General features: G+C 38.9%; 3 protein-coding genes and 1 long non-coding RNA gene across 12 annotated transcripts; 1 reads left to right on the plus strand and 3 right to left on the minus strand.

Moving 5' to 3' along the window:
- Positions 1-34,901: 34,901 nt before the first annotated feature.
- On the minus strand, positions 34,902-84,915 carry LOC137487872 (uncharacterized). The gene is made up of 3 exons (XR_012391951.1): positions 84,832-84,915; positions 38,000-38,176; positions 34,902-35,525 (listed from the first exon to the last, which is right to left on the minus strand). It is a non-coding gene; the product is annotated as an uncharacterized lncRNA (long non-coding RNA).
- On the plus strand, positions 77,443-89,897 carry cmtm8b (CKLF-like MARVEL transmembrane domain containing 8b). 4 transcript variants are annotated; one of them, XM_073925335.1, is made up of 5 exons: positions 77,443-77,582; positions 79,827-79,983; positions 84,787-84,960; positions 87,739-87,858; positions 88,059-89,897. In XM_073925335.1, exons 2-5 carry the CDS (start codon positions 79,828-79,830, stop codon positions 88,143-88,145), a joined length of 537 nt encoding a protein of 178 aa, XP_073781436.1. In that variant the 5' UTR covers positions 77,443-77,582; position 79,827; the 3' UTR covers positions 88,146-89,897.
- Positions 89,898-95,035: 5,138 nt separating this feature from the next.
- scgn (secretagogin, EF-hand calcium binding protein) lies at positions 95,036-115,969 on the minus strand. Of its 2 annotated transcripts, NM_001005776.1 has the most exon segments (11): positions 95,036-95,889; positions 97,482-97,550; positions 97,713-97,772; positions 100,853-100,898; positions 101,759-101,814; positions 104,765-104,842; positions 107,342-107,398; positions 107,476-107,565; positions 114,715-114,807; positions 115,611-115,681; positions 115,808-115,951. In NM_001005776.1, coding segments are annotated over 11 exon segments (819 nt in total). In that variant the 5' UTR covers positions 115,878-115,951; the 3' UTR covers positions 95,036-95,760.
- Positions 115,970-121,535: 5,566 nt separating this feature from the next.
- si:dkey-19f23.1 lies at positions 121,536-124,291 on the minus strand. Of its 5 annotated transcripts, XM_073925774.1 has the most exons (6): positions 123,532-124,094; positions 122,975-123,445; positions 122,410-122,579; positions 122,065-122,319; positions 121,742-121,984; positions 121,536-121,662 (listed from the first exon to the last, which is right to left on the minus strand). In XM_073925774.1, exons 1-6 carry the CDS (start codon positions 123,956-123,958, stop codon positions 121,564-121,566), a joined length of 1,665 nt encoding a protein of 554 aa, XP_073781875.1. In that variant the 5' UTR covers positions 123,959-124,094; the 3' UTR covers positions 121,536-121,563. The 5 variants fall into 5 exon arrangements, with proteins under 5 accessions (XP_073781875.1, XP_073781873.1, XP_073781874.1 ...); XM_073925772.1 differs by having other exon boundaries at positions 122,975-124,291; XM_073925773.1 differs by having other exon boundaries at positions 121,742-122,319.
- Positions 124,292-144,179: the final 19,888 nt, after the last annotated feature.

Consider the following 144,179-nt stretch of genomic DNA (forward strand, 5'->3'; position numbering starts at 1 on the left):
GGGGCTTTCAGTGCTGCTGTCAGCACTTATAGGACCCCCTGTACTGACACTTCTGTCTCTGCATTAACAGCATCCAAGTTCGGGCAAAAAAACACATCTCAGAAACAAGTATGAGGACAGAGCGGGTTTGATCTGTTATGCAGTATATCAACACATATGAATTGTATGTACAGCTGAAGTCAGAATTACTAGCCCTCCTGACTTAATTCAATAAATACATAAAAGGAAGATTTTTTTCAGCACATTTCTAAACATAATAATTTTAAGAACTCATTTCTAATAGCTGATTTACTTTATCTTTGCCATGATGCCATCATATTTTACTAGATATTTTTTAAGATACTAGTATTCAACTTAAAGTGACATTTAAAGCCTTAAATTAATTAAAGTTAATTAGGCAAATCATTGTGTAACAATGGTTTGTACACTAGACAATCAAAAAACATTGCTTAAGGGGGCTAATAATTTTGACCTTAAAATTGTTTTAAAAAATTCCAAACACCTTTTATAACAGCTGAAATAAAACAAATAAAGACTCTCTCCGGAAGAAAAAAATATTATAGGAAACACTGCAAAAAATTCCTTGCTCTGTTAAACATCATTTGGGAAAATTATATACAAAAAAAAACTGTACATGTCAAAAAGTCTCCATTTATTTTCCTTAAACTGGAAAAATGTGGATGTATAGTACAAGTGAATCCATTACTAATGTAAAATAATGTAAAATAGAGAACATTTGATTCAGTTACTAATTGTTGTTTTGTTTGTTGCTAAGCTAACAGAGGTCACATATTTCCACTATTTAGTGTTTTAACTGGAGATGCTAACCTCAAACCAGATACTAGCTCCATAGCATGTTCAAAACAGATGTTCATGCATTTTCATAATGTTGATGTTTTTAAAAAGTAAGAATGTACTGAAATATCATGATAATAGATTTGGCATTAATGATCCTCTATTGGTGTATTCTAAATACTGTATTTTGTAAATATGAGAGAAAAATAATGACATGCTTCAATGCCTTTCAGAGTTTCCAGCCAGAAGAAGTGACATGACTTGAATGGTGCACATGCTTTTTCTGTCAGTGCTTTATATTGTAGATTGCCGTGCCTTTTTTTATCTGATGTAACCAGCCTGATCTCATGAGGAAATGTAACAATTTACATTTTGTCAGTTTAGTGGCTAATTCGTAGGAATTTGTACGAGTTCAATCGTAATTTTCATACAATTTTAAAAAGGAGGCATTGCACCCAACATCACCCCTAAACCCAACCGTCATTGAGCAAATCGTACTAAATTTTACAAATAAGATCGTATGAATTCATATGAATTAACCACTAAATCAAAATGTTACAAATTGACGTGAGAGAGTTGGATGTAACACAGCTGACCAAAACCTAGAAACAGGCAAAAATGTGTTTTTTAAATTTTGTACAAATAATATAAAAAATATATTAGTTAAATGTTTATTTAACTTAGTACAGTAAACATTTTACTTAATTATTTCATGATAATTGAAGCTTGATGTGTGATTGAAAAGTAGATTTTAAGTTAGAATTTCAAAATGTCCTTAAATGCACGTTCAAGTATTAATTTTACAGATAACTTGATCAAATAGATTTTTTATTCAAAAGGTGTTAAGATCTCTTTTTAACAACAACAATAATAATAATAATAATAATACAAATAATAATAATAATAATAATAATGGAGATACAAAATGTAGCTGCAATAATAAATAAATAAATACAAATAAATTAACAAATAAAAAAAATAACAAATAAATAAAATATCATAATAAACAAATAAACAACTAAAAATAACAAATAAATAAACAACTATAAATAAATATAATTAACAAATAAATAAATAAACTACTATAAATGAATAAATACAATTAACAAATAAATCAATAAATACATAAACAAATAAATACATATAAATAAATAAATGAATTGATTTATAAATAAATCAATAAAAAAATACAATTAACAAATAAATAAACAAATAAACAACTATAAATAAATAAAATCATTCATTCATTCACTAATAAATAAATTAATTAATTGTGGAGACATATATAATATGAGGCTTTCTGAACAATGCAGAACTGTCTAATTCGAATTCATTCATTCATTATTTTTTTTCCACTTAGTCCCTTTATTCATGAGGGGTCACCACAGCGGAATGAACCGCCAACTTATCCAGCAAATATTTTTACAAAGTGGATGCCCTTCCAGCTGCAACCCATCACTGGGAAAACCCAGACACTCTCATTCACACACGTACACTACAGACAATTTAGCCTGCCCAATTCACCTACAGTGCATGTCTTTGGATTTGTGGGGGAAACCGGAGCACCCGGAGGAAACCCACGCCAACACAGGGAGAACACGCAAACTCCACACAGAAATGCCAACTGACCCTGCTGACGCTCAAACCCGTGACCTTCCTGCTGTGAGGCGACAGCACTACCCACTGCGCCACCAATTCTAATTCAGTTCAACCCAAATTAGGGTCAAATATGGATTAACAAATGAATATTTGATTAAATGTGGTTTTAAATTTGGTTAAACTTTAATTTCAATCTCCAACCCAGCAAATGGTTTAGCATTTTGAAACAACCCAGCATTTTCAGAGAGCAGAATATGAAGATTCTTAATTTTATTTAGCAAGAAACCATCGATTTTAATGCTCAGGTCCAAGTCCGACTGATGCTATTTGCATAAAATGCGTCTGCATCATGCAAACTGTTCTACCACACTCATAAACATTTCTCCATAAGACACTAAAATGCACTCAATTTGCCTTTTAACAGATCATTCCTTTACCAAAACAATCTCATTGCGGATCCCAGGCTTGTAAACATTTCCAAATGGATTTTTATATGCTAGTTTATCTGTCCTTGTAACAGTTTTTATCTGCAGCCTCACATATTGATTGTTTAATATCTGAAAACAAGGTGATTTGCAATTAGACTGCAGCTACAGGCCATTAAGCCTTACAACCAGGACAATCAAATGTCCGAGCCGATCCTGAATGAATTTAATAACACTTTTCTGAAGACGATTTACAGCCATGATTGAGGATGCTTAAATGCAGTAAACTGTAAATCTGGAATCAAATGATTTACGGGTAGCGTTCGCATTGTTTGACAGATTTATTCCATGCAGAAATGAGCCAGCAATTATAATCCACCACAGTAATTCTAAAGCTAAAAATGCACCTATTCATTATTTAAGACATTGATTTATTTTCCCCTCTTTTTCATGGTAAAGCAAGCGGCGTGGAGTTCTGATCGCATTGATTGGCGTTTGCGTTTTAATGCTGTGGATGTTGCGATGTCCTCGGGTCGCTGACATACTCTTGACCTCGCAGAGGAACGGGAAAGGCTCAAGGCTTTGCTTAAAGGCCCTTTAAAGCTGCAGGACGCCATGTTGACATGTCTGGATCTGGTGTTTGTGGCTGGGCTGGGACTGGGATAATGATATAGACTGTTGTGGTCGGTGCAGCTGGACTGCAGTTTACCAAAAGTGCCGGTCCTAATTTTCAATTACTGCTGTCTGAAGTACAAGCAAGAGTCAATAATTGCTTTATTTTCTAAACCTTTGTGGTCTGAGAGACTCTATTTCTTTTTTTTTTTTTAGGTCAGCTGTTGAGGAACAGTCCAGCTAACAGAACATTCCCACAGATTTTATTGTTGTTTTACGAAGGTTGTGCAAACGTTAAAGGGCACCTATGATAAAAATCATCTTTGGTAAGCTGTTGAGACAGAACTGTGTGTGGGTATAGTTTTTTCCACAGTCATATTGGAGTGATATAAAAACAATAAGTCACTTTTTTTATTTCCTGACATTAAAATAGGATCCAAATCCCTCCCATTTTTACAGCAGCAACTCGATGACGTGAATGTACCAGGGTTCAGAAGGAAAACAGACAGTGTGAACACAAACCAACCGAGTAGGTGGCAAAGGGGGGACAATTGAACTTGGGTATGGTCCAGGCAATTAAACCAAGTGTGAAAGCACCCTTAGATTTTCTTTTGTTTATTATGTTAGTTTTGGCATTTTTGTAATTGGTATTGTATTGTGTCCTGACTGCTTCATATCTGCTTTAATCCTGCATCTTGGTCAGGTTGTCATTGTAAATGAGAACTAATTCTCAACTGATCTATGTGGATAAATGAAGGTTATTGCTATGCAACCCGTAAACACAGCCTTCATAGGATACATAGGATATTTAACTATTTAACTATATTAACTATACTACATAGGATATTTAACTATTTAGAATTACAAGGAGACAACGCAGTGGCGCAGTAGGTAGTGCTGTCACCTCACAGCAAGAAGGTCGCTGATTTGAGTCTCGCCTGGGCCAGTTGGCGTTTCTGTGTGGAGTTTGCATGTTCTCCCTGCGTTCAAGTGGGTTTCCTCCGGGTGCTCCGGTTTCCCCCACAGTCCAAAGAAATGCGGTACAGGTGAATTGGGTAGGGTAAATTGTCCGTAGTGTATGAGTGTGAATGACTGTGTATGGATGGGTTTCCCGGAGATGGGTTGCAGCTGGAAGGCATCCGTTGTGTAAAACATATGCTGTATAAGTTGGCTGTTCATTTCGCTGTGGCGACCCCGGATTAATAAAGGGACTTTACTGTCGAACCTTAATCAAACACACCTAAACAATCTAATCAAAAGTCTTTATGATTCATGTAGGTTTTTTTTCTTTCAGGGTTAGAGCTAAACGGTTGAGGACAGTGGCTCTCCAGGATCACCATTGCCCACCCAAACCTATGTTCAGCAGGAGTGTAAGTCGTCAAGCACAACATTCCTGCTGTGAGGATCTCATGGACTCATTCTGAGAATCGTATCAGTCAACTGAGCTGATAGAAACCTGCCAACATTCCACAGGCAAGAGGCTTGTTGACTGCAGGAACTGTACAGACGCTGAATTTTTGACATCTTTTAATCAGTTGACCTCACCATGACAATAAACAGGTACACTTTGATCCAAAAAAGAGAAAACATCCAGTGAGCGGCAGTTCTGTGGACGCAAATCCCTTGTTGATGCCAGAGTTCAGAGGAGAATGGTCAGACTGGTTCCAGCTGATAGAAAGGCATCAGTAACTCAAATAAACACTCGTTACAAAAGAGGTCTGCAGAAGAACATCTCTGAACGCACAACACATCCAACCTTGAGGAGGATGGGCTACAGAAGCAGAAGACAACACCAGGTGCCACTCCTGTCAACTAAGAACAGGAAACTGAGACTACAACGCACACAGGCTCACCCAGAAGATTAGAAAAATGTTGCCTTGTCTGATGAGTCTCGATTTCTAGTGCGACATTCAGAGGGTAAGGAATTCGGTGTCAACAAGAAGAAATCATGGATCTATCCTGCCTTGTACCAATGGTTCAGGCTGGTGGTGGTGGTGTAATGGTGTGGGGGATATTTTCTTGGCACACTTTGTGCCCATTAGTACCAACTGAGCATCTTGTCAACGCCACAGCCTACCTGAGTATTGTTGCTGACCATGTCCATCCCTTTATGAACAAAGTGTGCCCATCTTCTGACGGCTACTTCCAGCAAGATAACGCACCATGTCATGAAGCACGAATCAACTCAGACTGGTTTCTTGAACATGACAATGAGTTCACTGTACTCAAATGGCCTCCACAGTCACTAGAACTCAATCCAATAGAGCACCTTTGGGATGTGGTGGAACGGGAGATTTGCATCATGGATGTGCAGCCGATAAATCTTCAATGTGGAGCAAAATTTCTGAGAAACATTATCAGTACCTTGTTGAATCTATGACATAAAGGATTAAGGCAGTTCTGAAGGCAAAAGGGGGTCTAACCCTGTACTAGTAAGGTGTTCCTAATAAAGTGGCATGACGTCACATCATTGAAAGTAAATATGAAGCATCACTGCTGACATGCAGCAATTGCCAGTTTGAGGCTTGATCAGAGCGGTTGAAAAAAAAAAAAACTGTGTGCACTCCAGTGCAGGCCTGCACAGAGACGAGGAGAACTTGACAGTTTTCTGACCCGACCTGATTCTTTTGGTTTTTTATTTGACAGCTGTCCACAAACAGAACACTCACAATATACATTCATGTATTATAAAAAAAAGGGGGAGTTTCTCTCAAGGAAGAAACAGGGCAGGGTCTTGAGCCTTCGAAGCCCCTTCTCTGCTGAACTTCTTTCATTCATTTTCCTTTTGCTTAGTCCAATTATTAATCAGGGGTCGCCACAGCAGAATGAACCGCCAACTTATCCAGCATATGTTTCACGCAGCGGATGCCCTTCTAGCTGCAACCCATCACTGGGAAACACCTATAAGCTCTCATTCACACAAACACTATGGACAATTTAGCTTACCCAATTCACCTATGGCGCATGTCTTTGGACTGTGGGGGATACCGGAGCACCTGGAGGAAACCACATGGGAGAACGTGCAAACTCCACACAGAAATGACAGCACTACCCCCTGCGCCACCATCCATATAATTTGTCATACTGTAATCGTCTAAATGAACTCAAAATGTGAATATTACGTGACTCTATTGTCCTGACAAACTTAGATTAAACCAGCAGAATCATCTTTCTAGAAGCCACAACAGCACATTTTCACTTTGACGCTGCTCACATTAGTATTGGTCAAGCGTAGGTCTTTGTGAAAATGGGTCAATGTCAATGACATGTGAGAAGAAAAGTCCTGTTTGAAAAATGTTTAAAAATAGCAAAATGCTACCAATGGGGCTGATGTGAAGTGAAGTGTCCACATCATTATTTACAGCATTTTACTTAATGTATATGTACAGTGGGGGAAATAAGTGTTGAACACGTCACCATTTTTCTCAGAAAACATATTTCTAAAGGTGCCATCAGAATTTTTCCCAGATGTCGATATAGCAAAGAAATCCATATATGCAAAGAGAACAAAACAAATTAGTTTACAAATTAAGCTATGCCTAAAATGAAATGACGCAGGAAATAAGTATTGAACACATGAAGAAAGGAAGGTGTAGAAAGACAGTGAAAGCCCAGACAGCAGCTGAAATCAAGCAGTAGTTCTTCAGCAGTCCTCTGCTCTTCCTTACTCTAAATACATTTTCGCTGCTTCAGTCCAACATCTACATTAGCAGGACGATGAAGATGAAACCAGGGTGGACATTTCAGCAAGACAATGATCCAAAACACAGCCAAGGAAACTCTCAAATGCTTTCAGAGAAAGAAAATCACGCTGTAGAATGGCCCAGCCAATCACCTGACCTGAATCTAATAGGAAATACAAAAAAAAGCTCAGATTTGATGGACGAGACCCACAGAACCATCAATATTTTGACACCCTATCTATCTATCTATCTATCTATCTATCTATCTATCTATCTATCTATCTATCTATCTATCTATCTATCTATCTATCTATCTATCTATCTATCTATCTATCTATCTATCTATCTATCTATCTATCTATCTATCTATCTATCCATTTATCCATCCATCCATCCATCTATCTATCCATCTATCCATCCATCTATCCATCTATCCATCTATCCATCTATCCATCTATCTATCTATCTATCTATCTATCTATCTATCTATCTATCTATCTATCCATTTATCCATCCATCCATCCATTTATCCATCCATCCATCTATCCATCCATCCATCCATCCATCCATCCATCCATCCATCCATCCATCCATCCATCCATCCATCCATCCATCCATCCATCCATCTATCTATCTATCTATCTATCTATCTATCTATCTATCTATCTATCTATCTATCTATCTATCTATCTATCTATCTATCTATCTATCTATCTATCTATCTATCTATCTATCTATGTATTTTTGCACACATTAATAAACAGGAGCAAAAACATAAGCGTTACACACACCACAGAGCCAATAACACATACGCCTCCAACATCTATAGCTAAAACCTACACAAACCATTAGCAGGTGGATCGAACTCATAATTTGTCATTAAAAGAAGACCATTTTTTTCTCTCTCTCCATTTTTCATTGGCGGTTTGATGTACAGTGACTGAAGGCAGTCAAATCTTGCTGAAGCACGCAGTAGACAACACGAAGAAGATATTGAAGAGCACAGAGCTTCCCACCACAGGGACCAATTTGAAGCCTGCGCAACATCCGCTACCACACACACACACATACATACATACACACAGAGAGATATGCCAGAGCTCATCCCTGACAGGTGGGACTGTGACTGCTGGCTCTTTCGGGGGTTTCTCATGGGACCCGAGCGAGTGTCTGCCTCCATACCCCACACACACACACAAACGTACACACACACTGACAGTCTCTGACACTGAGCTGCGGCGCTCTGAAAAAAGTGGCCTTCATTAGCTTGGCTCTGCACTGAAAGATCTGACGGCATCATTTAAAACCAGCCTATATGCTGTTCATATTATTGTTTATGTATTTGGGGAGACTCTGAGTCTTCTATATTTGAGATGCTGCAAAAAAAAAAGCCGTAGAAATGAGAGCGGTGTCGTTTGTAGGTCAGCGCCGAGTCTCAGCTCTTCATCGCAGAGTCCTCCAGCAAATGAGTTATGTTGGAAAAGTTTAATTCTAGTGAGCAAAGTTTGAAAAGGTTTAAGGAACGCAAAACTTTCAGCCATTCCAAGCCGACATCAACATTTATTTCTAACCGTATTTCTGAATGCAGTAATTGGCTTATTTCTAAACGTTATTGCTCTTCGTTGGTTTATTTATTTGCTTTCATTTATACTCAAGAATTGTGAAACAGTTCTTGAGATTCTTTTACAGTTTTTACTGTACTTACAGTTTTTCTCAGTGGCTTTGGTGCATTTCTCACAACACTATTTACATTTGCACAACAGTTAATGCATTTCTCAAAACAATTAGTCATTTGTGCACATCACAGTAGCAGTTTCTCATTCCTTCCAACAAATTACAAATGCTTTTGGACGTGCATCAATTGCTTTCATACAACTTTCTGCTATTCTGCTGGTTTCTCTCAAAGTTTTTTTTTTTCACTCTTATCAGGTGAAGTTTTTTTCCCTCTCGGCTGTCGCCACTGGCTCGCATGGTTCAGGATCTGTAGAGCTACGCATCGATGAATTTGCTCTTCAGTGTTTGAGCTCTCAGTAATGAATTTAAATCACACTGAACTGAGCTAAACTGAACTGAACTGAACTTAAACACTAAAAACTGAACAACACTGTTCCGGTTACTACGACCATTTATGTGAAGCTGCTTTGACACATTCTACATTGTAAAAGCGTTATACAAATAATATATATATATATATATATATATATATATATATATATATATATATATATATATATATATATATATATAAATATATTTATAACATTATCATTTGCTTATGTCATGTCAGTCAAAATTAACCAAACTTGTGAATGCTGAATAGTAAATTCCATATAAAACTAATAGCCTTCATTTCATTACTTGAGTCATAACATACACAAATGTTGAACTAGTTGTCCAAATCTGTCAAGCATATTCTATAAAAGATTTCAAATCTTTTTTTTTTTTTAAATTATCTTATAAATTAAACAATTTCATGAATGATTTACAGAATTGTGTTTGTTGTAGGTTCAGTTCCAATATGTCCTGCTATATTGTTTACAATTTTGCACAGCTCTACCCACAGGAAGTTTAGGTTTGCTTTGAATAAGGGTAAATTTATTCTTTAGCACAAGGCTGTGAATATATTAGAATTGCAAAGAGCATGTGCAGTAAACATGTGAAACATACATATTCAGTGTCTTGTACTCGGATACCTCACTAAATTCAGTGATGTCTAACTTTCCTGTAGTTTTCAAATGGCTGTACAAATATCGTTCTGTCTTGAGCATTTTCAGGAAGTGTCACCAAAATCTGACTTTTTTGAGGAATGACCTCTCCATTTTGAGCAAGTGACACGCTTTTGCAGGTTATCAGCTAGGTTTTGCAGTTTGTACTAATTGTTTTGAGAAATGCATTAACTGTTGTGCAAATGTAAATAGTGTTGTGAGAAATGCACCAAAGCCACTGAGAAAAACTGTAATGTTTTCCACTTCAAAAAAAGTCTGATTATGGTGACACTTCCTGAAAAACCATACAAATTTAAAATGAGGGCTTATAATTTTAAGTTTGACTATACATTAAATTAGCTAAAATTAATAAATAAAAATAAATAAACAAAAAAACATAAATAAAATAAATAAAAGGAAGCAGCAGCTGGAGAAATGTCTATTATGCACCTTATTGATATGCATCTTATATGATTAATGGTTTGATAAACAACACTCAGGAAATATTTAAAAACCTGACAAATTTAAAATGAGGGCTTCTAATTTTGAGTTGGACTGTATATTAAATAAGCCATCATAAATAAATAAATAAATAAATAAATAAATAAATAAATAAATAAATAAATAAATAAATAAATAAAAATAAATATTAAATAAATAAATAAATAAAAGAAAGCAGCAGCTGAAGAAATGTCTATTATGCACCTTATTGCTATGCATATGATTAATGGTTTGATAAACAACACTCGGGAAATATTTGAAAAACTAGACAAATTTAAAATGAGGGCTTCCAATTTTGAGTTGGACTGTATATTAAATTAGCCATCATAAATAAATAAATAAATAAATAAATAAATAAATAAATAAATAAAAATAAATATTAAATAAATAAATAAAAGAAAGCAGCAGGTGAAGAAATGTCTATTATGCACCTTATTGCTATGCATATGATTAATGGTTTGATAAACAACACTCGGGAAATATTTGAAAAACTAGACAAATTTAAAATGAGGGCTTCTAATTTTGAGTTAGACTGTATATTAAATTAGCCATCATAAATAAATAAATAAATAAATAAAAATAAATAAATAAAAGGAAGCAGCAGCTGAAGAAATGTCTATTATGCACCTTATTGATATGCATCTTATATGATTAATGGTTTGATAAACAACACTCAGGAAATATTTGAAAAACTAGACAAATTTAAAATGAGGGCTTCTAATTTTGAGTTGGACTATATATTAAATTAGCCATCATAAATAAATAAATAAATAAATAAGGATGCTAACAAATAAATAAAAATAAATTAATAATAAAAATAAATAAATTAATTAATAAATTAAAGGAAGCAGCTGCTGGAGGAATGTCTATTATGCACTTTATTTGTTTACATTTCTATAATGCAATGTGCGCATATTATAAGCTCAAGTTGATTTTAGTCATCGCAATCGCTTTACATCTTTAACATAATTATAAATAAATGATTTCTATCATTAATGCTTGCGTCCTGGAAATACAGAGAGCGTGCCGTGTGGGCTGTTTGTCATGCACACAGTATAGCAGCATCAAGACAACTCAATTTCGCTCATCGCACAGTTCCTAAATCACCCGCTGACCCTGAAACAGTGAAGGCCTCTATAAGAGTCAGTCAGTGAAGTGTGACAAGCTCTAAAGCTTGATCCTCCTGAGCCACCATCTGATTAACTCAAGGACTTTCAGCCTCATCCAGCAGATTCAGGATTTGCGAGTTACTGTGGTGTTTTGCATTAACACCTGTCCATAGATACATCCATGCAATCCTTTGGTAACGCAGTTCTTTTTACTGCGTCCTCATTATATATGTTTCATTTACTACAGTAATAACAATAAATTAGGCGTAATTACTACACCTTAATCTAATCTAACTTAAGCATGGAGTAAGCAGATGTAATTTATTATTATTCAGTATAGTTACACTATAAGGACACCTTAAAATGAAAGTTTTCTGTCACGTTGTATTAAACGTATTTCAATAAATAATTAAATAAAGAAATATATTATTATTATTATTCTAGGGTTACCACAGCGGAATGAACCGCCAACTTATCCAGCATATTTTTTACGCAGCAGATGCCCTTCCAGCTGCAACCCATCTGTGGGAAACATCCATACACACTCATTCACATACAGACTATGGACAATTTAGCCTACCCAATTCATGTCTTTGGACTGTGGGGGAAACCGGAGCACCTGGAGGAAACCCAAGCAAACGCGGGGAGAACATGCAAACTACACACAGAAATGCCAACTGAGCCGACGTTCAGAAATACAGAAATAAAACCCATTACTGAGCACAAATGTGTTAAAGTAATAGTTTTAAGCAGGAGCGGACTGGGACTAAAAATCAGCCCTGGCATTGTAGCCACACCAGCCCACATTACCACACCGACACAGCCCCACCCAAGGACACGCACATTCACTACCTATATTGGTGTACAGATGGTAAAATTATGTAAGCAGTACCTATTTAAGAGATATTTAAACATTTAATGTATGTGACTGCAACAAAAACAACACATTTATATATGCAATTATGTCATTCATTTTCTTTTCGGCTTAGTCCCTTTATTAATCTGGGAATCGCCAACTTATCCAGCATATGTTTTACACAGTGGATGTGGCCTACCCAATTCACCTATAGCATGTGTGCATGTGTTTGGCCTTGTGAAGGAAACCAGAAGGAAACCCACGCGAACATGCAATCTCTACACAGAAACACCAACTGACCCAGATGAGGCTCAAACCAGCGACTTTCTTGCTGTGAGGCGATAGCACTACCTACTGCGCCACTGCACTGCCCCCTTTGGAGACTAGTTCAGTAAATATTATGTATTTGGCAATGTCTGACTTGACAGCCTATCCCTTTTTATGGTCCATCTCTGACAATTAGCTTGTGTCGGACTTACTGTTTGTTTGACATTCTTGCCAGATTTTGATTACGTCTGCGTAACCTCAGATTGGGTCGGCCCATCTCGAAACCAGCCGGTTGTTGCCGATAGAGCCAATGCTTAACATTTACTATTATTCTTACTATTATCATCATCATCATAATATTCACAGCTCGCAAGAGATAAAAGCTGCCTACATTTAAAAAACAATACATATGAAGAAAAAAAAAAAAAAAGCTGACTGGCCCACATTTAAATAATGGTCCGGCCCTTCTGGCATTTGCCAGAATTGCTAGATGGCCAGTCCGCCCCTGGTTTTAAGTGTCACTGTGCTGCTCTCATGTCCTCTCGTTGTTTTTGTCGCTGGAGCAACAGCGATGATGACTGGAAGAGAACCGGCTTCTGAGGTGCCGTGCGGGTCAAATACCTGCAGCGTGAATTAGATTTACGTCTAAAGGGCTCACAGTAAGATTATGAATTAAATACATTTACAAAGACGAAAACAAAAGGAGGTTTTTGCTATAATTTTAGTTAGTTTCAGTTAGTCTTGTATGTACACAATATAGTTTAAGTTAGTTCTAATTTAAAAAAAAACTTGTTTTTATTTTTATTTCTGTTAACGACAATTATTTTGCATTGTAGTTTTCCTTTTATTTTTTTTTTTTCATTAACTATAATAATCTTACTTTGCATAGGTCATTTTAAGTGTTCGTTATCAGCATTTTTAATTCAAACAAGCGTCTTCTACAGTTTAGTTTCTTCATCTATTCCCGATAATAAATGATCACACATTTTGGAATCAAGAAACTAATAAGTGACTTTTTTGTTTAGTAAAAGCGGATGCTGGAGTTGCTTGGAATCTTCACAGAGGAGGACACTTTAATTAGTCTGCAATCTAATTTATGAGGCCATTGTTTTCTTGTCTATTTGTGGAAACAGACAATAAATCAGGGGTGTATGGAGCAGTGGTTTCTAATTGAATAGCGGCTCAGAGAACTGGAACAAAGGAAATACTATAGCAGAGTAAAATCTTCTGTTTAACAAAATGTAAAAAATCATGCTGTAAAAGGAAGAGGATGGAAAGTAAATCTACCACATAAAGGCTAAAGACTTGATCAATACTTCTTGTGGATGCAAATCATGGAGAAAATACATCTTGAAAAGTGATGTCAACTGTCAATAGTGTCATGTGACCATATATTTTGTATGAGAGCATTGGATCAATCTGCAATTGATGCACACAAGAAAAGCGCTCCTGATGCTTGGAGGCCCATTGCTGTAATCTTGATGTAACATTTTATGTTACTAACAATTTCATTTTAAAGGGTGAGGTGGCTTGGGGAAATAGAATTTTTATTATTATTATTATTATTATGTGAAGATTTACTAGCCTTTTCCATTTTATTTAATTTTCTACATTTTTATTGTTGTTTTTTATAGATATATACTTTATTTAAAAATCATTTTTATTATTATTATTATTATTATTATCATATTGTGAAAATTCATTAGCCTTTTCATTTATAATATTTATATATATTTTATTATTTTACTTTTTTGTCATTTTTTGTTATATACTTTAATGATGATGATGATTATTATTATTATGTTGTGAGCCCTATATTTAGTATAATTTAGTTTTTTTTGTTATTTTATATATTTTATTATTATTATTATTTTATTATTATTATTATTATTATTATTATTATTACTATTATTATATTGTGAACATTCATTATCCTTTTCATTTAAATTAAATTTTCTATATTTATTATTATTATTATCATCATCATCATCATCATCATCATTAGCCTTTTTATTTATTTTTAATTTTTTAAATATATTTTATTATTTTGTTTTGTAATTTTTTATATTGTATTTTATTTAGCACTATTATTATCATTATTATTATTTTTTTTTACATTTTGTTGTTATTTTATATATTGTATTTTACTATTATTATTATTATATTGTGAACATCTATTAGTATTTTAATTTATTCTAATTTTTAAATGTTTTGTTATTTTGATTTTTGTCATTTTTATACATTGTCTTTTTGATTTGCTTATTATTATTATGAATAATATAATTATCATGTTGTGAAAATTTGCTATAGCTTTATCATTTATATTTAATATGATATATTTTCATATTTATTTTTATATACGTTGTATTTTTAAGTTATTTATTGTAATATTATTACTACTAGTAGTAGTTTAATTGTATTTTTTTATTAATAATTTGTTTTATCAATTAATATTGATTATTAATAAATATATTTATTTTATTTCATTTATTGCTATTTTCTGACTTATCCATGAACACCAGTTAACCAATGGAAGCAAAAAATGTGGAGCAAATGAAAAACTTCTTTTGTCTCTTAAAAAGTGCAAGGTGCAGCTCAGCTGTCATGTTCATAAAGATCATTTAAAAGCAGCCTAGTGAAGCACATTCTCCACGTAACCCTGCTCTAAGACCTCACACTATAGGGTGATAATTATGCTGCTTTGTTAATAATAACAACCAACTTATTTATTTTTCACAAGTCGCATTTGTGTGCCCTTTTTAAACTCGCTGTCTTCAAATCACAGAAGCTCAAAAAATCAGCTTAATTAGTATCTTTTCTCAATGCCTACACAAGAATTAATAAAATCTGGCACTCTTTACTCCAAATATAATCTGTTTAGCTTTAATGAAGTTAAAAGAGATGTGCTACTTTAATGACAGCAAATGGAAATAAAGAACATGCGTGTTCTATTTACAGTTAAAGTCAGAATTAGCCCTCCTGAGTTATCAGCCTGTACGTTCACCTGCCACTTTATTAGGTACACTGTTATTAGGTTCAACTAAGCGTTAACTCAAATTTCTAATCAGCCAATCACATGGCAGCAACTCAATGCATTTAGGCACGATCTTCTGCAGCTCAAACTGAACGTCAGAAAGGGGATTTAAGTGACTTTGAATGTGGCATGGTTGTTAGTGTCAGACGGGCTGGTCTGAGTATTTCAGAAACTGCTGTTCTACTGGGATTTTCACACACAACCATCTCTAGGGTTTACAGAGAATGGTCTGACAAAGAGAAAATATCTATTGAGCGGCAGTTCTGTGGGCACAAATGCCATGTTGATGCCAGAGGTCAGAGGAGATTGGCCAGACTGGTTGCAGCTGATAGAAAGGCAACAGTAACTCAAATAAATACTCGTTACAACCGAGGTCTGCAGAAGGGAATCTCTGTCTCACATGTCCAACCTTGGCTCAAAATTGAAGAATAGAAGATTGGAAAAACGTTGCCTGGTCTGATGAGTCTCGATTTCTGCTGCAACATTCGGATGGTAGAGTCAGAATTTGGCATGCAATCATGGATCCATCCTGCCTTGTATCAACAGTTCAGGCCGGTGGTGGTGGTGTAATGGTGTGGGGGATACTTTCTTGACACACTTTGGGTTCATTAGTACCAATTGAGCATCATGTCAACGCCACAGCCTGCCTGAGTATTGTTGCTGGCCATGTCCATCCCTTTATGACTACAGTGTATCCATCTTCCGATGGCTACTTCCAAAGGGATAACGTGCCATGTCATAAAGCGTGAATCATCTCAGACTGGTTTCTTAAACATGACAATGAGTTCACTGCACTCAAATGGCCTCCACAGTCACCAGCTTTCAATCCAGTAGAGCACCTTAGGGATGTGGTGGAACGGGAGATTCACATCATGGATGTGCAGCAGAGAAATCTGCATCAACTGCATGATGCTATCATGTCAATATGGACCAAAACCTCTGAGGAATATTTCCAGCACCTTGTTGAATCTGTGCCACGAAGGATTAAGGCAGTTCTGAAGACAAAAGGGGGTCCAACCCGGTACTACAGTAGTAAGCTGTACCTAATAAAGTGGCCGGAGAGTGTGTAATTTTCAACACATTTCTAAACATAACAGTTTTAATAAGTGATTTATTTTATCTTTGCCATGATGACAGCACATTATATTTTACTAGATATTTTTCAAGATACAATTCAGCTTAAAGTGACATTTAAAGGCTTTAACAGGGTTAATATGGTGAATTAATATGGTTAATACGACCTGATGCGAAGAGGCTTATCCATGCCTTATCACATCACGTCTTGATGTCTGTAATTCACTTTTTAGGGGCTTACCTACAAGTTCTCTCAGAAGATTACAGTATATTCAAGATTCTGGTTCTGACAAACACATCATCACGCCGCCAAATTACTCCTGTACTTCAACAACTACACTGGCTTCCTATTAGGTCACGGAATTATTTTAAGACCTTGATTTTAACCTTCAAAGCAGTGCATGGGCTAGCACCTGCTTACATTTGTGACCTAGTGACTCTTGCCACTCCAGCCCGCAGTTTTCATTTGGCATCGGGACTTACCCTGTATTAGCCATGCTGCAAACTCAAGACCATGGGTGCTAGAGCTTTCTCATACAGTACGCCTAAGCTGTGGAATGCCCTACCCACCAGCATTAGGAATGCCGCTTATCTGGACTGTTTCTGGAAGACTCATCTTTTTAACATTGCTTTTAACTTAGGATGATCGTTTTGTTAACTTTTTTATTCCATCTTATGGTTCATATTCTTATTGTTTAACGGCAACTTTTTTATTATTGAGCTGTTTCTGCTATTGTTAGTATTTTGCCTTGTAGTACTTTGAGTCTAAGAAAAGCGCAATACAAATAAAATGTGTTATTAATATTCAATCATTCATTCATTTTCTTTTCAGCTTAGTCCCTTTATTAATCTGGGGTTGCCACAGCAGAATGAACTGCCAACTTATCCAGCACGTTTTTACGCACCATTCCAGCCACAACCCATCTCTGGGAAACATCTACACAAACACTCATTCACACTCATACACTACGGAAAATTTAGCCTACCCAATTCACCTGTACTGCATGTCTTTGGACTTTGGGAGAAACCGGAGCGCCTAGAGGAAACCCATGCGAACGCAGGGAGAACATGCAAACTCCACACAGAAATGCCAACTGACCCAGCTGAGGTTCAAACCAGCGACCTTCTTGCTGTGAGGCGACAGCACTACCTACTGCACCACTGCATCGACCTTATTATTATTATTATTATTATTATTATTATTATTATTATTAATTAGGCAAGTCATTGTAATATTGCTTAAGGGGGTTGATAATAATGAAAATATTAATATATAAATATATTAATATATTATATATAATAAAAATATTTAATATATTTATTAATATAATAAATATATTAAATATACTTAAAATGTTTTTAAAAAAATTAAAAGCTGCTTTTATTCCAGCCAAAATAAAACAATTAAGACTTTCTCCAGAAGAAAAAAACATTATAGGAAATACTGTGAAAAATTCCTGAATCTGTTAAACATCATTCGGGAAATATTTGAAAATGAAAAAAAAAAAAAAAAGATTCACAGGAGGGCTAATCATTGTATATATTTAAATTTAAGGACACAGCAGCCTCCTTTAAGGAGTCTCCAATTATTCTTTAAAACTAAGAGGATGAATTGCAAAAAAAAAAAAAAAAAAAAGAAGTATCTATACGCCAGCAGTCTGGCACGCCGCAGACAGCAAGTTCAGTCTCTATCTCTAATCCCCTTTTAAGCACATGACGCACTGGAGCCAGTGGAGCGCAGTGTCAAGTCGCAGGGCTGCCACATTCCTCCCTTTGTTCCACTCTTTAGAGCTCAGACACTTAGGTGACTTTTTAAGGGGATCTCATGTTTGAAACATTGAATTATTATCAGCGCATAATAGGAACGGAATTCTCGGGCAACTTTCCCTTCACTGTAATGATGCAGGCTCCTCTGGAAAGCCTCAGAAAAGCAGGTCTTCATTTGTATTCGCGAGATGTTGGAAAAGTGGAATACAAATTGAACATCAGCCGGGATGAAGGATGTTTGTGGGTTTTGGAGGAGCGCGCGCTGCTAATTTGAGTCAAGTGGCGAGAGCTGCGTGCTCATTAGCCATGACCATCACAAAAGAAATCAATATGAACGAAAGCTGTCAGACATTCTGAGGAATCGGAGAAAAAAAACATCCTTTGCTTGTTTAGAGAATTTTTTTTTTTTTTTTTTTTGGAAAAAGTTTCATCGGTGTCCTTGAATTAGTGTGTCCAGATTTCTCAGAGTGGAATAAAGATTGGGTGACATGGAAATATAAATATATATATATATATATATATATATATATATATATATATATATATATATATATATATATATATATATATATATATATACAGAGTGCTCAGCATAAATAAGTTCAGCTGCTTTTGAAAATGAATATTTTCATCCATTTCTTAGGCCCCGTTTACACTGCCAGTTAAATGTGACGATTTTTGCTCATATGTGACATAGATCGGATCTGTTCTATGTCCGTGTACACACACACAAAAAAAAAAAACATGCATTCGGAAATTCTGAGATCAGGCCTCCTTCATACTTGGAAATAAATCAGATATAAATTGGATGTGTGACAATGAGTATGTTTACATGGACACCAGTAATTCGATTTTAATGCAATTTAGACAATACTCTGATTTAGAGTTAACCATGTAAACAGCGATTTTTGATTAATCAGATTAAGCTGATTATCGAACTAAATAGAAATCGAATTAAGATGTGTGGAGTATGCCGATTTTAGTCGCATTATTGAAGTGCAGCACAGGCATGAAGATAATCGAATTATTACCGTCATGTAGGACTTTTCGCCGAGTTTTGCGACAGGATAGTCCACACACACACATCGACACACACATGACTGCTTGACACTCTTTGCACCAACATGTGCAGACCACAGACACCTGCATGATGAAATTCTGAGTTTTTTTTTCTTTCATTCAGCATGCGGTATGAACTTCTATTAAAACAACACTCTTCCAGCAGTTCATAGTAGCATCCAATATATCATTTGTTACGGAGGCATGCATGATATGTTTCCAAACGAAAGTGAAAGTTCCAAACTGCAGTTAAAATGAAACACCTGAAATAACATGAAACTCCGAAGGAAATTCAAATAGCGCTGTGACGCAATGACGTCAAACGAATTATGTGCTACATGTAAAACAAGATCATGAAAAGAACATTTAAAAAGCAATGTTAACATTTAAAAAGCAGTCATGTAAACACCTTAATCATATTATTGTCCTAATTAGATTAATGTAAATAATTTGATTATCAATTTGACTATCAAACAGGCAGATCAGATTTATTGAGGCATTCCGTGTCGTACGTCATTAAACTTGCGACACTGACTACGTTTACATGGACACCAATAATTCGATTTTAATATGAGTAAGACAATACTCTGATTGAGAGTTAGCCATGTAAACAGCAATTTTTGATTAATTTAATCAGATTAAGGTCATAATCAAACTAAAGAGAACTCGAATTATGGAGTATGGAGTATGCCGATTTTAGTATCGCATTATTGAAGTGCAGTAAAGGCATGTAAACACCTTAATTGAACTATTATCGTCATGTAGGACTTTTTGCAGCATTTTGCGACAGGATAGTCCACACACACACGCATGCACGCACGCACAGTTGTTTGACACTCTTTGCACCTACAGTGTTGTCAGTGCAGGCCACAGGCCTTGTGATATGCGGAGGTTTTTTTTTCCATTCAGCATCCAGTATGAACTTCCATTAAAACAACACTCTTCCAGCAGTTCATAGTTGCATCCGATATCTTGTTTGTCACGGAGGGCATGCGAGATATGTTCCTAAACGAAAGTGCCGAACTGCAGTTAAAAGTCGACAGCTTAAAAATGAAATACCTGAAATTACATGAAACTCTGAAGGAAATGCGGATAACAATTATAATATATGCGGATAATAATTATGTGCTACAACATGTAAAACGGGATCATGAAAGGAACATTTAAAAAGCAGTCATGTAAACACCCTAATCATATTATTGTCCTAATTAGATTAATGTAAATAATTTGATTATCAATTTGACCATCATGTAAACAGGCAGATCAGATTTATTGAGGCATTCCGTTTCGTACGTCATTAAACTTGCGACACTGAGTACGTTTACATGGACACCAATAATTCGATTTTAATATGATTAAGACAATACTCTGATTGAGAGTTAGCCATGTAAACAGCAATTTTTGATTAAATTAATCAGATTAATTTAATCAGATTAAGGTCATAATCAAACTAAAGAGAAATCGAATTAAGATGTGTGGAGTATGCCGATTTTAGTATCGCATTATTGAAGTGCAGTAAAGGCATGTAAACACCTTAATCGAATTATTACCATCATGTAGGACTTTTTGGCGCGTTTTGCGACAGGATAGTCCACACACACACACACACACGCACACAAACGACTGTTTGACACTCTTTGCACCTACTGAGTCAGCGCAGACCACAGACACCTGCATTTTTTTTCCATTCAGCATCTGGTATGAACTTCCATTAAAACAACACTCTTCCAGCAGTTCATAGTAGGATCCAATATCTCGTTTGTCACAGGGGACATGCAAGATATGTTCCTGAATGAAAGTGCCAAACTCCAGTTAAAGTCAACAAATTAAAAATGAAAGAACAGAAATGACATGAAACTCCGAAGGAAATGCAGATAACAATGTGACGCAATGATGTCAATCGAATTATGTGCTACAACATGTAAAACGGGATCATAAAAGCAACATTTAAAAAGAAACTCACATAAACACCTCAATCATATTATTGTCTTAATTAGATTAAGGCATAAATCGATTACTGATGTCCATGTAAACGTAATCAATGTGACTATCATGTAAACAGGCAGACACAGAATATGTATTTTATGCAGCGGATGCCCTTCCAGCTGCAACCCATAACTGGGAAACATCCATACACACTCATTCATATACATACACCACGATCAACCTAGCGTACCCAATTCACCTATAGTACACACCTTTGGACTGTGGGGGAAACCGGAGCACCCGGTGGAAACCCACACGAACACGGGGTAAACGTGCAAACTTCACACAGAAATGCCAACTGACCCAGCCCGAACCAGCGACCTTCTTGCTGTGAAGCGATTGTGCTACCCATTGTGCCACCGTGACGCCCACTACAGCCAATTTAGTTTCTCCAATTCATCTATAGCACATGTCTGTGGACTGTGGGGGAAACCGGAGCACCTGGAGGTAACCCACACGAACACAAGGAATACACACAGAAATGCCAACTGACCTAGCCGGGACTCGAACCAGCGACCTTCTTGCTGTGAGGGGACAGTGCTTACCACTGAGCCACCATGCTGCCTTTAACAATCATTTAATAAAAGTCTAAACATTTTCATAAGTCAAGAAACTAAGAAAAACAGAAACGCAATGTTTGGTCATCTATACCTTGACTGAAAGTTTTAATTTGCACAGCAAGGTTGCCCTGAGCTGGAGCTGGCAACAACCCATCAATTGAGTGAGTCCAAAGTGGGAAGGACTTCTCAAATCCCATAAACGCTAACTCATAATCTTAAAATGGCAGCGCTGTGTGAATGGTGCACGCACACTCTAAATGGCAGTCGATTGGGGCTACACATGCCATTTTGTCCTGGTGTTTCTTCTACGGCTACATCTGCGCTTCCATTTCCCAGAAAGCCGGGGCGGGGCCCTGGAGCCCCGGTTTGGTCCTGTAATTATGTGAGCCTGGTTAGCCACATACCATCCGTCACTGCCACTGCTCTTCACAAACCCATCATTTACTGCACGTCCACATGTAGACGCAGGAACCACAACGCTGGGACACAGATGTCAGGGTTGGTGAGGGCCAGGGCCCTGGTGATGCTGCGAGTCAGGCTGGAACATACAGCAGTCCTGCAGGAGCTCCTGTTGGCAGTTAGCCTGTTGGACTACAGGCTTCTCTTGACCTTTGAGTGGAAAAATAAACTGCGAACCCCGAGAGTACATCGGAAACCCTGCATGGTTCAGCACTGGAGGCTGACAAAGACAGCAGAGCAATGCTATTCTCTGTCACAGCTGAGCATAGCTAACGGTTTTAGTGTAGGAAAAATGATAACTTCATTATACATCAGTTTTTATCTGTCGGTATGTTGGAAATAAAAATGACACTTAAAGTTAAGAGAAGTAAAAGAGCAGTTTTTTTTTGCATATTTCATATGTTCTGAACTATATATATACAGTTGAAGTCAGAATTATTACCCCCCCCCCCTGTACTATTAGCGCTATAAACTATAAACCCTGTTTATTTTTTCCCCCAATTTCTGTTTAATGGAGGGAAGATTGTTTAAGCAGATTTCTAAGGATAATAGTTAACTTATTTCTAATAACAGATTTATTTTATTATTGTCATGATGACAGTAAATAATATTTTACTTGATATTTTTCAAGACACTTCTATACAGCTTAACTAGGTTAATAAGGTGAACTAGGCAGGTTAGGGTAATTAGGCAAGTTATTGTATAACGATGGTTTGTTCTGTAGACTATCGAAAAAAAATTAGCTTAAAGGGGCTAATAATTTTGTCCCAAAAATGGTTTTTAAAAAATTAATAACTGCTTTTATTCCAGCTGCAATAAAACAAATAAGACTTTCTCCAGAAGAAAAAATATTATCAGACATACTGTAAAAATGTCATTGCTCTGTTAAACATTATTTAGGAAATATTTAAAAAAGAAAATCAAAATCAGAAGGGGGCTTATAATTCTGACTTCAACTATATATATATTATTTTTATTTTTATTATTTGTTCTTAAAGAAATAATGTGATCTTCATCAACCAAATCAATCAATTTGAAGGAATTTTTGCACCAATTTTTTATTTTTTAATTTAAATTTTCCTTATACTGTGTTTTCATGTAGATAAACAGCACAACTGTATAGACGAAGTGTGTAGATGTGTAAATGTAGTGTGAAATGTTCATGTGGACAGGGCCTGTGTTCACTGGTTTGGGTCAGAGTTCCTAATTAAATATATAATAATTAATTATATATATATTTAATTAATTAGGAACTCTGATCCTGTCCACATGAACATTTCACACTACATTTACACATCTACACACTTCGTCTATACAGTTTTGCTGTTTATCAACATGAAAACACAGTATAAGGTAACTTTCTGAAAACTCTGGCTAGGTTGAAAATTTTAATTAAAAAATAAAAAAATTGGTGCAAAAATTCCTTCAAATTGATTGATTCGGTTGATGAAGATCACATTATTTCTTTAAGAACAAATAACCAAGCATTTATAAATCATTCTGTATTTTTAATTTCTACACAGGCTGACAGATTTAATCCTGAAAGTGTCAGTTTGGAAGCAACTGAATGTACTACGACCAGCAGTTTATTCGCTGACGATCATTACAGAGTCGGTGTCTGCAGTTTAGAAAACAGTGACAGAGTGTACTGGCATTATAATTCGATATAGTTCTTTTACTGAAATGAGATACTGCTCATAAACTAGATTCAGTGCCAAGGGGCTTCATTCATTTTCTTGGATCCTACATGTTATAGCTGCACTTGTGCCAAAAGGAAATCCTTTGGGAGGAAAATTAAGATCGTGTTTACAGTGGTGGGATTTACACTAACACTCAAATGAGCAGCGGCCCCGTAGAAAAAGATAATTATAAGATTATTATACTGTGCGAATTTTAATTAACATTCAGCCAGAGGACACTGAAAACCTTTTCCCCTTTTTCTGGATCCAAAATTAGGAGACCAGCTGTCAGTGGCAAACATTATTAGACAAAAAATAAATAAATAAATAAATAAAAATAAATCAATTAATATATATATATATATATATATATATATATATATATATATATATATATATATATATATATATATATATATATATATACTTGAAGTCAGAATTATTAGCCCCCTTAATTATTAGCCCCCCTGTTTAATTTTTCCCTAATTTCTGTTTAACAGAGAGAGGATTTCTTCAACACATTTCTAAACATAATAGTTTTAATAACTCATTTCTAATAACTGATTTATTTTATCTTTGCCATGATGACAGTAAATAATATTTGACTAAATATTTTTAAGACACTTCTATACAGCTTAAAGTGACATTTAAACGCTTAACTAGGTTAATTAGGTTAACTAGACAGGTTAGGGCAATTAGGCAAGTTATTGTATAACAGTGGTTTGTTCTGTAGACTATCGAAAAAACAATATAGCTTAAAGGGGCTAATAATTTTGTCCTTAAAATGGCTTTTAAAAATTTAAAACTGCTTTTATTCTAGCTGAAATAAAACAAATAAGACTTTTTCCAGAAAAAACAAACAAATTATCAGACATACTGTGAAAAAGTTCTTGCTCTGTTAAACATAATTTGGTAAATATTTAAAAAAGGGGAAAAAAAAATAAAGGGGGGCTAATACATATTATTACATACATACATATACATATATATATATATATATATATATATATATATATATATATATATATATATATATATATATATATATATATTATAATATTCTTATTTTTTCAATTAGCAAACAGGCAGCAATGCCTTGTTTAAAGGAATAAATAAAGAAATATAAATAAATGAAGAATAAAAATGGTAATTAAAAAAGTTATAATTAAAGAAATTATTACAAAAATAAATTAATGCTACATTTCCAAATATTTTGTATACTACCAAAATTCATCGATCCCAGTTGTAAGAGCAACAAATAATAACTTCTAGTTCATTATCTGCTGAACTGCATCAAAAATCACTACAAATACTGCAGAGGAGCTATTGAAACCTGCAAGGAAGCAAGATTCCTAAATTGGTTTAGGGTTACATTCAGTATGTGGGTGTGCGAGAGATCTGCAGAGTGGATGGCAACATCAACAGCCTGAGGTATCAAGACATTCCTACATCAGCCTTACTACTTCAAGGTGTTGGCCAGACCGGTCACCAAAATGAACATTATTGAGCATGTCTGGGGTAAGATGAAGGAGGAGGCATTGAAGATGAATCCAAAGAATCTTGATAAACTCTGGGAGTCCTGCAAGAATGCTTTCTTTATTAATTCTATATATATTTTTATACAACAGTTCTGTCTGGTTCTCGAATCTGATTGGCTGATAGCCGTGATATATTTTAGTAATATCAGCACCCGTACAGCCTCTTTACCCTTTGTGTATTACTCCGCCCACATACAGCCAGCAAAAAGCAGACACTACAGATCTAAAGTTTAAAAGATGCTTGCTCAGCTGTTTAACTGTCAGCTTATGATTTGATTCCAACGCGGAAAAAAGTAGTTCCTCATACAAAAGGCTTTTTGAGACTCTCCATGTTGGATTTTGTTTTTATATACACAATTATGCCGTCAAACTGTTGTATAAACGCAATATCATTGCTCATACTATATATATATATATATACATATATATATATATATATATATATATATATATATATATATATGTATATATATATATATATATATATATATATATATATATATATATATATATATATATATATATATAAACCTTATATATTATAATTTATTTGTTAATGTATTAGTTTACTTTCTAATTTTACAATAAAGCTACAATCTCTTTTTACTTGTCAGGAGCATTGCAGTGCACAAACATACGTATTTGATGTATTCTAAGCTAGATTTGCCAGATATCATAAATGTTTGTGATTGTATGGATTAAGAATGAGGGCCAGGTGGCTGAAGCATGTTGGCCCCAAAACACCATGCCCTCGCGTTGAGGGACGTACCCAGACTTTTCAGCAGATGGGTTAAAAGCCGGACTCATTTAACAAACACATGGGTTCTGACAACACCTCAGGCCCAGTCTGTCCCTCATCTGCAACTAGTTGAGCCAGATCAACTAACGGAGCCTGGTCACTCCATCCAGGCCCTTCCTCGCTTGCCCCAAGGTGAGTTCAGGCTTTTGGGGCAAAAATATTGAATTCAGTGCCAAATCTGCTGGGTCTCAGCTGGGTCAGATTCCTGCTTGGGGAAAAAAGCTATAGGAACAATGCAAGCTACAGGGCGAGGGAAACAAGAAGGAAGCTCATGCATGGGAAATAGTCAGGTGTGTTTAGGTAAAAATGTGGCATTGAGTTGGGCTCAGGTGATCAGAGTGGATTAGAGGAGCCTCTTAGGAGAGCCTAACTAGGACAGTGGCTGTTTTTGAGGGTTGCGAACTTTAATTTGGGGTGTTGCTGGGAAGTATTAAATACTTTTGAATAGGGATGCACTGTTCTGAGTCATTTAATAGCTTTTAGTAAAACAAAATAAATTTACAGTTGAAGGCAGAATTATTAGTCCTCCTGAATTATTAACCCCCCTGTATATTTTCCCCGTTTGCTGTTCTTAACATAATAGTTTAATAAGTAATTTCTAATAACTGATTTTGTTTATCTTTGATATGATAACAGTACATAATATTTCTCGAATAGAAATCATTTCACCTGTGATCTGCATTGCTGTATTTATTTAAAGAGCCCCTATTGTAAGCTATTGTGGAAATGAGCTTCCATGCAGTGTGTAACAAAGCACTAAATGAATGAAAACATCCAGCTGAGGTTTAAATCTGAAAGTGCATCGTGTTTAAAACTTTTGGTTCTTTAATGAAAGAGTCGAATGAATGAATTGAGTTGGGTTTGGATCTTTTGCTTCAACGTGTCCACGTCGATACAATACATCACCAAATATGAAGTTTCAGCTCTGGTAAAAAGTGAACGTGAATTTGACTTCAGACACTAGCGAAGTGCTGAGGATCACGGGACTGATCATGACGCGAAGATGACGATAAATGATTCGACTGCAAGAAATAATTCATATTAATAAATCATTTTCAAAACAACACTACAGTATCGCCAATGAATCACTGTAAGAATCATATGGGAGTCATTGAGATAATAATTAGGTAAAACTAAATGCATATTATAAAACAATGAATGTGCTTTTTGACCTTGCATGCATATCAGCCTGTTGTTGGAGACCCCCAAAACCAAAATATGACCATTTATAATGTAAAATAGAGGCTCTTTAAGTTACCTTAAAAACACACCATTTAATGTTTATCTTTTAGCTGAGACTGAAATTGGTTGTATTAGGGTGCTTTCACATCTGTAGTTCGGTCCATTCGGTCTGGACCAAGGACAATAAATAATACATTGTAGCATTTTCTGCCGTCTTTGGGTCGTTTTCACACCACATTGATTGCTTTGGTCTGAACCAGTTGAAAAGAACCAAAATGCAGTCATTTGACGGAACTCACATCACTCTCATTGTTGAACTTAATTCCTAAACTGCTTATCGATTGGTCAGAATTCACTTGCAGGAAAATCCCAATGGAACTTCCGCAAATAAACAAACCTGCAGACACAAAACGTCTGGGGGTATGACTGCGCTGGCTGATTGCATCCCTGCTCATAGTATACTAATATAATTTGTTTACATCACTTCAGACAAACTATATATTTCGAGAATGAAGCGCGGCTGCAGCTGAAAAACAATAGCTGTGTCTCATTTCAGAGGCTGGATCCTGCCAAGGATGCATTTGAAGTGCGCTGCGTCATTGCGGCACTACAAAAGCTGTCTCATTTTTTCCAAAAATTTGAAGGTTCCTTCAAACGCTGCCTCAAAATGCGTGATTTGTTTTCCAGGTAGTGAAGGACACAACCGGTGGATCCTTCACGGCCTCGATCGTCTCTAGATTTATTGCGCGCTGATAACAGCAGGACCTTTTAAAAGAAAACTCTGGAAAACTGATGTTTTGAGTTTCTACTGCAAATGTCACATCCAAATCGCTTGAATTGCTCACAAGTAACTCTCTTAAGAGTGTTACTTTAACTCTGAAAATACTGGGACAATATGCTCACTCATTCGAAGTTGATTTTAACTCTGTTAAGAGTTGAAATAACACTCCTTATCTCTCCATAAACATCGCTTGGAAAGTTCTTGAAAAAGAATTTACATTTTACAGAAGGGCTACTAATTTTGTCTTCAAGAGTATGCCCAAAATACCAAGTAATTACCTACATTTTATAAAAAGAATCAAATTCAGTAATGCAGGTTTTCGTGCATTTGCCTTGACTGCGCCTCATGAAGATGCTGATTATCTCTTATCTGCCATCAGCCAGAGAAAACTGATTCTTTATGGAAAGGAACTCGACTGCCTGATGCTGTAAGGATGTTATCAGTGTCTCAGTATGCCTGACGTGGATATATATATATACTCAGCGGCCACTTTATTAGGTACACGTTAATAGTACCAGTTTGGACCATTTTTGCCTTCAGAACTGCCTTAGTCCTTCTTGGCATAGATTCAACAAGGTACTGGAAATATTATATACTTAGATTATATATAACTATTTGTTATTATTATAATATATCTATATTTTGGTCAATATTGACATGATAGCATCACGCAGTTGCTGCAGATTTGTCAGCTGCACATCTATGATAGTAATCTCCCGTTCCACCACCACATTCCAAAGGTGCTCTATTGGATTGAGATCTGATGACCGTGGAGGCCCTTTGAGTACAGTGAACTCATTTTCATGTTCAAGAAACCAGTCTGAGATGATTCACGCTTTATGACTTGCTGCATTTTCTTGCTGGAAGTAGCCATTACACACCATTACACCACCACCACCAGTCTGAACCATTGACACAAGGCAGGATGGATCCATGCTTTAATGATGTTGAGCCAAATTCTGACCCTACCGTTTGAACGTTGCAGCAGAAATCGAGACTCGTCAGACCAGGCCACGTTTTTCCAATCTTCTATAGTCCACTTTTGGTGAGCCTGTGTGAATTGTAGCCTCAGTTTCCTGTTCTTAGCTGACAAAAGTGGCACCCGGTGTGGCCTTCTGCTGTAGCCCATCCACCTCCAGTTTCGACATGTTGTGCGTTCAGAGATGCACTTTTCCTGACTGTCCACTCTAAAAGTAGCTACTTTAAGATTACTTAATAAAGTCCAGTGAGTAAAAATAGGAAAATTATGTATGTGCATAATTATAAAGTGAGGTAAGACAACGTAACTGTTCCATGTTACAAAGGGTTTCAAATCGTCTCTTTCGATAGGTTTACTCACTTTTTTAAAACAAAGTAACTAATCACTTTTTATAGGGTGACATGGTGGCACAGTGGTTGGCACTGTCGCCTCACAGCAAGAAAGTCGCTGGTTTGAGCCCCGGCTGGGTCAGTTGGCATTTCTGTGTGGAGTTTTACATGTTCTCATTGTGTTTGCGTGGGTTTCCATGTGCTCCGGTTTCCCCTACAGTCCAAAGGCATGCGATATAAGTGAATTGGGTGAGCTAAATTGTCCGCAGTGGTCTTAGTTGATTAGGATATATTATCCTTATTTAATACTACTACTCCTTAGTGGGATTTGTACAATGCAGTTCAATTTATGTGGGTGTATTTTTTAAGAAGTCATAATACCAAGTAATTTTAATAGTGAAAGTTAAACTTTTTTTCTTCTTTCCCCGTTTCTGGCGCCCCCCTGGATGTACGGTGCCCCTAGCATTTGCCTATACTGCCTATGCCTTGACCCGGCCCTGTTGCATTGTCTGCAATGAAAAACAAGTCAAAGTAAATTTAGAAATCACTACTTTCTTTTTTTATTTGTGTTTTCCATACTGTTTTTCTGATTTGGGGTTGTATAATCACATCTATGATAATATAATCTACTAGCACTCCTGTTATTCAAAACACATTATAAGATTGCCATTTTTGTGTGTTTGATGGGAAAGCTGTTAAGGGTCTCAGTGGGAAGTTGTTATTTGTGATAATAGCCTCTTAATATTTGCCCATCTAAATATTCCAGTGCATCAAATGTTCCGATGGTATCTAAAAAAACGTGTTCTGTTTGCCTCAGAGCATGTTATCAGAGTGAATTGTGGCTCGCAGGTATTTTCAGAGCGTGTAAATTCATCAAGACGTCGTTCAATAAGGTCACCATTAATCCCCTGTGCTGTCTGTATCCTGCGTCATGACGTCCTGTGAATGATAATGCACCATCAGAAATGATCAGGAAGAGACGAATGTTCACACACACTGGAACCGCTTTTAGTCCCTCTGGGTCAATGTGACTGAGGATTATCACAAAGTCATTTCATTCCTCTTGTCTATGAAACGATCGTGATTGTAGTGGAAAAAACTGACTTGACAATCAAAATCTCACAGCGCTCGCTTGTCACAAGAACTGTGCGCTTCTGTCGACTTTTCAATTGGATCTTGTAGCTCGACCTGACAATTGATTTGACTATTCATCTAAACATCAAGAAAACGATCAGTTTTTCTACAGCAGCCCTAGATAATAAAGGCTTTTTGTGATCTGACCTTTAGATATAGTATATACATGTGGTTGTGTGATGTCTTTTTTATTTTATTTTGGCCTTTACAAATACCACATTAACGTGAGTGAAAGCTAAAGAAACTTTTTTTTAAGCCAAGAACTGAACATTAAAGAATGTCCAGACTCTGTTCAGACATTCATTCATTTTCCTTCGGCTTAGTCTTTTATTTATTAGAGGTCGCCACAGTGGAATGAACCGCCAACTATTCTGGCATATATTTTATGTAGCAGATGTCCTTCCAGCTCCAGTACTAGGAAACACTTATACACACTCACATTCACACATGCTCTAATACACTACAGCCAATTCAGTTTGTTCAATTCACACATATGCTGGATAAGTTGGCGGTTCATTCCACTGCGGCGACCCCTGATGAATTAAGGGAGTAAGCCAGAGCAAAATGAATGAATGAATAATTGTAAACACCATTAGGTCAAAAAAGCTCCATGCTAATTGCCATAAAATTGGTTGATCAAACTTGTACGCAACTTTTAAAGTTTTCTATAGTCTTACTGTACATCGCGAGAAACAAATTCACTGCAATTTGCAAAGTTTGAAGAAGGATTATGAGGGGAAAACAATGGATGAAATAAGGGCAAATAATAATGAACAAGGATGGCATGAAAGTCATAAACATCCTGTATGATTCGGTCAACAATCTGACCATCGAAGACAATTTTTTAAGTCCTAAAAGTATCTTCTGCAGCAAAAATCTGTAATTTTTTATCACAAAAAAACAAACTTGAACTCCAAATTCATCAATTCTACTTATGCCAAGATTTTTTGAAGAATAAAAAAACAAAAACAACAGAAACCTTCACAGAAGTTATAAAGTCTGGTTTATCCACAATGCGTCCGCTAGTTCGCTTGAGTGTGCCCGGCGAATGTGACGTCAGCGCGGTGCTTGCGGAGATTCGCCTTGTGTGCATCCGAAATGATTACGGTTGGCAGAGTGCATTTATTTAGTTATTTTTTTGAGACTCGAGCGAACAGTTCGCATGGCGCCGTGTTTCATTTGAGTTGAAAATGAATCCCTTTCAAAAGATTTTGTCTGAAACAGGTACGACTACACACATCTTTATGATAACTAAAAGTGTAAATAATAAATAATTATTTACAGTATTAAAGTGATCACGTTATCAATATTGTGCATGTTCAATCATAATATATTGAATTATTGAATATCACCAATGTCTAAGCCATTCAAATATACAACTTAAAATTGGATGGTTATTCTGATTTTAGTAGTACTTGTACACTCAGAAAGGACACTTGCTGTTTGTTCAAATGTCTTGTTGAAAATGAGCTGAAATAGCACAATTCTTAAGTATTTATTGTGACAACTAGTGTTGGGAGTAACACATTACAAGATACACAAGTTACTTAATATTACTTTTAAAAAATTTAATACAGAAAAAAAAAAAAACCCAAGTTTTTAAAGAGATCAGGCCTCAACCAGGTAATAAAAATGCTAAATTAACTCAAAAACACATTACTTATTATAAAAAGTTACTAAGTATTGTAATGCAGTACTTTTAAAAGTAACTTTCCTCAACACTGGTGACAACGTCATTGCTTTATGTTCAATCCACTTACATTTGTAGAAACTAATAAGTTCCCTAATGCAAATCAAATATGTGGAACCCAGCATTTTAACAGTGTAGTGAAAACCATTCATATCTTCTGTGATGTTTCTACTGTTTTGGTTTCTACTGTTTTTTTTTCAGCACGGCTGTTGATGTTAACTGTCAAATTGAGAATCATGGAAGCACAGAACCTGATGACGAAATTAGTACAATGACAACCACCTCCATGTTTCGTTCCAAGACAAGCCATGATCAAAATCAGTGCTACATATTGTTTATGTTTGCTTTCAGTTCTGCACATTCAGTTCACCATCACCGAACGTGTCACAGAACGATGATCTGAAACTTCTTCCATACGTCTCTTTTTTTTTTAACGAGTCTTGACTGTCGTACAGTCTGGCATAATGACAAATGAGATCCCACAATGTGACATGACTTATAGATGGGAACATGTTCGTATAGTCTGACAAGCAACAATCATGAAGCACTATTATAAATTGTGGAGCGTGCACACAGTTTTACATGGAAACTAACATACAAGAGATGAGAAGGTGACTGTTGGTTTGAGCCAAGCTTTTCTGTAGTCATTAATTGATGACAGGTACAGACGATAACAGGGTTAAGAATGCTGCATTCCAGTCCATTTTAGCAACATCATCAACATTCAATAATGAGCAGTTTTGATGATATTTAAAGGGGACCTATTATGCCCCTTTTTACTAGATGTAAAATAAGTTTCTGTTCCTAGAGTGTGTATGTAAAGTTTCAGCTCAAAATAGCTTTTTTTATAACTCTTTAAAACTGCCCCTTTTAGACTTTGATTCTAATTGTGCCATTTTGGTGACTATTAATTTAAATTCAAAGGAGATTGTGCTCTTTTTAAAAGAGGGTCGGCGCTGCATATGCCTGTGTGTAGCATAGTGGCAGATTCAAAAACAAGACTAACGTCTTATGCTAATAAGGGAGAGATGGTCACTAGTGGGCGGGGCTTTCCCCATATGAAGACACGTACAACGGGAGAATGTCAATCAAAGTGTTTCTGCAGACAAAATTAGAAGCTGGTTATATTCACAGACGGTTGTCACATAACTGTTTAAACCCCTTATGAAGTGATTTTTGCATAATAGGTCTCCTTTAATATGCATTTTCACAAGTAAACATAGCTGCAATTTAGCCCAGTCACTAGCCAGGTCTCAATTCCTATTGAAAAATTCCCAAATGCGAATTACAGTAGGTGCATTTCTATCCAGTTGTTAGAGTGGCTGACTGTATTGGTAACTGGTAAACAACAGTAAACCAGGCAAGCTGTTGGGAATCTGAGTTTATTCTGCAAACGCATCTCCATCTTCCTTTATTCACATGAACCCTTTTTTGCATGAATCCAAAACCACCTCAAGCAATAGTAAGTAAATTTTGCCCAGAATTTGGGATTTCAATCACTCGTTTCTTTAGGGATAATTCAAAATGCACAGGATAAAAATTAAAAAAAGCCTTCAAGAAACATTTCATTGAAACATCAGGTACTTTAATATTAAGTGAAGTTTATTCATAAACTAATTTCGAGAGGATCACGTGCTTATGATTTATCACGTCCAGTCTCGCATTTGCTAATCACTAATCTTCCAATCATATGAGCCCTAAGGCACCATAAATAGTCTAAGTTTTCAGTTCACTTTATCTTCGTTTGGAAGAAACCCCCCTCCTCCCCTATTCTCCTGCTTTACCTGTAATTGGGCGGCACGGCGGTCCAGTGGTTAGCACTGTGAACCACACAGCAAGAATACTGCCGGTCCTAGTTCGATAGGACCGGTGAGTGTTTCTGTGGGGAGTTTGTATGTCCTTCCCGTGTCCGCGTGGGTTTTCCCCGGGTTCTCCGGTTTCCTCCCACCATCCAAAGACATTCAACATACTTAATAATCAAGCTTGTCTAATTCCTTACGTTCCCTTAGCTACAGTGGCAGGGGAGTTCTGAGATCTACCGAGCTCAGGCTCCCTTCTTGCTCTGCCAACGGGAGGAAGCCCCGGGCTCGAGGAGCCCTTGAGCTCGGGGCTCTCTCCCGGGACAGCATGCCAAATAAGCTTTGTAAATCATCAGCTAAGTGTGAACTCTTGAACTGGATTAAAGCGAGATGGCAGTCTACTTTTCTGCTTTAAACTTAAAAATAAATATTTAACTCTTCTTAAATGATTCATTATGATGTATATTGGTGTACTGTTTTTAAAAACTATAATGGTTCTTATCACTGCACAAGAACTATTATTTTTAATAATGATACAGTATCTATAAAAAGGCAGTGTGGGCATTCTGCAAAACATCTCCTTTTGTCTTCCGTGGAAGTAAGAATTTCAAACATGTTTGGAACGACGTGTGGGTGAGTTGGAAAACATTCTAATGAAAAGAAAATCACTGCTGTCCTACTTTGCCACTGTTCTGAATTTCCTATCAGTTGACAGGAGTGGGTTGATGTGCTTAATTTGAGGAGATTGTGTAGCGTTTCCATGGGGGTTCTCTGCAAAACTTGTGCAGAGGAAGAGTTGGATGAGTGACAGCTCGGAGGTGGAGGAGAGGTTTATGCTGGAGCCTCATTCCCAGTCACAGGTGTGTGTCGGAGCCAGAGAGCCTGGAGCCTGGCGCTGAGGGAGGGAACACAGGTGGCGGAGAGCAGGGAGAGGAGCTCGGGCAGCAGGCTAGCATGTGGCACTGATCCAGCCTCTGCTGCAACATATGCCGGGGTGTGAAGAGAGCAGGCCGCAGACAACGTGACCTGAAGCGTGGGGAGCGAGGACGAGAATGCATGACTATGTGTCTGTGGGGATTTTGGAGAAACTGTTCTTAGATGGTTGGGTTTCAGAAATGAAGGTGCTAACAGAAGGAAAGAGACCAATTAGCACAAACGTTTTAGCATAATGAATATTTAACAACAGGAAATGGGACAACATGCAAAGTCCACACAGAAATGGCAACTGACCCAGCCAGGACTCGAACCAGCAACCTTATTGCTGTAAGATGACAGTGCTATCCACTGTGCCACCGCGTCACCAAGAAAAACATTCACCACAGTTTTATCTTAGTGTAACTTTTATCCATACTGTATGTCAAAAGAGATAGTTCTCCCAAAATGTAAATACTATCTTCATCCACTCCCCAAAGCAGTTTCAAACCTGTCTGTGTTTCTTTCCTCTGTTAAACACAAAATCTTTTAACGAAAGCTAAAAAAACCCTAGAAATCACAAATACTAAGGAAGTCAATGGTTTTAGGTTTTCAGCTTTCTTTATAATGTCTTCTCTAATGTTCGTCACAATAAAGAAACTCATAAAGGCTTGGAACCACTTAAGGAACATTAAATAGCAGGTAAATTTACACTTTGCTGTGTGTATTTTCCTTTTAAATAATAACAATAAATTATGCACAATTAAAATAAATGCTAAAACATGCTAACTGTATGCTATAACTCATTTCTAAACCATAAAAATCTCAAGAGTTTAGCATGTTTTTCCATTTTTAGCTATTTTTGTTTTGATTTTTTGATATGACCTCAATCTTAAATCCAGCAACTTTTAACCTTGAAATGTTCATTAGTGAATTTTATTAACATTTTGAATAGTTTAAAGTGATATATTGTCTGCCTTGGTGTTGTATACTAGGCTACAAATCCCTTGCAAAAAACTCCCAGTGCATTTTCTGTTACTTTACAGACTTGTTTCTCTATTTATTGTTTTTTATACAGTAGAGACAAATGACCATGTTTGTAAACATCCAGGATGCGCACGCAGTGACGTTGCAGGAAAAAAACGGGAGCGCTAGCATTTAAAGCGAGGGAATGACATCCGATGCGGTACAGAGTTTGTTGTTGTATTAGAGATAAGTTATATTGATTATATATTATATTATTACATAATGCTTTCAGCGTATTATAATAGCTCGTCACCCAGTGATAAAACTAACGTTACAGCGAGCAGTGTTCGTCTGACAGGTTCATTTGCGATAGCACCCTACCAATGGATTTTGGATAAGATGAAATGGCCGAGCATCCAGCCCGGAAATCTCATTGAAACTCCAAGTGATTTTACAAGAGAGAAGTTAAAGGCTTGCAAGTCTTCGGATGCCAACAATGTTGTTCTGTGTGGTCATGTGCAAGAAATAATGCTCCATGATTACCAGATTCAAAACTTTGTAGTGCTAAAAACCGAGGTTCTGCCTAGCCAAAGACAAGAAAAGAAGACGGAGCTGTACAAGGCCTGGCTAATCATCAACAAGCAAAACAACTGCATTCTACAGCGAACTACACCTGCACGGCAGGATATGTGAACTTACATATTTACATTTCATTCTAAGCTTTCAGTGTACACAGTTTAATTCACCTTATTTAACTGTTTTTGCTGAAATCATTGCTGCAATCAACAATGAGTAATGTGTATGATTCAGCTTAGCGTCAACTTACCTGATATAAAATGAGAACTGCAGTGGAGCAATTTTAATTAGGTCCTCACTCTATTCAGCTCTTATGATGGCTGTTAGCCAAACTCATCTGCAGTTGGCATTAAAAGCAGTGTGGTGTACGGTAAAAGATGTTTTCAATCTGAATTTGGCATCCTACCGCACAACTCGACATGTTTGCTATTGCTACCGGATTATTTTTTGCAACTGTTGTGTGCTGTTGAACCCATGTGATGTCATGTGTGACGTTGATTGGTAATTCCCCTATAGGGGTCTAAAACTTTAATAAAAGTTAAACTGTAGAGTTAAAAGTTCTACATTAAAACTCCCATAATGCAATTCACAACCATGAATAAATTAAAAACACACAGAAAAAATGTATTCAGAGATGATTCCTTGGATTTACTCAATTTTTTTATGTTAAGTGGCTGTAACCAATTTATTTGGGCTGAATTTAAACAAAGTTGTATTTTATTAAATTTAATTTGTTTGTTTAAATTCAACACAAATAAATTGTTTGCAGCAGTTTTGCACACATCATTTTTTGTCAGTGCACCTGTGAATCACAAAATACAGAAACCTTATATTTTTCACATCACCATAAATTTACGGCACCTTAAACTGAAGTGTCCCCACATGTACTGTTTGTTCTTCATTAATATTCAAACTAGTAACAATCAAATGTGTAAATAAAGTGTGATAAATGTATGTTAACTTGAAGTGGTTGTATAGAAGCTACACAAAACACACACTGGTGACTCTTTACATTCATAAGCGTATGCACACCATAAACATCAGTTTGTATATTTGTATGGGTTTACCACACAAATAAGTCTTGAGATTAGCTTGAAGGCTCAGGGTGCCTTACAGCGGTGTGTTAAATATTCATGATACTAACCACACAAAGGCAACCAGGCCACCACTGGCGATGCCACTGTGGTCTTTAGAGGAATGTCAGTCCACAAACAAGAAAAAAAACTCTGCTCCAGGCTTCAATCTCTCTCTCTCTCTCCGTTTCTCTCTGCCACACATCCTAAGGCTCTCCCAGGCCCGGCTCCTTGGGATCTGCTCCAGCCTGCCAAACCAACGCCAGCTTGCATTATTATCATATTTCATCAATTATGTAAACGATGTCCTGCTGAGTGTGCCTGCAACAGAGCACCATCAGGTCCCGCCCCTAAACGCATGCAAATGAGGCTGCCTGCAGGCGTGAACTGACCTCCGCCTCTCCCCGTCTCCGCAGTTTTACCGCGGTACGCTCTCCTGCGTGTCAAGCAGCCTGGAACCCTGGACCCAGGAAACCTCGAGCAGCAAGCCCCATGGGCCAGCACTGCCGAGGCCTGTATACCCGCAAATGTTTTCAGAGCGAGTTGCTCGTCTTTTGCCGTGTTTTGGAAATTTAAATTTCTTGACATGAACTTGATCCAGCAGTCAGCGAGCCAAGGCCACTGCATAGCCTCTGTGCAAATTTCATGAGCTTGAGGAGGAGTGTGTTTAACAAATATTTATTTTATATGAGGGGGAGGACTAGAGTCGATAGTATAGAGCTGTGATTCTCCGCTCACTGCTTTTCCTTTAGGAGTTTACATTGGACATCAAGTGCTGATACAACATACTGTAGTAGTAATATGATTTATTTTTTATTTATTGATTTATTTTAATACTTTTTAACCATAAAAGCTCACACTGTAAATCATTTAATGACAAAAAGGGAAAACAACAAATATCTTTAGGGCTGATTTAACTTATTTTAATGAGTTAATCTGTTTTCAGCTAAATCCTTTAAGTTATACAAAGTTTAACGTAACACTTTTTAGTCCGTTTGATTGATGAAGTTAAAATGACTAGTAGTTTATTTTATTAAACTAAAAAATTTAAGTCAGCAAAAAACTTTTACCGTGCATCTGGAGGTAGCTGAGACGCAAGCTTTCGTGGTTTATTTCCTTTCCTTTCCTTTCAATTTAAATAAAATTTATTTTAATTTAATTGTATTTGAATAAAGTAGAAGATTTGCCCATGCTCTTGTTTTCATTTTTAGAATATGTTATGTTAATTTTTATGTTAGCCTTTTAAATCTTACATCAAATTATTTATTTTATATAGCAATTTTTATATCAATTTATTAATTTAATTATTTATTTTATTTTAATTTACCTTTATTTAACCAGAAAATACTTTTTGAGATCTCTTTCACGGGGTGTCCTGGCCAAAATGAGCAGCAAGACAGAGTTTACAGACTTTACAGGTCAAACTACACATTGAGAACACTTAAAATTATTATATTTACTGATGACTAGAGCCTGACAGAATCTGCCGAAATTTTTTGCTATTCCTCCGGAGAATTTTGTAAAAAAAAAAAAATCTGCGGATTCATGCGGTATTATTTTGGGAGTATCTAACTTAATATATGAAATAAAAAAATACAACATTTTTAACTTTTATTTAATGTTTACAACGCAAATCCATTTAGATCCACTTATTTGGTAAACAAAGCAAGTCTCTCATATTATATATCTACTAAAAGACATATTACTTTACAAACTGTATTGCAAACAAATCAAATTTACACTTTCATATTAGTCAATAATATTACTGCAATTAATTAAAAAACTGAATAAACACAAATGTACAAAAAAAATAGACTCAATGATGGGTGAAAAATCTGCGAAAATCTGCAGATTTTTGCGTGCACAGATTTCGTCATATCTATATTTGGTATATGGTATGTGTACAGTAGGTATATGGTATTTTTCTTCTAACAAACTGAACTAATTAATTGTATAATTTGTGAATATCATTTTTGTATCATAATTTAAATGTAAATGCACTGGTTTGTTGTACAGTATGAAGAAAAACAACCACGTTGATATCAAACCAACATTTTCTGATGTGTTTTCTTTATGTTGTTTTGATATCAATTGACTATGTAAATGTCATGATGACATCAAATTGACCTTTAACATTGGCGTCAAAAAACACACATCAAAAAATTGATTATGATGATATTTTTAATATAACTTTTAAAATACTTTTTAACAATAAAAGTTAATCTGGAACTAAATCTTTCTAATGCAAATGCAAGCTTTTGAGGTTAAATAGTATACACATTTTATTTACTATTATTATTACTTTTTTAATTACATTTTTTTTTTTTAGAAAATGGCCGATTATCTTGTACTTTTTACAGGGAATGTAAAGCCTTTAAAGCTGCACAGAAAATTTTTACTCAACCCTCTGAGAACCATTAAAGTTTACTATGAAGACAACAATTCTGGAATGTTTTCCTCAAAAATGTTGATTTCTTAAATTAAACTAAAATTAAGAGAATTGTCATCTTAAATAAATGACCAGGGTTTTAATCTGAAGGTAAACTAATTCTTCTTACATTTTTGATCAAATACATAATATAAACATGGCCCTCAAGTTGAGGGGATACACACTAAAAATTGCCATCTTATTTGACCCAGTTCTGGGTGTAATAGGCACTACCTGACTAGAGTTTTTTTAATTAAATTAATAGGACCAAATTTAACCAATGTTTGAGTTTGTCCATATTTTACCCAATTTAGATTTAAATAACCCAGCATTTGTTATAGTGTAGTATCCCGCAAAACGAAAATTGTGTCATGAATTAAAACCTATTTGAGTTTCTTTCTTCTGCTTCACAAAGGATGATAATTTACAAAACACTGGCACCTATTGACTACCATAGTATTTTTGTATAGTATATTCATAGTGTATTGTATAGTAAATTCCATAGTATGCTATGGAAGTCAATTGGTGCCAGCTACCATCATTTTTCTAAATATCCTCTGTGTTCAACAGAAAAAAGGAACTCAAAAAGGTTTAAAACCACACAAGGGATAATAGATGATAAGGTAATTTTCATTTGTGTGTGTGTGTGTGTGTGTGTGTGTGAACTATCCCTTTAAAAGGGATCACTTTTGAAAGTCTGTATACCTTGTGTTTTCTCCATTCTGCTGACCTGCACCTTCATGTGTTCTGTGTGAATTGCTTTTTAATCTAACTTCTCCAGTTGCCTTATTTTTTCCAGTGTGTTGCACAAGAGCAAGGTGCCCTTAAATTATCTAAATTCAGTTTTTTAATCACCTTGAGCACAATGGTAAGCGAATTTCACTCGTTTTAGTCTCTCTTTCACAAGTTGTCACTAAAAAAAATGTGACTCGATGATAACTCTTATCTTTTTGTGAAATGGTCCTTTGTCTATAATCGGCAGGCTTACCCGGTTTTCAATGTCAGAAGCAAGGACACGCGCTGGCCTCCAGGACTGAATGGAAACTCAATGAGTTTGTGCTACACATATCTGAGCTTCATTAAGTAGAAACTATAGAGCACTGAAAGGAAGGGAAGAGTCAGGACTTTCGCTCAATGGAATCTCCTATCTGCCTAATCCGCTCCGTCTCTGCTGTTTTACTGATATATATCTACTCCAGATAAGATGACTGATGCTGCAGAAGAGCACTTCTCCCCAATAACTGAATAATTGTGAGGGAGAAATTTTTAATTAATTAATTTTAATATCTGCAAATTTATTTATTTTTTTGGTTGGGTAACTGTGCGTCTATGGGTAATTGTAGTATTTAAGTATATATTATTGTCTCTGCAATAATTTTTATTTAATAATTAAGCATGTTTTGTTACATGTATATTAAAATAAAAAATAATAAAAATAACATATAGATTATCTGAAAGCTCATGAATAGGTACTGCTTTAAAATACAGCTATAAAGTTATTACACATTATTAGGCCTGTATTTATTACACCTGTTCAACTGCTCAATAACGCAAATTCCTAATCAGCCAATCAAATGGTACTCAATGCAATTTAGGCATGTAGACATGGGCTGCGTCCGATACCGCATACTTCCATACTTAAATGGTACGCTAAAATCAGTATGCGAGCCGAGTAGTATTTCCAAATTCATAGAATTTAAAAATCAGTATGTGAGAAGTACTCGGATGGCTTACTACTTCCGGCAAGATTCTGGAATGCGCATCCTATGCATGCTGCGCTATCCCATGATGCCCCACAAGCGAATTCATAAAAAGGAATAATGCGGAAAACTGACGCAAGTAGGTCGCGTGACCATGACAAAATGGCGAATGTGGTACGTCCCTGAACACACAACATATCCAACCTTGAGGCAGATGGGCTACAGCAGCAGAAGACCACACCGGGTGCCACTCCTGCCAGCTAAGAACTGAGGCTATTCACACAGGCTCACCAAAAATGGACAACAGAAGACTTCTGCTGCGACAGTCGGATGGTACACTAGGGTCAGAATTTGGCATCAACAAGATAAAAGCATGGATCCATTCTGCTATGTATTAATGGTTTAGGCTGGTGGTGGTGGAGGAATGGTGTGGGTGATTTTTTGGCACACTTTGGGCCCATTAATACCAGTAGAGCATTGTATCAGCGCCACAGCCTACTTATGTATTGTTGCTGACCTTGTCCATCCCTTTATGACCACAGTGTACTCATCTTCTGATGGCTACTTCCAGCAAGATAACGTGCCATGTCAAAAACGTCAATCATCTCAGACTGGTTTCTTGAACAGGACAATGAGTTCACTCTACTCAAATGGCCTGCGCAGCCAAAAGATCTCAATCCAATAGAGCACCTTTGGGATGTGGTGGCAAGGGAGATTCACATCATAGATGTGCAGCCGACAAATCTGCAACAACTGCGTGATGCTATCATGTCAATATGGACCAAAATCTCAGAGGAATATTTCCAGTATCTTGTTGAATCTATGCCACGAAGAATTAAGGCAGATAAAAAGCAAAGTCCAACCCGCTACAAGTAAAGTGTACCTAATAAAGTGGCCGGTTAGTGTATATCATCTTCTGGAGAAAGTTTGATTTCTTTTAGTTAAATGCATTTCTACACCAAAAATTTTAGGGTCAATATTATTAGCTCCCTTAGGAAATTACAATTATTATGTTTTGATTGGCTACAGAACAAATCGTTGTCCAATGACTTGCTAATTAACCTAACTTACCTAAGTTTGAGTTTAAGCGTAAAACTTAATCCACTTGGGGCAAATTCATTCTGACATGTGTGGGCTTTCACAGATATTTAGCGCAATAGCCTAATTAACCTAGCTAAGCCTTTAAATTGCACTTTAAGCTGTCTATCTTTTTAAATAACAAGTAAAATATTATGCACAACCTTTAAAAATAAAATGAGTCATTAGAAATTAGTTATTAAAGCTAAAAATGTCTTCTATATATATATATATATATACACCAAAGTTTTTATTTTTTAAATACCAACTTTTGAAATAAGTTTAATTTACTGGTGACATCCCATCATATCATTCATTCATTCATTTTCTTGCCGGCTTAGTCCCTTTATTAATCCGGGGTCGCCACAGCGGAATGAACCGACAACTTATCCAGCAAGTTTTTACACAGCGGATGCCCTTCCAGCCGCAACCCTTCTCTGGGAAACATCCACACATACATTCACACACACACACACACTCACCCACTATGGACAATTTAGCCTCCCCAATTAACCTGTACTGCATGTCTTTGGACTGTGGGGGAAACCGGAGCACCCAGAGAAAACCCACGCGAAGGCAGGGAGAACATGCAAACTCCACACAGAAATGCCAACAAAACCGAGGTTTGAACCAGCGATCTTCTTGCTGTGAGGCGACAGCACTACCTACTGCGCCACTGCCTTGCCCCATCCCATCATATTGGTGACTATATTCAGTATACATGATATGGATAAGTATGGTATAGGTTATTACTGCATATGGGCAGATTATTCTTGTTCTCTCTGTCTAGTACCTGCAAACTAAACTCTTGACTGTTAATTGCAAAATTTGTGGATGTATCTTTTTTTTATCATAATTTAAATGCAATGATCCACTCATTTGTTTATACTGTTGCACAGAATGAAGAACAACAAGTTTATAGTGAGGGTGCTGCTGGAACCAGACTTGAGGCTAATTGCTTTCACGGTGAGAAATGACCCTGGTGACGTTTGATATTTGCACTGCATTCAGGCTGAGCTGTCATGATGAAGACGGCTCTATCGGAGTGACAGTTATCTATGCAAAACAAAACAGGTGATTTTCCTTCCTCTGTCACTCCACTGTTATGCCTGACAGACAGTTATTCAGATATCAGTGCAACAGAGGAGCAGAGCTGCTAGGCTGTCCTCTCTCACTCTCTCAGAAGGGAAGCTTCTCTGGCTGTCTGAGAACCTGAAATAGACCATCTCCAAATTACAGTTAACTTTTGCATTGCTCACACTGCTGCTAGTAAATGTTTTGAGTGTAATCTGTGTACTTGAAAACTCTATCAATTTTGTAGAATGTAGAAAGGTGTTAATGGGTGTTCACCGACTCACTTACCAACTCACTCACCGTTTTGCTCATTGACTCGCTTACTCACGTCTCACCTTCTCGCTTACCGACTTGTTCATGGACTCGCTCACCGGCCTGCTCATTGACTCGCTCACCGTCTCACCGATTCACTCACCGACTCGCTTACCAACTCACTTACGGACTCGCTCACTGACTCGCTCATCTACTCGCTCACCTACTCGCTTACTGACTCACTCACCGACTCGTTCACTCACAGACTCGTTTACTCGCTCACCGACTCGATCACTGACTCACTCACCGCCTCGCTCACCATCTCGCTCCCTCACGTCTCACTGACTCAATCACCGACTCGCTTACCATCTCACCGATTTACTCACTGACTTGCTCACCAACTCGCTCACTGACTCATTTACGGACCCAAGCACTGACTCGCTCATCTACTCGCTTACTGACTCACTCACCGACTCGTTCACTCACAGACTCGTTTACTCGCTCACCGACTCGATCACCGACTCACTCACGTCTCACTTTCTCGCTCACTGACTCACTCACCGACTCGCTTACCATCTCACCGATTTACTCACTGACTTGCTCACCAACTCGCTCACTGAATCATTTAAGGACCCGCTCATCTACTCGCTCACTGACTCACTCACCGACTCGTTTACTTGCTCACCGACTCACTCACAAACTCACTCACCGACTAACTCACCAGCTCGCTCACCGTCTCACCGATTCATTCACCGACTCATTTACCGACTCACTCACCGACACTTTCACTCACCATCTCCTTCACTCACCGACACATTTACTCACTCACCGACTCGATCATCGACTCACTCACTGACTCACTCACAGTCTCACCGATTCATTCACCGACTCGCTTACCAACTCATTTACCGACTTGCTCACCTACTCGCTCACTGACTCATTCACCTACTCATTTACTCACTCACCGACTCAATTCCCAACTCACTCACCGACTCGCTCACTGTCTCGCTCACTCACAGACTCGCTTTACCGCTCACTGACTCATTCACCGACCCGTTCGCCAACTAGCTCACCGACTAGCTCACTCACTCACTCACATCTGTTGGGTGGGCGGGTCTGATGCAAATGCTTTTTATTCTTCACCAGCCCAGCGCCTATTCTTTCCATTTAAAACTTAGCTAAATATTTTGCAGCGTTTGCATGTCATTTAGTCAAGTCGAGCTTTATTGTCATTCTGCTACATGTGCACATACAGAGGAACAAAACGCTCTGTCTTGCAGGAAAACAGTGCTACATAAATTAATCATAAATACAAACACAACACTGGACGTAAGAGCTATTTGAAAAAAACTATGCATAATGTTGGAATATTTAATCAATTAATAAAAAAGGTCAGGAAAGGTTTTTCTAAAATGTCAAACATCTTAGTAATGTATTGGAGACACATGAATCATTCGATTCACAGAATTCTGGTATCCTCAATGCAATCCAAAAGTTACATTCAGGAGGTGCGAAACAACTTTCATTTCCCGATTCGTGCTTTCATACACACTTGATATTGATAGGAGGAGTTTAGTGGAACTTGACACTTGTCAATCATTCTCCATTGGCCGCACCCATACATACGTCCTCTTTTTCTACTATTTCTCTCCACAATGTCAAAAGCACAAGGCTTCTCAACTGCAAATTCTGTGCTCACAAGAAGTTTCGCGTCAGAGCTCAAGTTAATTTTAGACAATCAGGCCTTTACATTTCTATCAGCTTTATCTACTTCTGCAAAAATGCTTCATCAGTATGTAAAACATATCACACTCGAGACAAAAATTATAAAAAATAAATCCCTTTTTCCACAATAACTAACGTATACTATAAGATACTTAACTATACACATGAGACAGGCTTATACAAGTACTTTTACCTGCAGACTGAACAATGTTGTGCAACATATTGTACAAGAAAGGTATTAAAGGTGAATATTGTGTAAATGATGAAATATATGACTGCATAGAATCGATACAAATAAAAGTAAAACAATAGTAATTACAAGCTGATTTAAAGCACCTAAATAGTTTTGCAATTTGTGTTTTTTATTACTATTTTTGACAATTTTCTATTTATATATTTCATCATTGAATATTTGTTAAAAAAAATTTAAATCTCGTCTTCTCTTGTCTCGTGGAGTGTCTCGTCCCACCCCTACATATTACTAATAAAAAATTAAGTTGTGATCTATTTAAAGTAGGAAATTTACAAAATATCCTCATGGAACATGATCTTTGCCTAATATTTTGAAAAAAAAAATTGGCATTAAAAAAAATTTCCATCCTTACAATGCATTTTTGCTATTACATACAACGTAAGTGTGCTTTGTGGTCCAGGTTACATTTTTGAACCCAGATTCAATGTGGTTTCCAAAGAGTTTGGCAAGGTTTTTGTTGTCAGTGTGTTGATTGTCTTCTCCAGGCCTTGGCATGTTGATAGATTCACCTTAAAAGTACACATATTGATTGCGGCTATCAAAAGCAGCCTGTCCCAAAACTCAAAGATAGTACAATTAAATTTGTCAGTGCATCCCTATTGGAAATCAATGCTGGCTGGGCTTTGATGGAGCCTGAGCTGTTAGCTATGTTAAGACGATCTGTAGGAAATGGGCACAGAAGGTGAATGTGGCTGCCATTTTGGCCCCAGCAATCCAAATCCCTCTCTTTCTCTCCCTCTCTCTCCTTCTTTATTGAAGGTAACTATGACTGTCAGTTTGGCTCTGTCTCTAGCCTGTCAGCGGCTGGAGAACTCTCTGCCTTCACTGACAGCCCAACCCGACTCGCTCTGATCAATATAGAGAAGCAGTGCTACTCTTCCATTATGTACCCTTTGTGGAAAAAAGACAAAAGAGAGCGAGAGAGAAAAGGAAATGTTGGGGAGACCCAAGCATGAGATGTTTAGAATAAGATTTATATAGATGTGGTATCAGAATTGGCAGCTGTGGAGATAATGCTGGAGTTTGATTTGATTTAGCCTGCGCTTTACAGCCTGTCGAGACCAGCGCTTCTAGTCAAGGAAAATGTATTCTGAAGGTCTGTCTGTCAAACTGACCAATGATATCTCAGCCACACATGCTTGACATGGTAGCTGGTTTATTTTATTTTTATTTATTTATTGTTGGTTAGAGAAGGGAATGCCATGGGGTGCGCTGAAAGATCTCTTCAAAGTATAGGTAGCTCATAAATTAGACACAGTGAAGAGATGGCCATCATACATGACCACCATCCAATAGAAGAGTCTAGGTTTGATTCGCAACCTATTTTAGTACTTGATACAGCAACATAGTTTTTACTTACACACACACACACACACACACAAAAAGAGACTTTTGGTGCAATACTGCAGTGGTTCCCACTCTTTTAGTGTCTGAGACCCACTTTTCCCCTGGAAAATATTGTAAGGCCCCCTTCACATTTAATGATATCACTCATATAAATTTGCAGTAATAATGACAAAAAAAATATTGTTTTTAAACAAACAGTGAGTTTATTACTATATCTAGATGTGTTTATGCACAAACAATAGCCTAATGTAAAATATGAAAGCAAAACATCAGGTGGCCATTTGTAACCGTAAAACGTAAGTGTAACGAGGAGACTGACACGGAGGGATCCATTATGCAGTATTTAATAATCAAGCTCTCACTCAAACACACAATATGCACTAAAGTGCAAACACACATCAGCAACAGTCTGTGAGGTATCAAGACTGGCGATGAACAGACACAAAGTGTTTTACCAGGCATAGATAGAAGGCAGGCTGCGAGTATCAGAGTCCGTGTATCAGGCGTGGGTCTTGGGCAGGCAGCGAATATCAGAGTCCGTGTATCAGGCGTGGGTCGTGGGCAGGGAGCGAATATCAGAGTCCGTGTATCAGGCTTGGGTCGTGGGCAGGCAGAAGGCGAAGCAGAGTCAGGAACAGGCTGGAGTTATGCACGAGGAATCAGGCAGGAATAACGCTCAGTAATGCTGGCCAGGGCTAAACAAGACTTCGCACTGACTGAGTGTTTGTGTGCGGCTTATATAGGGTACGTGGGTCATTAACTAGATTCAAGACAGGTGTGTGCACAATCAGCGTAGATGGATGATGTAATGCTAGAAGTCCGGAGATGGCGGCCTCTGCTGGCCAGCGAGGGGAGTAACTGGGACCGAGTCGGTGACAGTAAGCCTTTGGCCTTTAAATTGACCCTATTTTAACAAAAATATTCATATTCACACTAGTGTATGAGGAAAAAAATAATATAGGCTATTACAGTTTAATACTTGCATGTTATTCATATATCGATATGTGCTATCAATTAGTGTGAGGATTGTTGCTCATGTGAGGATTGCTGGACCGTTTTCTTAGAGGATGACAAGCTGACAAAACATTGCTGTCATTCTGATACAAGCTTTATTTATAGAGAAAATTACAAAGCACTGCATCGTTTGTGTGTTCTGTGTTTGTCTGAGAAATTAGTTTTACCTAAATGTAAATATTCCATACAATCTGAAGCTGATCTGTCAATTCTTGTCACATGACTCGTGGTGCGTTTGCGGGAATCATTGGCACGAGCTAGTCACACCACAACTTGTGCGAGCAAGCCGCGCACCTCCATTGGAAACAACAAACTTGTGCAAACTCTAGAAATACGCAATATGTGAACAGCCCTTGAAAGGCCGTCGTCATTTGCGATCTCCATCAGTTGATCTTCTTGCACAGACATGGTGCATTCATCTGAGTTTTTGACAAATAGGATGCGAATCCATTCCTTGGTAGTTAGTGGGTCATTCATTGGGCCCCTTAGCAAAGATACTTTCCAAAGATGTCTATATCTTACTCATTTTGCTGCTAGTGGGTTAAATTTGGGCACTCAAGTGACTACGGTCATTTTGTAAACATTACGGTCTACGAGACTACGGACATTTTTCAAAATAAAAGACTTTTCAAAATACAAGATCGTTCAGACTCAGATAATAAATAAACTGAAATAATTAATAATTTCTTGTGTAGCTTGATACCAATTAATCCACGGACCGGTACTAGACCGGGGCCCAGTGGTTCAGGACCACCGAGCTGGGATAAAATGAACTAAGACAACATGATCATTCTCCAAACAAATATGACGCGACTCCCCACAGAGCTCGCTGAGGCTCAATAAAACCTGTAAAACCCCTCACTACTCACTTTATACACTTTTCTCAGACCGGCATTAACATTTTCACTCTTTTCTCTCTTGATTAAACACTCTCAATGTTCAAACTTTCGTAGAAAGATAAGTCCAGTATTATAGAATGAAACCACAGATCAAAACCATTTGATCTTTATTTATTTATTCCGTAAATGGTGCCCTACAGGCACGTAACTTCAACCTTCTTTTAGCATGTCCAGAATTCCAACTATTTAGCATCTTCCTCTGCCTTTTGAGTGCTACCGCAGGTGTAAAACGAAATCAATTGGAGGATGGATTGTGCACTTTATTTTACTGTCCTGTTTTACATGTATATACTATCTATGCGTGTTATTGATCATTTTGACCCATTAAATGAATTTTTGGCTACATTGGTAAAAAAATTCTGGGTTCCACACAATTGATTTTTGTTCGGACAACATAAAGGAATTAAGTTCCTTTTTAGTTGTGACAAGTTTAAGTGGATTGAACATAAAAGAATTAAGTTGTCCCAAAAAAAACCTCAAAGGGCTCTATCATACACTCGGTGCAATAAGGCGCAAGACGTGTACTGTATGGCATGATTTGTTACTATTTTCAGATCACCGTAACACTAATTCTCATGTTTTGCACCACGTTGTTTAATTAGCAAATCAATTTGTGCCACTTTGTGGACTTATGGGTGTGCTGGTATAAAAAGGAGATGTGTTAAGGTGCATTGTTGGCACGTTGCTATTTTGAGGAACTGAAATAGACCACGCCATTGATCAAATAGAAGCTGGTCTAAAGTCCAACGCAGAGCGTGTTATGCGTCTATGCGGCTCCAAACGCCTACATGTTGCTTAATACACACAGGATGTACAACAATACACAAATATTTTTAAATATGAAAACAAATTTAAGGATTAAAATGTTAAACAAAGAAACATTATTAAGAAAAAATTATTTTTAACATATATATTCATATATATATAAAAACCACTGCCTCCATGCCTTCTTTACTGCGGGGCTTTTTTCAGTTTATTCATGACAATTAGCATTTGTATAATGTTATTATTATTAGCAGTATTATTTATTATATGCATATTTATAGTTGTTTTAATAAAAACAAGTTTAGATTTGTCATCTTGTCGGGTTTTGGAGATGTATGCATCACCAAAATGGGCATAAGAATATTTGAGTTTGGATTTAACTTAGCTTTTTGACCACACTTCATTTTTATTGTTCATTAATTTGCTTGCTGGAAATTAAAACTGAATTTAGAAATAGTTTTGAAACAAATCTTTGCGCCTAAACGAAATTAAATATGTAGGCTAATAGATGTCTTCAGTGGAGTGCGTACAACACTGTTTCCTTATCCACAAAAGTGAAGGAGTAGAGTAAAAGTAAAGTAAAAAGAAAGTACAGAGGCTGAATGGAGGAGGCTCATTCTTTGTCACTCTTTATCACGGCAGATGCTCTGTTTACCTGTTTTCTCGCTAGTGAAATGTTCAGTTTTTTACCACTTAAAAAAGTCCACCATATAAATAGAAAATGCACCATGGTGTGTCTCAACTGTCTCTCAAAGGGAATAAGAGATGAGACTCTGATTGGTTTAATGCACGTTATGCTCAAATCACACCCATAAGACAATAAGCACAACCCTGTTAGAGCATGTGCCAGGGCGCAAAGCTTTCTGTCCCTAAAATAGCAAAAGTGGATTCGGACATATCCTTGTTGCTTTTGTGCCATTCGCTTTAGACCATTTTGTGCCTAGATCATTGAAATAGAGCGTAAAAATTCTGTTGTTTCAGTTAATTTTAAATAAGTAGTTTGAAAAAATCCTGTTCAACATAAGATTTTGGTCTCTCTTGGGTTTTTTTATTTGCGGACAACTTAAATGTTTTATGTTCAATCTGCTTAAATTTGAATAATAATAATAATAATAATAATAATAATGAGTTAACTTAGTTGATTCGTGTTGGGACATATGAAATTTGAATAATAATAATAATAACAACAACAATAATAATAAGTTAACTTAATTGATTTGTGTTAGAACACATGAAATTTGAATAATAATAATAATAACGACAATAATAATAAGTTAACTTAATTGATTTGTGTTAGAACACATGAAATTTGAATAATAATAATAATAACGGCAATAATAATAATAAGTTAACTTAATTGATTTGTGTTAGAACACATGAAATTTAAATAATAATAATAATAACGAAAATAATAATAATAAGTTAACTTAATTGATTTGTGTTAGAACACATGAAATTTGAATATAAATATTAATAATGACAATAATAATAAGTTAACTTAATTGATTTGTGTTGGAACACATGAAATTTGAATAATAATAATAATAACGACAATAATAATAATAAGTTAACTTAATTGATTTGTGTTAGAACACATGAAATTTGAATAATAATAATAATAACGACAATAATAATAATAAGTTAACTTAATTGATTTGTGTTAGAACACATGAAATTTGAATATAAATAATAATAACGACAATAATAATAAGTTAACTTAATTGATTTGTGTTAGAACACATGAAATTTGAATAATAATAATAATAATAACGACAATAATAATAATAAGTTAACTTAATTGATTTGTGTTGGAACACATGAAATTTGAATAATAATAATAATAATAACGACAATAATAATAATAAGTTAACTTAATTGATTTGTGTTGGAACACATGAAATTTGAATATAAATAATAATAACGACAATAATAATAAGTTAACTTAATTGATTTGTGTTGGAACACATGAAATTTGAATATAAATAATAATAACGACAATAATAATAAGTTAACTTGATTGATTTGTGTTGGAACACATGAAATTTGAATAATAATAATAATAACGACAATAATAATAATAAGTTAACTTAATTGATTTGTGTTAGAACACATGAAATTTGAATAATAATAATAATAACGACAATAATAATAATAAGTTAACTTAATTGATTTGTGTTGGAACACATGAAATTTGATTAATAATAATAATAACGACAATAATAATAATAATAAGTTAACTTAATTGATTTGTGTTGGAACACATGAAATTTGAATAATAATAATAATAACAACAATAATAATAATAATAAGTTAACTTAATTGATTTGTGTTGGGACAACATGAAGCACTTGTGTTTGGAACCCATAATGTCAACAAAACATTTGATAAGAATATGACTATATATTTTATTCTAAACATTGATATATCTGTTATGTAATATGAATTATGGTGTTTTCTAGTTTTATTGACTCAAAACTACTTTAAACTTCAACAGCTGCACTGGATTAGTAGCTTGAAATAAAGTATGTATTACTTTTTCAACAGGGTCACTTGAAGATCAGCCCTTCACTCAAACATCACTTGTTTGCTGAAGTAAACACGACATTAATAATAAATAAATGCTATCATTCAATTTCTACTTCTACGTCAGATATTTCCTGAGAACGCACCCTTCATGTGACATTATTAGCTTGAAATGCATTGACATGTTTGGTGTCAAATCAATGGTGGAAAAAAAAACCTCTAGATGAAATAACGTGGTTGTAAATCAATTTTAATTTGCCGTCTCAATAAACAGTGCTTCTCCAGGTGACTGTATTGCCAATGCCTGCGTGCATTGAGTGCAATGACACAAAGAGATGGTGTTTGGACCAGAGCACCACCCGCTCCTTTTGATCCAGTCCTGGGAGCCTTATGTGATTTCCTTGTGCGGGACAAGCCACTCCCCAACTCCCCCACAATCCCTTTGGCTTTTACGTTTGAAAAGAACACAACAGGCATTGTTCAGAGGATGACTGTCCTCTGTCATTGTTCCCTTTGTCAAAAATCATTATGTAGAACGACAAACAGGTGTTGGGTATAGCTTACGAAGGTCAGTGTCAAATTCATAAGGCCCAGCCTCCAACAATACCCAGCGCTTTGATCATGTTTGGACAGATCTGAAGAAATAAAAATCAGTATGAACAACAGGATTAAATATTCTTGTTGTGATTAATTGCTGAAGCTTTTATCGTAGTATAAAGTATTTTCGCAATGCTGATCTAAGCTTCAAAAATTGAATATTTTAACAGAGCACCAGAGCAAGAAGGTTGCTGGTTCATGCCTCGGCTGGGCCAGCTGGCATCTCTGTGTGGAGTTTGAATGTTCTCCATGTGTTCGTGTGGGTTTTCTTTGATGCTCCGGTTTACCCCACAGTCGAAAGACATGGGCTTAAGGTGAATTGAATAATCTAAATTGTCTGTAGTGTATGTGTGTGTGAATGAGTGTGTATGGGTGTTTCCCAATACTGGGTTGCAGCTAGAAGGGCATCTGCATATGCAACATATGCTGAAATAGTTGGTGGTTCATTCTGCTGTGGTGACCTCTGAAATCGAGACTAAACCAAAGGAATGAATGAATGAATGAATGAATCTTACTGTATAGAGTGACAGATTTTTCAATGTCGTAGGACAGATGTGAAAATGTCTGAAAAAAAACCTTCAAGCATTTGGTGTCATGATGAGCCACCCCTGACAATACAACAACCAAAATATGCGACACTTGTTTAAATAATAAATAATTGTTCATGGTATTTTAAAGTTAAATTAAAAATCTCATGGTACTTCTTGTAAAGAGTAGGGGTGTAACCCCGGTGTCCTGGCCAAATTCCCTCTATCGGCCCTTACGATCATGGCCTCCAATTCATCCCCATTGGCTCTTTCACTGTCTGTCCACTCCATCAATGGTGTGGTGTGTGGTGAGCGCACTGGGGCAGTTGTCCTGTGGCGACCGTCGCATCATGCAAGAGGATGCTGCACACTGGTGGTGTTGTGAAGAGACCCCATCCCCCACCCCCCAATGATTGTGAAGCACTTTGGGCGTATGGCCATAAACAATAAATGTGCTATATAAATACACATTACTTTTTAACTTACTATATGTTGAATTAACGCATATCAGTTATGTCTAATAAACAATAGGACTGCACAATATAAAGTTTCAGCATCGATATCAAAATGTGCAACACTGAGTTAAAATAATAGTTATAGCAACCTAGGCTCATTCTGAAAATGTACCCCTATATATTTTTCTGGAGAGCGCCAAATACATCCCAGGAGCTACATTTTCTTGCAGTTTTTGTTTTCATGAATCCACCAGAGACCCCTGTTTACGCTTTTTAAGATCTCAAATTTCTCTCGCGAGTGACATTCGCGTCTGCTGTTCTCATGTAAATCCACCAGAGACTGCTGTCAACTGGCTGACTGACCCACCCTCCTTTAAAAATGAAATTAGGGGGCAAATAATTCAGGGGGGGAATAATTCTGACTTCAACTGTATCTATGCTTGTAATAATATTATTTTATGCATGAATCACTCCCTTACAAAATCACAACAAATCAATCTAAATTAATTCATTATTTACTGTACCAGTTCGTTGTCCTATCTGGTCAAATTGTATTTATACCGCAATTTATGATTGCAGAAAAATATCTGAACTTCACATTTTCATGCAGCCCTATTGAACAATATGACATTTTGTTAAGATTTAGAATTCGCAATGGGACCTTTTATAGCTCACTGTATTTAAACGCCTCAATGTAATCCAGAAATAAACTTGTCAGGGAGCGCTTCACTTTTTTAAATGAGGTTTTCCAACATGCCTATAAATATTTGAAACGGGTGACAGAGAACTGTCAAAAACTGCAGCAGGTTTGACTGAATCTCATCAAGGAGTGAGACTCTTCTGGATATTTTTATTCTTATTTTTTTTCTAATATCAAAATTGATCTGAAATCGACACTAAAACTTTAACGTAAATACAGACGGTCCCAATGGGTCAATGAGATTTCTTCCCAGCGTCCTGAGTGAAAACACACACACCTCCCTCGCCAACCCATACAGACACACTCACACAGGCACTCATCATCTTCCAGACAATCTCAGCTGGCACTTGCACTTGACATTTTTTGGTGGTGAAAGGCCAGTCTAGTTTCTGACAGACACTGTCATTGCATTAGTCTGACATTCAGCTGCTGGATATCAGGGCAAATCAAAATGTGCGGAGAAATTAGTGCAGTATTTTGTGTACATTGTGAAGAGAAATCAAACATATCTTGATATTGATATTTTCAAAACTCAAAATGAAACATAGTACTACTAAGCAGCCTGTTTATAAATTTCAAACATTTCCATCCATATTAAATAATAGCATAAGCAGAATTAATGTTTAAAATTAAACTAAATATTCTTAAACATTCTCTTTTACTGCCACTGGTCGGCAAACAGACAGTCCCGCCCCACTTTTATCATAGATTGAAACGTAAGAAGTACAAATGCTTGCTTCAGCCTACATTTTTGTGAAACTGCAAATATGTACGTCAATATACGTTAGACTAAATGCTAAGAGGTAGTATGACAACACTGACTTTTGTTACTTTTCACACTAATGATATTTGCAGGGACATTTTATTGACGAATTAAGGATTATTTTCATGCAGTTTTTTGCACAACGCTAAATAAATACCACAAAACACTTTAATGAAGTCCAAAATTTGTAATTGAATTTATTTTTCTCACCCATCTATCTCCATATGACAATTTTCCAGTATGGTCAGTTTGCTCAGTAGCTCACCTTGTACGGTGTTGCAGTTTGTATAGTGTTTAAACAGAGTGCTCGAGTTCAAGTGCGGTGAAGCAGGCTTCCACAAAATAGATAAAAGCTATGTCAAATGAAGGTAAAACTATGTAGTCGCAGTGCACTTTTCACTATTGGTTGGGTTTAGTTCAATGGTTCGCTAGGTGATCTGTACGACAAGCCCTGCCTTTTCATTAAAGGGATAGTTCACCCAAATCTTAAAATTCTGTCACTATTTACTCTCCTTCAAGTGGTTTCAAACCTTTATCACGTTCTTTCTTCTGTTGAACTCAAAAGAGAATGTTTTGAAAAATGTTGGAAATTGGTAACCATTGACTTCTATAATATTTGGATGGATGTCAGTAGTTACATGTGTTTAGCTTTAGTGTTCAAGAGAAGAAAGTAAATTTGGAACCACATAGTTTATTGTCTAGTTTCAATGCTAACACTTTATTTTGAGGGACTCTTGTTACACATGGTCTATGTACCTACTTTAGTTACAATTAAATATGCATAAATACATGCAATAATGTCATTTTTTTAACTGGTTTACCATGTATTTGTATTTATTCATAACTACACATATATTTAACTGTGACATATTAACATAAATTTAAAATGAGACATCAGCTAAATTTATGATAACTTGTGCTTTGATGTGTTGAGCAAAGTTTTAGAGTAAGTGCACTACTTTAAAGGGATAGTTCACTTAAAATGAAAGATTACTCACTATTTACTCACCCATAAGTGAGTAAATTATTTTTTTTCTGTTGAACACAAAATAAGATGTTTGAAAGAATGTTAGAAAGCTGCAACAAATACTATTGAAGTCAATTGTTACAGGGTTTCAACATCTTTCAGAATATGTTTTTTGTGTTCAACAGAAAAAAAGAATCTAGATAGCACTTTAATTAAATGTAACTTTGATTACATGTAACTAACCCTAAACCTAATCCACATCCTAACCCCTAACAGATAGTAAGTATATGTAATCAATTAATACTTAGTACTTAAATAAATATCTACAGAGCAAATATGTCACCTTAAAATACAGTGTCACCAGACAAACTCAAACAGGTTTGTGACAAGTGAAGGGCAAGTAAATAATAGCAGATGTTTTACTATTGGGTTAACTATCCCTTTAAAGATTGACAAAAATCTATTACAATACTTTGAAATTATTTAAAATGTTGACATTGTCAATTAAAAATATACTTAAATGCAGTGTTTCCAAACCCTGTACCTAAAGGTACAACAACAGTGCACATTTTCAACCTCTTCCTAATCAAACACACCTGAATCAACTAATCTGGACATTAGAAGAGACTCCTTAATCTGAAATGAATGGGTCAGATAAGGGTGACATCCAAAACATGTAATGGTAATGTGCCTCCAGGAACAGGGTTGCGAAACACTGTTTAAGTGTCATACCAACAACCCAGGTTCATTCTGAAAACGTACCGCTATATACATTTCTGAAGTGCGTCAAATACATCCCAGGAGGTATTTTTTGTAGTTTTTGCGAATCCACCAGAGGTCGCTGTGTACGTTTTTTGAGATCACAAATTTTTCTCGCTAGTGCCAATCGCGCCTGCTCTTTGTGTAAATCCACCAGAGGCCACTATGGATTGACTGACAGACCGATCGACTGACCCACCCTCCTCCTTCCCTACACCCAACCAATAGTGTTTTCAAAAGCACCAATTGATCAGCGCCCACCCACTTCCCTTAACCCTACTGAAAGTGTTTCGAAAAGCAATCCAGAAAAAGAAATCACCTAATTTTTTACCACGTATTCAAATTTTACCACATTCTCACCCTCTTACTTAATTGTTTATTTTATCTTTTGTCTTCTGTTTTTGTCTTATCTGCTTTCTGGAACTATTCTTCACCAGATTTTAACAAGTCTGTCGGCGTACATGGCGAGTTTCTGAGCAATTTGGTAACAGCAGGAAAACTGTCCACACAGAGGTAAGAAATCAGCTGCTAGTGCGAAGAGGAAAATCATCATACCGCCCCGTAGCGTTCATTGTAATGACGAAATTCAGCCATACGAACCATATAATTCGCGATCTACAGAAATGTATATAGGGCTACGTTTTCAGCCTATGTTGGATACTACAGTTATAAAAGTGCCTCCCATTTAATCACCTTTTTGTATCAGGACATTTTTTATGTACTCTTAAGATTTAAAGTACATCACAAGGATACTTTAAGATATTCACAAAGGTATGTAAAGAAGAGACACTCTCAAACATGAACATGCAAGCTTTGCCAAACATCCATACACAGACACAAACACACAATCGGAACATTCCAGAAAGGGACGGCTTTCTTCTCAAAAATATACAGCGTTGTAAATGCCTCAGTGGAAGTCAACGGACACCAAAACAATTTACGTTACCAAAATATCTCCTTTTGTTCTCTGCAGAACAAAGAAATGCATTTGGAACGACGGAGTAAACGGTGCTCATTTTTGGACGACACTCAATGGCTCAATTACCTACATTCCTGGTTGCACATACTTTTGGGGTTGCACATTGGTCCTTTGGCGTTTTGAAAACTCTTATCAGTAGCAGGCAGGTCGAGCTGCCCCGCTGACAGAACACCCCATTAGAGCCCTAAAACATTGAGGAAGGAGGCTACCATCACCTTGCTTCCCTAGGGGCTGTAAACACTAGTGGAGCAGAGAGAGAGACACAGCGCTGTCATTCAATCCTAACACTGGCACCTTCCCTGTGTACCCTAATGTGATTCTAAACACATCTAAATGACATTTCCTCTCACCGAGATAGTGTCGATGGCTCTATTAGAAGTTGATAATGGCAGATATAAGTGCTGCAGGAGAGGATATGGAAGATCCGTATCTTAAGTGGCTCTCTTTCTTTCATGTCTCACTCCATCACTGTAAGGCTCGCTATAACCCACTGCCAATGCGCCCGAGGTGATACTCGCCCAAAACAACCACATGTGTGCATTAACACACACAATTAGGCGAGTGGACGTGTCTGACATGCCAAAGCAATCACGCAATGGAAGACGGACCTACAACATCATAAGTTAGAAGTGGTAATTTAATGCAACGGAAAGAGAAGATATTCAGTTTTGGGATTATTACGGTTATGCTAGCTAACATGCTTTATAAATGGAGTTATCAGGAGTTACTTTCTCAATAATACAGCGCTTAGCCTCCGAACTCCTGCATAATATTACTTTTTGGCCTCGAAATATTGGAAGACAGGCGGTAATAATGGTGTCTAAACAGCAGAGATGTTTTACCTCTTAATGGGACTTTCCATTTAGAAGCATCTTTTATTTATTTATTTGCGCTGTGTGACACTGACATAGAATCCTGGTTTAGAGCGTTTCATTTTTTTTCAGAATAAGTCACCGTCGCTTTTTAAACAGAACCATTCAATTATTTGCTGTAATAAATAGGCCTGGCAGTTTTGCTCGGCATAACAATATTTTGCCGGCATGGGAATTTGCATGCTTCTGTGCTAAAGTTAACAATATGGAAATGTCTTTGAGCTTACCTGCCAGACTTCTCAGGAACACATTACCTGCAAATTGATAGCAGTGCTGAGAACAGCTGATTAGAAACAGGTAGACGGCTGCTGGATCAAGCGCGATCCCCCTAAAGACATTAGTTGTGCTCAAAATAGCTGTATGGTGCATTTGCAGATGAATAACCTATGTATAAAACCTAAACACTCCCATATCAATGATCAGTCATTTATGACCCGAGCACTTTGCATGCTTGTTACTTGGAATTCTGAAAGAAGGCGGACTTTATTAGATATAAAACATATCTTTTCATGTGCTTTGTGATTAATTCATGATCTATTTATAGGAGTAGCATGTGTTATTATGTATTAGGTCATTATTTATATGGTAACTTCACTCATATTGATGACAATTATTGTTTAATTAAGTCATAAAATTATTGTATTAACCCTCAGTAATACTCCAGGGTTTTCTCACTGAGTATTTCCAATACAATCTCATGGCAACTCGTAACTTTATGTTTTCGTACGATCTCATTTGTGCAGTTTAGTATGATTTACTCATCCCCTATTGAACGTTGAGTTTAGAGGTGAGGTTGGGTGTCCCGCCTCCTTTTTAATATTGTATATTTAAATACTAATTAATTTGTACGAATTCCTATCGTATGATGAGTATTTCCAACATAATTTCATGCCAATTTGTAAGCTTTTGATTTGGTAAAATCTCATTTGTGCAATTTGGTATGATTTACTTATCTCCCAATGATGGTTGAGTTTAGGGGTGGGGTTGAGTGCCACGCCTCCTTTTTAAAATCGTACATTTTCATACAACTAAACTTGTACAAACTCCTATCGTACGATCAGTATTTCCAACACAATCTCAGGGCAATTCGTAACATTTTTTGATTTCAAATGATCTCATTTGTACAATTTAGTACGATTTACTCATCCCCCAATGATGGTTGAGTTTAGGGGTGGGGTTGAGTTCCATGCCTCCTTTTTGAAATTGTACATTTTCGTACGACTGAACTTGTACAAATTCCTACGAATTAGCTACTAAACTGACAAAACATAAAATAGTTACTTTTCCTGTGTTTCAATGAGTGCCTATTATAGGGTTAATAATATAATAGTAGTGCTTAACCACATCCAATATAAAAGTTAGTTTTAACATAATGTGTGTGTTTGCATTAGTTATATTTATTATGTATATCTAATACACACATATAGAGTAGTCCCTCATTAATCGCGGGAGTTGCATTCTAAAAAAAAGGTAGTCTGCTTTATTTTTTACAATCATTATAGATGTTTTGAGGTTGTAAAACCCCTCACTATACTATTTTTTCAGATAGGCTTTAACATTTTCACACTTTTCTCTTGTTTAAATACTTAACTTCTATTTGCTCTTTAGTGTTCGTACTTTCAGCAGTGAAAGTTAAACTCCACTGAAATAAACTAAACTTAAACTCTGAAAACTGGACTGACACAGTTTCAATCTACTTCAATGTTTTATGTTAAGCTGTTTTGACAATCTACATTTTAAAAGCACTATAGAAATAAAGAGGAATTCAATTGAATTAAAAATCTTACAGTACAGCACTTCAGAGTCTCAATATTCATATAAATGCATGGAGGCGAATGATTGACAGTGGTCTACAGCCAATCAGGACGCAGAACACAATGTGCTGTAAAAAAAAAAAAAAAAGCATGTCACAAAGCACAAAATAAATTTGCAAAACTGCAAGACCGTGAAAGCTAAAACGTGTAATAGCAAGACCACTGTACATAGAAACTTATTATAGAGGTCTATTTTGTTACGTGGATATTCAAATTATTGTATTTATAATTTGTATCATATACATATGTTTTATTTCTAAATATAATATTTTGATACACATAATAATTATACACACACATTTTAAGTCAAAACAAACCTTTATTTTTGATGAGATATATCATGATTATTTTTGTCCAGAACTAAATAATAATAATAATAATAATAATAATATGGTCATTGGAATATTTATGTTGGTATCTTTGCCATAATAATAATGTAATTTTTTCCATAATAATAAAAATACAAATAATAGTAATAACAATAATAATAATAGTAATAATAACAATAACAACAATAATAATAATTTTAATAATAATAATCATCATCATCATCATTATTATTATAATATTATTAATACTTATACTAATAATAATATTGCTACTGCTACTACTAATAATAATTTTATTACTGCTACTATTAATATTACTACTAATAATAATACTAATACTGCTACTACTACTACTACTAATAATAATAATAATAATAAAAACAAGTTCATAAGAATATTTATGTTGGTAATTTTTGCCATAATAATAATAATAATCATCATCATAATAATTACAATAATATTATTAATACTGATCCCACTACTAATACTAATATTATTACCGCTACTGTTACTACTATTAATAATTTTAATACTGCTACTGATAATATTACTACTACTACTAATAATAATAATACTAATACTGCTACTACTACTACTACTACTACTAATAATAATAATAATAATAATATAATTAATAATAATAAACATTTTAAAATGTGAATGCATTTATATTTTAAATTGTTAATGCTTAGAGAAATATTAAGTGCAGTAGTTGCTCAAATTTCTAAATGTTCATGGTTATTGGTTAGCAATACCAATAAAAACTGCAACAATAACAGAGAATGAACTATCACTGTTGTTCTTTTGCATTATTATTATCATTATTATTATTATTATGCATTTTCTATAATTCCATTTAAAAATGTTTATATGTGTTTGTTAAAAGAAAGGTTTATTCTTTAGGACTTTTAATATGTAAGCTTTTCTGAGGACTCTTAATGCATAAAAAAACACTAAAGCTCCCCTATTTAATTTTCAATTGTAAACACGATGGATTTAACAAACAGTAGACTATTAATAAATCAAAAAGTTGAATGCCATTTTTAGTTTTTATCCTTTGCATCGTATTTGAACTGCTCTCCATCCTCGCTTGTATTCAGATGCAGAACTTGGCCACGTCTACAGGTCCCGCTTGATTATAAAAATCCACCGCTAAGCTCTGTTCTACAAGAGTCGAAACATTTCTTTCACCCCGCTCTTAAGGGTGGGATTTGACTGAAACCGAAGCCTAATTAACGTGAACGACGGCAAACAAACTGGCATATACCCTGCATCCCAAGTGGCAGAAGAGAGGTAAACATATGAAATATTTCCAGATTCATCACATCTGCTGCCACCGATAATCACAAACACTCGCAAGAGCTGTATTTACACATCTACTCTCAATTTTGGTATTCAGGTAGCCAGTTGGGCCGAAGCTGCTGGAATTCCGGGGATGCAGCTCGGCTAGTTCGCATGCAGCCTGGGCTTCTCGTCCACACAGCGTATCGACTGAACCGACAGGAAAAGAGAGAAAGAGAGAGAAAGGGAGGGCGAAAGCTGCTGAAAAATTCATGCCTCTGCCAGCTCTGTCTATTCGCTGCTCAGCAGGGGCCCGCCTTTGATACTTCACACTTGCGGAAAAAAAAAATGCAAATGATTTTTTCGCTGCATAACACGGAGCGAATGTATCCCCAGTAAGTTATAGGAATATCCTGCCAAAACATAATGAAATTTAGCCACCTCGCTCGCTCTCTATCTATCTACCGCTGAGTTTCGATGTCGGTGTGTGTGAATCTCAGCACTTTCCCAAATATCCCAGATTTTTTTTTTGTTTTCCTTTTTTTTAAAATTTACTAATCATACACACACACACGCACACACTACAACGCAGACATTCAGTCCAACCGAAATGTCTGACGATAAAATCCCAGCCTTTCGTGTTGTACAGTCAATCGAGTTTAACTTAACATCTCGTAAACATATTAGGTAGGTTTTCCGAGTTTTGTTGGCAGGAATGATGGGTAATATATGAAAGGAGGTAAATGCGGTCTTGTTGTGGGGAGCTGAAGGGGAAATATTGGCTTTGACAGGTAGCGCAGCAGGGGGCCCGGCGTACTAAGACTGGGATCTATTTTCTCACCCCGGCTCGGTTTCAGGAATGCTGATTAGATATGCTCTCTCTGTGTCAGAGAGTAATCCACCGACGCAACCACAGACCAGACCTGCTCCCCATCTCCCACAGCCAACTCCGCCATTTTTACTCCTCGGCTTTGTTTTTGTAGCATTGTATTGGAGTTGATTACCGCTTTCTCGTGACGCTGTTTGGCTTAAATAATACCTCATTTTATATATCGTAGCATACGGAAGCTTGTTTGGGTTTGGATAGGGAAGATGTTGGATTTTGGGGTGGGGTGCAATGGCGTCTGGTTAGTGTGTGTGTGTGTGTGTGTGTGTGTGTGTGTGTGTGTGTGTGTGTAATAATGTCTTCGCCTTTGTGGGTGCCCACATCAGCCAATTATGAGGCGACATCTGGTTTAGCTGACAAGTGACTGCGGAGGAGGGCGGAAAGTGTGTATGTGTGTGTGTGTGTGTTGTTCTGGCAGCAGGGAGGCGTTTAGGAGAATAGATTTGAGCTCTGAATGCTCAGCAGGGCAGGGGCCGGGCAGAGGGCGGTGGCGAGAAACATATACTGTATAGTATATGAATCTATAATTAATAGGTGCATTTAAAGACCGTATTAAGCCTTGGGGAATATTAAACAGCTGTACATTGTTTTAATATTGCTATGTGTGTCAATAAAATATAGAGAAAGCTGTCAATCAGATCTTCTGTGTGTGTGTGTGTGTGTGTGTGTGTGTGTGTGTGTGTGTGTGTGTGTGTGTGTGTGTGTGTGTGTGTGTGTGTGTGTGTGTGTGTTTTATTCTGGTATTTATTCTCATGCACTGGTGCTGATGGGAGGGCTGCAACTGACTCCACTGTTTGTATAAAATTATATTTATGAAGCGTTTTACAAATAAAATCTGGATTTATTTTATTATCAGGACATTTTTATGTACTCTTAATATTTAAAGTACACCACAAGGATGCATTTAGACATTCACAATGGTACTGTATGTACATACGAGACATCAACATGCAAAAAAAATAATAATAAGATAAATATCAAATGAGTAGTGGTTTATAATGTAGCTTTGGCGTGAAACATTGGCATGTGTTTAAAAGTGTTGGTTTGGCCTGACACATTGAGTGATAGTAACGTTGTGAGCAGGTCCCCAGTATCAGGCCAGTATAAATGAGGCAGCTGACATGGATTACCTGCGGCGATGTGGATCACACTGAGCTGAGTGAAATACATTAGCACTGTGAAACGGGCCCCAGCCGAGGGCCCTGACTTCTACACAACCACATCACTGACACTCAAATCAGAGAGATTACCAGGAATGTTTTATTGGTACCATAAAAAAAAGAAAGAAAAAAAAACATGGAGGAATTCTTGTATGTATCTATGTTTTATGATTTCTGAGAACTGCAGATATGTAGCTTTCTTTTAAACGTATGCACACTGAATTATGAAAAGCGTGTCAAAGCATGTTAGTTTTAAATCTTTTGTTTTAAGTGTTTTTTTTAATCTGCACCAACCATCTATAATATTTTTACAAGGTGATAATACTATTGAGTGTGATTTCATATTTTATTTATATAAGTATAAAGTTATCACGCACACACACATCTATCTATCTATCTATCTATCTATCTATCTATCTATCTATCTATCTATCTATCTATCTATCTATCTATCTATCTATCTATCTAGATACAAAAAAGATAAATCTATATATACAGATCATAAATCAATCAATCATTTTTAAGTGGTTTCTTAATTTTATTTATTCATATATAATTATATAGGTGCAGGGGGAAACTAATGGATTATCAGTTATGTGTTTGAGGTAAATGTTGCTATATTATTTCTATAAAGTTCTGATAAGATTTCTTTAAAATTTTAAACAAAATATTTGTTATTTTAGTCATAAGAGCTCATATTATTATTGATTTTTTTTAATTACAGTACGACAGAAAAAAATAAGTATTAAGTTTATTTAAAAATATTTTTTTTAATGGTTTCCAAAATAGTTCTTGTTTTAAGAGCTTAAAGACTTTTTTGTGAAACTCAGTACGGTTCTTCCATGGCATCACTGTGAAAGTTCAAAAAGATTTAACAAAACACATTACATTGGTTTTCTTTATGTGTGTGTAATATTTTTGTGTGCAGTTTGCATTGATTCATTTATTTGTACTTTCTGGAATCTTTTGTGCAAATGGTTTTCCCTCAATTTCAGTTTAACAGAGAGAAGACTTGTTCAACACATTTCTAAACATAATAGTTTTAATAACCCATTTCTAATAACTGATTTTCTTTAACTTAGCCATGATGACAGTAAATAATATGTGGCTAGATATTTAAGTGATTTTTAAAGGCTTAACTAGGTTAATTAAGTTAACTTGGCAGGTTATGGTAATTAGGCAATGTCAGCACAAAGGTTGGATTTGTTCACATTTTACCCAAATTTGATTTGAAATGACTTTTTACTGCCTGCCATAACTGCCTGCTCTACCAAATGATTGACTGTTTTAATTAATGACTGTTAAAGTCTTTTAAAAGAATCAAACAAACATAATCCTGTTGCACTACTACACTTGTTTTTTTATTTTTATTATTATTATTATTATTTTTTTACAATAAAACCAAAATCAAGAAAACATGTTAAATGAGAATCAGCAATATTTTATGGCATACTTCAAAAAATAAAGATTTAGTATTCAAAAAAGTTTTATTTTGATTACGTTTTAAAATAAATTACACTTCATATTTTCTGACTTGTGAAAATACATAGTGTATATGTATTTTTTCTGGTACTTTTACCATAAATCGACTTATCTACCATATGGTAGAGGTTGATATTTTAGAAATTATGGGATGTGTTGAAAAAAATGCATTGAGTGTGTTAACTAGCAACATTAGGAGTTAAGAAATGCAATCCAATTTGTTTTTCTTGGTGAGCCAGTTAGAGGGTTAAGAGTGCAATCATTTACAACTACACACAGTTTAGATCTTTATCCAACACACAAATCGTTCTCATCATGTTTTAATTCCATTCAAACTCATCATATCATGTCATATTCTAAACTGTTAAACACCTTTGTTCACTAAGCAATGGCAATACGCGTTTCTGTTCATTTAACTTAACATAAGTTTATCTACGCAAGTTGTACATAAATTAACTATCTTGGAATGATGCGGAATGATTTTGGCAGTTTTGTAACTAAAAACTTAATATATAAAATAAATAAAATACTTTTATTTCATGTTTACAATGCAAATCTAATTAATTCCACATACATGGTCATAGTATATGTATTAAATCTGATTTTTTTTAGACACAAACCGACATATCAACATATTTGGTGAAGGTTGATATTTTAGAAATTATGTAATGTGTTGAAAAAGAAATGCATTGAGTGTGTTAACTGGTGACATTAGGAGTTAAGGGTAGGCAGGTAAAGGGTTAAGACTGTAATCATTTATTAGCTAAACACAGTTTAGATGTTGATCCAACACACAAAACTTGCTCATGTTCTAATTCCATTCAAACTTGTATTCTAAACAATAAAAAAATAAATATACATAATTGTCATATTCTAAACTAGGGCTGTGCGATATGGCAAAAAAGCAATCTTAATTAATATTTTCCATATTAAACAATAACGATATATATTTTCTTAAAAGTTGTTAATGCTTTCAGATTTAAAAGAGTACCCCAACAATGACTGAAGCCACAAAAACTAAAGTGTCCATTAAAGGGCATAACATTTTTGGTGGATAAATTTTCGGTGGCCGAAATATCAGTACATCTCTAATATCAACACACTTTTTTCATTCCCATTGTTGCACATTTGGCTCTTGGATCAGTTTAGAGTAAAAAAAGTCCAGAGCTTATCATTCTTATTGATGTTTATTTTATCGCGATTCGAAATAATATTGTTTATCGGCTCAGCCCTATTCTGAACTGTAAAAAACATGTCATGGCAATACATATATTTTTTTTTAATTCAACTGAACATAAGTTTATCTAAGCAAATTATACATTAGTTAGCTATTTTATAACTTTTTAAGTCCTACATAGGGCCAGACAGAATTTTTTTATTTATTTTTTTTTAATTATTAAAAATTAAATAATTGATTTTGGCAGTATTGTAACCAAAAACGTAATATATGAAATAAGAAATAATATATATATATATATATATATATATATATATATATATATATATATATATATATATATATATATATATATATATATATATTTTTTTTTTTTTTTTTTTTTTTTAAATTACAGGTATTATAAAATACATCTTATCTTATATAATATAGCAACTAAAAGACAGAAAATATTACTCTACAAACTATATTGTGAATAAATCAAATGAACCTTTTCATATTAGTCACTAATATTACAAAAATGTATAAAAAATACTTAAAAAATGTAAATTTACACACTTTTACACAAGTAAATAAACTCAACGATGGGCTAAAAATCTACAGAAACTTCTGTGTGCGAGCAGATTTGTGTGGGCCTATGATTTAACTTGAAGTAATGACTTGTAAGATTATTTCGAGTCAACTTAATTTCAGGCCCTAATTACTGTATATTTACATAGTACATCTAAATGATATCAAACAGTGGTGCTTTTATAACCGTGCTTTGCAACTGTGACGTCAAGCTAAGGAGCAGCATCTCCGCAAACATCTGTGACCAGGAGTCGTGCTTGCTCAAATAGGTCATATTGAACTCGCTCTCAGATCATCCGTCTGCGTGATAGGTTTGTGTTCAGAATGGATTTCTTTCCTTTTTTTTCCTTGCTGCTCAACCGGAAGCATTGATTATATCCGGCAGCTCCAAAGCTGACCATGGACATATCGCAGTGTCCTTTCCCATGGTCCTGTTTGGCCGCGGATTGAAATGTTTGTATGTATGTTGTTCTTACACAGAGGTGAGGGGATTTGCGTGTGTCTCTGAGTGGTTTGGTAAATCCGGCCCGGTCCTAGACACCGAAATAATTAATCCCTTCGGTGTTGGCTCCTCGTTCACCCTTTCAATGATTCTCCGAGCGGCTTACCAGCCCGGTTGAAGAGGAAAGGAAATAAAAGGCGGCCGGGAGAATCATCAGGGATGAGAATGTCTTAATGCAGACCCACCATCCCCCTTCTTCCTTCAAACACGCTCCCTTTCTTGCTCCAGAGACCATGAAAGACCCTTCATTCATGATTCAAAAAGAAGATAATTCAGCCGGTTTAATTTCCTTTTTCAATTTCGCTTCAATGATTTTACAGTGGCGCGATAACCATTTTCATGGCTGAAAAGTGCAAAAGGAGAGCTGCGATTTTCATCTACCTCTAGGACTCCATCGTGAATGTGACCGTCCTCAGGAGTCATCATTAGGTTTGAGGTAACGGAGAGACTGAGCGTTAAAGGACATACGACTACTTTTACCCTATCAATTCTTGATGAAAGACTTTTTTTTTTCCTGGGAAGTTTTTTGGGGGGAGGAAAAGTTAAACTACTTAAAACTGTTTTAGAAACATATCTGCTTGTGATGCAACTGTTGTCTAAAGTTTCAGCGGAGACACACATCTCGTCTTCGACAACCATTGCGACCTCCTTTTAACCTCTGACCCCTCCTGACCCCGACTCAATGGCCACAGCACAGCCCTTTGACTTGGAATTAAGGGATAAAGCTCAAAGCGAATGGACGCTGGAATGGACTTTGTAGTGAACTCCCGTGACACAACACCATCACACAGAATATCTGATTGTTTTTGAGTTGGTTTGGATGCCAGTCTGGTGTGTCATCATATTCAGGACTAGTGCTTATTTATTTATTTATACACCTATTTTAGAGCTGATTCTGTTCATGTCATTAAGAAATATACTATACAAACTACAGGATGAAAAAATAAGAGTAATAATAAAAGTAGAAAGCAGGAATCTCTTGACTAAGAAATTATTTCTACACTGTAAAACGCAAGGTAACAAACCGTTTGAGGAAACCGATTGCAACAAACCAAAAGAACAAAGTTCAAAAACAATCCTACACTCTTAGAAACAAAGGTACGCGAGTTGTCACTGGGGTAGTACCTTTTCAAAAGGTACACATTTGTACCTGAAGGGTACATATTGGTACAAAAGTATATAACAGTACCTGAAAAAGAGGAACACTTTTGTACTTTTTAGGCAAGGCAAAGGCAAGGCAAACTTTATTTATGGAGCACAATTTTACACAACTGTAGTTGATCCAAATTGCTTTACAATAAAATAAACTATAAAATAATAATAAAAACTGGTATTAAAAATATAAGGAAATATATACAGCTAAAGTCGGAATTATTAGCCCCATTTGAATTTCTTTTCTCTTTTTTAAATATTTCCCACATGATGTTTAACAGAGCAAGAAAATTTTTCACAATATGTCTGATAATATTTTTTCTTCTGGAGAAAGTCTTATTTGTTTTATTTTGGCTAAAATAAAAGCAGTTATTAATTTTTTAAACACCATTTTAGGGACAAAACTATTAGCCCCTTTAAGTATTTTTTTTTTTGATAGTCTACAGAACAAACCATCATTATATAATAAACTTGCTTAATTACCCTAACCTGCCTAGTTATCCTAATTAACCTAGTTAAGCCTTTAAAAGTCACGTTAAACTGTATAGAAGTGTTTTGAAAAATATCAAGTAAAATATTATCTACTGTCATCATGGCAAAGATAAAATAAATCAGTTATTAGAAATGAGTTATTAAAACTATTATGTTTAGAAATGTGTTGAAAAAATCTGCTCTCCATTAAACAGAAATTGGAGGAAAAAAATAAACAGTGGAGCTAATAATTCTGACTTCAACTGTATGTATAAAAGTAATACTAAAATACAAAGAAAAAATAACATCCATACGTCACTCAAAGGCAAGAGAGCAAAAATAAAGTTAAATTTAAAAGCATCCAATGAAAGAGAAATCCTGATGTTCAGAGGGAGACTGTTCCAGAGCCTTGGGGCGGCAACACAGAAAGCTCGATCACCTTTTGATTTACAGCGAGACCAAGGGACAGACAAAAAAAAAAACATGGGATCTTAACGGTCTACAAGCTGTATAAGGCCTAATAAGTTCACTGACATAGGCCGGAGCAGAATTGTTCAATGCTTTATAAGTGAAAAGAAGGATTTTAAAATCAACTCTGAATTTCATAGGAAGCCAGTGCAATGAGGTGAGGACAGGGGAGATATGATCTCTTTTATTAGTTCCTGTTATTAATCTGGCGGCTGCATTTTGGCCCAACTGTATACCGAGAGAGTGTTGACTGAGGTAGACCAACGTACTAAGAGTTGCAGTAGTCTAACCGAGAGGAGATTAAAGCATGTACTAATATGTACCATTGAGGTATTAATATGGACCTTTTAGGTACAAAATTGTACCTTTCGAAAAGGTACCACCCCAGTGACAGATCATGTACCTTTATTTGAGTGTCATGAGTACTGTGAACTTACTCCATTTAATAATAATAATTAGGTATTTAATTAATTTATTACCTTCACCACTGAGTTCAAAACTCTTTTCAAATGGAGTAGAATTAACTTTCAGTAAATTTTGAGTAAACACTCATTACATTTGATAAAGTTGATGGTTGGATTTTACAGTGTATCACACTTAAGGTTGTAAATTCGCTCCTGACACTAGCGGGGTCAATCCTAGAGTGCATGCATTGCGCAAGTTTTTGCACTTTTAAAACATGAATAAAGTATAATTTTAAACAAACATTTACATGTAATAATACAAATAACAATTAATAAATCACATTCCATCTTGCTAAATCAATTTACATGATTTTACTGCAACCTGGTTTTGAGGAGGAATGAATGTAGAGAAATTTAGAGAGGTGTGTTACGCAATTTATCCTGATTATTGTTTTTCATAATCACTTAAATTGAATTTCAATTAATTGCACAGCCTTGGTTAACAGTTTTATAGTGAACTCATAGCAAACTTGACTTTAACCATTTGTGCACATGTAGGTTACTAAGGGTTGACGGAGCATTATTTTATTTTGAAGTCAATTAAATTATTGGTAAGGACATTAAGTAATGCCCCCTCAGTCCATGCCAATTCAATCCAATGCCAATGATCACACTGATGTGGTAGAAGTAGAGTAGAATGTGAGAATTTATATAATATATTTGACCCTGGACCACAAAATCGGTCTTGTTGTACAGGTATATTGTTGGCAATAATCAAAAACACATGCAGTATACACTCAAAACAATTATTTTTGCTACTTGTTCAAGCTACTTATTAAAAATAAGCTGAAGCAACACAATTCTTCAGATTTTTGGGGGACAAATTAATTGTTTTATTTTAAAACCACTTCATTTGGTAAACCTAATTAAGTTCATATAAATTGTGTTGGGACACGAGTCAAAATTACCGATTTTCCTTTTAGTCCAAAAACGATTGGAATATTTAGTAAAGATCAAGTTCCAAGTTCATGATCCATCAACTTCCTACTGTAAACATATCAAAATTCAATTTTTAATTAGTAATTGTTGAGAAGCACTTTATTTAGATGGCTTTAAATGCAATTTTCCTGGTATTTAGATTTTTTCAGCACGATCTCATGAAGAATCGTAACTATTTTATGCATTGTCCGAAAAGTGGGTAATTCGTACAAATTCATATGATTTAATTAATATGAATGTGTACATTTTTTTAAAGGTAATCGTTTTTTTTTTTTTTTTTTTTTTTTTTTTAATGCCGTATGGCATCAAATGATCTCATACTTTGAAAAAGGCGTAACACTTCCCTCAAACTAAAATTAATAGGGAGGTTAAAAGGTCTATGCTTAAAAGGATAATGCAAGCAAACTCAATGGGCAAACATTCTTTTTAAATAATTTCTTACTGTACTATCAAAACTCTGTGACCATGTAAATATTTAATTTATATATATTTTTAATAAATTTAATTAATTCATTTTATTTTATTATTTTTTTTTTTTACATTTTTGTTTTGAAGGAGAGATAGGTTGTTGCAAATTGTTGCAAACTATTTATATAAGCTGAATTTAAACAAACAAATTAAGTTGAACATTACACAAATTATTTTTTTTATCCAGCCTACATAAATTGTTTACAACTACTTACCTTAAAAGATTTTAGTAAATCCAACAAATGATTTTTTCAGTGTAGACACCAAATCAAATAGCGTCAAATGGCATAGAGATTTGAATTTATTGATTCCAGTTTCTTCAAACTATCCTATAGCCTTCACTCACATTATTTTTGCTGCTTGTTCAAAATTACATAGTTAAAATGAGCTGTAACAACTCAATTCTTGAGATTTTTTTTGGGACCACTTAATTGTTTTATGTTCAGTCCACTTAAATGTGGTAACTTAATCGATCTGTGTTAGGACATGCTGTAAAAAAGCCAATATGACAAAAAGTTATGATAGCAAATGTTTTTTATGGTACTTTAACAAGTTAATCAGGTTTCAACTAAATTTTCTGAGTTATGCAAAGCTTAACTTAATATTTTTAGTCAGTTTGATTGATGCAAGTTGAGCTAAATACAATTTAAAATCAAGGCAGCACACGGTAAAACAAAACAGTTAATTTTATCAAATGAAATTAGTGTAGTTAACTCAAAATTTATTGAAACTTGATACTGCTCATTTGAAAAGTGTTGAAAGTAATGACTAAATGAAGTACCTCATTACTTCAACTTAAATAGAGTAAGTTCACTGTACTCATAGATCAGTTTTTGAACTCAAATGCTTTGTAGCAATCGGTTTCCTCAAACGGTTTGAGTTGTCTTAAAATATTGGGTTTTACAGTACTCAGTTGGTTTGAGTTCTCTTCATTTATTGGGTATACTGTGCTTAATTTTTTTATTTAATCAATTGAATTAAGTTCAAAGTACTCATTGAGATTAGTTTTTGAACTTAAATGGTTTGTTGCAATCGGTTTCCTCAAATGGTTTGAGTTAACTTAACTATATTGGCTTTAATAGAGCAATATTTTTTACAGTGTATACATCGATGTAAGGATTATTTAAAACAAACACTTATGACTGCTTTTACATGGCCCATGGTCACATATACTGTAGATAAACCCAATCTAATTGTGTTTGATTGTAGATGAGATTATCCATCCCTCTTTCCCTCTCTGATGTGCATTTATACTGAGAAACTCCCCGCACACACTTATCTTTTTAAAGGCTTAGGAGATCATAATCTGATCTTTTTAATACTCTGAAGCTCCACAGATCTGGTAATTAGAAGGTGATGCATGGATTTAGCATCAGGCCTTAGTATTGACTACTGTACTTCTGTAATATAAACAAATCCCACAGGTTAAGGCAGTTCTGTTGATTTAAAGACTCGTAACAGCCATATTGACTGTCTTTGCTATTATCTCAGCAGCAATCCCACCATTATGAGGGTTATTTATCAGTATAGGGTCCCCTGAGCGTGAAGTATTCATAGACAAAGCTGAAGACTTTCTTCTTAAAAATACGAGCTTTGAGCCTCCGAGTCTCCAACTACCGATAGCGTAATCACTCTGAAGACTTTATTTTTGCATTTTGTTTTGATGATGTTATCAACATTCTTATCTCCGCTGAATATTAACTTTAAAAAAGCACAAATGTGGCTGAATATTTGTATGTGTAAATACAAATATGGCATATAAAGTAGTTTACATTTTTAAATTAGTAATGTGCATTGCTAAGCACTTCATTTAGACAACTTTAAAGGTGATTTTGTCAATATCTGGATTTCAGATTCCAGGTTTTAAAATAGTTGTATCTCGGCCAAATATTATCCTATCCATAATAAATTAAAAATTAAATGAAAATATTTCTTACTATGTCATATTCAGAAGAAATGTGACAATATTATGTGATATTTGGAGTAAATGTAACAATATTATGTAATATTAGGAGGAAATGTGACAATATTATGTCAAATTTCGAAGAAACGTGACAATATTATGTCATATTTGGAGGAAATGTGACAATATCATGTCATATTTGGAGGAAACGTGACAATATTGTGTCATATTTGGAAGAAATGTGACAATATTATGTAACATTTGAAGGAAAAGTGACAATATTATGTCACATTTGGAGGAAACGTGACAATATTATGTCAAATTTGGAAGAAACGTGACAATATTAGGTCATATTTGGAGGAAATGTGACAATATCATGTCATATTTGGAGGAAACGTGACAATATTATGTAACATTTGAAGGAAACGTGACAATATTATGTAACATTTGAAGGAAACGTGACAATATTATGTCATATTTGGAAGAAATGTGAAAATATCATGTCATATTTGGGAGAAATGTGACAATATTATGTTATATTTGGAGGAAATGTGACAATATTATGTCATTTTTGGAAGAAAAGTGAAAATATCATGTCATATTTGGGAGAAATGTGACAATATTATGTTATATTTGGAGGGAATGTGACAATATTATGTCATTTTTGGAAGAAAAGTGAAAATATCATGTCATATTTGGGAGAAATATGACAATATTATGTTATATTTGGAGGAAATGAGACAATATTATATCATATTTGGAAAAATGTGACAATATTACGTCATGTTCGTAGGAAACGTGACAATATTATGTCATATTTGGAGGAAACGTGACAGTATTATGTCATATTTGAAAGAAACGTGACAATATTATGTCATATTTGAAAGAAACGTGACAATATTATGTCATATATTTGGAGGAAATTTTATCAGACCTTAATAGAATAAAACTAATTGTAACATTTTACTCAAATGCATAACTAATAAACCCAGGGAACGTTCAAGTCTGGTCCTTTCTCCTTGCATTCATCATATTTTTTAAAACTAATATTCAATTTGAGGGGAAACTAGTTAATATATTGTGATAAAGATAAGCTGAATAACATTAGGATGATCAATTAATGATCTTTACAGCGCTGCTAAAGCACATTCTGACTTTGCCATTAGCTACAATTAAAGTACAAAGCGCAAGTAAGTGACATTGAACTTTTGACCTTGTTACACCCATGAAGTCGGTTCCAGAATACAGAGAACATGCGAAAAACACAAACTACGTCTATAGACTCCTCTCAAACTAAGACTTTGATGTTTTTAACCATGAATTAATAATTATTTGGGAAATATAATACCATAAAAATAAATACAAAATTAATAATGTAATGTAGTAGATAATTTAGAATATATATTTATATATTTGTTGTTTTTACTTTGTTAACCCATTACATATTTACTTTTCTATTAAACCACAGTGTTAAAGGATGCATCTTAAACATGGCTGCCTCCGAAGAATTATCCCTGCCTGAGTCTCACAGCACGTCTCCTCCTAAGATGACTTAATTAAATGCTGGAACTGTGCATTTATCGAAAGCATAACCTTTACGACTGACTACATGGCAACTGCTGTGAACAACAATTAATAAACAGAGGTTGCTGAGAAGAACAGGCCACATGCAGGGCACCGAGCAGTGGACATCTTATTTCTTTGGCATGATTGCCAACAGGGAATCATCATTATATATATATATATATATATATATATATATATATATATATATATATATATATATATATATATATATATATATATATATATTGAAGTATTATAGATGATAAATAATATTAGATGTAATGCCTACTGATATACAAAGAAAAATCAAGGTTTAAATTAAGAAGATTGAGCACTTTTTGTGCATTTAATGTTTCTACTAAATATAATTGTGCCTATTTTTTTACTGTAGTTCTGATTTTAAACATTATATATATTAAATAACATTAGATGCAATGCCTACTGATAAACAAACAAATATCAAGGGTTAAATAAAAAAGATTAAGCCTTTTATATTTATTTTTTTGTAAATGTTTCCACTAAAATAGCTATATATATTTGTTTAATTGTAGTTCTGATTCTCATCTCTCTTTCCATGATTATAAAATGTGATATCTGAAAATCTGAACGGTGTATTAAAAATGGACGTAAAAATAAATCTTACATTTTTTTGGATTCGGAGGCTAGAGCCCTATATCTAGAGCCTTATTCGCTGATATTGCCTGTCACACAGGCTGTATTAAGTCGGGTACAGCAACACAGCTGGCCAAGATGCTTTCATGGCATTTTCAGGTTTGTTTAGTCATAAATAAAAAATCAGATCAACAAAGTGAAAGCAAACCTTTGATGTAGAGAGCTGGCAGAGAGGATAGGGTCTACCAGCCATCAAATAATAGCTTTCTGGTGACAGTGTTATATACATTATAACAAAAAAAAGTGCATTTAGGAGATTATATCCATCGTGAATGTAAACGTACCATAGCGATGCCAGGGAGTTATGTAAAGACTGTCTGACTGCTGCTCTATTTGAATAATATTTCGGTAATCCAAAAGTGAGACGAAACAGTGTGTGAAAATGAGATATTGCAAATAAAAGAAGAAATCGTGCTGTGACATTTCAGTATTCATTTATTTTTGTTGTATGTTTTGGGAATTGCAGGGCTTTGAGAAACTATTTCAGCTTATTTGGTTACAGAGCTTTCAGTACTGTGGATTTGCTGCCCTCTTGTGGCATTCTGGAATTATTAGGGACGCCTTACATGTCACTAATGTTGGTTTTACTGATGAAAAATACTCTTTTGTCTTAAATGGCTGACATAAAAGCTATAATACGTGCACAGAAAGACTATAAGACGATCGTGATGCAGGTAACGGATGCTGCTTGATCTCGTCAGGAAGCATTGGGTTCTTACATCAAGCAAAAACAGGACAAAATAATAATTAATATAGGCCCATTAATAGGTTGAATAATATGATTTTTTCTCAGAGATTAAAAAACCGTTCAAATACTTAATACATGTACTGAAAACTAGCGGTTGTAGTTTTCAATAAATGTATTATTTGAACGATTATTTTACCTCATGATGTAGCCTAATTAGCCCAAGTAAGCTACAGGCCCTACAACAATTTAACGTTATGTTGTGTATTAATTTCCGCTTTTGTAGTTAAGCATGTATATAAGGATGATTGTAATCAACTCACTAAAATAAATAATTTCCAATAAGCGGCTATAATCGTTTTAAATCATTTGATAAAGTCAAACTAGCAAATGGCTGGAATTGCATTCATAGCATTAGCCTATAAACAAATATGGATACATGCAACTGACACAATAAATGTGCATGTTTGCATATGACATTAGTAATTTATAAAACGTATATTTCCAAATACAAATAGATTTACACACATTTTACAATTACAAATAGGCCTAAACATATAGGCCTAATCTAACTCGCATATGTTTTTATATTCTATGGTACATGCATTACGATTTACGATAGCTATATTGACAAACTATAGTGTGACGCTTAAAATGGTAGGCCTATCGTAGCCCTCATAAAACTAACTAATTAAAGTAATTCATTAATATGTTTGTGTACGTTTTCCTTGATGCTATATTTATCAGATGCACAGTCGCTTTAGAGGTTTCCATGTAACCAAAAACACATTTCATTGCGTATTATATATAACTGCTGTACAATATGTTTATAATATTAAAATGTTAATAATAAAAAAAACTGTGATCTATATGGCTACATTTCATCGGGTTTATTTAGAAAAACTTTACACAAATTGTATGTTAAGGGCTTAACTGTTATAAAGCCCCCCAAAAATTGTAAATGCTTGAACTGACAATACAATATCAAAACAAAACCCAACAGCACAGGCAGATCTTAAAAATGTCAACAATATACACGGTCATAAAAACTATAATCACATACGCACACAAATAACACAGCATTATTCAGAAAAGGGATAAAATACTAATAGTTTTTTTTTAATTTGCGAAGATCAGCTGAGCAGTCTCGCGTGAGCCTGACCAATCAGGAAAGAGCAGTGTCGTCATCAGACAGAGCTCGTGCACCTTGATGGAACTATGCTGTCTGACTGGGTAACGTCTGAATGGGATACAGCAGCGGATATGCACTTCAATATAGCATAATTTTTGTGTGATGGTGGGGTTTAGGGTTGGGGTAGGGGTAGATGATGTTAATAAAATACAATTCATGGGAAATTCAATAAATAATCAATCATTCTCGTTAACGTCATGCCGCAACCGCATGCAAAAACCTCTAAATGCCGTCTAAAATCTTCGTCTAAAATGATCATTTTTATCAGGCTCTCGTATGTTCAGTAATATCACTTTTATGGCAAAGGATAAGTCATTTTCTTGGTCTTTAAAGTGAAATTTCTCAACATAAACAAAGGAGACTGAGAAAAAAAATGTCCATGGAAACTTCAGACGGTACTTAGAGGTTTTTGCATCTGAACTCTTCTTTATTCGTATGAGAGTATTTCCCTTGCACAAACGACCATTTAAACGGCAAAAATATTATTAAAATCATGTTATTTGAATAATGACGTATGTAACTCAAAAAAGTTGACATCAATGTGAAAAGCCAGTTAAAACTTTTATTATCAATTAGGCCCAATTATTCTGTATTTTCGTTTTTTTGATATTATTGTTTTCGAGTCTTAACATGAGAAAATAATTCCATAGGCTACTACAGACAATGGAGCTTTTTAACAACAACTCGCAACTTGTGAATGACTCTGACCGGCGCGGATCTGGCAACTTCGTCTGTTTTCGGTTCATTTAACAAATTTTGTCTTTTTTATGTTATTCAATTAGTGATTGCGAGGCGATGCGTTACGTGAATCACTCGACCCGGTAAGCTTCTTTCAGATAAACCAACTGTAAACAATGAGATAAACATGAATTCACATTGCTATTTGAATCTGTTTACCCGACTCTTTGAAAAGATCCGACTCAAAAGAACAATTCTTTTACGAATCGGACATCTCGTATATGGACTAAGGTTTCCTTTCATTTTGGAAAAGGGGTCACTTCTTGGCTCATTTGGACTGGGTGTTTTTTGTAATTCCGTTAGAATGGAGGTCGACTCCGAGTCCCGCATCGACAGCAGCAGCGCTGACAGAACCAGCAGAAGCTCCAATCTGGAGAGTTTAGGCTTGACACACTCCAAACTAGCGTATGATGGGAACTTTATTCGCTCTGCTTCTGGTGTGTTGATGGTCGGAGAAATCGTAAGTAAACGATTACTATGCTACTTCTTTATCTAAATAATCAATGGTTCTATTTAAGTTAATTATGTGTGACTTAAATGTCTCATATGATGTAAATTTTATTAGTGTTGGTTAAAAATATAAATCTTAAGTCGATCTTTATCTTTACAAAATACAAAAATATAATAATATAATCAAATGAAATAAAGAATAATATATCATAACACACTTTCTTTTTGTCTAAAGATTAAGAGGGGTTTAAGAGTGTAATATGACTTTTTACCCTGCAAAAAAAGTCACGTGGTATTCATTTTCTAAAGAACAACACAATGCAGCATCTCTTAACATAAGTAAAAGTGAAAGTTATTATAAATTTATTTAAGTTAAAAATCCTAGATACTTGCATTTGTAATGGTGAACAGAAAAAAAACACAAATGTGCATTTGAACTTTTTGACTTTGTGTTGTTCGTGAAGATATTGCTCACAAAGGAAACAGAGGAAGAGGACCAACCAAAACAGCTGGGAAACAAACTCTTCCTTTCAGCTCGTATTGTTCTTCTTCCTTCCACCACATGCTCTGAGTCAAATCCGAGTGTTCCTTTCCCCGGCATAATCTACAGCCAGCTCAGTCTTCCAGACACAGAATCATTTTTCCTGTCAAATCAAACACACTGCAAGAAATTCTTTGCTGCATATAACAGGAAAGGGAGGGCGGGAAGTCTCCGGAGAATAATATGGTGTCAAAAAGGAGTGGTGAATAGGCCCTGCTTCTGCTACTTATCACACATGACTGCCATTGTTTTCGTTTTATTTGCTAAAATGTGTTTTTTCACAGCTCCTAAAATATTAGTTGATGATTATAACTTTTATGCACTTGATGCATATTTATGCCTTTTTGCGTATAAGTGACTGTGAATTGAGCTAGTCGGACACTCCATATATGGACTTGAAGCTTTTACCAGAGTAGGTTTCCTTTTATTTTGGTACAGAGGTCACTTCTGACCCATGAATGGAGCATGGAGCAATGAATGAAGCTACGACTGTGGATATGGTAATAAGAGCCAAAAGAGAAGTCAACATTCCCTCCCCTCCCTCTCCTGTTGTCTCAGGACAAGCAATTAGTAGAGTTTCCACCTTTAAAGGGTCATGAAACATCAAAACACATTTTTTGATATACATGTCCCAAGTTGCTAAAAACACCGTTAGGACGTTGGATTTCACTAAAAAGTAAAAAAGAAATAGTTTTGAGCAAATTCATCCTTCCGGTTTGAAAATAAATTTTGAAACTACGTCACGGCCATGTGATAATTGTGTAAATTGCAGCGTGATGATTGGCTGTCTGTACCGGCCGGTGCAAAGTGACGTCTTTGAGTTTTCAGCATTAATTCATGGAAAAAGACTTAGTTCAAACCTATCACCGCACTTTATTGTGAATGAGATGCAACTTCATTAATATCCACGATATAGCTTCAAAGACTCTTTTTACCTGTTACAGTGTTCAGAGAGACGCCACCTTGTGTTACTAACCGTAATTGAAACAAGAGGAAAAAGAGGAAGAATTGATTGGAAACATGGTTGCCAGTGTTGCATTTATAAATGTTCCACAACGAAATTGTTTCCATTTCCCCATAATGAAAGCGCAGCTCGTGTTTGGGCCCACATTTGTGGATGGAGATGGATATAGATATGGATATATATATGTATGTATATATATATATATATATATATATATATATATATATATATATATATATATATATATATATATATATATATATATATGATGGCTATAGTGTAAAATGGATTAAAATTGCAGTCCTTAAGAACATGATGCAGAGCCTTCAGATCATCATCAGTCTCAGTGCTGCAGGTGGAATGAAAAAGGACCTTTATAAATAATAATAATAATAAATTTAATATGGTGTACTGGTGTTTTTAAGAGGGTAAACTGAGACCCCTCAAGTTAAATAAGAACTAATAAAATCTTGGGAGTATGATTATACTGTAGAAATAATAGATGAACTGCTGATGTAGATGCCAAGAAAATAAGACAAACAACATTAAAATAAGTCTGATGATACCCACAATACCCACAACTGATGATACCCACAATACCCACAACTGATGATACCCACAATACTTTATTGGCTGTTTCAAATGCAAGTAGCTAATCTGCAGGTGTTCTGTAAAGGTAATTATTGAAGAAGAAAGACGTCTATCAAAAGATGTCCAAATGTCACAATATGTGAAACACATATTTAACAACACTCCAGTCTATACAGACAGGTCAAAAACTCTCGACTGCCGTTTTACGAGTTTATTTGCAAAAACTGCACTTCAAAAAATGCTTTTCTTACTTAGATTTTTTGTCTTGTTTCTAGTCAAAATATAAAAAAATTCTTAACTCAAGAAGAATTTTCTAGGCAAGCAAAACATATTGTCTTGTTTTCAGAAATAATATGACAAAATTAAGTGAGTTTTTCCTTAAAACAAGCAAAAAAATCTGCCAATACGGTAAGCAAAATAATCTTGTTTTTTCTTTTGACATACTGTAAGATAGTTTTGCTTGCCCCATTGGCAGATTTTTTTGCTAGTTTTAAGGAAAAACTCACTTAATTTTGGCATATCATTTCTTAAAACAAGACTATGTTTTGCTTGTCTAGAAAATTCTTCTTGATTTAAGAATTGTGAGATATTTGGACTAGAAACAAGATGAAAAATCTAAATAAGAAAAGCATTTTTTGCAGTGTGATATTTTTATTTTGAGACATCATATTTTTATGTTGTGCATTGAAGAGTTAGGCTCAATCCCAACTCTTTCCCCTTGCCCTTCTCCTTACCACTTGTTTTGCACGTTCACGTGAAGGGGTAGGGGTGTCCCAATTCTCTTTATCTCGAAGAAGTGGGGCTAAAGGGAAGGGCTAGATAGCCCTCGAAAGAGAGATTTTTTAGGACCACAATGGAAACTAGGGGTAAGAAAATTTCCCAGAATACACCAGCCACAACTGCTGCATTGCTGCTCAAGGAAGTCAGGAGATGCACAAATTAGTATTTTTTTGTCATTATTATGAATTTTTATGACAAACTAGCACATGTTTTAATACATTCTTATCTGCGTTCATGTTTTACAATCATGCTATAAAAAAAAAAACCGCTAAAACAAAAACCGCTAAATTTTGCTGTTTATAATCCACAATCACTTCTGTATTGTCGTCCAACAACATTCTGACACTGGATGACATTCAAATACCCTGTCAGAAAAGTGTAGTGGCTGAGAAGGAGCTTGTACAGTGTTGTTTATTTTGTGTTTACATTGATGAATATGGTCAGGGTGTAAATGCACAGTACAATTATGGTTTTATTGCCACATTATATCGTTATGGTAACATGATATATGCCTTTAGTGATTTCCTGAAGATAAATACCGAAAAATAACGCAAGTGGAATAACAACAGCAGTCGCCGTCGTCGATCTCATATGAAGTAAGAGCTCACGATGACATGATGATGTGTGCAGGTGCTGTAGTGCTGTCCCATTTCTTAGGGGTAATTTTGAAGCCCTTCCCCTTCACACACTGTTTGAAGGGCCAAGGGAAAGGGGAATGGGTACAAAATAGAAATAGGATTGCGCCTTGAAGTCAGAAGCCCTATCACCCTTTTAAAATCTAATATTGCTAATAGGTTGACAAATCGTTGCACAAAAATGATGGCAATTTTACTGGCCACACAATGGGTGGAAACATAATCAACACATATACTACTATGTTCTGACTAATTTTCTGCATTAAATGAGCCAGGGGTGTCAAATTTAGTTCCTGGAGGACTGCAGCCCTGCAGAGTTTAGTTCTGGCAGGACCAGGAATTGAACCAGCAACCATTGGGTTACAACTACAAGTCCAAATCAGTCATCATTAGGCCACAACTTCTCCCTGTAGGTGAATGAGGTGGTGGAGAAAAGGTGTTGCTATCAAACATTGTTTACTTCACTTTAGTCAGTTTAATGGTAAAGCGGGTGATCGAATATGCATATCGATGGAAGGTTTGCGAAGAAATTTCATGCTCCCTTTTTAAAATGTTTTGTAAAATTTTCAAAATACAAAAATACAGTATTTTATTTGATACATTTGTGGCTGTATTTTGTAGTTGCCCTAATCTGCCCAGGAGTAAAACGAATTGTCTCCTTTATTCCTCATGCTCTAAAATGTATGTATAGATAACTTAATTTATAGTGTTTAATGTTTTTTAATTATCGTTTTATCATGTTATATATTGGTATTTTTATTAGTCAAATGTTGTTTCGAGTGTGTGTTTGATGCATTTCAGGGAATTGTGCTGCAATACCCTGTCAAATTTTAAATAAACTAAACTAGACTAACAAAGTTTTAGAAGAAATTTATTTTTACGTTGACGCACTTTATATTTACATAATGTCATTTATCAGTTGTTGTCTTGTTGAACTCTACCAATAACACTGATCCTGTAGTAAGTTAGCACTTGACTGGGTTCTGTGTTTTATAAATTTATACTTATATACGGTCTTGTTCTGTAAACACTGCATGTTCTTAACTGTTTGTTCTTAATTGTTTTATTTATTTTTACTGTCTGTTTAGAGCAATGTTGTAGCACCTTTTTTGCCCAAGACAAATCTCCTCTCGAGGACAAATAAAGTTTATCCTATCCTATGTCTTATTGTATTTCCTGGAAACTGAAGCCATGACTTATTATGTTTCCTATGGTTGTTTTTTTTTACTGTCAGTTTCATTGTGCTGCTTTGTGAAAGAAATAATCCACTTATGTGTGTCTGTGCTCCATCATCACTCTCAGGTGTTTGGGCTTTTCGTGTGGACTCTGATTGGTGGGACGGAGTACCTGCATGTTCCTGCTCTGCGCTGGGTAATGTTTGTGTCAGTCTTTTACTGGGTGCTCACCGTCATCCTCTTTCTCTTATACCTGATCACGCTCCACATCAGGATAACCTGGATCCCTTGGAACATTCTGGTGAGTAAAGTTGAATACTGAGATATGAATTCACAAATTAATGATTAAATAAATACTTATACCGCAGGGAAAACAAGTATTAAACATAATATATAAATAAATAATTTCTAAAGGTGTTGACATGGAATTGAACCAGATTTTGATATAAACCCAAACAACACAAACAAAAATAAAAGAAAAAATATCTAAAAATGTGTTATGTGTAATAACAATGGAATGACACGAGCAGAACGTGCTGAACTACTGAAATGTGTTAAACCTTATATAAAAGGCCCTTTTAAGGATGGCAGCTTGAAGACGTCTCTTATATGGAGAATGAAGTCACATGCATTGCTCAGGTGTGAGTTTTTCACAGACTTCAACAGAGTGTACTGAAGGATTCGGATTTCTGCTTTCCAATCCATCTCATCATGGACCAACATTTATCCTTTTCATCATCTGAGTTTTCATCATTTTAGTTTACTGAAGATAGTTTGCAGTTTCATCCGCAGAACCCAGCTTCAACACTCGCAATGAGTTCCTAGGCCGCTCTGCTTACAAATCACCAATCAATAACAATTATACTCTCACATACCGTCATTTACTGCATCACACGTATAGGTGTTCTAACCTGACTGGTTAAAACAGTACAAATCTTGATGATTCTGTGGATCTCGTCTATCAAATCTGAGCTTTATTTTGTTTTCTCTATTGGATTCGAGTCAGGTGATTGGCTGGGCCATTCTACACCTTGATTTTCTTTCTCTGAAAGCATTTCAGAGTTTCCTTGGCTGTGTTTTGGATTATTGTCTAACTGAAATGTCCACCTTGGTTTCATCTTCATCATCCTGCTAATGTAGATGTTGGACTGAAGCAGCTGTTATTCATTTACACTGAGGAAGGGCAGAGTGTTGCTGAAGAACTACTGAGAGATTTCAGCTGCTGTCTGGGCTTCCACTGCCTTTCTACACCTCCCTATCTAGTGTTCAATACTTTTTCCCTGCATCATTTCATTTTATTATGCATAACTTAATTTGTAAACTAATTACATTTGCTTTCTTTGTATATATAAATTTCTTTGGTTTTACCAACTTTCTGGGAAAATTTCAAGTCAACAGCACCTTTAGAAATATGTTTTCTGAGAAAAATGGTGACATGTAAAATGCTTATTTTGCCCGCTGTATATACATGTTTATCACAGCTATGAGGCCATTAGGAAATTCTGTTTCCCTATATTTACGATTTGTAGTTAAAGGGATAGTTCACTCAAAAGTGGAAATGTGCACACTATTTACTTCTCCTTTATGAGATTTTATGAAACTTTAAGACAACACAAAAGAAAATATTTTGAAGAATGTTTGAAACTGGAAACTATTGACTTCCATAGTAGGCAGCAACAAAATACTAAGGTTTCCTTTTTTTTTTTTTAAATATTTATTTTTTAGGCATGTTGAGACTACACAGATTTAAGATTTAACTTCATTTGTTAGTGTCTACTAAAAGACTAAATATAAATGTACTTTAGAAGCATTAAGATGTCAAAATTTGGTGGAATAGTCCTGATTTCACAAAAAAAAAAATACACCAGTCGTTTTTTTTCGATAAATTACTATTTTTAAAAAATACAGAGATACATTTAAATACACATATTTACAAAATATAGTTGAAATTGTTTAATATATTTGGAAGAAACTGTATCAGATCTTAACAGAATAAGCAAATATTAATCTGCGGGCTCTTGAAAAGTATTAAAAGTTGATCAATCAATTTAGAGAAAATAAAGGCACTTAAAAAGTATTAAATCATCTTGAATTTTATTTCCAATGTATTCAATTGTTTCATCTTTTCACTTTGCATTTATTTATTTATAATCTAAAAAGTTTTTGCTGAATTGAATCGTTGCATATATGCCAATAAGATTCATTATAGTTTATCAAACCTGATTAGTCTGTGGATGGCCATAACTGTCGATCTAATCATGTTTCTGATTTCACTTTCTGGTAAACTTTGCACAGGGGTAGACACTGAAATAATTATCTTGTGCTTCATTCCCAGCATTTTGAATTATGTTGCACTGAAAAATTAGTTATCACAAGCGCAGTTTGTTAGTTGTGCTTTCTAACAATCAATATCTAGCAAATATATCTAACTTTAACTGATGTCACCAATGTTACTGGTTAAAGGAGACCTATTATGCCCTGTTTTACAAAATATGGTATCACTTTATTTTGATGGTCCCTTTAACACATTTTGTTGAGTTTAAGTCACATTGCATCTACATGGCAACAAATTCTCATTAGATTATAAGTAGACTGTTGAGTTGGGGTTAGTTTAAGTTGACATGAAGTTAACTAATTCAATTAATTTTATTGAATTGATTATAAAATGAAAACTATGCAGTATTATTTTTACATTTAATTTTTCAATTACTGTAGTCTTGAATACATTTGACTTCTCGGAAAACAACAAGATAATTTTTATGTTTTTCTTTATTGAATTTATCTATGATTGTAGATTGTTTATTATACTTTATGCACTCCCCTACAGAATCATCCCAAACAGTTATTCAGCTCATCTAGTAAAATTGTTTTCATATCGCAATATTTATTACAGAATAAAAGAATATCCCAATCCAATATCACTGTACAAACTGTATTTTCTATCACCCTATCCTAAACCTATACCTAAAAATGTCCCTCAGGAAAGTCCTCGTAATTCACCACCTTCTTGTAAAACCCGTGTAATAGTATATGTTCACCAAATGTTTCAGCTTTTTTCAAAAAGTCTTCTTTTTTGCAGGGAATGTGTTTTCACGGCAGTGCCACTGTATTGTACCTGAGTGCAGCTGTGATGGGGACATTATCTTTGAATGTGGCCAATAGAGGGCGCTATTACTTCATCTGCTGGGTGGCATCAACGGTATGAAAAGCATCCTCTCTGATTAGTTTAGCAATGCTCTTGTTTCTATAGTCATCATAGCTATATTATTATTTTTATTCCTTGACAATTAATTATCAGTTATACAGACATGTGCTATACAGAGTTCTGTGTGCGTTTTATAATTACATAAATAACTTGTTGCTGTATTATTTGAATGACAATTTCTTTTCCCTTTTCAGATATTTGCCTCACTGGCGACACTATGTTATGCAGGAAATACAGCTGTGAATTTTAAATCCTGGAGATCAAAAAGCGAAGATACATAAGCTTTTTTCAGATTATACATAACAAGAGTTTTGATGTTAAAGTAAAAATCCAAAAATATATGTAGCATTGTTCTTATAAAACTTTGACAGAAGATTTCACAATCAATTTTACATCGGAAAATTATAAGGGGGTAAATAAGTTTTAAAGGGGACCTATTATGCCATTTTTTGCAAAATGTAAAAAAAGTCTCTGATGTCCCTAGAATTTTGTGTGAAGTTTCAGCTCAAAATACCCCACAAATAACATTTTATATCTCTTTGAAACTCCCTTTTAGTCTTTAATCCAAATTGAGCCGTTTTGTTGACTGCCAATTTAAGTTAAAATGAGACTGTGCTCTTTTTCAAAAGGGGGCGGGGCTACAAACGTCAGGATAGCAGCAGATTAAAAGCAGGACTAACGTTATCTGTGTGAAAAAAAACCTCAAAATGTCAAAAGAAGTGGCTCAGAAGACATATAATGCTTCTTAGTCGCTGACATTATCTTCAGCACGTACGGTATGAAAACTCAGATGGCTGCTTCTCACTCAGGGCTGTTTATTAATTACGGAAGAGATCGTCACTGGGTGGGACTTTCCCTCTCTGAGAGAGAGAATGTTAATCAAAGTGTTTCTGCAGACTATCTTTGTAAAGTGTGATTATTAAAAAAAAATTATAATTATGTTTTACCTTTAGAAGATGGCTTTTTGCCTCACAACTGTGTTTAAACCCCTTATAAAAGTGATTTTTGCATAATAGTTCCCCTTTAAAAGTACGCTGTTGCTTTACCCTGAATCACTACAGTAAGCCCACTTTAAAGATTTTATTTCAGAGAGCTGAATTAATGGGAAGTTACAGGATGCCTTGATATATTATTGCTTGTTTGCATTAAACAAAGACAAATGAAGAGTTGGTACAGCACTTTGTATTGAGTAAAACAATGCTAATGTGTATTCTTTGACTTGAAATGTAGATGTTTGAATAAAATTCAATTTAAAAATGTAGAAATTTATGCTTCAACCATGAACTCCATGTACCTATTACAAAAAAGCTGTTGTGTATTGGTGTACATTATAATATATACAGTTAAGGTCAGAATTATTAGCAGAATTATTATTATCAGTTCCCTGTTTATTTCCCCCCCCAATTTCCGTTTAACAGAGGGAAGATTTTTTTTCAACACATTTCTAAACATAATAGTTTTAATAACTCATTTTTAATAACTGATTTATTTTATTTTTGCCATGATGACAGTAAATAATAATATTTAGCTGGATATTTTCAAAACAATTCTATACAGCTTAAAGTGACATTTAAAGGCTCAACTAATTAGGTTAACTAGGCAGGTTAGGGTAATTAAGCAAGTTATTGTATAAGGATGGTTTGTTCTGTAGAATATGAGGAAAAAATATTGCTTAAAAGGGCTAATAATATTGACCTTAAAATGGCTTTTAAAATTTTAAAAACTGCTTTTATTCTAGTCAAAATAAAGCAAATAAGACTTTTTTAAGAAGAAAAAATATTATCAGACATACTGTGAAAATTTCCTTCCTCTGTTAAACATCATTTGGGAAATATTTAAAAAAAGAGAAAATAATAATTCTGACTTCAACTGTGTATTTCTTTATTTAAAATGTTTTTAAAACATGTTTTCCCCCTACATCTCATGAACACAGTCATTTTAGGATGTACATAAAATGTATTATGATGCCGCTTAGTTTTGTCATGTATAATGTATGTATATGTTGTGATCTATTTATTGAAATGTGGCATGGATCAGTGGAGTTTGCCATTTATTGTTTTGTTTTGATTATATGCACACTTTTGTTGGAGGATTCTGAACTTAATGATTTCAGTCATTCAGTTCAAATGATCTTTCAGTTTAGATGACTTAAAGGAATAGTTTATCCAAAATTACTGTCTACTCACAAAAGTGCAGCACGGTGGCTCAGTGGTTAGCACTGTCGCCTCACAGCAAGAAGATCAAATCCCGGCTGGGCTAGTTGCCATTTCTGTGTGGAGTTTGCATGTTCTCCCTGTGTTTGCGTGGGTTTCCTCCAGCTTGACCAGCCTGGTTTAAGCTGGACATAGCTGGTTTTGGCTGGGCTCCCAGCCTGGCTAGGCTGGTCAAGCTGGTTTTAGCTGGTCATCTCCCAGCCTGATCAGCTAAAACCAGGCTGAAAATGGCTGGAAACCAGCCTGGAAATGGCCAAAACCCCTCTAAAACCAGCCTGGTTGACCAGCTAAAACCAGCCAACCAGCCTAGGCTGGTTTAAGCTGGATTTTTCAGCAGGGTGTCGTTTCAAATGAAATTATTAATCCAGTCATTGTGTTGCTTTAATTACTATTGCCTTTATTTAATCATAATAATATTAATAATAATAATAAATAATACTAGAGTGATTTCGCGAAAGGATCATGTGACTCTGAAGACTAGAGTAATGAAGCTGAAAATTCATCTTTAAAAATCACTGGAATAAATTATTAAATTAAATGATAAACTGCTTTTGAACAGTTATTTTCTAGTGCAATAACATTTCACAATTTTACAATATGTATTTTTTTACAATAGGTTCATTCCGCTGTGGTGACCCAAACCACAAAGTGTGTGGTGAAGCTGAAAAGAAAAGGATTGAATGAAACATGTACAGTATATAAACATTGAATCTGTCCACCCAGATGTGATGATTGTGTCCTGTACATGTTTTCATGAGATTCAGCCAGGTGCACGTTTGGAGCTAATTTAAAATGTTGTGCTGATTAAAATGCTAATTAAAAACCAGCGTTTTGTTAAACAGTGCATTCTCTGGTCAGCCTGACCTTATTGTTTTATCCAATAAATTCGAGAAACAGTGCATTCAGTGCTTCACCTGCTACCCTTCAATTACACTGTAAATCCACCCTCTGATAATGCAGGTTTCCATGGAGACACGGTCTTGACCAAACTTCATGCTGAGTGATCAAAATATTCTTTCAGGCTGATTTCAAATATAATTCAATAAGAGAGTTCCACTGAGACAGATTTCATGCACAATATAAATGCAGCGTTTTTCTGATTATAGCCTATAGAGTGTGTACAGTGCACCATAAATGAGTGCACTCCTTATAGATGTTTTTTAGCTAATACTTCCTGTAGGAAGCTATAAAGTAAGTTAAAGTGCATGTGGAAAATTAAATTGTTCCAAATTTATTAAAACTAAAAAAACCTGAAAAATCACAGATACATCAGTATTCACAGCCTTTGCTCAATACATTGTTGATGCACCTTCGGCAGCAATTACAGCCTCAAGTCTTTTTGAATAAGCCCCAAGCTTGGCACACCTGTCTTTGGGAATTTTTGCCCATTCCTCTTTGCAGTACCTCTCAAGCTCTATCAGGTTGGATGTGAAGCGAGGGTGTACAGCCATTTTCAGATTTCTTCAGAGATGTTCAATAGGATTTAGGTCTGGGCTCTGGCTGGGCCACTCAAGGAAATTCATCGATTTATTGTGAAGCCACTCCATGGATATTTTGGCAGTCACTTTGGGTCACTGTCCTGCTGGAAGATGAACCATCACCCCAGTCTGAGGTCAAGAGCATTCTGAAGCAGGTTTTCATTCAGGATGTCTCTGTACATTGCTGCATTCATCTTTCCCTCTATCCTGACTAGTCTTCCAGTTCCTGCTGCTGAAAAACATCCCCACAGCATGCTTCCCTGTCCTGCCACCACCATGCTTCACTTTAGGGATGCTATTAGCCATGATGAGCGGTGCCTTGTTTTCTCTAAACGTAACGCCTGGCAATCACTCCAAAGAGTTCAATTTTTTTTCAATTTTAGTCTCATCAGAGCAGAGAATTTGGTTTCTTATGGTCTGAGGGTCCTTCAGATGCCTCTTGGCAAATTCCCGGTGGGGAGTGGCTTCCGTCTGGCCACTCTACCATACAGGCCTGATTGGAGGATTGCTGCACAGATGGTTGTCCTTTTGTAAGGTTCTCCTTTCTCCACAGAAGAACGCTGGAGCTCAGACAGAGTGTCCCTCGTGTTATTGATCACCTCCCTGACTAAGGCCCTTCTCCACCGATCACTCAGCTTAGATAGCCGGCCAGCTCTAGGAAGAGTCCTGGTGGTTCCGAACATCTTCCACTTGCAGATGATGGAGGCCACTGTGCTCATTGAAACTTTCAGAGCAGCAGAAATGTTTCTGTAACCTTCCCCAGCCTTGTGCCTCGAGACAATCCTGTCTCTGAGATCTACAGACAATTCCTTTGTCTTCATGCTTGGTTTGTGCTTTGACATGCACTGTCAACCCTGGGGCCTTATATAGACAGGTGTGTGCCTTTTCAAACCATGTTCAATCAACTGAATTTACAACAGGTGAACTCCAATTAAGCTGCTGAAACATCTCAAGAATGATCAGTGGAAACAGAATGTACCCGAGCTCAATTTAGAGCTCCCGGTCTACGTCTGTACATGTGATTTTTTAGGTTTTTATTTTTGATAAATTTGCAACAATTTCAAAGACTCTTTTTTCACATTGTCATTATGGGGTATTGTGTGTAGAATTTTGAGGAAATAAATGAATTTAATCCATTTTGGAATAAGAAAATGCAAGAAAACAGTAAAAATGTGGAATAAGTGAAGAGCTATGAATACTTTACAGATGTGACACAATAAAACCGAACAAAATAACTCAAGGTTATGGTGCAAAAATGAGTACACTTTAATGAATATTCCTTCGGTTTAGTCCCTGATCATCAGGGGTCACCACAACAGAATGAACCACCAACTTTTCCTTCCAGCTGCCACCCATACTGGGAAGCACCCATACACACTCACCCACTATTGCCAATATAGCTTTCTCAATTCACCTATAGCGCGTGTCTTTGGACTGTGGGGGAAATGAAATCGGAGCAACCGAAGAAAACCCAAGGGGAGAACATGCAAACTCCAAACAGAAATGTGAACTGACCCAGTCGGAACTTGAACCAGAGACTTTCTTGCTCTGAGGTGACAGTGCTGAGCATGGAGCCAATGTGCTGCCCCTAATTATAACTATAGTCCGACTAAAAAGGTGCAAAATGAACAGCATGCTCTAACAAAGCATAAGCATAAAGGGTTCAATCAAACACGCGCGCACACACACACACACACACACACCAGCTGTCATTATATAAAAGCCATAGTGTGTAGTGTGATAGTGTTTATGGTGTAACCTTGTGGCAATATATTCGTTCTATTCATTGCTGCTGTCAAAGCCGCTGGTAAACAGATGCTCAAGTGCTATTGTTGCCATTGTGTGCACGCAAATCAGTATTTATATGGCCTTTTTGTTATTTTCCTTTATGTTTAACAAAATGTCAACAAGACCAGTTTATTGGAGTTTATTATATTATGTATATTTATTATATATACACACAGTGCACGGGTGACACGGTGGCGGGTAGCACTGTCGCCTCACAGCAAGTGGGTCAGTTGGTATTTCTGTATGCCGTTTGCATGTTCTCCGAATAGGGTGGATTTCCTCCGGGTGCTCCCGTTTCCCCCACAGTCCAAAGACATGTGGTATATGAGTGTGTGTGTGTGTGTGTGAATAAGTGTGTATGGGTGTTTCTCAATACTGGGTTGCAGCTAGAAGGGTATGCGTTGCGTAAAACATTTGCTGGAACAGTTGGTGGTTCATTCCGCTGTGGCAACCAATAAATTAAGTTATTTTTTATTAAATTTTTTGCCATGACTAAAATCATACTTTTTTAATAACACTGTTAAAAAAATCAGTTATTTAACGTTTTTTTTCTGTAAATTTCTGTAATGTAACGTCCTCTGTTTTACAGTAAATTTCTGCTATTTAACAGCTTTTTTACAGTAATTGTTTTGTAATTTAACAACCGCTATTTTACAGTAAAGTTCTGTCATTTAACAGCTTGTTTTACAGTATTTTTTTGTAATTTAACAGCCGTTATTTTACAGTAAATTTCTGTTATTTAAGATTTATTATTTTCCAGTAAATTTCTGTTATTTAACGGTCGTTATTTTACAGTAAATTTCTGTTATTTAACGGTTGTTATTTTACAGTAAATTTCTGTTATTTAACGGTCGTTATTTTACAGTAAATTTCTGTTATTTAACGGTTGTTATTTTACAGTAAATTTCTGTTATTTAACGGTCGTTATTTTACAGTAAATTTCTGTTATTTAACATCCGTTATTTTCCTGTAAATTTCTGTTATTTAACGTTTGTTATTTCACTGTATATTTCTGTTATTTAACGGTTGTTATTTTACAGTAATTTTTTGTAATTTAATGGCCGTTACGTTATTTTACAGTAAAGTTCTGTTATTTGAAGTCTAATATTTTACTGTAAATTTCTGTTATTTAACGTTCATGATTTTAGAGTTAATTTCTGTTATTTAATGTCCACTATTATACAATAAATTTCTGTTATTCAACAGCTGTTATTTTACAGTAAATTCCTGTTATTTAAGGTTCGTTATTTTACTGTAAATTTCTGTTATTTAACAGCCATCATTTTACAGTAAATTTCTGTTATGTAGCCGGTGTTATTTTACTGTAAATTTATGTTATTTAATGGCCGTTATATTACAGTAATTATCTGTTATTTAACGTCTGCTATTTTACTGTAAATTTCTGTTATTTGACATCTGTTATTTTACAATAAATTCCTGTTATTTAATGTTCGCTATTTTACTGTTATTTAACGGCCATTATTTTACAGTAAATTTCAGTTATTTAACAGTCATTATTTTACAGCAAATTTATGTTATTTACTGCCATTATTTTAAGGTGATTTTCCAGCACCCCAGCTGCCAGAAAAAAAAGTAAAATAACAGATTTTTTTTCTACAGTGTACAAAAAAAAAAAAAAAAAAAATGTATATTTCACACTGAAATAAAAAAATGAGCCAGTTTTTTTGCTTACAGTTCACACATGTAGCGTTTATTCAAGAAACCACTACTGTATTAGTCTTCACATTTTTAACACATACAGTTGAGGTCAAAATTATTAGCTCTCCTTTGATTAAAAAAAAAAAATCCCAAATGCTGTTTATCAGAGCAAGGAAGTTTTCACAGTATGTCTGATAATATTTTTTTCTTTCTTCTTTGTCTTATTTGTTTTATTTCGGCTAAAATAAAAGCAGTTTTAATAAAAAAAAATAAATAAAAAAAACATTTTTAAGGTCAATATTATTATTAGCCCCTTAAGTAATATTTTTTTTCGATAGTCTACAGAACAAACCATCGTTACCGACTTGCCTAATTATCCTAACTTGCCTAATTATCCTAGTTGAGCCTTTAAATGACACTTTAAGCTGAATACTAGTATCCTGAAAAATATCTAGTAAAATAGTATGTACTGTCATCATGGCAAAGAAATAAGTAAATAAAACTATTATGTTTAGAAATGTGTTGAAAAAATCTCTGTTAAACAGAACTTGGGTGAAAAATATACAGAGGGGCTAATAATTTAGACTTCAACTGTACATATCTTATTCTTGCAAAAGTTGACAGTTTTGAATGCATTAAATATACTTAAATTAAATTAACAATAATATATTTTGCAAACTGAGAGATGAGCAATACACACAACACAGATTTCTAAATCTAGTAATCTAAAATGGAGAACTTGAGTGTATATGTGAGGACTACGGCTTATGTTTCAGTCCCAAACACAGGGCCAGCTCGCTCTTCTGAATCTTCCCGTCTTTATTCATGTCACAGTGAGTCAGCAGACATTCACGGAACTTATCCAGATCCCCTCCACTGATAGAGGGCTGAGGACAAAACAAAGTGTTAAAACATGGGGAGAAATGCAAAGAGTGTAACTTTTACTAGTGTATTTTGTTGACATGGGTTAGAACAGTTGGTGGTTCATTCCGCTGTGGCAACCTCTGAAATAGCCGAAGGAAAAAAAAATGAATGAATAAAGTTATTTTTTGTTATATTTTTTGGCATGACTAAAATTATACTTTTTCAATCACACTGCTTAAAAAATCTGTTATTTTACGTTTTTTCCAACAGCTGGGGTGCCAAAAAATAAATAAATAAATAAAATAATGGACGTTAAATAATTTTTTTTACTGTAATTCTACAGTAATTTTGCAGAAAATTTCTGTAAGTTAACGTCCTCTATTTTACAGTAAATTTTTGTTATTTAACGTCCGTTATTTTACAGTAAATTTCTGTTATTTAACATTCGTTTTTTACAGTAAATTTCTGTTATTTCAGCAGTTATTTTACCGAAAATTTCTGTTATTTAACATTCGTTATTTTACAGTAAATTTCTGTTATTTAACATTCGTTATATTACAGTAAATTTCTGTTATTTAACATTCATTATTTTAGAGTATTTCTGTTATTTAACATTCATTATTTTACAGTAATTTCTTTTATTTAACATTCATTATTTTACAGTAATTTCTGTTATTTAACGTTCATTATTTTACAGTAAATTTCTGTTATTTAACATTCGTTATTTTACAGTAATTTCTGTTATTTAACATTCGTTATTTCACAGTAATTTCTGTTATTTAACATTCGTTATTTTACAGTAATTTTTTGTAATTAAACGACCCTTATTTTCCAGTAAATTTGTTATTTAACGGTTGCTATTTTACAGTAAATTTCTGTTATTTAACATCCGTTATTTTACAGTAAATTTCTGTTATTTAACAGTTGCTATTTTACAGTAAATTTCAGTTATTTAACATCCATTATTTTACAGTAAATTTCTGTTTTTTAACAGCCGTTTTTTAAAGCAATTTTTTTGTAATTTAACGACCCTTATTTTCCAGTAAGTTTGTTATTTAACGGTTGCTATTTTACAGTAAATGTCTGTTATTTAACATCCGTTATTTTGCTGTAAATTTCTGTTATTTAACAGCCATTATTTTACAGTAATTTTCTGTTATTTAACAGCCGTTTTTTACAGTATTTTTTTGTAATTTCATGACCCTTTTTTACAGTAAATTTCTGTTATTTAACATCTTTTATTTTACAGTAAATTTCTGTTATTTAACATTGATTATTTTACAGTCACTTTCTGTTATATAACGTTTAAGATTTTAAAGGCATAGTTCACCCAAAAATGTTTTAAATGTGGTTATTTACACACCCGTCACTTGTTCAAAGCCAATTTCTGTTAAAACTTGTTCAAAGCCAATTTCAGTATAAACAAACGTTTTTGTGTGGAGCAAATAGTATTACTGCTGTTTGTTAATTCTAGTCATGTGCTCTATAGACAAATAAATCTGAAATCCTAAACAGTCGCAGAAAATTAGGTTGAATGACGTTTGTTAAAAAGTTGATGACAGCATAATGTGATTGATTTTGCCTCTCTATAGGGAGTTTTGTACAACGCACTTACCCTGACTAGTTCCATCATGTCTTTGACAAAGCCGTCCACCTCTGGTCCTTCAAGTGCTCCAGTCCTACTCTAGAATGAGAGACGGACATTAATGGATGGAGCATCATGTTCAATATCTAATGCATCAGGTAACTTGGCCAACAACAAAAAAGACACACTGTTAATGAGGTAATGCATCCACACAGAGTGATGTACAGTGAAATGAAGGTTAAAATTACTCTTAGCTCTTACAACATCGTAGTGTGCAAAGATCTTCTCGAAGTCTCTTTTTCTTTCCACTTGACTGCTGGCCTTGAGGAGGACAGGAAACAGAGTCACTTGATTTATTATTTTTTTTAAAGAGGTGTCACTTTATTTTGTGGTGTGTATGCTTAGGGTGCTTTCACACCTGCCTTATTTAGTTCTGTAAAAACATGCCAGAGTTCATTTGCCTTTGTGGTGCGATTGGTTTGCACACCAAACTAGTATACCAAGACGTGCTAGAAGTGGTGCTCTTGTTACAATTTAAGGGCGTACTCTCACTATATACAGTTGCCTTGAACCGGGCCAAAGTACGCTTGTCCCCCCTTCCGTCTCCCCCGACAGCCCGCACTCACATTACATTCGGGTCTGGGCACGCTTACGTCGTTGATTTTGCGCTGTTCAGTAAGAAGTGCAGCTTGCTCGGCACAGTGGAGAATGAGATTTCTTCAGTTGTATCGTTGTTTAAGTCGTTTGATATGCAGTGACACGCAGTCAAATATTTTGCCAAATAGCTCAGCCACTTTTGACACTCAAAATCAATAATAAAGTCATCATGCTGCAGATATTAGGAGGTTTGCTGAAGGTGCGGAGCTTTCGTGCAGTGAGAGGTTTGCGTCTTTAATAATCTATGACTGATTGATTAAGAACCATTAATAAACGCATATGAAACAGTCCCTTAAAGTCATGAGTCGCTTTCAGTTTTAGTACCGCGCCAAAGCCCAAGTGAACCGCGTTCAGCGCCCGATTCAGCGCACTCACACTTCTCAAACAATCCAGGAAACAGGCCTGGGCAAGGTTTGGATAGCATAGTGTGAGTAGGCCCTTAAACAAACCCTCGAGTGGTTAGTTTGGGGTGAGAATGTGAACAGACCTCGAATTGACACAAAATGCAAAAAGTACTTCACATTTTTTTAACCAGCTGCAGTAGTCAGCTTTGATCACGGACGCCGCTGGCTACCATGAGCCCTCTGACAAGTAAATAGCAAGGGGGAGAGGGTGTGTTTAGGGTCGTAGATACTACTACTACTAGTAGTCTAGTAGTAGTAGTAGTATCTACTACTAAATCTGTAGTAGATACTACTACGGATTTTGAAGTATCCCACTAAATAGCACGGTGAAAGGGGTTGGGGGTTGTCACGGACGAAAAACGAAGAGCGAGGGTTGGCAAAAGTGAAGACCGGGGGAGGGGTATCGGTTGCCGGTCGAAAGTGAAGAGGGGGAGGGGGTGTTGGTTGGTCGGGTTTGTGTCGTGGGCCCTTGATAATGTCCCCCAAAATATGTGGGCCCTTAGAATTGGCCTCCTAAGTAATGCAACTAGTTACTTTTTTGAGGAGTAACTCAATATTGTAATGCATTACTTTCTAAAGCAACTTTCCTAACACTGCAATGTATACCTTTTAATCTTGGTCCGGACCAAAGGAAACGTACTACAGGTGTGAAAGCACCCCAGTATAAGAAAGTACTGGGTTATAATAGGTAGCTAAAGGGGTTAAAAGAAGAGTAAAAAAAAAATTCAGAATTTATTCACACCTGCAATTGTTTTAAGCCTATCTGAGTTGAACACAAACAACATGTTTTAATTAATCCCAAATACACTCGAAAAATGCAGGATTACACACAATTCATTCATGCTGTCTGAACACAAATTGAGTAAGGGTGCTTTCACACCTAGATTTGTGTTTTGGAACCTGTCTTGTTTGCCCAGTTAGCACGGTTCGTTTGGCATATGTGAATCCAGCAATCTCTGAGGTGGTCTCCACTCGATTGAAACGAACTCTGGAGCGGATCGATTGTAGTGAGAAAGCGATATGATCCGAGCCCGGCCATATCACAGTATTTTATGGATATGTAATAGGCATACGGCTATATGAAGAGAGAATTACGAGTAGAGCGGGAGGTCATTCCAGACATCCTATGTCTCCCGAAAGATTCGGGATTCTCCCGCAAATGCACAGAGACTCTCGGTTGCCCACAAATGAGAGATAATTTCCCGGTAATCGCGCATCTCGCTCCCGGTCCTCAAATACATTGCACACCCTGCTCACCCCTCCACGCCGCATCTGTCCTCGCACTTTCAGACACAATGCGCGTACCCTGTCAAACACCACCAAACCACCACCCCCCAACAGCTGAGCGGGAATAAACCATGAAACTCTGACCAATGCGAGGAGAGTTTACTCACACGTATTTTGTTTTAGCTATTTTGGTCCGTTTAGAAACTTTGCCGAGTGAAAGCGAACCGCACCAAGAACAAAGAGCAACAATGTAATAGTTTTAATCCCTGTTTCGGAACAAATGAATCGATTCACAGGTGTGAAAGCACCCTTAGTTAACCTTACACTGAACATATTTATTGATTGAACATAAAAAAATTAAGTTGTTCCAATGAAATCTCAGGAATTGTGTTGCTTCAGCTTCTTTTAATTAAGTACTTTGACCAAGTAAAAAACCTATTGAGGGTGTAAGTGGCTACTAGTTTCAAAAAGGTTGTGTTCAACAGAAAAGCAAAACCTTTAAAGATTTAAAACCTCTTGAGTGTGAGTATATGGCGTATTATATATATATATATATATATATATATATATATATATATATATATATATATATATATATATATATATATATATAAATATATATATATGTATATATATATATATATATATAAATATATATATATGTATATATATATATATATATATATATATATATATATATATATATATATATATATATATATATATATGTCACTTTAAGAGATAGTAGACTCAAAAAAAATTTTTATTGATGCTTTTTCGAAACTACTTATTAAAAATAAGCCATTTTAAAAAAAAATTTTGGGGACGGGACAATTTAATTATGTTATGCTCAATCCACTTAAATTTGTAAAAACAATTAAGTCAACTTAATTGATTTGTGTTGGGACAACATGAAGGAATTGTGTGAAACCCAGCATTTTGTACAGTGTTCACAATATTTAGTAATTTTATGTAATGGCCATAAGCACAAACTGTAATATATAAATGTGAAACAGAACTGTAAAATAAAGTTTTAGCATCATTCACTGGTTTATAGCAAGTTATTACTTTTGAGCGTAACAAACAGGGATTTAAAACAAAATGAGTACTAACATCCATTTTGAACTGCAACAGGAAGTTCTCTTGTAGAGCCAGAATTCTGGGGAAGAGATACAGTTAAATTGTAATCAGTCAGTGGGGTATATGCCGAAGCATGCTAATAGTACTTTTAATTTGCCATTAACCTGGGTTAAGCGCTTCCGTTGAACTGAATGCCATTGCAAAATCTGCACGTTTAAGGTCTGTTTTCTTTTTAAAAAATCAGCCATCTCTGCTGGCTGAGTGATATCCGATATAAAGTGGGATGTAAAGTTGTTATATAGATTACTTTAAAGGTAATAATAAAGGTTATAATAAAGATGTTATATCGATATAAAGTCCGATATAAACATCGACACTGTAAAAGGAATCGTGTAAAATGGAAAAAAAAACCTCACAATAACAGGTCACCGGAAGTTTATCAGTATGGGAACAACACTAGCTCGGCATATACCCTATAATTCATCAAACCAGCTATTTGAGATGTGCGAAGTTGGGCGACTTAAGCCCTGAACACATTTTGGGATAAATATCTGGGTGATTCCAGAATTGCATTTTGTGTCTCCATATTATTTTAATAAATTAAATGGGCCGTAGTGTGAGTGTATGTGTGTGAATTAGTGTGTATTGTGTGGGAATAGTTGCAGCTGGAAGAGCATCCGCTGTGTAAAACATATGCTGTATAAGTTAGCGGTTCATTCCGCTGTGACGACCCCAGATTAATAAAGGGGACTAAGCAGAAAAGAAAATGAATGTGTGGGAATACCAATAATGCACTGTGAGCAAGGTGATAAATGAAAAGTCTAAATGTCCTATAATAAATACATTAACTAAAACACAATGAGGTAAATGTGTACGTTTCTCTCATATAACTCCTCCCTCATTGACAGAATAAACGTGTGATTATAAAACACACATCACCTCGCTAAGTCATTAAGATCCAATCTGCCATCCTTGTTTTTGTCAAAAATCTTCATCTGCAAAGCACAAAACAAAGGTCATTTAGAAATCTTAAAAAAGAAAAAAAAAAGAAAATCAACATGCCCAAATGAACTCATACAACAGCATGGGTTGTGTTTTTTCAAGTCAGTTAAAAATGACATACACCACCATTGGTAGTCTGGAAACATTTTAGAAACGCTAATTGCAAAATTTCAAGAATGGATTTGGTGAGGAGTCGCATCCATTGTTTAAATGACACCTAAAATTTAATTGATCTTGCTCTGTTTAATGGCATCAAAATAGAGATGGGAACCATCAGCAGATGCAAGCAGGTGTTAATGAAGACCATACAAATGTTCAGAAGGAGCATTCATTCACAACACCTGCTGTGTTATGATAATCAAGGCCAGCATATGTGTGGAAAAGCTAATTAGGACAACATACTGTGTTTATTTTTAATTCTGTCTTATACTTAGTTTTATTTCAGACACGGAGTCATTTGTGAGGATATTACCTTTGTTAATTGACATAAAATAGACAGAAATTTGACTGAAGGTCAATATATTTTATATACAGTGCATCCGGAAAGTATTGATAGCGCTTCACTTTTTCCACTTTTTTTATGTTACAGCCTTATTCCAAACTGGATTAAATTCATTTATTTCCTCAAAATTCTCCACACAATACCCCATGATGACAATGTGAAAACAGATTTTTTGAAATTTTGGAACAAAACCGAAAACCACACAGCTATACAGAGCCCAGACAGCCTATAACAAGCTGTCTGTATAAACACGCACACACAGCACCAAGCATCCCATGCAAGTGACACACACAAAAAGCAACATCAGGCTCTCTCATTCACACACACACACACACACACACACACACACACACACACACACACACACACACACACACACACACCACTCTCTCTTCTCTCATTTGTGTACACACACACACACACACACACACAGACAGCTACAAAGAAGCTAAACGCAGCATCACGCTGTCTCATTCACACACATACATACGCGTGCTCGCTCGCTCAGGAGTCGGGAGCGATATTGTTAGACTGCCCGCTCTCTTCCAAAAATACACCAGTTACCGACCGCTCCTGTGCTTTATTCGTAAAAATTTTTCCCACGCTGCAAGAAATCTCGTCGTGTCCCGTGGCTCCTGCGTTACAGCCGTGGTAATGCAGACCTTTACATCAGTATTCACAGCCTTTGCCGTGAAGCTCTAAATTGAGCTCAGGTACATTCGTAGACTCGTGGTAACCTGTGTCTACAAAGTCACACATGAGCTGATATTTTCCAGAGAGTGGTACATTCTACGTCACATCCGGTGAGTGGTACATTCCACGTCACTTCCGGTATGTGGTACATTCCCTTTTTTGTAAGGAGTCAGTCATTGCAAATTTATTTCGGGACTTGTAAAAGTGTTTTGCGCCTTGTTAACTGTTTTCTAAAATGTAAATTTGTTTCGTCCTTGGTAAAATAGTTTTTCTTATGTAATTGTGTCTTATGATAGGTAAAAATGTAAATTTGTCTCGAGCTGTCAGCGCAAAAGCCTAGTGGTTAGCGCATCAAGATATGGTGCAGTAGCACGTTAGGGCGTCCCGTGTTCGAATCCCGACTCGAGGACATTTCCCTACCCTACCCCCCTCTCTCTCTCTCCAACTTCGCTTCCTGTCTAAATACTGTCCTATTCAGTAAAGGCAAAAAGAAGGCCAAAAATAAAAGATCTTAAAAAAATAATAATAATAAATTGTCTTGAGCTTTGTAAAAGTGTTTCACACCTTGTAATGTTGTTTTGCATTTCCTGGCCACCGTAGATGACAGTGGCTGCTCAGCACTCATGAACCTATTGAAAACATCCTTACCTCGGCCAGTTCTTCTGAAATCTACCACTGGCGCTATAATCTATATCTAGCAGTTAAGCCTGAGGTATTATTTGTCTTGGGTATATTTAATGGGCATATTTCTCCAGAAAGGTGCTGTATGCAATTTTTTGACTCTTCTAAAGCATAAAAATACCATAATATGTTTGCAGATATTTAGGAAAGATGCTAAGTGAACATTCTTGTTTATCTGCAAAAACAATGCTGAAGTAAGATATTCTGCTTTGAACATGTGCGTTACGTGAACGTGAACTGAACATCTGTCCTTGTTTTGGTCTATTTTACCTGCCCAATGCCCGTTTGCACTAGACGAAACACAACATAAATTTAAATACAGCCATTCAGAAGCACTAATTAATACTTTTTAATACCTCTTTGACATTATTAAATGTACATGCAGAATCACTGATATGTGTTGGCTTGCACTGAGTCACAGCTCTTAAGTTTAATTTCAAGCGGTTTATTTTATTTTCAAGATTTGAGGTGAACTATCTGCTGCTGCTTTCAGTAGAATGGCAATAAATGTCATTTAAAATGGCATTCAAACTCACATTATTACATTCAATAAAGCACATGAAGTGTTCCTGAGGTGGTCATTGTCAGTTTATCCTGTTGTTGAACTGCATTTTAGAAAACTTTTATTTAAAACATGACTTAAATCAGCCTTTAGGCTCGATAGTTAGGCACACTCCTGTTGGTGTAATCAATCTGGTAACCTGAACTTACATGTGTTTTGAACCAGTAGTGCAATACTTAGTTCAACCACTGGGTGTCAAACTTACTGTATCTTTAAGTTATTATTGTTTTTTTTATATTGATAGTATACAAAGCAAGACTGTAAATAAGGACGTTGGAGCAAGATGCAACCAACAAAAAAAAATACAGTATCATACAACTTTTTATATGTACAAATCCTATTATTTTAACCAAAAAGAAAATATGGTAAAAGTGTCTTAATCATAAAGAATTTACCATACTGCACAACCATGCACTAAATTTGACGAAATTAGTTTGAAATGGACAGCTCACAGGTTTATGCAACAAATCAATAAATACTGCGGAATTAACAGCAGCAGTTTTACCATGGCATCCGTGTACTCGTCCAATTTATTAGGAGGAATCTTCTTTTTGTGCTGCAGAAACAGGTCCTTTAAGAAATTCTGCCATGAAACAGAAAATCATTTTTAGCCTTATGACCAAGGTAAAAAATAAGCACAGGTTAGATAATTTGTTTATTTGTTTGTTTATGAGGGGCGATTCGGTGGCGAAGGTCGCTAGTTCGAGCCTCGACTGGGTCAGTTGGCATTTCTGTGTGGAGTTTGCATGTTCTCATTGGATGTATTCACAGTGTTTGCGTGGGTTTCATCTGGGTGCTCCGGTTTCTCCCACAAGTCCAAAGACATGAAAAAAGTGTCCTCGAATAAATTAAACGATTATTAAACTGCTAAACCTGTTGATTTGATCATCATGTTAAATGAGACCCTGGACCACAAAACTTAGACTGTTGCACAAAGATGGTTTGGGTTTTTACCCAGAAAAGTTTGCATTTAGTTTGAACAAACTCTAAGGGCTCTATCATACACCCGGCGCAATAAGTCACAAGTTGCGTTTGCCCTGACGTATTGCTATTTTCAGACCAGCGCATCTCTAATTTTCCTGTTTTCCGCCACGTTGTTTAAATAGCAAATCTATTTGCGCCACATTGGCTGCATTTACACTGCACTGTTCAAGTGACTCAATTCCGATTTTTTTTCTCCCATGTGGTGCAGATCGGATATGGCACTGTACGTGTAAGCAAGAACAAATCACATGGATTTTGATTTACTCAAATCAGATTCAGGCCATGTTCAAATGTGGAAATCTATCCGATATGAATCAGATCTGTGATCTCGTGTCTGCATTGTAAGCAGGTAGATCGGATTTTTATCTGTTAATGCGAGTCGCGCGTCATTAAAAACCATAGCTAATGAAGTCAAGTCTGATGCTTTCACTTTCAGAACAGACGTCAGCAAAGTCCCAAACCTTAAATCTCATACACGAGGACTTAAACAGCTTTTAATCCCAATGTTTAGTCCCAACCCCAATCAGACACACCTTGGCTAGCCAATCAAGCTCTTACTAGGCTTTCTACAAACATCCATCCTTGCAGGTGTGTTGAAACAAGTTGTAGCTAAAATCTGCAGGACATCGGCCCTCCAGGACCGAGTTTGGACACTCCTGATCTAGGTGTAAAGTCTAAAGCACATGGTGCAAAAGCATTAAGGGTGTGCTTGAATCCATTTTTGCTATTTTAAGGATGGAAAAATACTGTAAGTTCTGCGCACCAGCACATGGTCTAACAGGGTAGTGCTTATTCTCTTAATAAGTTATGCATGTGTTCTGAGTATAACGTGCATTAAACCAATCAGAGTGTAATTACCCATTCCCTTTAAGAGTCAGTTGCGTTGCACCATGGTGCATTTGCTATTTACATGGCAAACTTTGTAAGTGGATAAACTAAACGCTTCACTAGCGAGAAAACAGTTAAACAGCATCTGCAGCACGAGGATAAAGAATGAGCCTCCTCCATTCGGCCTCTTTACTTTCTCTTTACTTTACTTTTACTCTTTACTTCACTCCTTTACTTTGGTGGATAAGGAAACGGTGCTGTACGCACTCCCCTAAAGACCTCCATTAGCCTACATATTTAATTTTGTTTGTAAGCGCAAAGATTTGTTTCAAAACTATTTCTAAGTTCAGTTTTAATTTCCAGCAAACCAATAAATGAACAAAAATAATGAAGTGTGGTCAAAAAACTGAGTTAAATCCAAACACACGTTCTATTTCTGTGCCCCATATGTCGATACGTCTCCAAAACCCGACAGGGTACAAATTGTGATGAATAAACTGAAAAAAGCACCCCGAGATGAAGAAGGCATAGAGGCAGTGATTTTTATATTTATGTAGAAAATAATATTTTTTGTAACATTTTAAATTTTTTTTCATATATAAAGATATTTGTGTATTGTTGTACATCCTGTGTGTATTAAGCAATGTGTGCGTGTTTTGGACCTGCATAGGCGCATAACTAGCATGCTCAGCGCTGGACTTTAGAGCAGCTGGTCAATGGCGGGGTCTATTTCAGTTATTCCAGATAGCAATGCGTCAACAATGTGCCTTAACACACCTCCTTCATAGACCAACACACCTAGGAGTCCACAAAGTGGTGCAAATGGATTTACTATTTAAACAACATGGCGCAAAACATGAAAACTAGGGTTGCGCTGGTATGAATATCACAACAAATCACACCATATGTACACGTCTTGCACCTTATTGCGCCAGGTGTATGATAGGGCCCTAAAAGTGAAGACCTTAACAGTGATTTTATCAGTATTTAGATTTTATTTAATCCCTCAGATTCTAGATTTTCAAATAGTGGCATCTTAGTCAAATATTGTCCCATATTAACAAAGTATACATAAATTAAAAACTTTATAATTCAGCTTTTCAGATCTTAAAAAAGTCTTTGGGTTTGATGAGCCAACATAGGTCTTCCCTAAAAAGGTTTTCTCCTTTACTTTGTCCATTTTATATACTGCATGTGTGTTGATTATATTACTGTACATTAATGTAACTGGTAGTTTTCATCTTCCCAGGTATCGTGTGTGCACGTTCACCTTGAGCTCCGCAGCTGAGATGTAACCACTGCTGTCAGCATCATATTTCCTCCAGATCTGTCATGGGCAATGTGAAAACGTTAATATTCAAACAGGATTTGTGAAGAATGTGATTATGTAATGTGCAAGTTTACCTTCATGAACTCCACACTGTTATCTAATGGAGCCTCTCTGCGAAAGATCAGAAGGAAGTTCTCTTCCTGCGGCAGGATCATATTGGCCAGCTAGCACAAACACACACACACATAAAACAATATTGGTTTATTGTTTAGTGCCAGCTAATAAAATGGTTTATAATAGTGAAATCAACTGTCTCCACTCATAAAAATTAATTGCTTCCTCAATGCAAGGCAGATATCAATATTTCTGCTGACCCAAAAGCTGAAACTCGGCATCTTTGGTCATTTTAACAATCAAAACCATGATAGAACACATTTATCTCTGGTTTCTGTTCAATTTAAAGTTGATTAAAATAGAAGTGATGTAATAAAAATTGAGATTTCTTCTATTGGGAGGTTATTAATTTTATCATCAGGAAAGATGTCTGTGGGTAGATTGTATGGGTCTGTATGTTCAATCTCTTCTCTGATATACAGAGAATTTAAACCAAATGAGAGGAAGAGTTATATTGATATTGATATTGAGAAGAGATACTGATATTGATGAGGAAACATGGGGTGATATTTAATCTAATGCAAAGAAAATATCTGTACACGTACAAGAGAAATCCAATATAAAATAATCCATAGACTCCATTTCTTTCCTTAACTAGGGATGCACTAATACATTGTTTTTTTAACCGATCTGATCCCTATACCAAAATTCTGAGTATTGACCGATTCAGATCCGATCCCGATAATGTGCTGTTTTTTTTTTAACATAATACAGTTTCTTGTGATAAACTCAAATAATATATGTTCTTTAGTAAAAATAGAAGACCTATAGGCCTACTGTATATGCCAGATGACACAATTTAACTTTAAACATGAAGCTGTAAACTAGGCTACATTATTTAAGCATTCGTTTAGACATTGATCTGTTGTGGTCTAGCTTATGTTAAGATTTTTCTTTGAAATCTGTAATAGGCTACCACTATTGACACTAATCAAAACACAAACTAGTTAAATAAAATATTAATATAAGTAAAATGACAGGGAAAATTCACAGTTTTAATAATTTTCTGTTAATGACAATCCATATTGCGCTCGTCAGTTTCACTTTCATTATTTAATCAACTACTTTGACCACGATGAGCCAGGCTTTACAAACTATTCGCAGCACTGAAAGTATTCCCCTCTGAGGGATAAACTCAGTCGGAAGGATGAGAGAACAGAAACTCATTGTGAGAATAATCTTACGCAGCATGTCTGCGCAGGCGGTGCGTGAATGAAGCACTTGATGCATCACTGAGACAAAGCATGCAGCCCTCCAATATCTGCAGACACTTTCAAAACTGAGCAGCACAATGGGACGAAATCGGTGCGTTAAGGATCTATCCAAATAACACTGAGCCCTTTTTTAATTTAAAATTTCAGGTAGGCCTACTTTATGTGTGAAGAGCAGGTAATAATCCTCTCTACTCCAGTGTTGCGAATGTGATAAGCTGATCTAACAGACACAGCGCAACATGACTCCACAAACTCCACACAGAAATGTCAACTGACTCAGCCGAAGCTCGAACCAGCGATCTTCTTGCTGTAAGACGATTGTGCTACACTGCGCCACTGTGACTAAATGCATTTCTCTTGTTCTGTCTTCTACAGTGTTTGTGATGATTGGGATGCAGTTCAACAGATGATTCAACTGAAAAATCTCCCTTCTGCCACTTTTCCAAATGATCAACTAGAAGCCTAATTATTATTTGCTGCTCTTACAACTGGGATTGAAGACAAGACATTTGTTTGGGAAATATTTAAAAAAGAAAAAAAAAAAATCACAGGAGGGTTGTGACTTCAATTGTAGATCATCTAGATCAGGGGTGGCCAATCCTGTTCCTGGAGAGCCACCTTCCTGCAGATTGCAGTTGCTACCTATATCAAACACAGTAGGGGTGATCACGTAAAGCAATACCAAATTTTGGAGTCGCACACAAAAAAATAAAGAATTGTGTATAAATTGTGAATAACGAGTAAGGTTATATTTTGACTTCCAGAGATGGGAAGTAACGAAGTACAAATACTTCATTACTGTACTGTAGATTTTTCTGGTATGAGTACTTTACTCCACTACTTCCATTGACTCTCCATAGTATTTTTAAGAGTTCAAACTTTAATCATTAAGGCGTAATTGGCATGCTGTTCCTGGAGAGAGCCCAGGGCTCCCTCCCATTGAAAGGGCGAGAGGGGAGTTTGAGCTCTGGTAGGTCTCGGGTACTCCCCTGCTTATCGCCGTGTGAGAAGTATAAACTAAAGTTGTCTTAGGTGATCATTTGGTTTAGTCGATTGGCTATGGTGTATGTTTTTGGAGGGTGGGAGGAAACCAGGGAACCCGGGGGAAACCCACGCGAACACAGAGAGAAGATGCAAACTCTGCACAGAAACGCCAACCGGCCCGATAGGAGGTTGGACCAGCAGCATTCTTGCTGTGAGGCAACAGTGCTAGTTACTGGGCCGCCATGTCACCCTATCGGAAAAAAGGGTGGAAAGTAGGGCTGGAAGCTTCAAGACGAAGATAACTGGAGTGAAAAACTCTGGTTATTTTCAATACTTCCCTAATCATCTAATAGGGCAGATTACGGAGCTAATGAGGTGCCAGCCGTGTTGACCATAAGCACGTGATCCTCTCGACATTAGTTTCTGAATAAACCACACTTTTTTTCTACTATGGAAGTCAATGGCTACCAGTGTTCCTACCTCCCATTTATAAAGTAGGTGGCCCATTTTGATGACAAAATATGCTACCATCAGATTGTTCTACCAGAGTCAATTTTGATGTGGGATGGTGTGAAATGAGGCTGTAATATCGCCATAACCTACCCCAATATGGTATAAGGGGTATAAGATTGGGCCAGTAAAATATTCTGAAAGTATGATAACCTGAGATGAAAAAATATCACAGTATTGTAAATACTGCCCTAAAACAAGTTATTTTTAAATGTCTAGGTAAAAAAAAAAAAAACTTCCCCCTTTGAAAACAACATATTTTATTTTAGGAAGCATTTAAAATATTTTGGACCAGTAGCTTTTGATTTAGAAGTTCTGCTGAAGATACTGTTGACCTAAAAAAAACTAAATGGAGTACCTACATATAGCTTAGGAACGGTATAACAGAAAACTTTGGTGGTTATAAAATCCTGACCTTGACGGTTATTGTCCCATGTCAGAACCATTCAAATACAGTGCTGGTAGCATAATCTGACAGGTAGGATAAAAGGTCAGGACACCAGTTATCAACATTCCTCAAAATATCTTTACGCTGAACAAAAGTTTGAAACTCGAACAAGATTGGAACAAGTGAAGGATGAAGACTGAACTATCCCTTTAGGTCAGGAGTACCCAAACTCGGTCCTGGAGGGCCGGTGTTCTGCCTATTTTAGTTCCAACACTAATCAAACACACCTGAACCAGCTAATCAAGCTATTTTTAGGTATAAAGCTATGGTCATACTAGAGTTTGTGTGTGCTAAATTCTGTCGTACGGTGCTGCGAAAAGGGGCGGGATTAAACAAGATTATTAGACATTTAAAAAAGCGAGCGATTGCTCCATGCTTTAAATTTCTGCGTTTTGATCCTCAACTGGTCTCACGCAGTCAAGTGATGTGATTTCGCAGGTCAGAGTTCACCAAGCTTGAACTTTGCACTGCAGCAACCTGCGAAACTTGACGCATGACCCAGCGTTTCCGGTCTGACGCATTCGTGTGCGTATGAATGGGAGTCTATGGGAGGAAAAGCCCAGTGTGACCGCAGCTAATAGAAACTTCCACACAGGTGTGTTGAAGGAAGCTGGAGCTAAAATATGCAGGACACGGCCCTCCAGGACGTCTGATTTAGGTGAACTATCCATTTAAGAAAAAGTCACGCACATTTTTAACATCATAAGTTTAAGCGAATGATGACAACATAAATTTATAGGTGAACTAGCCCTTTAAGAATCTTTCAGCTGCTGAAGCACTGAGCATCCCATAATGACATGAAGAATCAGAAAACAGAGTCAGTTGTTTGCAAAAACCATAACATGCTCATGAAACCACACATCTGACTTCATCTGGTTTTGTACTGTACATTAATGAGGCACTTACGGTTAAAGCTCTTTACATTCAACTCATTGCTCCAACCTTCCCCTGACTAACCTTTTAGTCCACTGAACAAATGTGAACGAAGCAAAACAAACCATTAACATGACAAAGCAAACAATGCTTCACCCTACCTCACCTGACTAATTCAACCATGCTGGAAGCAGGAGGAAACCATAAAGCGTCAAGATAAAAGCTTCAGCAGTGGAAAGCGTTCAGCTGTTGTTGTTTTTGTGTCAGTGTGTGTGTGTGTGTACAGGTTTAAGTGGTTTATGAGGACACAAAAATGTATAATGACATGAGTATTAGGCCTGTCACAATGAACAATATATTGAATTATCAGGGAAAAGGGGAAAATACCTCCATAATTTTTGCCATAGCAATATACACTCACCGGCCACTTTATTAGGTACACCTGTCCAACTGCTTGTTAATGCAAATTTCTAATCAGCCAATCACATGGCAGCAACTCAATGCATTTAGGACATGTAGACATGGTCAAGACAATCTGCTGTAGTTCTAACCGAGCATCTGAATGGGAAAGAAAGGTGATTTAAGTGACTTTGAACGTGGTATGGTTGTTGGTGCCAGAAAAGCTGGTTGCACAACATATCAATCCTTGAGGTGGGTGGCCAACAGCTGAAGACCCCACCGGGTGCCACTGTTGTCAGCTAAAAACAGGAAACTGAAACTACAATTTGCATAGACTCACCAAAGCTGGACAGTAGAAGATTGGACAAACGTTGCCTGGTCTGATGAGTCTTGATTTTGGCTGCGACATTCGGATGGTAGGGTCAGAATTTGGTGTCAATATGAAAGCTTGGATCCATTCTGTCTTGCATCAGCGGTTCAGGCTGGTGGTGGTGGTGTAATGGTGTGGGGGATATTTTCTTGGCACACTTTGGGCCCATTAGGACCAATTGTGCATTGTGTCAACGCCACAGCCTATCTGAGTATTGTTGCTGACCCTTTATGACCACAGTGTACCTCTCTTTTCTAGGCTACTTCCAGCAAGATAACGGACCATGGCATAAAGCACAAATCATCTCAGACTGGTTTCTTGAACATGACAATAAGTTCACTGTACTTAAATGGCCTCCACAGTCACCAGATCTCAATTCAATAGAGCACCTTTGGGATGTGGTGAAATGAGAGATTCACATCATGGGTGTGCAGCTGACAAATCTGCAGCCACTGCATAATGCTATCATTTAAATATAACCCAAAATCTCTGAGGAATATTTCCAGTACCTTGTTGAATCTATGCCACAAAGAATCAAGGCAGTTCTGAAGGCAAAAGTGGGACTATCCCGGTACAAGTAAGGTGTACCTAATAAAGTGGCCAGTGAGTGTGCGCTTACAAATTGACAAATAACTTTAAAGCCATTTTACAATGACATTGACATTCTTCCTCACGGGTGTCAACGTTTATAAATGGACATTTACCTAATAGAACATTTAAATGTATATATAATAGGACATTTACCTTTTAAACATCAAATTATACAATCTAAATAATCTTAATAATGCTGTTATATAATCAGTGGCAAATAACAATATTATCGCTTATTGCAACAATTTCTAAGGCAATATATCGCACAACAAAAATTTATTATTGTGACCAGCCTAATGAGTATGGCACAGATAGAAAAGTTAGCTTAAAGTTTAAGCTTAAAGCTTAAAGAGCAACAATTAATAACTTGACTTCTAGTTGATCATTTGGAAAAGTGTCAGAAGGTAGATTTTTCCGACGAATCATCTGTTGAGCTGCATCCCAATCATCACACATACTGCAGAAGACCTATTGGAACCCGCAAGGACCCAAGATTCTCACAGAAATCAGTCAAGATGGCGAAAGACAAATCATAGTTTGAGGTTACATTCAGTATGGGCGTGTGAGAGATCTGCAGAGTGGATGGCAACATCAACAGCCTGAGGTATCAAGACATTTGTGCAGCCCATTATATTACAAACCACAGGAGAGGGTGAATTCTCCAGCAGGATAGCGCTCCTTCTCATACTTCAGCCTCCACATCAAAGCTCCTGAAAGCAAAGAAGGTCAAGGTGCTCCAGGATTGACCACCCCAATCACCAGACATAAACATTATTGAGCATGTCTGGGGTAAGATGAAGGAGGAGGCACTGAAGATGAATCCAAAGAATCTTGATGAGCTCTGGGAGTCCTGCAAGAACGCTTCCTTTGCCGTTCCAGATGACTTTATTAATAAGTGATTTGAGTCATTGCAGAGACGTATGGATGCAGTCCTCCAAGCTCATGGGAGTCATATACAATATTCATTCTTTTTCCACTGCATCATGACATTATATTCTATACTGGCTATTATTTCTGTTAGTGACAAGACTTTTGTCTAAGCAAAGTCAGACCTAACTTAAAAATCAAGGCATGATCATATTTTATTTTGGTAAAATAAGCATAATCTAGAGGCGTGAGCCTTTCATATAAGCCACTTCTGATACCAAATGATCAACTAGAAGTAAAGTTATTATTTGTTGTTTATAAAACTGGGATAGGAATCAAGACATTTGTCAGGTAGTGTACATAACAGGATATTTTTGTCATTCAAAATTTGCCACAGGTTTTCTCCGCGGGTTGGTATAAAATATTGTTCCACTTTATATTAGGTGGCTTTAAATTCGGTGTACTTACATCAAAATATAAATACAATGTACTTACTGTGTTCATAACGTAATGCAGAAACCATCTAGTGCTACTGTACTGTAGTGGGGTACTATATGGGTAAGCTTAGGGACTGCTTTGGTGGTATGAGAAGGTTTAAGGGTGGGTTAAGGTGTAAGGGATGGTCAACAGTATATTATAAATGTAGTTAACTTCAGATGTAATTACATGCAGGTATTTTATCAAACACAAGTACAATGCATTTACACAAGAAGCACATTATTTTTTAAATAGTGTAAATACATATAAGTTAAAGCCACTTAAATATAAAAAGTGTGACGTAAAATACTTTACGCCTATGGAGAGTCCTCGTAAACCACATACACAAGTATGTGTGTGTTTGCAAACACTTTATGTTTTTAGTAATCCTTTTTGTTGCTAGTTTTACTTCACTATGGGGGTTAAACAGAAAGAAAGCAGGAAATGGTTAAAAAATGTGCTTTACTTCCTCGATCTGCAGACGTCCGTCGAATGTGGCATCGTAGGCAGACATGAAACTCTTCTTTATTTGCTGCACTCTCTCATCTGTTATCTTATCCTAAGAAGAGCAGAAAAAAAAACTGGTTACCATGACCACATTTCCATCATTTACCTCTCATTAAGCTCCTCATCGTCACTCAGCGAAGTGCAACGGTAACGCTGCCCAACAATAGAGATGCCCTTAAGATATGCTGGTACACACTGAACATCTGACACTGCCTCTATTTACATAAGCCCGCTCACATAATGCTTATCCATTAACAGAACTAACTAATGCAGCTTTCAAAACAACAGTTGTGTAAAAAAAACAGTGTTACAATACAGTTAGTTAAAGGTTTTACACAACCCATGAGGACCATACGAATGTCTTATTATTACAATTTTAATAATATGATAGTGGTGGATTGAAGTAAAAGGAGTTTAAGAATCACTAACATAGAGAAAGCTGCAAAATGTATCATTTGATCACATCTAACCACAGTTTCCTGAACAATTTGTGTCAACTTAAGATAAAATCATGTCAGTCACAAGTGCATGTGCATGCACTCAGCTTTTTCATACTACAGTAATCACATTTGCATAAAAAATAATGCTATTAACCATTAAAATAACATGCAATGACTGTGTTATACATGCAAAAATCATTTTAGAATCACAAAGATTGTAAAATGAGCATTTAAGAGAAACGACAGACCCTAAACAGTAATAAATTCAGATTGATTTACATCAAATGATTAGTTCATAGAGATTTAATAGTCAATAAACACAAACATATATACTTATGAACTCATTTTTAAATGTAGAATTTAGATCTGTTAATGATTATATTTCTTATTAACCTGTGTGGTTTATGTTTGATACCTTTGGCTGTAGTTTCTTCAGCATGTGACGGAAAAAGTCATCCAGCTCTTTCCCTTCAATGTAGCCATTGTCTGAAAAAAAGTGTGAATTAGTGCAGGTTTATAAACATGGAGGTACAGATAGAGATAATACTACACTACACAAAACATATAAGTATGTCACTTAAAAAAAAAGTACATAAATATTAAAAAAATTACCATCAGCATCAAAGTGCTGCCAGATCTGTAGAAACCCGGCAGCATCTAGGTTGGCAAAAGCACTGTCCATGATGGAAAAAGAAAAAACAGAGTGATGTAGAAAGAGTAATGTGATCTGTGCTCGGTGGGAGCAACTGCAGATGTGGCCACTTTCCTCCGACTAGCTGTGTGTGTGTGTTTGTGTGTGTCAGAGGAAAATAAACTCCTCCTCTTTCACACATCAGTCATAAGCGAAAAGCCTGACATGAAAACAAGTATGATGCTAAATGAAACTGTTGACTGAGCTTATTACAGTTTACTTCATATCTGTAACCAAAAACTAGCGGCAAACTTGCCTGTATAGAAAGTAGAGGAAATGGACAACCTATAAGCATAACACAGTCATTTCTGATACACGTATAGACTCCTCGCCAGTAATAAGATAAAAAAGGCAAAGTTATTCATGTACAAAATCTATAAATACCGTATTTAGTCTATATTTTGACACACAACGTTGTGCTACGTCGCTCTCTAGTTGCTGACGGATTATCTAGAGAGGACAACCGCGATTTTGCTCTTAATAAATCAGGCCTGTAAAAGGGGTCTTTTTTCTCAAAAAGTGCACCTCTTTGCAGTTATTTGACTTATGCTCTATTCAATAATGAGATAAGTGACATTTTTGCCACTATTTTTTGTTTGATTAAGCTTCATAAATTGTCACCATAAGCACACTTTTTGAGGGACCAGAAACATTTGCTCTATAGAATGAAGAAATATGAACAAATATTTATTTTTATTTATTATATCATATATTATTACAAAAAAAATTAGTTAAAATTAAGGTTGTAAATGAAAAAAGGTAACCTATAATTTATTGGGGAAATAAATCCAGGTAAGCAAAGAAATCTGGCCCAGATTTGGCATAAATCTGGCACTGGCATGCAGCATGTAGGCCAAACATTGGTGGCACCGTCTTTAAGGCGGTACAGAATACTTGGGCCAGATGTAAAATGTAGTATATGGCCCAGATGTTAATAATTTGTAGGATGTAAGATTGCCCCATCTTGACCCACATTTAAAATACATTTGTTTTATTTTTTAAATAAAGAAATAAAATTCTACCAGTCAGGTAGTTTCGAGAAAAAGCATGCATAGGTTTATCAATTTCATTGCAGTAGTGATACACCAACTTTTCTGACCCAGTTCAGGCTCAGTTAACTTGGCTTTCGGGGGCGCCACTGAGCGATGACGGAGTAAGACGTGTGTTTAAGAGCTCCCTTAGCCAAATCCGCTAAAAAATACTTACAAGGACCAATAATTTTGTAATTTCTATCTTTTCAGAACGCATTTACTTTTAAAACAATTAGACTTCAAGTTTGACTGGATATCTCAACATGAGCAAACAAAAACCTAAGAAACTGAAATCGACGCAACTAGGCCTCGACCAACCACCGACCTTGCCTGACACACAGCCCAACGAGTCCAGCGGTGATGAGGAGGATCCTCCTAACCGAGCTCTATTAGCTGCCATCACAGCACTCAGAGGTGAAATGACTAAGATAAAAGATGACATCTGTGAGAAATTGGAAAGACGCATTGAGCGGGTGTCTAAAGATCTGAGAGCGGAGATTGTTACGATTAACAACATCACTCAAGAGTCTATTACTAATCTTGAAACAAAATCTCAAACGCTACAGGCTAAAGTCACTGACATAGAAGAAGCCGCCACTGCGCACTCAGATAGCATTAGCCAACTTGAACAACAGGTGGCTAATCTCAGTAACGAAGTTCTCAGTCTTAAACAAAAGAATGAAGACTTAGAAGGAAGATCCCGCAGAAACAATATCAGAATTACAGGTATACGAGAGGCCTCGGAGACGACGAAACCGAGGGACTTTATTGCCAATCTGCTGAAAGATGTACTCTCGTTGGACGAACCCCCGCTTATTGACAGAGCCCACAGGACCCTTCGCCAACGTCCGAACCCCTCTGATCCACCGCGCCCATTCGTAATACGCCTCCATTACTATCACGTCCTGGAAGACATCCTCCGCAAAGCTGCCGCTTTGAAAAACCTTCAATATCAAGGTAAACCCATTAGCATCTTCCCCGACTACCCACCGTCAGTGGCAAAGCGAAGGGCGCAATTCAACAAAGCCAGGCAACTATTGCGCAATCAACCCGGCGTCAGATATGGCTTACTTTACCCAGCGAGACTACTAGTGACCCACAATGGCTCACAATCATCCTTCACAGATCCGCAAAAAGCCGAGGAGTATGCTGCGCAGCTCACAACAACTCCATCGGGATCAACTGAAAGAAGTTAAAAGACTGATAATACATCAGATATCCTACTCAGGCAAGGATTCTTACCAAATGCGGTAAGATAACATAACAAGAAATATAGGTTGAGAGAGACATTTATATCAGACTCTTACTGTCAGTATTCTACGAAGGTTTTCACAAGGTAATATCCTCATTTCTTTGATGACGTGCATCTCCACTGTTTCCTAAACGTTGTTCTGAAGATATCCAATAAGATGTATAAGAAATTACTCTCAAGCTATATATATTTTATTTTTAAATTGATCCTACAATTATTTTGTTCTGTGCTACAAACGGTCATGATTCTATAATTTGGCTTGGGGAGCTTCCCCCAAAAGAAGTAACAGTCTTAGTAAGTTAGGTTACTCATACAGGGAAGGTTTTTATTTATTTAATTTTTTTTTTTATTTATTTTATTTATTTTTTTATTCTTGTTCTTCTAGTTCTTTCCCGCGAACGATTTTCCTACGGCTACATTAGGTTAGCCCAAGATAGTTATGTTCATGTTGTTCACTTATTTGTTGTTCACTGTGTTTATGCTCACGAATATGCAGAATTACAATTCTTGTGCAGCAATAGAAGCAAGTTTTATTCAATACAATTCAGATAGATACTTGATTCCCTATCTCATTCAGAAGCCAACTTTCCCACTTATTATATATGACGAACGCATTGAATATTAAAAAGGGACTGACATTTACAAGCTGGAATATACGTGGCGCAAACAACCCGGTAAAGAGAGGTAAAGTCTTGAATCACTTAAAATCATTACACTCAGACATAATCTTTTTGCAAGAGACACATTTAAAAAACAATTGCCATAATAGATTGAAAGCAAAATGGGTAAAAGAGATATATCACACATCTTTCTCCACAAAAGCAAGAGGAGCAGCCATTATAATAAAGAAAGGCATACCCTTTATTCATAATTCCACTACAGCAGATAAAGATGGTCGTTACATCATTGTCTCGGGAGAGATATACAACATATCTCTAACCCTCGTCAATATATATGCTCCTAATATGGATAACCCTGCATTTTTTAAGAAAGTCTTCAGTTTGCTTCCCAATCTATCGCAGACTATGCTAATAATAGGAGGAGATTTTAACACACCTTTAGACCCATTTCTTGATAGATCAACATCTCGTAAAATTCCCAAAAATAATTCAAGTGTTCTTATAAACTCATTCATTAAAAGCATGAACTTAATAGATCTATGGCGTTTTACCAACCCATCTGGCAGAGATTATTCCTTTTTTTCGGCAGTTCATAACTCTTATAGTAGAATCGATTATTTCCTAATTGACGCTCGACTAGTCCCATTCACAACTAATGTGAAATATCATACCATATCAATTTCAGACCACTGCCCAATAACATTCAATTTACATCTGGAAGGTATGGACCCACCCAGTAGATCCTGGAGATTAAACCCTTATTTACTGACAGACAAGGAGTTTTGTAAATTCATTGAAGCTCAAATAAAACTATATTTTGAAACGAATGATACCCCAGAAGTCACACCATGCACTTTATGGGAGGCTTTCAAAGCCTATTTAAGAGGATGTGTAATCTCATATGAAGCTGCCAAAAAGAAAAAAGAAGTAAATCAATGTAAACATCTTGGAGAACAGATACAACAATTAGACCGACAGAATGCTTTAAACCCCACTCCCAAATTACATAGAGAAATAACTAACATGAAATATCAACTCAATCAGCTTCTATCCGGGAAAATTTCATCAGCTTTTTTATTCATTAAGCAAAAACATTTTGAATTTGGAGAAAAGCCTCACAAATTATTAGCTCGCCAACTTAAAAAAATAGAAGCAGATCGAACTATTCATAGGATTAGAGATGACAGGGGACATATATTACTTAAACCAAAGGAGATAAACACGCGTTTCTTACAATTTTACTCTGACTTGTATACTTCAAAATGTAACAGCGACCACAATACTATGAATAAATTTCTAGACGAATGTAACTTATCAAAAATCTCACATGAAGACTCGGAAATGCTTAATACAGATATCCAAGCCACAGAAATACAAAAGGCAATAGCCTCCCTTAAAAGCGGAAAATCACCTGGCCCTGATGGTATGCCGGTCGAACTTTATAAAAAATTTAGTAATATCCTTATACCATTTCTCCACAGAATGTACAACCAAGCCCAACTAGACAGCACCCTGCCACCAACACTAACTCAAGCTACAATCACTGTTATCCATAAAAAGGGAAAAGATGAGCTAAACGTTGGCTCATATCGTCCAATTTCCCTATTAAACATAGATTATAAAATATATGCAAAAATCCTGGCCAATAGACTAACCCCTTTAATGAATACAATAGTTCACAGCGATCAAACTGGCTTTATATCAAATAGATCCTCATCGTCTAATTTACGACGTCTGTTTGATATCTTATACACTGACAGGAAAACTCACAACGATCTAGCCATATTGACTCTCGACGCTGAGAAGGCATTTGATCAGATAGAGTGGGAATATCTGTTTGAAGTACTTAAACGACTTAATTTAGGTGAAAGGTTCATTAAATGGATAAGACTTTTATACACAAACCCCAAAGCTCAAATTCATACAAACCGCAATTTGTCTTCCTCATTTCATCTGTTCAGAGGAACACGTCAAGGATGCCCCCTGTCAGCTCTAATTTTCGCTCTGGCTATTGAACCACTTGCACAAAGTATACGTTTAGACCCCCAAATATATGGTTATCAGACAAAGACCACAACAAATAAAATTTCGCTATATGCAGATGATATTTTGTTGTATGTGACCAAACCTCTCCTCTCTATACCATCCATTCTTGAAAAAATTGAAATGTTTGGGAAATTCTCAGGATACCAGATAAATTGGACAAAGAGTTCACTAATGCCAGTTCATGACATTCCTCCATAAAGTTAACCTCCACTCCACAGCTGCCCTGTCCTGACCTATTCATGCATCTCTAAGGACCGAGCTGTCCCGGGAGAAGCTTGCTAATATACAGAATTGGACTCAAGGCCTTCTGGGCGTTCAAAGCATTTGCAGACCTGGACAGATTTGTCCAGCCCATCACCCCCTTGTGCTGGAAAAGGGATTCATTCTCCCTATGAGCTATCAACCAAGGCTGAACCTGGACGGGGGCGTCCCGCGAGTCACTTTTAACACTCAAGGCAGGGATAGTTTGTCCCAATTGGAACGTAGCCAAGGCAGAACCTGGACGAGGGCATCCCACGTGACACTTTTAACACACAAGTTAGGGCTAATCTGTCCCAATCGGAACGTAGCCAAGGCAGGACCTGGACGCAGCAGGCATACAGCGTTGAACTAAGAAGACAGGGCTCATTTTTGTCCCCACTGAATTTACTTTTACCACACAGATAATAAATAAAAGGAATAATGAAGACACTGAACACCATTTGACCGTTAAGTTGTACAATATTTATTCAGGACGATTCAGAGTCTTCTGTTTGTTCGAGCGGGCGAGCGCCCTGGCTTTTCCCTTTGGCAGGGCGCCATGGCAGCGTCCTCCTGCTGGTTCCCTCCTGGAAAAGAGACACATAAAGGGAAGTTAGCCAATGCCATACGTTCTGCTGTCCACGCCAAAGAGAATGTGATTTTTACCAGGGGAGAGACGGAAGTCTCTGTCCTCTTGCGCCCTTTCCGCGGGGGGCTTTCAGTGCCCGCTGCCTCCCCATCCTCCTCCTCCTCCTCCTCCTCCACCAGGGCCCTTTCAAAGAGTCTGCGGCGCTCGCGTGCTTGGAGAGGTCCGAGGTGAAGTGCGTAGAACTTATCTGAGGTTGAAGTGTCATGGCACATGAATTGCGCCACCTTGCGGCGATCCTCTGAAGAGTGTGCATTCTTTGCCTGCGTCGGAGAGAGACAGAAGCTTGATTAGGATAGAAGCCGCCGCTGGTAGTTACAGGGGCGTCACAATGCCTACTCACATGAGTCGCGATCGCAGTGCGTACGTCAGTAAAGGTGGGTTTGCCTGGAAGGCCCATACTGAGCCAAGCAGACTGAAAGTACTTGTTCAGGGTCCGACAAGGACTGGCTCTGGAAGTGAAAAAGAAATAGGTAGCCTGGCTCCCTCCGGGGAGACCAGCCCGCAGCGCCAAAAACCTGCGGAACCAGCTGTATTCCTCCCTGTTTAGGGACAGCTGAGCCGCCCCAAAGGCTCTGTTTGTTTTGTGAGTGGTAATCTGACATCAGAGAACAAGCAGTGAGTGAGTGAGTGAGTGAGTGAGAGAGCATGCTACTGGTGACCCCCACCTTACTTGCGCCATACTCACGTTAATGACATAAGCAGACTCGTCGGGGCTTCTGGAGGCCTCTTCAACCTCCTGGATTGTGAGATTCTGGAAGACTCCACAGCGGTGCCCAGAGATGGAGGTTAGGTAGCCAGTCAGAAAGCCATAGAAGCGCCACTGTTGCCTAGTGCTTGGGTTGGATTCGAGGCTATCTGGTGAAGGACATTAGACAGATTAGACCACCGACGGTTCTATTTCCTTTCTGGGTCACCAACAGCTCTTGGCTGCTGGTGACTTGTTCTCCGGGGCGCCAGCAGCTCAAACAACAGCTGCTGGTGGCCCGGAGAGGAATTGTGCGTTTCTTCTTCAGGGGCACCAGCAGTTCATGGACTGCTGGTGCCCCTGAAGAAGAAACGCACAATTCCTCTCCGGGCCACCAGCAGCTGTTGGTTCATCCAGCCACGTCGGTCTGCCCCCCTTCCCCCCCGAACGAGTCCCATTCGCGGGGGAGAGGGGCAGACAGACGTGGCTGGATGAACCAAGGGCTGTTGGTGCCCCGGAAGAACGAACAGGGGGAATCGCTGGAACGGCGGAAGGGCTTGCTTACCTAGCAGGGCGGGAATTTTCCTCCCAGCGGTCCGGTGACAGCGCACCAGGCTGGCCTTGGGGATCAGTCGGCTTTCCTTCGCCTGCTTGGTCCTTACCTCGTGCACGACGACACGCCGGCGTATGCCGCGGATGAGGGCTCTGACCTCCCTTCGAATCAGAACCAGAGCCGTGCTGGAGAGCTGACAGGCGGCCGGCGGCGTCTCCGAGAGGTAGTCTAGGAACTGAGCCACGTTCTTCAGGTAGTGCTGCCTGGTGGGCTCGGCCATGCGCGTCTGACCTAGCCGGGCGGCCCACGCTCGGATTCGGGCTGGTTGGTTGAGGAAGAGGAAGTCCCCTGGCTCCGCGGTGCCCCTGGCCATGTAACCAAGGAAGGCTTTGATTCTCCCCAGCTTCGAAGTGACGTTGTTCCGCAGGCGGGGGGTGGGCTCGCTGCCCAGTTGGTACCCTTCGAACTCCCCCAAGAGAAGGTCTGTGGAACGAGCACAACCAAGAGTCAACTTCCCCGAAGCCACACACCCAGCAGAGCGACAGTGACGTGCCTGAAATATACTCAACTCAGCGCGGGGACGTGGTCCGGGAACGGGTAGGGTTCCAAAGCCTCCGGAGGCTCGGGGGGCGTCGGACCTCCGGCCGCGCCTCGCCCGGGAGCCGGTGGTGCAGGAGGCGACCTGGTTCTCCTCGCCCGCTTCCTCCTCCTTCTCCCCCCTTCTCCCTTCCTCAGCTCCCGGTAGAGGCGTGTGATCTGGAGCAGGGTGGACCGCATCTTGGTAACCTGTTTCCCCAGGTCCGTGAGCTGAGCCTGTATGCGCTCGGTGGCGCGCCTGCAGCCGCGGTCGGCGCACGGGCGGCCGGCCTCTGGGTCCTCCGAGTCCCGCTCCCCCTCGGAGGACGATGCTAGCTGGGACACGACAGGGATTGCAGGCTGGGTGGACCGCAGCCACTGCAACTCCCGAGCTACTTTCCGGCGTTTCGCCCTCCCCATAGCCTCTTTCCTTCCCGAGGTCGAGAGCTCCGCGTGCTGCCTCAAGTGCCTGTCTAGGCGGGCTGGCGTCCGGCGACATCCCGGGACCGGGCACGGTGTCTTCCGCGTGTCCACGCGGCCGGCGGCCAGCGCGAGAAGCAGCCGCTTCTCGTCCGAGTTGGCCACCTTGTGAACGGCCGTCAGGTGAGGCGCAAGCCGGCTGTAGACGTTGAAGCATAGGGCACATTCAGCTATGACCGTGCCAGAGCCAATGCAGAGGGGGAAAGGGGCCCGCACGCCACGTGCGGCGGTTAATAAGCGGCCGGAGGCGGCGTCCACTTCCGCGTCATGACGTTGGTGGACCCGTATTTCTTAAAGGGGAAGGACACCCCCCCGCACCAGGAGGTGTAAGCCGATGCCCTACGGAGATCCATTCGGTTCAAGCCTTCTCTTGTTACGACTTCTCAAGTAGGGGGGAGAGGGGTGTCCACCTCACTCCCTTCCCCCCTTTTCAAAGGAACCAGAGGGGGTGTCCCGTTCAACAATTCACCCCACCGCCCCTTCATCGTTGCCCCGGTCAGCGGTTCGACACCTCTCTCTCTTGTCACGACTCGAGTTGGGGAAGGGGTGTCCCACCTCACTCCCTATCCCCCCTTCATTTTGCTGTTCTGGCCAGCGGGAGCTTTTCCACAGCCATTCACGTTCACTTTTTCCACCCCAAAACGGGGATTGTTTGAGCCCCATTGGGGGGGGACAGCTCCACACGCGCCAGCCGCGGGAGCTTTTGTGACCTGCTACAACCAACATGGAATACGCACCAACCATCGAAAGGGGGGTCCAGACAGCCCGTAACCCCGGCACCACTGACCCTGGCACGTTTCACCTCGCCGGAGTCCACTAGCTTCCCCTCCCAACCAACCACCCTCACTCCCCCGGGAGCAGGGTAGGCGGGGTGGGGGTCAGCCGGGAGCCAGCAAGGATAAACCCAGGGGGTGGGCGGCGTTGCGGGCGGACGGACGGGATGCAGACGCACACACTCGGGCGGGGGTAGAATCGAAGCCCACACCAGCTCGTTCCCTACGCTGCCCCTGGGGCCTCGATTCACCACGCCGGGTGACTCGACCGAACCCACCGAACATCCCCCAGCCCTCGCAGGGCGAGGGGCGTGGGGCGGGGGCACGGGCCGAGTATCGGCGCGGGGGAAACGGAGTCCAGGGGGGCGGGCTGGCGGGCGGGCTGAGCAGCAGACAAGCTCTGGGTCATTTAGCCAGACGGGCCATCTGGGTCCTTTACCCACAGATCGGGGCGGGAAGGGGGGGCGCTGTGTGCGGAGGGACACCCCCACGCCTCCCTGATACAGGGCCCAGGACGGGGAGGATCTGCCACACCCATAGAGGCCGACCCCATTGGTGCTTTGGGGGGCCTGGGTGGGGGCCTAGCCCCTGGGGCGCCACACTAGCTCCTATCGATCAGTCACCGTGGGGTCTGGCGACTGGACTGTCAGAGACTAAGTCCATATTTTTACGCCTTCCCCGAAACCCTGATGGCAGGTCAGAGATTGTGGGTGTCGGGCAAAAACCTCCAGGCGCGGGACGTCCCGACAAGTAGGCCGGGAAGGGTGGTCTCCCGTCGGGCATGGTTTGGTGGGCTCGGGCCTGGGTCTAACCAACGCCCCGGTGAGCGCCAGGCATAACGTATTCCTGTTGGACCTTTGGCGCTAGATGCGTAAAGATGTGCCGCTGGTGAACCATCGATGGAGCCGCTGGTGAACCATTAATGGGGGCCTCTGAGATCCAGCGTTGGGGAGGCCTGTGCCCCGCGCGCTCTGCCCGGGGCACACACACCCTTCTTGGGGAGCGAGCCCAACCCCTGGGGCCTCTGAGATCCAGCGTTGGGGAGGCCTGTGCCCCGCGCGCTCTGCCCGGGGCACACACACCCTTCTTGGGGAGCGAGCCCAACCCCTGGGGCCTCTGAGATCCAGCGTTGGGGAGGCCTGTGCCCCGCGCGCTCTGCCCGGGGCACACACACCCTTCTTGGGGAGCGAGCCCAACCCCTGGGGCCTCTGAGATCCAGCGTTGGGGAGGCCTGTGCCCCGCGCGCTCTGCCCGGGGCACACACACCCTTCTTGGGGAGCGAGCCCAACCCCTGGGGCCTCTGAGATCCAGCGTTGGGGAGGCCTGTGCCCCGCGCGCTCTGCCCGGGGCACACACACCCTTCTTGGGGAGCGAGCCCAACCCCTGGGGCCTCTGAGATCCAGCGTTGGGGAGGCCTGTGCCCCGCGCGCTCTGCCCGAGGTACACGCACTCTCCGGCGGCAAGCGCTGGTACCAAAGGACCCCCTAGATTTGCACCTAATCACCAGCCGTGCCCGGGCACCCCACTATTAAGCCCGGGGACACTAACTCCTCCAAACCGCATGGATCAGACAGACGTGCTGCTGGTGACCCAACTGGCCAAGATGTACCGCTGGTGGCCCAATCGGTCTTTGGGTTTGTGAATGGGTCACCACCGGCCCTGGGCTCGTGTATGGGGCACCAGCCGCACGTCGTTTTAGCCTCCGTCAGCGGTGGGGTCTTATGTTTGCTGCGGAAATATGAGCGCTGGGAGGCGGCTTAGCAGCTCAGCAATGGACCCCTAGCTCCCCCGGGTTCGAACGCATCTCCTGGGGCTTCTTTGATTGCCTTTGAGGCCTGGGTCTTTGGCTGAACCAGGGCAGTTACGCGCACCTAGCTCCCCCGGGTTCGAACGCATCTCCTGGGGCTTCTTTGATTGCCTTTGAGGCCTGGGTCTTTGGCTGAACCAGGGCAGTAGGGCGCACCTAGCTCCCCCGGGTTCGAACGCATCTACTGGGGCTTCTTTGATTGCCTTTGAGGCCTGGGTCTTTGGCTGAACCAGGGCAGTTACGCGCACCTAGCTCCCCCGGGTTCGAACGCATCTCCTGGGGCTTCTTTGAATGCCTTTGAGGCCTGGGTCTTTGGCTGAACCAGGGCAGTAACGCGCACCTAGCTCCCCCGGGTTCGAACGCATCTCCTGGGGCTTCTTTGAATGCCTCTGGGGCCTGGTTCGATCAACCGCGAAATCGGAAATTGCACTAAGTCCTTCATATGTGTCTGTTATCGAAAACTTGACGGCAGGTCAGCGAAACCCAGGGACGCGCTACCCCCCCCCTCCAGGCGCGGGTCATGCCGGAGAGAGTGGTCTCTATCCGGGCATGGCTTGGTGGGCTCTCCCCTGGGTCTAACCGACGCCCCCGGTGAGCGCACTAATGTTTCAGCTGATGCGTAAATTGGTACCGCTGGTGCACCATTGGCCTCCAGGGCTCCATGTCCCGCGCTCTTTGCCCAATACACCCTCACTTATCCCGGGGAACCACTGATCGCCAAAGACCCCCCCCTCCTGGCTCTCTGACCCCCTCGCTTACCGTTGGTGACCCAAATAGGCCTTTGCGCGCGCTGGCCTGCGGGGATATGAGCGCTGGGAGGCGGGTTAGCAGCTCAGCAATGGACCCCTAGCTCCCCCGGGTTCGAACGCATCTACTGGGGCTTCTTTGATTGCCTTTGAGGCCTGGGTCTTTGGCTGAACCAGGGCAGTTGCGCGCACCTAGCTCCCCCGGGTTCGAACGCATCTCCTGGGGCTTCTTTGATTGCCTTTGAGGCCTGGGTCTTTGGCTGAACCAGGGCAGTTACGCGCACCTAGCTCCCCCGGGTTCGAACGCATCTCCTGGGGCTTCTTTGATTGCCTTTGAGGCCTGGGTCTTTGGCTGAACCAGGGCAGTTACGCGCACCTAGCTCCCCCGGGTTCGAACGCATCTCCTGGGGCTTCTTTGAATGCCTCTGGGGCCTGGTTCGATCAACCGCGAAATCGGAAATTGCACTAAGTCCTTCATATGTGTCTGTTATCGAAAACTTGACGGCAGGTCAGCGAAACCCAGGGACGCGCTACCCCCCCCTCCAGGCGCGGGTCATGCCGGAGAGAGTGGTCTCTATCCGGGCATGGCTTGGTGGGCTCTCCCCTGGGTCTAACCGACGCCCCCGGTGAGCGCACTAATGTTTCAGCTGATGCGTAAATTGGTACCGCTGGTGCACCATTGGCCTCCAGGGCTCCATGTCCCGCGCTCTTTGCCCAATACACCCTCACTTATCCCGGGGAACCACTGATCGCCAAAGACCCCCCCCTCCTGGCTCTCTGACCCCCTCGCTTACCGTTGGTGACCCAAATAGGCCTTTGCGCGCGCTGGCCTGCGGGGATATGAGCGCTGGGAGGCGGGTTAGCAGCTCAGCAATGGACCCCTAGCTCCCCCGGGTTCGAACGCATCTACTGGGGCTTCTTTGATTGCCTTTGAGGCCTGGGTCTTTGGCTGAACCAGGGCAGTTACGCGCACCTAGCTCCCCCGGGTTCGAACGCATCTCCTGGGGCTTCTTTGATTGCCTTTGAGACCTGGGTCTTTGGCTGAACCAGGGCAGTTACGCGCACCTAGCTCCCCCGGGTTCGAACGCATCTCCTGGGGCTTCTTTGATTGCCTTTGAGGCCTGGGTCTTTGGCTGAACCAGGGCAGTTGCGCGCACCTAGCTCCCCCGGGTTCGAACGCATCTCCTGGGGCTTCTTTGATTGCCTTTGAGGCCTGGGTCTTTGGCTGAACCAGGGCAGTTACGCGCACCTAGCTCCCCCGGGTTCGAACGCATCTCCTGGGGCTTCTTTGATTGCCTTTGAGGCCTGGGTCTTTGGCTGAACCAGGGCAGTTACGCGCACCTAGCTCCCCCGGGTTCGAACGCATCTCCTGGGGCTTCTTTGATTGCCTTTGAGACCTGGGTCTTTGGCTGAACCAGGGCAGTTACGCGCACCTAGCTCCCCCGGGTTCGAACGCATCTCCTGGGGCTTCTTTGATTGCCTTTGAGGCCTGGGTCTTTGGCTGAACCAGGGCAGTTGCGCGCACCTAGCTCCCCCGGGTTCGAACGCATCTCCTGGGGCTTCTTTGATTGCCTTTGAGGCCTGGGTCTTTGGCTGAACCAGGGCAGTTACGCGCACCTAGCTCCCCCGGGTTCGAACGCATCTCCTGGGGCTTCTTTGATTGCCTTTGAGGCCTGGGTCTTTGGCTGAACCAGGGCAGTTACGCGCACCTAGCTCCCCCGGGTTCGAACGCATCTCCTGGGGCTTCTTTGAATGCCTTTGAGGCCTGGGTCTTTGGCTGAACCAGGGCAGTTGCGCGCACCTAGCTCCCCCGGGTTCGAACGCATCTCCTGGGGCTTCTTTGAATGCCTTTGAGGCCTGGGTCTTTGGCTGAACCAGGGCAGTTGCGCGCACCTAGCTCCCCCGGGTTCGAACGCATCTCCTGGGGCTTCTTTGATTGCCTTTGAGGCCTGGGTCTTTGGCTGAACCAGGGCARTTGCGCGCACCTAGCTCCCCCGGGTTCGAACGCATCTCCTGGGGCTTCTTTGATTGCCTTTGAGGCCTGGGTCTTTGGCTGAACCAGGGCAGTTGCGCGCACCTAGCTCCCCCGGGTTCGAACGCATCTCCTGGGGCTTCTTTGATTGCCTTTGAGGCCTGGGTCTTTGGCTGAACCAGGGCAGTTACGCGCACCTAGCTCCCCCGGGTTCGAACGCATCTCCTGGGGCTTCTTTGATTGCCTTTGAGGCCTGGGTCTTTGGCTGAACCAGGGCAGTTGCGCGCACCTAGCTCCCCCGGGTTCGAACGCATCTCCTGGGGCTTCTTTGAATGCCTTTGAGGCCTGGGTCTTTGGCTGAACCAGGGCAGTTACGCGCACCTAGCTCCCCCGGGTTCGAACGCATCTCCTGGGGCTTCTTTGATTGCCTTTGAGGCCTGGGTCTTTGGCTGAACCAGGGCAGTTACGCGCACCTAGCTCCCCCGGGTTCGAACGCATCTCCTGGGGCTTCTTTGATTGCCTTTGAGGCCTGGGTCTTTGGCTGAACCAGGGCAGTTACGCGCACCTAGCTCCCCCGGGTTCGAACGCATCTCCTGGGGCTTCTTTGATTGCCTTTGAGGCCTGGGTCTTTGGCTGAACCAGGGCAGTTACGCGCACCTAGCTCCCCCGGGTTCGAACGCATCTCCTGGGGCTTCTTTGATTGCCTTTGAGGCCTGGGTCTTTGGCTGAACCAGGGCAGTAACGCGCACCTAGCTCCCCCGGGTTCGAACGCATCTCCTGGGGCTTCTTTGAATGCCTCTGGGGCCTGGTTCGATCAACCGCGAAATCGGAAATTGCACTAAGTCCTTCATATGTGTCTGTTATCGAAAACTTGACGGCAGGTCAGCGAAACCCAGGGACGCGCTACCCCCCCCTCCAGGCGCGGGTCATGCCGGAGAGAGTGGTCTCTATCCGGGCATGGCTTGGTGGGCTCTCCCCTGGGTCTAACCGACGCCCCCGGTGAGCGCACTAATGTTTCAGCTGATGCGTAAATTGGTACCGCTGGTGCACCATTGGCCTCCAGGGCTCCATGTCCCGCGCTCTTTGCCCAATACACCCTCACTTATCCCGGGGAACCACTGATCGCCAAAGACCCCCCCCTCCTGGCTCTCTGACCCCCTCGCTTACCGTTGGTGACCCAAATAGGCCTTTGCGCGCGCTGGCCTGCGGGGATATGAGCGCTGGGAGGCGGGTTAGCAGCTCAGCAATGGACCCCTAGCTCCCCCGGGTTCGAACGCATCTACTGGGGCTTCTTTGATTGCCTTTGAGGCCTGGGTCTTTGGCTGAACCAGGGCAGTTACGCGCACCTAGCTCCCCCGGGTTCGAACGCATCTCCTGGGGCTTCTTTGATTGCCTTTGAGACCTGGGTCTTTGGCTGAACCAGGGCAGTTACGCGCACCTAGCTCCCCCGGGTTCGAACGCATCTCCTGGGGCTTCTTTGATTGCCTTTGAGGCCTGGGTCTTTGGCTGAACCAGGGCAGTTGCGCGCACCTAGCTCCCCCGGGTTCGAACGCATCTCCTGGGGCTTCTTTGATTGCCTTTGAGGCCTGGGTCTTTGGCTGAACCAGGGCAGTTACGCGCACCTAGCTCCCCCGGGTTCGAACGCATCTCCTGGGGCTTCTTTGATTGCCTTTGAGGCCTGGGTCTTTGGCTGAACCAGGGCAGTTACGCGCACCTAGCTCCCCCGGGTTCGAACGCATCTCCTGGGGCTTCTTTGATTGCCTTTGAGACCTGGGTCTTTGGCTGAACCAGGGCAGTTACGCGCACCTAGCTCCCCCGGGTTCGAACGCATCTACTGGGGCTTCTTTGATTGCCTTTGAGGCCTGGGTCTTTGGCTGAACCAGGGCAGTTACGCGCACCTAGCTCCCCCGGGTTCGAACGCATCTCCTGGGGCTTCTTTGATTGCCTTTGAGACCTGGGTCTTTGGCTGAACCAGGGCAGTTACGCGCACCTAGCTCCCCCGGGTTCGAACGCATCTCCTGGGGCTTCTTTGATTGCCTTTGAGGCCTGGGTCTTTGGCTGAACCAGGGCAGTTGCGCGCACCTAGCTCCCCCGGGTTCGAACGCATCTCCTGGGGCTTCTTTGATTGCCTTTGAGGCCTGGGTCTTTGGCTGAACCAGGGCAGTTACGCGCACCTAGCTCCCCCGGGTTCGAACGCATCTCCTGGGGCTTCTTTGATTGCCTTTGAGGCCTGGGTCTTTGGCTGAACCAGGGCAGTTGCGCGCACCTAGCTCCCCCGGGTTCGAACGCATCTCCTGGGGCTTCTTTGATTGCCTTTGAGGCCTGGGTCTTTGGCTGAACCAGGGCAGTTGCGCGCACCTAGCTCCCCCGGGTTCGAACGCATCTCCTGGGGCTTCTTTGATTGCCTTTGAGGCCTGGGTCTTTGGCTGAACCAGGGCAGTTACGCGCACCTAGCTCCCCCGGGTTCGAACGCATCTCCTGGGGCTTCTTTGATTGCCTTTGAGACCTGGGTCTTTGGCTGAACCAGGGCAGTTACGCGCACCTAGCTCCCCCGGGTTCGAACGCATCTCCTGGGGCTTCTTTGATTGCCTTTGAGGCCTGGGTCTTTGGCTGAACCAGGGCAGTTGCGCGCACCTAGCTCCCCCGGGTTCGAACGCATCTCCTGGGGCTTCTTTGATTGCCTTTGAGGCCTGGGTCTTTGGCTGAACCAGGGCAGTTACGCGCACCTAGCTCCCCCGGGTTCGAACGCATCTCCTGGGGCTTCTTTGAATGCCTTTGAGGCCTGGGTCTTTGGCTGAACCAGGGCAGTTGCGCGCACCTAGCTCCCCCGGGTTCGAACGCATCTCCTGGGGCTTCTTTGAATGCCTTTGAGGCCTGGGTCTTTGGCTGAACCAGGGCAGTTACGCGCACCTAGCTCCCCCGGGTTCGAACGCATCTCCTGGGGCTTCTTTGATTGCCTTTGAGGCCTGGGTCTTTGGCTGAACCAGGGCAGTTACGCGCACCTAGCTCCCCCGGGTTCGAACGCATCTCCTGGGGCTTCTTTGATTGCCTTTGAGGCCTGGGTCTTTGTCTGAACCAGGGCAGTTACGCGCACCTAGCTCCCCCGGGTTCGAACGCATCTCCTGGGGCTTCTTTGATTGCCTTTGAGGCCTGGGTCTTTGGCTGAACCAGGGCAGTTACGCGCACCTAGCTCCCCCGGGTTCGAACGCATCTCCTGGGGCTTCTTTGATTGCCTTTGAGGCCTGGGTCTTTGGCTGAACCAGGGCAGTTACGCGCACCTAGCTCCCCCGGGTTCGAACGCATCTCCTGGGGCTTCTTTGATTGCCTTTGAGGCCTGGGTCTTTGGCTGAACCAGGGCAGTTACGCGCACCTAGCTCCCCCGGGTTCGAACGCATCTCCTGGGGCTTCTTTGAATGCCTCTGGGGCCTGGTTCGATCAACCGCGAAATCGGAAATTGCACTAAGTCCTTCATATGTGTCTGTTATCGAAAACTTGACGGCAGGTCAGCGAAACCCAGGGACGCGCTACCCCCCCCTCCAGGCGCGGGTCATGCCGGAGAGAGTGGTCTCTATCCGGGCATGGCTTGGTGGGCTCTCCCCTGGGTCTAACCGACGCCCCCGGTGAGCGCACTAATGTTTCAGCTGATGCGTAAATTGGTACCGCTGGTGCACCATTGGCCTCCAGGGCTCCATGTCCCGCGCTCTTTGCCCAATACACCCTCACTTATCCCGGGGAACCACTGATCGCCAAAGACCCCCCCCTCCTGGCTCTCTGACCCCCTCGCTTACCGTTGGTGACCCAAATAGGCCTTTGCGCGCGCTGGCCTGCGGGGATATGAGCGCTGGGAGGCGGGTTAGCAGCTCAGCAATGGACCCCTAGCTCCCCCGGGTTCGAACGCATCTACTGGGGCTTCTTTGATTGCCTTTGAGGCCTGGGTCTTTGGCTGAACCAGGGCAGTTACGCGCACCTAGCTCCCCCGGGTTCGAACGCATCTCCTGGGGCTTCTTTGATTGCCTTTGAGACCTGGGTCTTTGGCTGAACCAGGGCAGTTACGCGCACCTAGCTCCCCCGGGTTCGAACGCATCTCCTGGGGCTTCTTTGATTGCCTTTGAGGCCTGGGTCTTTGGCTGAACCAGGGCAGTTGCGCGCACCTAGCTCCCCCGGGTTCGAACGCATCTCCTGGGGCTTCTTTGATTGCCTTTGAGGCCTGGGTCTTTGGCTGAACCAGGGCAGTTACGCGCACCTAGCTCCCCCGGGTTCGAACGCATCTCCTGGGGCTTCTTTGATTGCCTTTGAGGCCTGGGTCTTTGGCTGAACCAGGGCAGTTACGCGCACCTAGCTCCCCCGGGTTCGAACGCATCTCCTGGGGCTTCTTTGATTGCCTTTGAGGCCTGGGTCTTTGGCTGAACCAGGGCAGTTACGCGCACCTAGCTCCCCCGGGTTCGAACGCATCTCCTGGGGCTTCTTTGATTGCCTTTGAGGCCTGGGTCTTTGGCTGAACCAGGGCAGTTACGCGCACCTAGCTCCCCCGGGTTCGAACGCATCTCCTGGGGCTTCTTTGAATGCCTCTGGGGCCTGGTTCGATCAACCGCGAAATCGGAAATTGCACTAAGTCCTTCATATGTGTCTGTTATCGAAAACTTGACGGCAGGTCAGCGAAACCCAGGGACGCGCTACCCCCCCCTCCAGGCGCGGGTCATGCCGGAGAGAGTGGTCTCTATCCGGGCATGGCTTGGTGGGCTCTCCCCTGGGTCTAACCGACGCCCCCGGTGAGCGCACTAATGTTTCAGCTGATGCGTAAATTGGTACCGCTGGTGCACCATTGGCCTCCAGGGCTCCATGTCCCGCGCTCTTTGCCCAATACACCCTCACTTATCCCGGGGAACCACTGATCGCCAAAGACCCCCCCCTCCTGGCTCTCTGACCCCCTCGCTTACCGTTGGTGACCCAAATAGGCCTTTGCGCGCGCTGGCCTGCGGGGATATGAGCGCTGGGAGGCGGGTTAGCAGCTCAGCAATGGACCCCTAGCTCCCCCGGGTTCGAACGCATCTACTGGGGCTTCTTTGATTGCCTTTGAGGCCTGGGTCTTTGGCTGAACCAGGGCAGTTACGCGCACCTAGCTCCCCCGGGTTCGAACGCATCTCCTGGGGCTTCTTTGATTGCCTTTGAGACCTGGGTCTTTGGCTGAACCAGGGCAGTTACGCGCACCTAGCTCCCCCGGGTTCGAACGCATCTCCTGGGGCTTCTTTGATTGCCTTTGAGGCCTGGGTCTTTGGCTGAACCAGGGCAGTTGCGCGCACCTAGCTCCCCCGGGTTCGAACGCATCTCCTGGGGCTTCTTTGATTGCCTTTGAGGCCTGGGTCTTTGGCTGAACCAGGGCAGTTACGCGCACCTAGCTCCCCCGGGTTCGAACGCATCTCCTGGGGCTTCTTTGATTGCCTTTGAGGCCTGGGTCTTTGGCTGAACCAGGGCAGTTACGCGCACCTAGCTCCCCCGGGTTCGAACGCATCTCCTGGGGCTTCTTTGATTGCCTTTGAGACCTGGGTCTTTGGCTGAACCAGGGCAGTTACGCGCACCTAGCTCCCCCGGGTTCGAACGCATCTCCTGGGGCTTCTTTGATTGCCTTTGAGGCCTGGGTCTTTGGCTGAACCAGGGCAGTTGCGCGCACCTAGCTCCCCCGGGTTCGAACGCATCTCCTGGGGCTTCTTTGATTGCCTTTGAGGCCTGGGTCTTTGGCTGAACCAGGGCAGTTACGCGCACCTAGCTCCCCCGGGTTCGAACGCATCTCCTGGGGCTTCTTTGATTGCCTTTGAGGCCTGGGTCTTTGGCTGAACCAGGGCAGTTACGCGCACCTAGCTCCCCCGGGTTCGAACGCATCTCCTGGGGCTTCTTTGAATGCCTTTGAGGCCTGGGTCTTTGGCTGAACCAGGGCAGTTGCGCGCACCTAGCTCCCCCGGGTTCGAACGCATCTCCTGGGGCTTCTTTGAATGCCTTTGAGGCCTGGGTCTTTGGCTGAACCAGGGCAGTTGCGCGCACCTAGCTCCCCCGGGTTCGAACGCATCTCCTGGGGCTTCTTTGATTGCCTTTGAGGCCTGGGTCTTTGGCTGAACCAGGGCAATTGCGCGCACCTAGCTCCCCCGGGTTCGAACGCATCTCCTGGGGCTTCTTTGATTGCCTTTGAGGCCTGGGTCTTTGGCTGAACCAGGGCAGTTGCGCGCACCTAGCTCCCCCGGGTTCGAACGCATCTCCTGGGGCTTCTTTGATTGCCTTTGAGGCCTGGGTCTTTGGCTGAACCAGGGCAGTTACGCGCACCTAGCTCCCCCGGGTTCGAACGCATCTCCTGGGGCTTCTTTGATTGCCTTTGAGGCCTGGGTCTTTGGCTGAACCAGGGCAGTTGCGCGCACCTAGCTCCCCCGGGTTCGAACGCATCTCCTGGGGCTTCTTTGAATGCCTTTGAGGCCTGGGTCTTTGGCTGAACCAGGGCAGTTACGCGCACCTAGCTCCCCCGGGTTCGAACGCATCTCCTGGGGCTTCTTTGATTGCCTTTGAGGCCTGGGTCTTTGGCTGAACCAGGGCAGTTACGCGCACCTAGCTCCCCCGGGTTCGAACGCATCTCCTGGGGCTTCTTTGATTGCCTTTGAGGCCTGGGTCTTTGGCTGAACCAGGGCAGTTACGCGCACCTAGCTCCCCCGGGTTCGAACGCATCTCCTGGGGCTTCTTTGATTGCCTTTGAGGCCTGGGTCTTTGGCTGAACCAGGGCAGTTACGCGCACCTAGCTCCCCCGGGTTCGAACGCATCTCCTGGGGCTTCTTTGATTGCCTTTGAGGCCTGGGTCTTTGGCTGAACCAGGGCAGTAACGCGCACCTAGCTCCCCCGGGTTCGAACGCATCTCCTGGGGCTTCTTTGAATGCCTCTGGGGCCTGGTTCGATCAACCGCGAAATCGGAAATTGCACTAAGTCCTTCATATGTGTCTGTTATCGAAAACTTGACGGCAGGTCAGCGAAACCCAGGGACGCGCTACCCCCCCCTCCAGGCGCGGGTCATGCCGGAGAGAGTGGTCTCTATCCGGGCATGGCTTGGTGGGCTCTCCCCTGGGTCTAACCGACGCCCCCGGTGAGCGCACTAATGTTTCAGCTGATGCGTAAATTGGTACCGCTGGTGCACCATTGGCCTCCAGGGCTCCATGTCCCGCGCTCTTTGCCCAATACACCCTCACTTATCCCGGGGAACCACTGATCGCCAAAGACCCCCCCCTCCTGGCTCTCTGACCCCCTCGCTTACCGTTGGTGACCCAAATAGGCCTTTGCGCGCGCTGGCCTGCGGGGATATGAGCGCTGGGAGGCGGGTTAGCAGCTCAGCAATGGACCCCTAGCTCCCCCGGGTTCGAACGCATCTACTGGGGCTTCTTTGATTGCCTTTGAGGCCTGGGTCTTTGGCTGAACCAGGGCAGTTACGCGCACCTAGCTCCCCCGGGTTCGAACGCATCTCCTGGGGCTTCTTTGATTGCCTTTGAGACCTGGGTCTTTGGCTGAACCAGGGCAGTTACGCGCACCTAGCTCCCCCGGGTTCGAACGCATCTCCTGGGGCTTCTTTGATTGCCTTTGAGGCCTGGGTCTTTGGCTGAACCAGGGCAGTTGCGCGCACCTAGCTCCCCCGGGTTCGAACGCATCTCCTGGGGCTTCTTTGATTGCCTTTGAGGCCTGGGTCTTTGGCTGAACCAGGGCAGTTACGCGCACCTAGCTCCCCCGGGTTCGAACGCATCTCCTGGGGCTTCTTTGATTGCCTTTGAGGCCTGGGTCTTTGGCTGAACCAGGGCAGTTACGCGCACCTAGCTCCCCCGGGTTCGAACGCATCTCCTGGGGCTTCTTTGATTGCCTTTGAGACCTGGGTCTTTGGCTGAACCAGGGCAGTTACGCGCACCTAGCTCCCCCGGGTTCGAACGCATCTACTGGGGCTTCTTTGATTGCCTTTGAGGCCTGGGTCTTTGGCTGAACCAGGGCAGTTACGCGCACCTAGCTCCCCCGGGTTCGAACGCATCTCCTGGGGCTTCTTTGATTGCCTTTGAGACCTGGGTCTTTGGCTGAACCAGGGCAGTTACGCGCACCTAGCTCCCCCGGGTTCGAACGCATCTCCTGGGGCTTCTTTGATTGCCTTTGAGGCCTGGGTCTTTGGCTGAACCAGGGCAGTTGCGCGCACCTAGCTCCCCCGGGTTCGAACGCATCTCCTGGGGCTTCTTTGATTGCCTTTGAGGCCTGGGTCTTTGGCTGAACCAGGGCAGTTACGCGCACCTAGCTCCCCCGGGTTCGAACGCATCTCCTGGGGCTTCTTTGATTGCCTTTGAGGCCTGGGTCTTTGGCTGAACCAGGGCAGTTGCGCGCACCTAGCTCCCCCGGGTTCGAACGCATCTCCTGGGGCTTCTTTGATTGCCTTTGAGGCCTGGGTCTTTGGCTGAACCAGGGCAGTTGCGCGCACCTAGCTCCCCCGGGTTCGAACGCATCTCCTGGGGCTTCTTTGATTGCCTTTGAGGCCTGGGTCTTTGGCTGAACCAGGGCAGTTACGCGCACCTAGCTCCCCCGGGTTCGAACGCATCTCCTGGGGCTTCTTTGATTGCCTTTGAGACCTGGGTCTTTGGCTGAACCAGGGCAGTTACGCGCACCTAGCTCCCCCGGGTTCGAACGCATCTCCTGGGGCTTCTTTGATTGCCTTTGAGGCCTGGGTCTTTGGCTGAACCAGGGCAGTTGCGCGCACCTAGCTCCCCCGGGTTCGAACGCATCTCCTGGGGCTTCTTTGATTGCCTTTGAGGCCTGGGTCTTTGGCTGAACCAGGGCAGTTACGCGCACCTAGCTCCCCCGGGTTCGAACGCATCTCCTGGGGCTTCTTTGAATGCCTTTGAGGCCTGGGTCTTTGGCTGAACCAGGGCAGTTGCGCGCACCTAGCTCCCCCGGGTTCGAACGCATCTCCTGGGGCTTCTTTGAATGCCTTTGAGGCCTGGGTCTTTGGCTGAACCAGGGCAGTTACGCGCACCTAGCTCCCCCGGGTTCGAACGCATCTCCTGGGGCTTCTTTGATTGCCTTTGAGGCCTGGGTCTTTGGCTGAACCAGGGCAGTTACGCGCACCTAGCTCCCCCGGGTTCGAACGCATCTCCTGGGGCTTCTTTGATTGCCTTTGAGGCCTGGGTCTTTGTCTGAACCAGGGCAGTTACGCGCACCTAGCTCCCCCGGGTTCGAACGCATCTCCTGGGGCTTCTTTGATTGCCTTTGAGGCCTGGGTCTTTGGCTGAACCAGGGCAGTTACGCGCACCTAGCTCCCCCGGGTTCGAACGCATCTCCTGGGGCTTCTTTGATTGCCTTTGAGGCCTGGGTCTTTGGCTGAACCAGGGCAGTTACGCGCACCTAGCTCCCCCGGGTTCGAACGCATCTCCTGGGGCTTCTTTGAATGCCTCTGGGGCCTGGTTCGATCAACCGCGAAATCGGAAATTGCACTAAGTCCTTCATATGTGTCTGTTATCGAAAACTTGACGGCAGGTCAGCGAAACCCAGGGACGCGCTACCCCCCCCTCCAGGCGCGGGTCATGCCGGAGAGAGTGGTCTCTATCCGGGCATGGCTTGGTGGGCTCTCCCCTGGGTCTAACCGACGCCCCCGGTGAGCGCACTAATGTTTCAGCTGATGCGTAAATTGGTACCGCTGGTGCACCATTGGCCTCCAGGGCTCCATGTCCCGCGCTCTTTGCCCAATACACCCTCACTTATCCCGGGGAACCACTGATCGCCAAAGACCCCCCCCTCCTGGCTCTCTGACCCCCTCGCTTACCGTTGGTGACCCAAATAGGCCTTTGCGCGCGCTGGCCTGCGGGGATATGAGCGCTGGGAGGCGGGTTAGCAGCTCAGCAATGGACCCCTAGCTCCCCCGGGTTCGAACGCATCTACTGGGGCTTCTTTGATTGCCTTTGAGGCCTGGGTCTTTGGCTGAACCAGGGCAGTTACGCGCACCTAGCTCCCCCGGGTTCGAACGCATCTCCTGGGGCTTCTTTGATTGCCTTTGAGACCTGGGTCTTTGGCTGAACCAGGGCAGTTACGCGCACCTAGCTCCCCCGGGTTCGAACGCATCTCCTGGGGCTTCTTTGATTGCCTTTGAGGCCTGGGTCTTTGGCTGAACCAGGGCAGTTGCGCGCACCTAGCTCCCCCGGGTTCGAACGCATCTCCTGGGGCTTCTTTGATTGCCTTTGAGGCCTGGGTCTTTGGCTGAACCAGGGCAGTTACGCGCACCTAGCTCCCCCGGGTTCGAACGCATCTCCTGGGGCTTCTTTGATTGCCTTTGAGGCCTGGGTCTTTGGCTGAACCAGGGCAGTTACGCGCACCTAGCTCCCCCGGGTTCGAACGCATCTCCTGGGGCTTCTTTGATTGCCTTTGAGGCCTGGGTCTTTGGCTGAACCAGGGCAGTTACGCGCACCTAGCTCCCCCGGGTTCGAACGCATCTCCTGGGGCTTCTTTGATTGCCTTTGAGGCCTGGGTCTTTGGCTGAACCAGGGCAGTTACGCGCACCTAGCTCCCCCGGGTTCGAACGCATCTCCTGGGGCTTCTTTGAATGCCTCTGGGGCCTGGTTCGATCAACCGCGAAATCGGAAATTGCACTAAGTCCTTCATATGTGTCTGTTATCGAAAACTTGACGGCAGGTCAGCGAAACCCAGGGACGCGCTACCCCCCCCTCCAGGCGCGGGTCATGCCGGAGAGAGTGGTCTCTATCCGGGCATGGCTTGGTGGGCTCTCCCCTGGGTCTAACCAACGCCCCCGGTGAGCTTATCCATAGCGTTTGCCAGCGGTCGTTCCAAAGACCCCCCCCGCTAGAGACCCACCATCCCCCAAATGAGTGTTAGTTGTTTCAAACAGCAAAAAAATAAAATCAATGCATTTCGTTTTCAAAATGAATTTTTTTTACTTTCTCAAACAACGTTAGCAAGGTTCCCCTTTAAGGTTACCAATGACAAATTCACATATCTGGGTATAGAGGTTACAAAGAAACTTTCCTCTCTCATGCAATCTAATTTTCCACCTCTATTGGAAAAACTTAAAAATAAAATTCAGTTTTGGAAAACCTTACCAATATCACTACTTGGGAGGATAAATGCAATCAAAATGATCTTTTTGCCTCAAGTACTTTACTTGTTCCAAAATATTCCGATTTTCTTAACAAAATCCTTTTTCAAGAAAATCGATTCAATTATTCAACCATTTCTATGGGATTATAAAACTCCAAGAATTAGCAAAAAACATTTAACCAAATCTAAAATGAACGGAGGTCTATCCCTCCCAAATTTCATGATGTATTATTGGGCGTGTGCTTTGAAAAATATTAACTCCTTTAACATCACTTCTAACACTCTCCCCATTTGGTTAGCTATTGAAATGGAAGACTGTGATCCATATTTACCTGCTGCCCTAGTACTTTCACCTTTACCACTTGACAAAACAAAGGACATTCAAAATCCGATCATACATAATTTGTTTCGTATATGGAGACAAATTAAATCACACTTTACCCACAAGACGCTGCCTCTTTCTTTACCAATTGCTAAAAATCCATCCTTTCCCCCTTCTAATTTAGATCTGACGTTTACTAATTGGAGGAAATTAGGATTATGTTGTATCCGTGACCTGTATATTGAGGGTAAATTTGCCTCCTTTGCACAATTGCAAACAAAGTTCAAATTACATAACAATAATTTCTTTAGATATCTACAGGTTAGAGATTACATTCAAAAATTAATGCCAGATTTCGATACACAACCACAATCTATGCTTGATGAATGTTGCACTATATCCCCATATAAAAATAAATTTATCTCTAATATATATAACAAATTACAAACAATATCCCTCCCCTCATCCAATAAATACAAGGATAGCTGGGAGAAAGACATGGGTACCCATATTCCTGATGACATCTGGGAAGAATCTTTGGAACACATACACTCATGCTCCTATAATACGAGACATCGTCTTATACAATTCAAAATTATACATAGGCTTCACTTTTCAAAAGTAAAGATCCACAACATTTTCCCAAACGCTTTATCCAACTGTGATAAATGTCAGTCCCCTAATGCAACACTTTTCCATGCTTTTTTTTCTTGCCCGAAGGTCACAAATTACTGGTCTGATGTATTTAATGTATTGTCAAGAATTTTTAAGACTACACTATCACCTGATCCATTGTTGATTATTCTTGGCACATCAAAGCTATTTAGAAAATTTACTTCAGCTCAACAGCGGTTCATTTCCTACTCTCTTATAACTGCAAAAAAATTACTTTTGATGTCATGGAAAGGACCAACGATACCGACTGACAAAATGTGGCTTCGAGATCTCTCCAATACTTTACATTTAGAAAGAATTAGATATTTGGTGAAGGACAATCTCTCAGGTTTTTATAATATTTGGCAACCCTTCATAGACTTCTTACAATCAGTATCTGTATAAACACGCATTTTCTTCCATTTTTTTATATATAAACTCTTATTGTACTTCTTGCTACAAAATTGTATTCTACTTCCACACTGTTTGTCTTTTCTGCTTTGTTTTGTATGTATATTCAAACAAAAAATATTCGAGCCTTTTTTGTATTGTTGATTGAAATTGTATAACATATATATACGCTCAATAAAAAATAAAAAAAAACAAAAAAAAAAAAAACTTGGCTTTCAGACGTGGCTCAGATATGGACCATGATTAGCCCTTGTCTGGAAGCCAGACTTGGTCCAGTCATGTACCGTAATTCATTATGGCATGTGGGCCAAGCAAAAGCTAATTGTGTGGGCCAGAGATAATTTGCTATGTGGGTAGCCAGCACATTCAACTTTGCTAGTCAGAATTTGGCCTTTTAAACAATAAAAAATTAAAACATAATAATATTAATAATATAGAGCTTAACTTTTTGAAAGTTCATGGATAACAAAAATAGCCTAATTAGTATTAAAATTGCCTTTCGCTTTTGGTGCTTCAAACCTTTATTTATTATTGGTATGGTCCAAGATTCAGAATAAAAGTTGGGTTACTTGTTGTGAAAGATGATTTTACTTTTGTTATATTGTATGTTTTCTCGCACAGCTGGATGTTGGACTCATGAAAAAATAATTGTTTGGATTCATTGGAAGCCTTCTTTGATGAGTTATTTTCACACTTTATGATGGCATAGCAAAATAGGACAAATGAGCTCATGTTTGGGACAATACTGGCTACGGGCCTTTAAATGCAGTTTAACTGAACGCTGTGGGTTTTATGCTATTTATATTTATATACATTTTAACTCATATAAGAAAATAATGAAACAGGGCAGCACGGTTATCGCCTCACAGCAAGCAGGTTGCTGGTCTGAGCCCTGGCTGATTAAACTAAATTGACCGTAGTGTATGTAAGTGTGTGCAAAAGTGTGTGGGTGTTTCCAAGTGTTGTTGTTGCAGCTGGAAGGGAATTCGCTGTTTAAACATGTGCTGGATAAGTTGGCGGTTCATTCTGCTGTGGCGACCCCTGATTAATAAAGGAACTAACCTGAAAAGAAAATGAATGAATGAATAATGAAACAGTTATTCCAGATGGTGATGTTTAAATGCTGTCTGGTCCCACTCTTCAACAACATAATTAATATTTAATAAGGGCAGTGGGTGTAGAGCAGATGTTTTATTTTATCTGTTCTTCTAATGCTTCGAAAGAAATCTAGTCAAATGTTTTTCAACTACGTTAACACTTTATAATAATGGCCCATTGTGAATAAATAATTAGGCATTTGCAAATAGTAACTCCACATTGAAATACATTAGTAAGCAGTTTATAAATACAGCTATAAATGCTGTTTTCTTGATTTACAAGCACATATTAACTCACCGGCCACTTTATTAGGTACACCAGTCCAACTGCTTGTTAATGCAAATTTTAGCCAATTACATGGCAGCAACTCAATGCATTTAGGCATTTCATACCGAGCAACATAATTGGAAAAAAAGGGGATTTAAGTGACTTAGTTGGTCTGAGTATTTCAGAAACTGCTGATCTGCAAAAATTGCAAAAAAAAAAAAAAAAAAAAAAAAAGCCCAAAATTGGACAATAGAAGATCGGAAAAACATTGCCTGGTCTGATGAGTCTCGATTTCTGCTGCGACCAAGGGGCTGACTTAACCAATTAGCAAGGTAAGCAGCCGCTTAGGGCCCCAGGGTATAGGGGCCCCAACCAATGCCAAGAAGCCTATATTAATCATATAGCTCTTTTATTTCCTATCATATGTTGTAAAATCTATCTATAACCATTGAGATTTTAATGCTATTACCTCTTTTTAAATCTGGGGGTTCCCATGAATAGTGGAACATTCCTTCCGCACTGCACATGCAAAAGTCTAATCACAAAAATGGCTATTTAATTTTACATATAATTAGTTTGTGAACTTGTTTTTTATTTGTGAATTTATTGTATTTAATTTTACATTGAAAAGATAAAGCTTCCATTTATATATATATATATATATATATATATATATATATATATATATATATATATATATATATATAAATATATATATATATAAATATATATATATATATATATATATAAATCATAATATATTTTAACATGCAGTTTATTTACATAAAAACAAACCTACAGAGAAAAAAATATCTATAGAAAAATGTCTGTTTTAAGTTTTAATGCTAGGGCCCCATACCTAGAATTGCTTTGGGCCCCCAAATCACTGAGTTCATCTCTGGCTGCGACATTGTGTTGGTAGGGTCAGAATTATGTATCAACAACATAAAAGCATGGATTCATCCTGCCTTGTATCAACGGTTTAGGCTGATGTATAACGCACCATGTTATAAA

This window comes from Danio rerio, chromosome 16 (assembly GCF_049306965.1).
Source record: "Danio rerio strain Tuebingen ecotype United States chromosome 16, GRCz12tu, whole genome shotgun sequence".
NCBI lineage: Eukaryota > Metazoa > Chordata > Actinopteri > Cypriniformes > Danionidae > Danio > Danio rerio.

Bases quoted from the DNA above. Each gene is read 5' to 3' on its own strand.
- cmtm8b (XM_073925333.1), top strand. From the start codon at position 79,581: ATGCGTTACGTGAATCACTCGACCCG. The intron at 79,607-79,826 runs GTAAGCTTCTTT...TAATTCCGTTAG, and splicing joins TACGTGAATCACTCGACCCG to AATGGAGGTCGACTCCGAGT. The intron at 84,961-87,738 runs GTGAGTAAAGTT...TCTTTTTTGCAG, and splicing joins GGATCCCTTGGAACATTCTG to GGAATGTGTTTTCACGGCAG.
- scgn (XM_073925278.1), bottom strand. From the start codon at position 115,877: ATGGACAGTGCTTTTGCCAACCTAGATGCTGCCGGGTTTCTACAGATC. The intron at 114,808-115,610 runs GTATCAAACATA...TGCTCTTCTTAG, and splicing joins TGAAGAAACTACAGCCAAAG to GATAAGATAACAGATGAGAG. The intron at 107,566-114,714 runs GTAAAGCACATT...TGTTTGTGCTAG, and splicing joins GACGTCTGCAGATCGAGGAA to CTGGCCAATATGATCCTGCC.
- si:dkey-19f23.1 (XM_073925770.1), bottom strand. From the start codon at position 124,184: ATGTGCCCTATGCTTCAACGTCTACAGCCGGCTTGCGCCTCACCTGAC. The intron at 122,320-122,409 runs GTGAGTATGGCG...CTCTGATGTCAG, and splicing joins AGTCTGCTTATGTCATTAAC to ATTACCACTCACAAAACAAA. The intron at 121,663-121,741 runs GTAAAAATCACA...TCTCTTTTCCAG, and splicing joins AGACTTCCGTCTCTCCCCTG to GAGGGAACCAGCAGGAGGAC.